This window comes from Polyodon spathula, chromosome 4 (assembly GCF_017654505.1).
Source record: "Polyodon spathula isolate WHYD16114869_AA chromosome 4, ASM1765450v1, whole genome shotgun sequence".
NCBI classification, from domain to species: domain Eukaryota; kingdom Metazoa; phylum Chordata; class Actinopteri; order Acipenseriformes; family Polyodontidae; genus Polyodon; species Polyodon spathula.
This window is the reverse complement of record NC_054537.1, coordinates 16703851-16831522: the sequence shown is the minus strand read 5'-3', so window position 1 is coordinate 16831522 and position 127672 is coordinate 16703851. Positions and strand designations below refer to the sequence as shown.

Below are 127672 nucleotides of genomic sequence, written 5' to 3'. Positions count from 1 at the left end.
AATATCATTTAATCCGTAATATGTTTTGAAAAGTCTGGTTTAACAGCTAGTGAAATTTGTGTAACAAAAGCCATTCTACATAGGCTGAAAAGGCGAGTATTGAACTGCCTCAGCAGTTTCTGTAAAATTAATACAGTAGACAAACTGTACAGCTTTTTTATGTTGGCTACGAATGTGCTTGAGCAAAGAAAGAAATGAGTTCCATTAACTCATTACTTGTATGACGTGTGTAAAGACTTAAGTCCAACTCTGTAAGAGAAATTAACATACAACACATATGTAGATACACAAGCATTTAAAAATAAGTGAATGCGCTGGCGGGGGGATGGGCAGGGCATTTAGCGCAGGGTCACACTCATTTTAAACCTCCCTGTAAATGTGTGTCTCTTACTGATATGCTATGGCCAAAGGTTAGGATCGCCATATAGAATTAACTCATTTTGCTTCATAAGTCTAATTGAAACCTGCCGGAAAATGTTATGTTAACATATTGAATTACATACTGCTTTGTAGTTTTCCATCACTGTACTTAATGAAAAACTGACATTGAAAAATATGACACTTCAAAATCGAACATGAAATACTGTATTACTATGATGGCTTCCAGTGGACTCTTACCATTTTGTAGTTTCTTTGATTTAAATGGTGTTAAAAAAAATAAAAATAAAAAAAAATAAGAATAATCTAAATTATGTCTCAATTCTAGAATTCTAGGTGATGCAAGACTTTTGGTCATAGCTGTATGTGTGAATATGTGATTTAAAGGTTTAAGGAATTACGTCATATGCTTTTTGTATGTATTTAGTTTGTATTGCTTGTAGGCTTGTCCTCCTCTATGTTTGTAGTTAGTTGCTAATGTCTGAATTTCAGTGTGAACCTTTGGGTGGTCTCTGTTTTATTAGTGTGGTGCAGATGCTTTGTGTAGCTCCACATTTCTTAATTCTGATTTAACGGGGAGCCTAAAACCACTAATATTGTGACGCTGTAGCTGTGCGACCTGGGGTACTGAGACGCAATGATGCTTACTGATGTACTGTACATCTCCTGTTTTTATGGCTGATGCCCTTACCCACTCCTTTTTCATTGCTGTACTTCTTGAGAAAAAAAAAAAAAATGAAATAAACTTTTTTTTTTTTTTTTTTTTTTTTTAAACTTGTATTTCTTGAATTGTTGTTTCCAAAAATAAAGACCCCACAACAGGATGTAATAGCAGCAGTTTTTTAAGGATCGGGGGCTTCCACTTGCATTGTCTGGTTAAATAAAGCTGTCTGCTTGGAGTAATAGACATTTCCTTCTACACCATGAAACCAGTGTGTAAAGTCTTTCAGTATTAAATGGGGGCTGCAGTCATCAATCTAGTCTGCAACCAGACATTACACAAGTGTCAGTGATCACCTGTGTGTGGATAGATAGACATTTCTAACACGGCTTGGAAAAATAACAACCTTTGATTTGTTAAACCGCATCACGTCACTGTGCGTATAGATAGCGTATAGCATAGCTTGCATACTAATGAGCTGCTTCACACTGAATAAATCACTATACACCACTACATTCTAAATTCCATGACAAGCTGAGAACTTGTTATTGGTTACAAAACCACTGCCAAAAATGAATGGCATTTCACCTATTTCCTTTATTATATTTGGGGCTGAAACTCCACATAACTGGTACAACACCAATTTTCTGAGTGAAGACAGCAGGCCATCTGAAAAATAAATAGGTGCACCAGCAAGAGTAGACACATAATAGTAGATGAGAAACAGCTAAATGAAATAGAAGAAAACAAAGATTGAAAAAAAAAAAACCAAAACAAAAACCTACAGCATAGGCTGGTTAATGTACTTTAAAAAAAAAAAAAAAAAAAAAAAAAAAAAATTGGACATTCATTTTATAGAAATAAGTCCAAAAAGTCTACATAAGGGGATTTTATGCCAGTACAAGAAGTTTTGTTCAGCTGAGAACCAGTATTCAGACTCCAGTTTTATAATGTTGAGCTGGACTAAATACATATTTTAACAGAAGTTGTTTTAACAACCAGCAAAAATGTATTTCTGCCAGTCAGGAAATCTCTTAGAAAAGCAGGTAACAAAAAGGCCAGACATAACCCCCTGAATTACCGGCCTGGATTTTAAGGGTCTGCAGGAAACTGAGGTACCGTCCCCTGACACCACAGTGGGATTGGTGCTTAAAGTCTGTTTCGAACGTCAGCTTAATCTGGCACGACTTGGGATGTCTGACAACTAACAAAAGCATTTTGAGATCCAAAAGGGTGAAAACGTACTAGAATATGTCCGCCGCGATTTATAACGAGTTTACAAACTCACTTCAGGATCCGGCTTCAGTCTCGATCGCAGCTGCTCTGCTTACTTCCTTAGTATCATTTGAAACACCGCCTATCATCACAGTTTGTATCCAGCCCTCCAGTTTCTAGTGAGATGGCACTTTTGATGCAGAAATTCACAATAAACTAACAAGTACAAGATATTTTTAATAAGCAAACAATGAATTAAATTTAATTAAATGTGGGACTATATTACACTGGATATATATATATATATATATATATATATATATATATATATATATATATATATATATACACACAATACAAGTTTCTGGTTTTGTCTTAATTTAAATGTGTTTTAATTATTTTTCCTACAAATGACAGGTAGCTGTGTTATAAACGGTATAAACCACTTGAGCTGTGTGGTTCCAATGATATATCCCACTTCTGGCGTGGTATATATATATATATGAGAGAGAGAGAGGAGGGGGGATATATTCGTAATTGCTAATGTAAATTTAATATACTAACATCCAAGATTTCCCTGAAGAGTTTATTTATAGCCTTCATGTTTGGCCTACATTATTTTTAGATTTAGAACTAGAGAAGCTCTCATTAGAAAAGTTAATTGCACGTTGAATAGATTCTGCCTGCTAGCAATCCTAACTAGCGCTGACAGAGTTATGTTTGAAATCATTTTGATCTGTCTGCTGCTGATGGAAATGAATACGTCTGATATTAGAACCGCTTTCAAGTCCATCCCAGTGGTGGAAGGTTACATGGTTTTGGTTAAAACATTGTTTAAATAGAATATAAGCAGCAGGTAAAGGAAAAGGAAAGCCAACCCTTTACTGATACATGTAGGATTCCTGCTTGCCCGGGAGGGTAGTGCGCATATCAAGTCATAAAGTGTTACAATATCCTGAATTATAATTGCCATCTAGTACAATAAAGTGGTACACTGCCAAATTATAGTAGTAATGGCATGGTTCTAAATGTATTTATGCTTCAACTAAATAGCTTTCATGTGAATTATGTTTTCGTCCAGCAGGGGTGAGTGGAAAGTGGACTTGCATACATGTTCATACTTGTGGCATTTGTCAAACATCAGTTTCTTGTATGGATCTTTATTGGTTTGCTTTAACCAAAAGGTTAGGATGCTCTGTCCTAGAATGTAATGTATGTAAATGCTTGCAGTCACATCATGCCATCCACTGGGGAATACACATTGTGGACTATGAAAGCCATTCTGTATTGTTTGCCTGGTCAATGTAGTTCCTGACATTGCTGGCATATTAATAATGCCCAATCAAAGCACAGCAGCAATGCCTAAATTTAGTAAATATAGAACAAACATCTCAACCAGTTGCCACTGCATTTGAAGTCGGTGAATAATGTTTGGCATACTGCTGCACTGTGGGATTGACAGTTATTTTATTAATCTGTCCCCGTATTAAGGTATCTTTTTCAGGTCAGTTCAGCTGCTTTTACAAATCTGCAGGAAACACAATCTGTATGTGCTTGTTCCCTCAGTATAAAGAAACCTAATTGTAGTTATAGGTGACTACAAATTAGTTTATTAAGAGAAATTGTAAAACTATGTTAAGTGGATTTTGAGTAAATTGATTTTTATATGTAACTTCCTTTTGTATTTTAATATGTCAATGTTCCTGTTTAAGTGTTGTTGCTTAAGTAACTGCACAAAATGTTTCCTTTTTTGTTCCTGGACTTTATAAATCATCTTTTACTGCAGACTGTGTGATAATATTCAGCAAAGCTCATGAATGAACACACTTTACTCATTATTCCCCTACTGGTTGCTTAATATATTATGTTGCTCAGTCTAGGTAATGCTGACATCTTGGGGTAGATGTAAGTATAGTCGCGGTGTAAGTAACTGCAGTTGCCAAATTCAGATTGCATTGTGGCCAGGCAATTATTTTGCACTGTGCCCTATGTAAGCTTAAGAGGAAAGCAAATTACTCAACACGCACAAATAATGATCCGCAGTTAGGGTCTCAGTGAGCGCAGCGGCCTATTTAGAGTTAGGAGTACAGAGAGCAATAGTCGCTGTCTGACATTTGTGGAGCACGAAAATACAAACCAAAACAAAATTGTCAGGAAGAGCAGAAAGTCCTCTTGGCGCATGGAAAAGAAACATTTTCTGAGCAGGAGCTGACGGTCCTTACAGCTGAGGTCGCTCAACATGAAGCTGAGTTGTTTGGAAAAGCCTCAGCCAACATCAATTATGTTAGTATCCTTAGGAGATTATAGATGTTTGCCTGCCCTTTTCAGCATGATCCAGAAATTAGCCTAGCATGCTGGAAAAAGTGGATTGGGCTATGCCTCCAGACATTCAAACTGTGGTCTAAAAGGAACCAGAGGCTAAGTAGTGCAGAGAGCACAGCAATTTCACATGTGCAGGGATAGCCGTCCCTAGATTGACTCTGGGGTCTAGCACATCCCTCAGTTTAGCTATGACATAGTTTGAGGTCAAGAACCTGCAGAGTGAGACAATAAAGTTTTAGCATCCCAAACAAAATAACCCTGGGTTGGGATTGAAAATGCAGGGTCTTCTTTGTTTTTCCCTTCTCCTCCGAATATGTTCCTGCCTCTACTCAACAAGAGCCAAGTGTCCCTGTGTCAGGAAATGTACCATAGCAGCCATCCTGAAGCCAGTGACAGGTCTCTGCAGGTGTGTCCTTTTATACAGCTCTTAGCTACTCACCTGCAATGGTTTGCACCCTGTATAAGAGCTGTAACTTTTTTGGAAGGTCAGTACTTGCAAAAGTGTAAGTCAAAATCCTTTCATCACATTATAGACCATCTAAGGTCTATCAGGGATTCAGTCACCATCTTTCTCAGTGCAAAAACACTGTACATCTACAGTGCCTATCTATAGAAAGTCTATACCCATTTGAATTTTTAGATTTGGCAATATTTGACTATTTTTCTTTACAAAACTGTTCAAGCTCTGTCAAGTTCCATGGGGAGTGTTGATGGACAGTAATCTTCAAGTCATGCCACAAATTTTCGATTGGATTTAGGTGCGGGCTCTAACTGGGCCACTCAGGGACATTTACCTCTTTGTTCCTTAGGCACTCCAGTGTAGCTTTGGCTGTGTGCTTTGGGTGGTTGTCATGCTGAAAGGTCAACTTCCATCCCAGTTTCAGCTTTCTTGCAGAGGGCAGCAGGTTTTCCTCAAGGACTTCTCTGTACTTTGGTCCATTCATTTTCTTTTCTATCCTGACAAGTGCCCCAGTCCTGCTGATGAGAAACATCCCCATAACGTGATGCTGCCACCACCATGCTTCACAATAGGGTGATGTTCTTTGGGCGATGTGCTGTGTTGGGTTTGCACCAAAAATAATGTGTTGCATTAAGGCCAAAAAGTTCAATTTTAATTTCGTCTGACCACAAAACTTTTTGCCACATGGCTAGAGTGTCCTGAGTGTTTTTTTGGATACTTAAAAATGAGATTTAAGGTGGGCTTTCTTGAGTAATGGCTTCCTTCTTGCCACCCTACCATACAGGCCTGATTTGTGGAGTGCTTGGGATATTGCTGTCACATGCACACTTTGACCAGTCTTTGCCACAATAGCCTGTTGCTCTTGCAAAGTTGCCATTGGCCTCTTGGTAGCCTCTCTGATCAGTCTCCTTCTTGCTCAGTCATCCAGTATGGAAGGACATGCTGATCTAGGCAGGGTCTTGGTGGTGCCATACACCTTCCACTTCTTAATCATTGTCTTGACAGTGCTCCAAGGGATATTCAAGGCCTTTTGATATTTTTTTATACCCATCCCGATCTGTGCCTTTCAACAACTTTGTTCCGGAGTTCTTTTGAATGCGCCTTGGTGCTCATGGTTGAGTCTTTGCTTTAAAATGCACTACCCAGCAGAGTGAACCTACAGGAACTACTGAATTTATCCTGAAATCATGTGAATCGGTACAATTTAACACAGGTGGAGGCCACTTAACTTGGTGTGTGATTTTGAAGGTGATTGATTACACCTGAACTAATTCAGGATTGCTATTACAAGGAAGGTGGACACTTCCAACCAAGCTATTTCTGTTTTTATTTTTAATTAATTTTATATAAATTTCTAGAATATTTTTTTTCATTTGGAAGTTGTGGGGTAGGATGTGTAGATAAATGAAAAAAAAAACTACTTTAATGCATTTTAATTCCAGGCTATAAGGCAACAAAAGGTGAAAATTTTGAAAGGAGATGTAGACTTTCTATAGGCACTGTAAATCCAACTGTAATTGTGTTATCAATGATGTAGGAGGACCCTACATTAAAGTAGAGTGGGTCAGGATAGGAGAAGCTTTGCAAACTCACTTTTTTATTATATAGTTGATCTCCCTCTTTCACTCTTGCAGGTGGCAATGACTTCATATTAGAAGACTAAGGGTGTTAAAAACATGTTAAAAAGGAAATAAAACTACCTGGAGAAATTTCGACCTCACCCCCAGTAATTCAAGCCCTTAAGGAAAAACATATTGTAGCAAGCACGGAAGTAACTGACGTAAACACAAAAACTCTTCGTACAATGCGGTTTTATTGGCAGATAACAACAGCTAGCGCAATCCACACACACACACACACACATCAATCACTTCCCAACCCCAACAAAGAGGCATCACAACAGGTAATTAATTATGAACAATAAATTAACACACCTTTATAAACTAGGTCATAAGGGTAACACATTTAACATACATGAAATTGTACCACAATTAATTAACAAAGCAACAACACTTTTCCCATCCCAGCATCCTCTGTACCTTATTTGTATGCCAGCACCCCTTCCAAAGGCTGACTCAAATATGAACGTTGAATGTTCAGTAATTCTCCAGACGTTCACGGTGCTGTACAGCCACTTTGGGAACCTTCTTGATGGGGCGTGGCCTGTACAGGTGCAGCCCGTCCCATTTGAACAGGAGGAGATCCAGTACACTGGAGGAGACAGTTAACAGAGAAATCAGGCAGTTTAAACTTGGGACTTGGGGAGGCTAGAGCCAAGTGGAGTTACACTACAAATTGCACAGCAAATAACAAATAAAATAATCAAAAAGAGGATTGGAAATTATGTAGATGGGAACAAGAACAAAATAAAGTTCAATCAAATTGTTGACAATGTTCAAAAACTTATATTCCTATATTTAAACAGAAGTAGCATTTGAAATATATTTCTAGAATTAGAAGCCATAGTCAATGTGGATAACTGTGACATTGTAGGAATAGTGGAATCCTGGTTAACTCCAAATGATGGAGACAGGTTTAACCTGGAAGGTTAGTTAGGAAAGACAGACCTGATAACAGGGGGAGGGGTTGCAATGTACATACTGGAAAGTAATGGCAACAACAGTGAATTAATATGGATTAAATGAAACAAATCTAAATGTTTAACAGTGGGAGTCTGTTATAGGCCCCCAAGTTCTGATGAATCAAGAAACATACGCAAGCATAAAAAAAAATAAGTAAGGAAGGGGACACCTTAAACTGGAACCACATGACCTCAGACAACAGTTCAGACATTGGAATGATTGAGTTAGGGCAAGATTGTTTCTTATCACAACTGGTGAATGCCCAAACTAGATACAATTAATCTTTAGATTTGGTATTAACAAACACTTAAGCAAAAATACACAATTTACAGCTAATAGCCATAAGGAACAAGTGACCATAATATTGATAGAGTTTGTGGCAAATAAATCAAGGGCAGTACATACATCAAAGACAATGGTTTACAATTTCAGGAAAGCAGCTTACAAAGGAATGCAACAGGAGCCTCTAAACACAGACTGGGACAGAATATTAACAGATAATGAAGTTGAAAGCAATTGGATTTCATTTAGAAGTATAATGTTAGAAATGCAGGGTACATTTATCCCAAAAAATAGAAAAGGTACATTTAAGAAAAAGAAACCACGATGGGTAAATAAATCTATTAAACTGTCTATTAAAAACAAAAGAAAACTGTATCTTTCTATTAAAACAAAGGGCACAGCCTTACAAATAGAGTACAGAGAGGCAAGTAGAAACCTAAAAAAACAGACTAGGAGAGAGAACAGGTAATTAGAGAGACAAGTAGCTGTTGATAGTAAACTTATTATTTATATATTTAGAGTGATCAATTATTAATATTTTTTTTCCCCCAATTTGGAATGTTCAATTATGTTTTTCCTCCTCACCGCAGCGAGTTCCCACACAGCACAGTTGTTCTTTGGGTGTGTGAGCATCCTCTGATATCACAAGCCTAAAGCCAGAATTGCTTTTATGCTGAGCAGAGCAGAGGTGGGCGGGCTACCGATCCCGAAGAACAGAGATCAGCCCTGCTTTTTATCCACTCTGAATGTGCTTGGCATCTGGTCAGTAGGGTTCGCTGTTGCACGATGAGAAGTGATCCCCACTGCCACTGTCCAAGCTGTGTGACTCATCCTACGCACACTTTAACTGGAAGAACCACTCGGGGACCCCCAATAAACTTAATCCAAAAGGGTTTTTTTCAATATGTTAATGCTTAAAAAAAAAAAAAAAAAACTAAAGTGGAAGTCAGTAGTCTAAGTAACAGCAGTGGTAATTTAGTGACTAAAAACAAATAAATTGCAGATGTACTTAATCAATACTTTGTACAAGCATTTACAAAGGAAGACTTATACAATATATTAAGGTTAACAGAATGTTTGTTATAGAAGAGAATGAAGTACTAAGGGAGCTAGCTGCACTTATAATAAACACAATTCCCAGGGCCTGATTAAATCTACCCAGGAGTCCTTAGGGAAACTAGACAACAGATTTTTAAAACCACTATGTTATATATTCAACTAATCTATAAATAAAGGAACCAAAATTAACAATGTTGTTCCTATATTTAAAAAGAGAGATACATTTGACCATGGGAACTACAGACCTGAAAAGCACGGACACACACACACACACATGTAAACACATACATATATATATATATATATATATATATATATATATATATATATTATATATATATATATATATATATATAAGTTTTGTTTAATTAACTTAAAAACTTAAACTGGAAAAAGACAATCAATTTCTCTAAAAAGAAAAAAAATAAACAATTCACGACGAACAAGACAAAATGAAAAGTCCACCGCAAAGTTGCATAAAAAAAGATGAACATGATCTAAACAACATAACACCAAACTTGAATGGGCACTTCAGTGCTTTCTAAGCGGAAGTTGTTTAGCAGATGTTTATGCATGCGCAGTGCACTGCGTACCATTTTTTTTTTTAAATCCGCGTATCTAAAAATAACAACAGCGGACTGTGTTGCTAATACACAGTACAAAACAAATGATAGTGCTGTACTACTCGACACAAAAAATAGCGTTTGAATCTGTCGAGTTTTCAATCGTCGCGACATGTTTGTATTACAGTACTGTCACAACAAAATTGTAACACTTTCCATTGCTGCTACTGTTATGAGTACTAGTGTTACTGCTACTAACACAGGAAGCACTCTCCTCTGAACTCTGACTCCATCATTATTTCTGCCTTCTCTCATATCTAGCCGGATGTTCCCGGTACAGTGTAGAAAGAAGGTAGCCATGGCGCAGCTCTCAGTCTGTTGTGTCTCCCAAATGTAATCCACCGGCATCGCTGGGGATTTGTAACATATACGACACTTTAAACCATACAAACTAAATAAAAGCGTCTTAGACTGAAACACTGGAAACTGCTTCAAATTTATTTTTGAAAAAAAAAAAGCCGTTTTGTTTTTTCTTCCAGTCTTGTGGGAGGTAACTCGTTATCCGGTGTTTCTTTTATTCAAGTGACGTAACAGAGCGACAGGAGGTAGTTGTAACCACTAAACTTCCCAGCAACTCTTAAAAATATTTTCTAATTCGGTTTCGGTGAAGAAAAAAAAAAGAAAACAAAGGATTTTATAACAATCTGGGACCTTCTGCTTTTCAAACTTAGTTTAGGCTTGGTTTATGAAACAAGAGTGAAACGGTCCTTTAGAAATGACTTTCCGTGGTATTGAATCTGCCGAGGTGGAGTTGAAACTAAGTGAACTCTGTGCCTGACCGAAGAGAGACACTTCCGCGCTGCGGCAGTAGCTGCAAGAAGTTCATGAACTAAGAAACCGGTCCTTTCCGTTTTGTTACCTCTCAAAAACTTTCACAACCGGGATACTGTTTTGTTCTTCTATAATAATCGAGTACACGGACATCGTATGAAATGCGTTTTTCAAACCTGTGATTTCAAATCTTTCAAACTGCCCGCTTCCACGGATTAGAATTGACTGCTTTTTATTTTCTTTCATCTGTTTATTTTTGTTTGGGCACGCTGTGGATGTACAAGAGAGCGAGGATTTATCTGCTTGGCTCTTCGGCTGGAATACTGGTTGTGTCTACTAATTACATATCATTCTTCATTTGAATTATAAGTATAACCAGATAAATACGGTCAATACAAATACCCAGTTGAGCGGGCTGAATATTAAATGCCGAGCTCGGAGGTGGTGCAAGAGGGTCGGGGACGGAGCCCCTCTGAGCACAAACAGCCCCGACCGGAGAAGAGAGTTAAATCGCCAAGCTCCAGTGGAGGAATAGAGCCATTCTCTCAGGATCAGAAACGCCGGGAGAAGAGGCGATCTTCCTCCTCCCGAAACAAGAAGCGCGAATACGGCAGGGGACGAGTGCAGCAGTTGCTGAATGAGCCAGGCAGCGAGCGGAGGAGCGTGTTTGAGAGAGACGGGGAGCTCAGGACCCTGGTGGAGTATGACGATGTCAGCTCCCAGTCGGAGCGTTTCTCGGGGAGCCCCTCTCCCAAGCCTGAGCCCCATAACCAGCGGCTTCTGTTGCAGAGTCTGAATGAGAACGAGCCCGGCGGCGGCAGGGGGGACGAGCAAGGGAGGAGATCAAGAAAAGACCACAGTAACACAGGTAAGGAGCCCCGCCAACACAGTAGCCGATCCACAGAGAGGAACAAGTTGGAAAAACAGCACAAGAAGAAGGACAACCATCAGAGGGAGGGGGGCCCTTCTAAACCCTGGGCCAGCAGCGGTAGTAACAAACAAGCCAGAGATGGCACCCGTAACATTGACAGCAACGGGAAGAAAAAGCACAACCTACCCTTCTCCATGGACAAAAAGGAGAGGGAGGCCAAACCCCACAAAAGTAATAAATCAAAAGCGGAGAAGGAGGCCCCGTCTGCCTATAGGGACACCCCAAAAGCTTACAGGGACGACAGGGAAGAACCCAGGGCCTACAGAAAGAGACAGTCGGTAAGCCCAGGGCACAAGCAGGACAGTCCTTATGCGACTTACGGCCAGGGCTATGGGAACCAGTCCCCAGTTATTGGTGGATGTTACAACCAGTTTAATGCTAGAAAGAGCCCTAGTTACAGGAAGAGACGATCCCCCAGCCCACATTATGCTGGTCGAGACTCTGAGATGTATGGTGCGTACAACAACATTACGAAGTCGCCTAGCTCATATTCCAACAGAAGACATCGGTCTCCCAGCCCTTACAGCAGACGCAGATCCCCCAGTTATAACCGGCACAGCCCGTATGAACAAGGGGAAATAACTTCGAGTCCGTACAATAGTAGGCGACGATCAAGAAGTCCCTACAGAAAATCCTACAGCCCGAGCCCCGATCTCCGGTAAGTCAAACATGCACACGGTCCACCCTGCACCTGTGTCTTCTCTTCGAAGTAAACACAACTACGTTCAAAGTAGCACATTTAAGTTAAACAAACATTTCCACTAAATCCCATTTTCACGTTACAATTGTATTAGATCGTTACATTTTAAAGTTACAAGATTAACGCCGCGTTTCATGAAACAAGGCCTGAAATGGGAACTGGGCCTGGTAATTATTTGTGAAAGACAGTGTTTCCATAATGTGTTCACGACTTGGTTACAAAAAAGCAGTGCGTGTAATATATAACATATGTAACTTATTTTAGTTTTTTTTTTTTGTAATACTAAGTGTTAAACAAGTTTAAAACTACACGGTTGGAGTTATAAGACCCCTGGACCTTAAACCAAAGATGTCAGATAGAGGGGTTACAGTTTTGTTAAATGGCTTTCAGCACCCCCACTATAGAAATTGATCCAGCACCTCTGGATCACGGTTTCATCTTTCTTGATTCAAAGAGGTGAACTTGATGTTACTGAGATAATACAGAATAGTTTATTGCATAGCGCCCAAACTAGTGTTTAGTGTTGTACCAATGTGGGGTTAAGTAAGTTTCCTAGCAATTTTTCGCATCAGTAACAACTCCTCCCACAGCAGACCTGGCTCAATTAGAATTGTAATTACAATGTCATTGTAGCTGAACCTTGGCACACCTGCTTGATTGTAATTCTAATTGGAATTGCCGTATAACTGATACATTGCAGTACAGTTACAAACCTTTCCAAGCGTAAGCAGTCACAGTTCCATGTTGTGTTTTACATAGAGTGAACATTCTTCTGGTATTTTCAGCCACTTGTTTTTTAGTGACCCATTTGTTTGAAAAAGCAAACAAAAAAAAAAAAGTTATAATGTATGTTTCTATATTTGTACCTGTGATTTCTGCTTGGTAGAATAAACAGAGTAAACGTTAATGTGTCGTAGCTATTTGTTACTTTTTTTTAGTGGGATTGTAATTTATAATTGCAATTTCAGTAAGAAATTCGGCTGTTATTATAATTGTAATTGACCCCAGGCATACAGCTTGTTGTCTTTGATAGGTGAACTGTACTTTACAACCTGAACTTGATGAAGTCAATATAGGTTTCAGTTTTTTTACAGATACATGGAGGAAAATTTTATATTTGTTTCCATGTTTGCTTGACTGGTATTGATATCGAACAAGCAGATACAGAGAAATTATTATTATTATTATTATTATTATTATTATTATTAATAATAATAATAATAATAATAATAATAATAATAATAATAATATTTTATTTAATTGATTTGAAAAGTTTTGGCTGCAGGTCTAGATAGATACATTATTTAAAATAGAATTTGGCTCTTAAATTTACAAATTTTGAACCCCTGCACCTGTGCATATATTTGTGTTGTGGATTGGTAACTGCCATCTGATTTTGTAGTGTTTTAATGCAGGGGTAAAAATAAGACTCCCATTGCATAGCAGTTTGATCCATTCTTGGTTTGAATATGCATTTAAGACAAACCTGTGCTTGTTACACTGTGGCTAAGCAAGCTCTTGGAAGTGGAATAGATGAAACAGCTGTGCAATACTATTATTTCTAATAGTAATTTCAATAGTGTTATTTCTATCCCTGTATTGTCAAAAATGGAAGATGGATTAAAATAACGTAATGGCAGTTGCTGACCAAATTAAACAACATGCAAATACTTGATTTGTGCATCTCGTTTGAAATTACATGTGTAGCAATTGAAAGTAACTTTCTGCTTCAGCTTTGTGTGCTTTTCAGTTACAGTAACCATCACTGTACGTAAATGGTTTCCGTTGAGGAAGAAAAAATCTGTTGCACAACAAGAATCATTTGATAGTTGTTACACACTGTCAATGAGAAATATCCTCTTCCTGCTATTGGTGCATGTTTGCCTTTACCTAATATACAGGTATAATGTCATAGTAATTTACATACTGTGGAAATCCGCTTGTTATTAAAACTTGATTAGGATTTTCTTGAGCAAATCTGAGGTCCTTGCCTATTTGTCTGTCTTATGCGAACCTGCATGCCACATTTTACATTTATCCTGTAATGCTGAATTCAGTTGTGATAAGAGAAAAACTAGATAACAATTAAGATTATTGAGCCATCTGTCTGTCTGCCGTATGTCAAACTATCTATCTATATCTATCTATCTATCTTACTATATCTTAGTGCTAAACAAGGATTAGTTAATTTGTGCTTGTTTTAATCAGTTACATTGCACCACCAAAATGTAAACCGGGATTAATAACTCTTGGATTAAGCAGGTAATCCTAGATTTGTGATTATCAATCAGTCATTATTTGTATACATCATATTCAAAAAAGATAAAAGCATAAGAAAACATTAATTCCTATTGCTTTTACTCATCCTATACTATGATACATTTATATAGTCATTATCAAAAAGCAACAACATAGGCCCCACATGCAGCCTGTGCTACAATACCCCACAACCCTTAACTGGTCTCTAGTGATGCCGACTGGGTTGTCCTGAATTCACTCTGAAGATCGATTGAAAGAAATGAAGTAAATGAATAGCTTTGTTTTACTTTGCATACATTGTGTGAAAGTATTTATCCTAAAGTGGGAGATTATAATCTATTTATTTTATTGTTCTTGATTCCTGTGTTTCAAGCAAAACAGCTACAAAGATATGGAAAGTGTTCATTTTTTGAAGACAATACATTTGGAATGAGCATTCATTTAAGGACAATTTGTTCTTTAATTATCGACACTCGTACATATGTATACTTTTTACCATGCTGTATACTCATTTTTATTGCCTTTTAAAAATGTTGAATTGTACAACACATGATATAAACACAATACATGACTATAACATTATTATTATTATTATTATATATTGTTATTATTATTATTTATTTAAACATGCTTATAGCTTATTTGTGACTACTGGGTTTTACTAACTATTCATTGGGTAAGATTTGCCCTGACTAGCATTTCATGTTCTCCAATTTGAGACCGGTTGTGCCGTTGTTTTACAAAAAAGGTACTTGTTTGTTTATTTTTTTTTAAAGAGATCCATCTACCACTGTAACAAGGTTGTGAGAACTGAAGCAGTCTTTCTGTTTTGGTGTTTGTTTACTCCCTTCATGGGTAAAACTTGTGCAATTCATCCTAGTGAAAAAGCTCATCCCAAGGAAAACCTTTACTTCTAGGATATTATCAGCGTGTCTGCCAGGTAAACAAGCATGGGTCTGCTGCCATTATGTGCAACTTGAAACCACCTCCAAGGAAGCTTAAATTGAATTCACCTTTCACATTAAAATTACTGGTGAAATGTAATTTTATATTTTAATCTTGGATTAAGAAATGTGACCTTTTGGATTAATTTTAAACCAGGATTAAATAAAAAACCTGCTTTAGTTTTGTGCAACACGATTAAAATATAAACCTTGATTTAATCTGGGTTAGTGGTTAATCCATGTTGGTGCAATTGGTTCTTAATGATTTAAGTGACTAAATCTGATCACACCTGCTTTCCCCAGATGTTTAATTTAGTATACATGTACAATAGGTGTAATCAATCTTGGCCAACAATTCTGTTAGTGCAGCTACTGTACAGGTACTGCAGTGGTAGGTCATAGCACAAGGTACTACGCTGATACTGTCTCGTTTAAATCAACATTTTGGCCCAGCTCTTAATGTAGTATATCTCCATTCAGTGCACTGATATCGAACCTGCTAATGAAAGATGCTATATACACCCCCACCCTACAAACTTACACTTTGACCTCTCGTGGGCTTTCTGTAGTGGTGTTCTTTCAAAGCTCATTCATTATAAAAAGGTATTCTTTGGTTTGTTTGAAGTGGTGTTGGCTAGTCTACCACGTTAACGTCTGATATTGCTTACCGCTTTGACTAAAGTTGAGGTGTTACAAAGACAGAACTAAGTGAGCTTTTGTTTTAGAAATGATAAAGACCTAACGCTTTGGTGATCCTTTCATCTTAAGACCATTTGAGGTACAGTGGTGACTTCATATTTTCATAAGCATGTGTGCTAATTGTGTTGGTGACCTTGACATCAACCCTTGGCATAACATGGCTGCCACAGTAAGGTCAAGTTTCTTGGATATAGAAAGACCACTTTGAGTTACTGTATATATTCTCTTGTTTATTTGGAGGAAATACCCCTTGTCTGCATTCAGTCATGTTGAAGCACAACACTCGTTTCTCATGACTTGTGGAAATATAAAAGTGACCATGATACAATTATCAAGAATACAGTATTGTAACTGAGATATCACACTCCCTAGAAATTACAGAAGCAGTGTTAGATGGTTAACACTTGTCATAAATAAGACATTGTATAAAGCCAATGCAAAAAATACAAAACCTTCTAGATGTCGTTACACAAATTGTAAACAAACCCATCAAAGTCCTATCTTTAGAAACGAATGCAATGGTAATCTACTGGGAAGACAATTTGTTTACAGGAGTACTATTAAACTGTTTTATGAGAATCCAACTTTTAATTCAGTTTGTCTCCCACACCTTTATATTAGCTTAAAATATCTTCTTGTCACTTGTTTTTTTCCAGAAGAGGAGGGAAGTCGCGGAGCCGCAGTCCCTACTCTACCCGTCACTCCCGGTCCCGCAGCAGACACCGGCATTCACGCTCACGCAGCCGCCAATCTAGCATCTCCCCCAGCACCCTCACCTTCAAGAGCAGCCTGGCAGCCGAACTCAGCAAACAGAAGGCGGCCAAGGCAGCTGAAGCAGCCCGCACTGGGGCCAAGAACTCCGCCTCCACGCCTACTAAAGGGCCTGCTGTAGCCGCCACCCCGGCTGCTGTATCCCATCCCTCTCTGACAAACCATGTGAAGGAGCCCAAGAAACTCTGGCTGGACAGGCCTCCCTCTCCACCTCCAGAGAAGCCTGCTAAGGCCAAGGGGCCTTCAACAGAGGGCCAGGTCGAGACTCGGTCCCCTGCCGATTGGACTAGCAAACGAGCAGCCCCCAGAGAGAACAAAGGGAAGGAAGAGTCTTCCCAGCTGCCCAAGGAAAAGAGGAAACCCCCTGTGCCTGGCAGCCTGGGAGGCAAGGAGAAAGAGAGACAGGCAGTGTTGCCCACCTCGACCCTGCCCCCTCTACCCCTGCCCCCTGTGCTGCCCGAGGACCTGGATGCTGAAAGGTTAGTGCATTTGTACGACTGCAAATATAGAGTAAATTGTCTGGGATTAAATTTTGCTCTCTTAATTCAGAGGCAGGCAGGCTCGGCAGCCTAGCAGAACTAGCAGAAAAGATGACAGGAGAGGTAGGCAGTAAAATATATACAGCACTATGCATTCATTCTTATAAGTGCAGTTATCATGTTCACCATGTACAGTGTAACAAATAGTTAAATATATCATTTATTTTATAAATACTTAATTCATACTAGATACTGTACTTTATAAAGCATTGATTCTATCCATGTAACAATTTACTGTAAACGTAGATGCATTATATTCATAGGTTTGGACAACATGGGAATTTTAATAAAAATGAAGTGGAGTAACAATGGATTTGGCAAAAACGTTGCCTGATAGTCCAAGAAATGTGTTGTTTAAATGTGTATGCACACCAACAGTGTGAAGAACAAATACATAAATAAACATCCACTGCACTTCACAAACATCATTCACAGTGTTGCATACTTCATATGATGGATGATTTGCGATCTAAATACTTAATCAAAAGAGAAGCGCGTACTGTTTACTATCAATTACAGAAACATACTGTAAAAAATACAGGAATTCAATAGAAATAACTTCTGTAAACTATTTTGAACAATCAAGAACACATACAACCACAAATGTGTAAGAATTGCATTAACTTTTTTTTTTTAATGTTTGTTCACATAATTTTAACTCTTAAACAATATAATTAGGCTTGCTACTTTTTGATATTATTCGGTAAAACTCATTAAACGTTGAATTCCCCGAAAATATGAGTTCGACTGAAATAAATTTATGTAGGATAAATGTCGGTAAAACCACTCGCTATTTTTTCTTACCAAAAATAATAATTTCGAAGTCATCTCTAATCTGTGTAGTTTTTATACTTGCTGTCTGTCCCCTCTCTGGTCCTCTCTGAATGGCTAGGAGTTGCTGTCAATTCAGTGGTCCCTTTAATAGGCTAGTGTAGTTTCACTGTCAGTCATTTCATCCTGTTCTGACAGATCTCATTGGCTAAAGCAGTGCTAGAATGCTCTCATTCGTTGAAATGACTGTCAGCAATCAAGACCGAATGTGCACTTTCATTTGCCAGCTACAGCGCCTGTCATTCAAAGCGCCTACTTTGAAATTAGCGGGTTAAGGTATAGGTAAGCTTTTGCTGTTATAGGTGTATACAGTGACAGTTACAAGTTTACTTTGAAAATGAGGCACAAGAAGAAAACACAAGTATTGTGCACAATACCCTGATCGACGACAGAAGTCTCGATGGCAGGATGAAGCGGGCCCGTCTTGCTTCCAGTGACTGTGCATGCTGAAGCAGGAGAGGGGCAGAGCTCAGAATAAGTGCAAGTTTGTTCTTTTCAACTGTTTTGTTTTTATCTATCTATCTAATGTTTTGTTCTGTGCATATTGTTTTTTCTTGTAAATGTATGCTATAAAAGTCTGTGCAGGTAATACATTTTATATGCTGTGTTTTCTACGGTTTATTTGAGACAATTTTTTTATTTTGTGTAGGAACTTGACTTTACAAGGTATAGCTTTGCTGTGACCAAATGCTATTACAATTAGAATGTTGGAAACCATGGTTTTGTTGCGTTTGAATATGATGATAAAGGGGTTTCTCTAAATGAGATGTTTCTCAATGCCATAAAATGTCTGGGTTTTCATTTTAAGCATAAAGGTCGATTTTCAACAATGTGCTGCTTGAATTGAAAAATAAAGATTGAAAAAATGGTAAATTCTTTAAAAAATAAACAGATATTAATTGTTGATTTGGCAAAATAAAAAAATGGAATAGTAGCAAGCCTAAATATAATGCATAATATTTGTTTGCTCATTGAAATGTATGTTATATACAGGTAACTGCATTTTATATTATTATTAAACTATGACTGAGACAATTCACCATAAGCATTGCATAAACCAGGGTACCAGGACAAAATGGAAATTAAACAGTACTTTGGCCTACGAACGCCACACTGGGCTGAAGATGACAACTAGGGGTCTGGATTGAGTACTGTCTTTTTTTAAATTGCGACAGATTAATCTAGCAAAAATAAGTAATCAGTCATCTACCATGGAGTAAATTATGATTTAAAAAATAAATAAATAAAAAATCTAATTATCCATTTAAAATACCAAAGTGAGTGAGTTTCACTTTTACATTAGAAACATTAATAACTTTTTTACTTTAGAAACATAAATAACATTTTTACATTGTTTCAAATACAATCATAAATATTGTTAGGCAATTATTTTTCATTAAGTAATGACACATTTAAATATCCCTGCTGTAAGTTGACTGTATAACTTTCCTGGGTTACTTTTGAATCTGGTGTTAAATAAATTCTAATGCTGCTGATAAATCCAAAGGGAGAATTATAGTAGAAGTGAATTGCCTGATTTCATAAACGCTCTCCCAGATTTCCTGTTCTTGTACAGTACCTTCCATTTTCTTTACTCCTGTCAAGCTGCACGATGGCTCCCATTGTTTATTTTTTTTGTTTAAATCAGGCAGCTTTAGCTTCTTCGCTTGATGATACGCATCAGTTAGAATTGGATCTCCAGCATACACTTAGTATTTCCATGCTGAACAGGAAGTAAATCACTTCACCAATTTGCTTCATGGACTTTGATTAGCAGTAAGAGAACAACACTTCTTTTTGTGTTCTATTTGTAGCCATTATTATTACAGATTACAGTAGGATAAAGAAGGACCTATAGGAATATTGATAATCTCTCTGAGTGGAGCTAATAGATGGATAGCAAGTGACAGCTGCTGTTTGGGTAAAGTACAGTATGCTTAGTAATGTTCCAGGTTTGTCATTCACCCCTAATCTCGGCAAATAGTGTCTCTCAATGCCTCGCCCTATCATACATTTATATTCCTGTTGATCTATTTACTTAGCTGTGTGTTAAGCATTCCTTTTTAAAATGTCTTTGTGAGGTGGGATGAATTAATTGTATTGGGATTGCATAACCCTCACTGGGAGGAGGGTACGTTTGATACATTTATCTTGACCGAAATACATGACACGAAAGTCTTGAGGAGGGGGGATCAATTGTTTTGAAATGGTAGGTTTTCCCACGCACTGAAATATATACAGTGGTTTGCAGAAGTATTCACCCCCTACCGTCACATTTTGTTAAATTACAATTAATGTATGAACTGTTTTTCAAACGTTTTAGTCAAAGCTGTAGTGGTTAAACTGAACACTGTTATGAGGAGGAGGTTAAATGTCAGCAAAACTTACAAAGAAAATGTACAAAATGAAATGTACTGGTTGCGTAAGTATCCAGTCCCTTTAGTCAGTGCTTGGTAGAAGTACCTTTTGCAGCAATTACTGCTATGAGTCTTTTTGGATAGGTCTCTACTAGCTTTGCACATTAGGATGGTGAAATTTTTGCCCATTCACAGGAAAATTGCTCCAGTTCTGATAAGTTTGTTGGGGAATGTCGATGGACTGCAATCTTCAAGTCTCGCCATAAAATATTGATTCAAGTCAGGACTTTGACTGGGACACTTAAGAACATTAATACTGTTCTTGTTCAACCACTCCAGTGTGATTTTGGCTTTGTGCTTCGAGTCATTGTCCTGCTGAAATGTGAATTTCCTCCCCAGTTTCAGACTGAATCAAACAGGTTTTGCAAGGATTTGTCTGTACTTTGCACCATTCATTCTCCCCTCTATCCTGACAAGCTTCCCAGTCCCTGCTGAAGAGAAGCACCCCCGTAACATGATGCTGCCACCACCATGCTTTGCAGTTGGGATGGTGTTGCAGTGTTGGACTTGCGCCAGGTGTAATGCTTGGAATTTAGACCGAAAAGTTTAAATTTTGTCTCGTCTGACCACAAAATCTTTTTCCACATGTCTGCAGTATCATCTACATGCTTTTTCGCAAACTCCATATGTGCTTTAAGATGAGGCTTTTTGAGTAATGGCTTATTTCTTGCCACCCGTCCATACAGACCAGCTTTGTTTAGTGACCGGCTTATTGTTGATGTGTGAACACTGACTCCCAACTCAGACACACAATTTTGCAGATCTCTGCAGGTCATTGTTGGCTTCAGACTGACATCCCGAACCAGTTTCCTGCTTGCCCAGCCGCTCAGTTTGGGAGGGTGATCTGATCTGGGTGGTATGATCATCTTCCACTTCCAAGTGATGGACTTCACTGTGCTGAGAGGGATAATCTGCGCCTTTTAAATTTACTTGTACCTTGGTCTTCATGGTTGCTTTGTTGGGTCACTGTGTGAGTTGCAGCTTGAAAGTCTATATACCTGAGGGAAATTATCAACAAGTTAAACCACTTTGAGTACACACAGGCTGTGAAACCATTTTACTTTCAAACAAATCATTTTCATCTGAGCTGATTAAGGGCTGCAGTAGGGGTTTGAATATTTATGGAACTGAGATTAATCTGTTTTTCTCTGTAAATCTTACTTATTTATATTCTATATGCATTTTTTAACTTTATCAATGTGGAGTAGTTTGTGTAGATTCTACATGTAAAGTCTAATTTGAAAGCGTCATGGAGTACGCTCAGGTGCCAACAAAATGTGAAAACTTTGCAGGGGAGTAAATACTTCTGCAAACCACTGTATGTCAAGGTTTTCTTTAAAACTACTGTAAATCTTATGATTGGGGTGAGAAAGATTGAGCAGTGACATTTTATAAAGTACTGCATCTCTGAAACCTTCTGGAAAAACCACAGCTTCCTATTATCTGTAGGTTTTCTTTTCTCAAGATTTCTTCCACATTCCAGGGAGAGAATTTAGTTTTTTAATTGGCTGGCAAATTTTATGGAAGCAATTTGGAGAAAGTGCTTATACAAAGTACTTGCAAGTCCAGTTGCAAAAAAAAATTTTGTTTTTCTGAAAAATGTGTCATAAACTGCATGGTTGTGTTTTTTTAATTAAAGGTCAGCCAAGAAGAAGCCGGAGAAAAAAGCTCGCCCTTTACTGAGTGACCTCCCTCTACCACCCGAACTGACAGGAGGAGCCCCTGCTTCCCCAAACAGTCCAGAGGATAAGAAGCCAGCAGCTCAGCCAGTCATTAAACGGAGACCAAAGTAAGTCTGGTAGATTGCATAGGAAGCAGGCAAGGATTAAAATGACTACTGACTGCACTGCCATGCAGTGTCTAGAGTTTTATATTCTCCTCTAGTTGTTTAGTAGCTTATAAACCAGTGATTTACAGGGAGCACTGATTTATCTTTCTCTACTGAGAAAATTACTTCAGGCTGCGGCGATTCTTTGCCAGTTTGGTGGCAGCATTGTATTTTAACAGTTGGATGTTTTACAGAAGCACAAATATTGCTTTGTCCTTAAAGCATTAAGTTTCCCAGGGCAGGGGTCATTTCACATTTGATGGTTTTATTTCCTGAATTGGTGACGTATACATTTTACCGCCAACACTTTAAAATCCTGTTTGCTAGCTGCTTTTTTACATACAGCTAGAGAATGGCTTATCCAGCTGATAAATGAGACTAAATAAAGACATTCTTCAGAATCTGAGGCTGAGTGCCTGCTTGCCCATACATACTTTACATCTGTCAGTGACATTTCTAAATGTATCTCATAAAGAAAATGCAAACAAAACTTGGTATGGGCATCAGATGTATGAAGGTACATGAAGAATGTCTGTCTGTCACTTACATTTTTTCATGTGGATATAGGTAATCCTGAGTTTTCATGTTACTGAGGGCTCTAGATTAATTTAGAGCCTTGGTGGGGGACATGCCTGCTTTTTAATCATGGCATGTTACTGGACATGTGCTCTTTTTTGCTGCCTAAGATCAATAAAAATATACACGACCTGAGATTGTCAGAGTTGTGTTAATATCGTGTATTGTTTTTCATTTGAAGAATTTGTGGTCCTCGGTTTGGTGAAATAAAGGAGACGGAGATCGACTGGGGAAAACGTTGTGTGGACAAGTTTGAAATCCTTGGAATAACAGGAGAGGGCACTTACGGACAAGTCTACAAAGCAAAAGACAAGGATACAGGTAAAAACTCACTTGGATATCAGATTGGTATCCTGCTTAAGTTGGTATTTTGTATTTTGTATTGTTTAAAAAAAAAAAATTAAAAAATCCTATTCCTATCTGGAATACTTGTTGATGGGCAGTTTTATATTTTCAAGCATAGAAGAAAAAGATGTGTTCATTGTATAGAACAAGAACCAAATAACTAAGTAATACAGTACAACTCTGTCTTAAACTCTCAAGGTTTCTCATTTTGGATCATGAACATTGAAATTATGTTAAATAAGACTGGAGTAAGTGGACTTGAACTTAACTCCTCAGACCTCAATGCTGCCAAACAACAGGCAATGCAGTCTGGGCCTTGAACAACTCATTTAATGTTCACTCGAGTGAACTCCTGCACCAAGGAAAATAAATATAAATAGCTTGAATAAGTAGAAAGAAATTGTGAAACTTAAAACTATATATATATATATATATATATATATATATATATATATATATATATATATATATATATATATATATATATTTATTTTTTTTTTCCCCCCAAGCTGAAATGGTGGCGCTGAAGAAAGTGCGATTAGATAATGAAAAGGAAGGCTTTCCTATCACTGCTATTCGTGAGATCAAAATCCTCCGGCAGCTGAACCACAAGAGCATCATCAATATGAAGGAGATCGTAACCGACAAGGAGGATGCACTGGACTTCAAGAAGGACAAAGGTATAACAAGACATCGGTTTCTGTTTTAACTGACAAACTGAATAATGAGAATCAATATGTATGTATTATGCAAAAAAGGGAACTGTATGATTATAACTATTTTTAATGGCATAAATCATTTAAAAAAAACACAGTAGGTCAGCAATCTGTTTTGGCTGTGTAGAGAAGACGTTGCCTTAGTGTGTGTATAGCAGAGAATAGGTGGAAGATTGGTATGCATTACAGAAAGATTTATACATTGAAGAAATAAAGACGCAAGGTATATGTGTGTATTTTCCTGCTTAGACATGGGGTTGTTCACGCGGCACATTTATTTAATGTCAAAACCTACTTTTGGTCGTAACATCGCCACGTTTCTCACATTAGTAATTCTTACCACGTCCCCAGTTCAACCCAGTCTGAATCAGTTTGGCTTCAAGGGCTTTTCCTGGAGTAGATCTGGTATGCCCTGGTTGAATTTCTAACCATGTTAACTGTTTCCTTTTAGGTGCTTTTTACCTCGTGTTTGAATACATGGACCATGACCTAATGGGCCTGCTGGAATCAGGATTAGTTCACTTTAATGAAAGCCACATAAAATCATTCATGAGACAACTAATGGAAGGACTTGACTACTGCCACAAGAAAAACTTTTTACACAGAGATATCAAGTGTTCAAACATTTTGCTTAATAACAGGTAAGGTAATGTTTGAATTGCTAGTGGTGTCTGTGTACTTGTAAACCACCACCCCCCTTCTAAAAAAAAAAAAACAAAAAAAAAACATGATAGTTGCCCAAAAATGTAAGATAATAATCAGTAAGCTAACTAGTAATATCATATTTATGTATTTGTTGTATTTACCAGCAGTAATAAAACTAGCCACTGGGTGATGCTGTTGTACAGACAAAGAAGTACTCTGCAAATTAATAACACCGTATAACAATTTTTTTTTTTGTGGTTCCTGGGTAGTAAGTGTTATTTCCTAATTGCTTATGCCTCAGAAGTATAGAAAATGGCTATTATTCCCCACAAACTTTGCTTTTGTGACCAGGACAGTGATATTTTGAAATTTACCTATTTTCCAGAACATTCCAGATAGATTCAGTACTGAGTAAGCTTGGAGTAACTTCTAGAACTTTCCAGTAATATAAATACTAGTATAAATATAGGGGCCTTAAGCCCACCAGTTCAGTTTAGTTCCAGCTGCCTAAGGATACATATCTGCATTTTTCTGAGATGGCATCAAGAGGCTGCAAGCATCCGGCAGACGCATTTTGCTATGTCTGCGGCCAATTTATCAAGACGAGTGAAAAAGTACTCCGTGGAAGCATCTGCTAAGATGTGTGAGGCCTACAAGGCATATTTCGGCATGCCTGTCGGGGATCAAGACAAACCCTGGGCACCTCATTTCACCTGCGAACACTGCAAAAAAACTCTGGAAGGTAAGATGGACAATTGTTGCTCGGAATTTTATGTTATAAAATTTGTTAATTTTTAAAATTGTAAAAGTTTTTAATTTTAAAATGTTTTACAATTTTCAATGTTATTGAAAAAATATATCATATGAAAAATGTTGCGAGAATCTCTTACACATTAGTCATGGGTGAAATAAATGTATTTTTGTAGGATGGTACAGAGGGGAAAAGAGAGCCATGAAGTTCGCTATCCCAAGAATTTGGCGGGAACCCACTGACCACTCAAGCAACTGCTACTTCTGCATGGTGGACCCTTCCAAACGTCGGACTGGCAAGAATGCACCTGCTATCACGTATCCGGACCTTCCTTCATCCATCGCCCCGGTGCCACAATGCCATGAGCTCCCCGTACCCACTCCTCCGGAGAGAGAGCAGACGTCTTTAGAAGAGAGCAGCAAGTCAGAGAGCGAGGAAGACATTGTAGATCCAGATGACAATTTCAGAGGTGGAGCTGAGGAGAGAAACCCATACTACCCCAACCAAAAAGACCTCAACGACTTGATTAGAGATCTTGGTCTCACCAAGTCCAATGCCGAGCTTTTGACGTCTAGGCTCAAGCAGTGGAACTTGTTGGATGAAAGTGTGCAAGTCGCAGATCAAGCAGAGGAAGCGTCACCAACCTTTTTCCAGCTTCTTCACCCGTCAAGATGGGCTCTGCTTCTGCCACAATGTGACCAGTCTGTTCGAGGCAATCGGAATCGCCTGTAACCAGAATGAGTGGCGCCTCTTCATTGACAGCTCATCCAGGAGCCTCAAAGCCGTGCTGCTCCATAATGGTAACAAGTACCCGTCTCTTCCCCTGGCTCACTCGGTGCACCTCAAAGAGGATTACAACAGCATCAAGACCTTGCTGGATGCCTTGAAGTATGATGAGTACGGCTGGGAGGTCATAGGAGACTTCAAAATGGTGGCATTCCTGATGGGTCTCCAAGGTGGTTTTACCAAGTTTCCCTGCTATCTTTGCCTTTGGGACAGCAGGGACACCAAGGCGCACTACCACAGGCGGGACTGGCCACAGCGGACCGAGTTCTCTGTGGGGAGGAACAACGTCAAGTGGGAGCCACTGGTGGACCCCCGGAAGGTGTTGATGCCACCACTGCACATCAAATTGGGCCTTATGAAACAATTTGTCAGAGCTCTAGATAAGGAGTCGGCAGCCTTCAAGTACCTTCAAGACTTCTTTCCTAAGCTGTCTGAGGCAAAGGTCAAAGCCGGTGTCTTGGTCGGACCACAGATAAAGAAGATCCTGGAGTGCAATGAATTCCCCAAGAAGCTCACTAGTAAGGAGAAAGCGGCTTGGAACAGCTTTGTCGCAGTGGTTCGGGGCTTCATGGGCAATCACAAGGCCGAAAACTATGTGGAGCTGGTTGAGACTCTGGTGAAGAACTACGGCACAATGGGCTGTAGGATGTCCCTCAAAGTCCATATCCTTGATGCTCATCTTGATAAATTCAAGGAGAACATGGGAGCATACTCGGAGGAGCAAGGCGAGCGCTTCCACCAGGATATACTGGACTTTGAACGCCGCTACCAAGGACAGTATAACGAGAACATGATGGGAGACTACATTTGGGGGCTGATTCGTGAAAGTGATTTACAGTATAATCATAAATCTCGAAAAACTACTCTTCTAAATCTTTTGTACTCATTTTTGTATTACTTTAATATAAATACATGTTAGTTTGGATTCATATGTTGTTTTTTTCTGACTTTATGTGAACGAAAAGACACACATTCGCCCGTTTTCTCATTGGAAATAGGTAAATTTCAAAATATCACTGTCCTGGTCACAAAAGCAAAGTTTGTGGGGAATAATAGCCATTTTCTATACTTTTGAGGCATAAGCAATTAGGAAATAACACTTACTACCCAGCAAAAAAAATTGTGTTACATAGTGTAATCTATTTTTAAGGATGGATGTCGGGGGCATGACAACTGTCTGGAGATTTAGCAATTGTTATTCATAGTCCATGTGCTATTAAAGTGTTTTATTTTTCTATTGAAGATTAAGGCAACCTTTTTTCTTTATTTACTACTTCTTGGTTAACATTTTATGAATTATATCTTATTATATATATATATATATATATATATATATATATATATATATATATATATATATATATATATATATAGCTTTTTTTTTAGTCAAAACCAGTTTTTATTTTATTTGAAACCTGTGCAGTGCAGCCAATATAGTAGCCCTGGATTCACTGTTTTAAGTGATTGCTGGCAGTTGGTTGTTAGTTGTGCGGGAATGCCTGCCATTAGGGATCAGTCTCAGAGTTCAGTTTAGGGTCCCTGTTCAAAATTGGTACTAGTTGAAAAAACTCCAGACACAAATTTCAGGGCCTGAACTAGATAACCAAAGACCAGCACTTCAGCACACATTTCTGTTGTGTGTGTGGTTTTTATTTTTAATGAAATCTATAAAGTTTTTGTTATTTTGTAACCTTTTTTATATAAAGTATGCAAAAATGTTAAGCAGCTTGGAAATTGTGGGTCTCCATTTTAAATTACACAGACCCCAGTGTTTGCCTTAAAAGTCATACACACATATCTATTGTGTGTGTTAAAGGTTTCTTTTAGCTGAGATGTGCCTTTTGAACTTTTATTCTAATAGGATTATGGCAAGGTTTAATACTATGTTCAGAATTGGAAACCGCATTTAATATGTCATGCAGGCAATAAAAGACTTCTTTCCAAGCGTTGCATAGGTTCACATTAAAGTAAGGATTATCATCAGAAAATGCACCGTGCTTTAACTTTATACAATATTAAAAAAAAAAGCTTCTATTTCTTTGATTGGTTTCTCTACATAATAAGCAAAGAGGAAAGCTGCATATAAATTAATTCTAGGGAAAACCTGAAAGTATTTTAGACAAATATCCATTATGTGACTAATTTATAATGATACCATAAACTTTTCATATAGAAGATTGAAATTCACGATCTTGCATACTATAATGTCACTTTTTTTTTTATTCCACTAGGGGGCAGATTAAGCTTGCAGATTTTGGTCTTGCACGACTCTACAATTCAGAGGAAAGGTAAAGGCTGTCTCTGTTTAAGGAAATTGGTGTTCTGGTAAAGATTATCATTTTGTACAGTACCATTACTGTGCAATCTCTTATAGCAGATATGGTTTTACTACTTTATGGCTAGCATGACTCCCATTTTACCCATAATGACTTTTCACGTGTTGTTATGCAGTGAAGCACATACTGTACGTTGCAGTCCCCAAAACAATTGCTCTGAGTACAGAGTTATTGCGACTGTGCTTGTGTATTTCAGCATACACTGTAACCATAAATATGACATCTTGGTAATGATTCAGCATGTTTGAATTGACCTTTTAATTGAAACTGTAAAGTTTTTGTCCTATGTTTTAGATTCTTTTTCTTGTAAATAATTCCAGTCTTGTTACATAAGCTCGTATAATAGTTGCTTGAGTGTTAAATGGTACGGTACATACATAATTAGTTCTTTACTGGGCAGTCTATTTTACCAGCTCCTTGGATGCCGGTCTTGCTGCCTTTAGGTAAATCTGTTTAAATGTTCAGGACTCTATGAAAAAGACCTAGGAGTTTTTGTTGACTCAGAAATGTCTTCATCTAGACAATGTGGGGAAGCTATAAAAAAGGCCAACAAGATGCTTGGATACATTATGAAAAGTGTTGAATTTAAATCAAGGGAAGTAATGTTAAAACTGTACAATGCATTAGTGAGACCTCATCTTGAATATTGTGTTCAGTTCTGGTCACCTCGCTACTAAAAGGATACTGCTGCTCTAGAAAGAGTGCGAAGAAGAGAAACCATAATTATTCCAGGTTTAAAAGGCATGTCATATGCAGACAAGCTGAAGCTGACACCCTGGGATCCTTCAAGAAGCTGCTTGATGAGATTCTGGGATCAATAACCTACTAACAACCAAACGAGCAAGATGGGCCCAATGGCCTCCTCTCGTTTGTAAACTTTCTTATGTTCTTAGGAGTTGGTTGCTTTCAAAGAGTATTGCCAGTACCATAGTAATTGTTGTGACTTCAGACGTATTGTTTGACTCTGTAGTTTGTGTTTAAGCAATATTGATTTAAATATCAAGTCATTTGTGATTAGACATAAAGCTTGCAGATAACTGTGCCACTAGAAAAAGGATTACGTTTTTGTTCAGAGCAAAGTCTACATAAAGTGTTATGCAGACTTAAATGTTTGGCACAATTCATTGTTTATAGTTTTAAGCATTAAGCATATAATCTTAAGACAGCTGGGGATGTTTGTTAAACTGCTTGCAATCAACAACCATTTAATTACCAGGACATAACTGACTACAGTCAAGATGTCTGTGCCAAGCTTGCATTTTGATTTAAGGACCTGTCTTTTAAAACTGCTGCTATCAGTTAAAACAGTTAAGCTGCTGCAAAGCTTATAAACAGTGTTTACATGAACACACTTTATTTATTAAAGGTTTTGTTTGGCTTGCACTTTGTCAGATGGCAGTGAACAGCACAAGGTATGTTTACATGAGTAGTGTGTCATTTACAGCAAATTCTCTATTTTTGTATTTCAGCCGTCCATACACCAATAAAGTCATTACGCTGTGGTATAGACCACCTGAACTGCTGCTGGGAGAGGAGAGATACACCCCAGCTATTGATGTCTGGAGCTGCGGGTAAGCTTAGCAATGAGAAAATAAGTGTGGCCCTTCTCTTTCCGATTTGCTGTAATACATCTTTTTAATTTTATTTTTTTTTAAATTGTGAGTAACTCATGTCCCATTTTGTCCACAGGTGTATCCTAGGAGAACTTTTCACAAAGAAGCCCATTTTTCAAGCAAACCAGGAACTTGCTCAGCTAGAGCTTATTAGGCAAGTCATAAAATGTTAAGTCTTAAGAACTGGAAAGTTTTATCTTTATTGTGGGTTAACCTTTTGCTGTCAAATTTCCCATGTGGACATGTTTAAAATATTCTTTGTAAAACTTGATACTGCTCGCTGTGTTTGAATAACACAAGAAATAATTCCCAAATTACTGCATTTGTTGTGCCTAAATGTTGCAATATTACTTTGTAACATTCCTGTATGCCTACTTTCAAATAGTCTTAGAACTGTAGATTTTTTTTCAGTTTAACTTATTTCTTGCACATTAATTTCTGTAAGTTTGAGAGGCAGTGTGTTATCTGGGTGATATTAATATGGTAATGATGTATTACACTGTTTAAGTGAACTTGTGGTTATTACAATGTTAGTCCTACTAAATTCCTGAAATGGTGCAGAAGGATTAAAATATAAATGTGTTTCTGTATAAATTGTTATTCTCTCAGTCGAATCTGTGGCAGCCCATGTCCCGCAGTTTGGCCAGATGTAATAAAGCTCCCTTATTTCAACACCATGAAACCAAAGAAACAGTATCGGAGACGACTAAGGGAAGAATTTGCATTGTAAGTTTTTCTCTTTTTTTTTTCTGCTGATAACCTAAAATCAACTAAAATAACTATTTCACTCAATTTTTAAATTAACTACACCAGCAAGGCATTAATGCAGCACTAAAAATATATATATTTTTTGTGTTTCTTTCTGAAATAAATCCTGGCTTATCCCTTTTTTTCTTTAGCATTCCTTCAACTGCATTAGATCTTTTTGATCATATGCTTGCATTGGATCCCAGCAAACGTTGCACAGCTGAACAGGCTCTTCAGAGCGAGTTCCTGAAGGATGTGGATCCTGTCAAAATGCCGACTCCTGAGTATGAATCTAAACATTTTATCCGTTTTTTTTTTTTTTAAGACGCACAGTGCTTAGATTTGCACTTGTGACTTTGTTGTAAGTTATTGTTTCGGTTGTTGGAGTCCTTGTCTAAAGGCAATCCAAATCAACCTAAGGGTGCTTCATGAGACATTTTTAATCATGCCTATGAGGGGAGCTTACAGTATATGTAATGGTCAATCGGGCTGCACCACAGTGCTATTCCAACTGCTAATATCTCAGAAGGCATTTGCCCTTGACCTCTGACCTAATATGACCAAACATTATTTTCATGAAACAAAATTATTTATCTCTGAAAAGAACTGTGGGAAAACATATTTCTAGTTTACACTGAAAACCTGTGTGACACACACCATGCAGTTTCCAGTGATGCGATTAGTGCATTTATGGTATAACAAGGTACTTCAATGACTTTGAAATATTTGTTTAAAAATCAGATTTTTTTTTTTTTAAGCTGAAAGGTTGAGCTTTGTGACCAGTGGGATTTTTCTTTATTATGAAGATTAGTTTAAGTGTAAATCACTGTAATTATTTTACCCCACAGCCTCCCTCTATGGCAGGATTGCCATGAGCTCTGGAGCAAAAAACGTAGGCGTCAGAAGCAAATGCCTGATGAGATGACAGCCCCCAAAGTCCCCAGAAAGGAGCTGGCTTTGGGAATGGATGACAGCAGGAACGATACCCCTCAAGGCCTTCAACCTACTCATCTGAAATCTCAGGGCAGTTCTAGTGTAGGACTAGGTCAGTAAACGACACTGTATTTCTGATTGTTTATGACGTTAACTACTGATAAATCCACTTACTAATAAACTCTTGCACATGTAACTCTAAATAACCTGCTTACTCTGCCTGTCCGGATAGGATGGGGGTATATTTGTGCATTTAATCAAGCATCATGTATATAATATGAATACTGGTACTTTCTGGGATATGAAGTTTCTATGTTTTTGTATTTTAGTTTTGCACAGTTCTGTATTTATTGCTTAATTATTTTTATTATGGTAGGAGATGGAAATTGCTTTGCCTACTTTATTATATTATGGAGATGCCCATATACCTGTACATCTGCCACAGTAAAAACTGCTTCTCCAATTGTGTATATAAGTCCATTGAAACTGTGCCTGGCCCTTAAGTGTGTTATAAAAATAAAAAAAGTTTTAATACATTGTGTTAAACTATCCACCAGTCTCCACAAAAAGTAGAAACCATCTTCATTAAAGCCTATCTTCATTATTTGCAGATCTGTGTATAATATAGACCAGTGTGTTGATTTAACATGCCAGCCAGTTAAAACTTCCATATATATATATATATATATATATATATATATATATATATATATATATATATATATATTATATTTTTTGTATAAATAAAAAACATTCACATTTGAAAATCTATATTGATCAGGCAATCGGTTATCTCCTGTATTTTATTATTTAATTCTGGAATGCTAAAAGTCATCAGTGTTGCCCTACTGCTTGTCATGAAGCTACCCCAGCATGCCTGCCTGTGCGGCTGCAACTACTGAACAGTGGATGTCAAATTCACAAACACTAATCCCAAAATAAAATACATTTGTTATGTTTAACCAGAAAACTGGGTATAAAATAGCAGTCAGAAAAGTATCAAGTCATAGCAATACTTCAGTGAAAGTGAAAAACATTCAGCAAAGAGGTGTCTGTTCAGAATTACCTGCATACAGTTTAAAGATTAAATGAAAATTATTATCCATTGAACCATTAAAAATATCCTGCATGGAGAAATAAAGTACACAATACATTACTCTCATAATTAAGTTTGATTGCCTTGGCCTTACCTTGTTGATCTTGCTCATTATGATTTAAAGACACAATTTATTTATTTTTCTTTACACAGCTTTAAAAAAAAAATACAATGGGTCATATTAATAAAGTTCCTGCATACTGGCTCTGTTGTAATGCACTTACTGGCATGTCCCAGAGTCGCATTCATCAATTTATAACTTAACATTGGGTGAATGTTTTGGATAATATATGTACTGTAAATGGTTATCTTAAGTTGTGGTATAGCAATGTGATTCTAGGGGTTTAAAATAATCTGCCTGAATTTTTGGCAAGTAAGCAATACACTACAACATCGTGTAAGGGGGTTTAAATACTGTAAATGTTTTCTCAGTGGTTAGAAAGAAGGATAATCAGGTTGGGAGATATAAATAAATAAATAAATAAATAAATATCATATTTGAGTCTCAGTGATTTGATTGGACTCCCTAGCCTCTCCTCATTTCTGCTACTTTGTTGTGCACAGTAGTAGATATAATAATTATGTATGCTCGTAGTAGAAGAATTTCAATATACTGTGGTCTGAGTGGCTCAACAAGTCACGGCTCTTCACTGGGGATTTCGGAGGGAGCGTCGCATTGGCTCTGGCGCTCCATGGGTTAGTGAGGCAAAACCGTCAGGGATTGTTTCTCCTTACCACACTACAGCGGACCCTACCGTTCAGGCGCCTAGTGAGCTCAGGTGAACGCCTACAGGGCTGGTCTTGTCCTCCAGAGACCGGTGGTAAACTAATTGGCCACACTACATTAAAAAATAATAAAAAATAAAACTTTAAAGGTAGTCATTTTATAATTTCAAAATATGAATTATGGAATGTAGAAATGTTTTTGTGTCTTATGTTGCTGTCCTGAGTAAGCACCTTAATTTGAGGTAGTATGATCTTGCATTCCATGCTGTAGCCAATAAGGAACATTCCGTATAATTAATAATATGAAACTAATATTTTAGGACACCACATGTTTAGTCACTTTTCCCCCATATACGCTTTGCTAATGTATGTTTTATTTTAATGTTATCTTCTTAGGATGATAGCACAATGTGGTTAAAGTTTAACTATTTAACAAAAATAAACATTTAAGTATTAGAATTACACCCCTACTAGCCTATGTATTGCATTACTTGTTCTATATCAGGGAACATTTTAATGACAAAACCCAAAAGAGGTTCTGGTGTAGATGTGCTATTATGTTGGTATGCATTGTAAGGACACAATCATATCTACATCATTATGCTTCAACACATTTCTGTTCTGTTTTCTCAGATATTAAAGCCACTGGACCCCAGCTAACCCAGGATCAGCTGGCGATTCTGCTGAACTTGCTTCAGTCCAAGAATACAGTTAGCATGGCTCAATTTGCCCAAGTCATGAACATCAAGGTGAACCCAGAGACTTTGCAGCAACTGAACAGCATGTCCCTCCCTGCTGGGATTCTGGCCTCCACAGAGAAGCCTCAAGAGCCTCAGCCTCAGCCAGTGGTAACCCAGCCTCCTGTCCCCTTGGCACCACGCACGCCTCCACAACAAGCCCTGCCTAAGCTGGAGGGGGACGCAGCTCCCACAGCCATTCAGAGTGCATTCACTGTTCTGCTGGCTCAGCTCCTAAAGGTTCAGCAGATGCAGAAAAAAGACAGTGTTCCAGTAGAAGAGATTAGCAGTGGAAATGATGTGCCTCCGGAGCCCAGCCCCTCTCTTTCACCAGGTAAACACTTCCACACATTTTAGATATGTTTTATAATTCTAATGTATCGAGGAACAGAAACTACAAGGGAAAATCTAACTTTGTTTGCTACCTTTGATTTTGTGATTGATAACATCTTTAGGTTTAAAACTAACTGCTGTTTATGGTTAGTGTCCTCGTACAATCTTTTCTTTTGGAGACGATGCTTTCTTTTTATTTGTCATTCTGCATCATTTATCTATATAATGCTCCTGATATTGCTACAGAATTAAGATTTTGATACAGTATAGTAGTACTCGCGTACAAATTTGGGGTTCCCTACTGTACATGATCTGAAAAGTCTACAATATGATTTTTTCTTAGAATTCTTGCAATAAAATAATCAGTAGATGTCATACATCAAGATAAATAGTGTGAAGTTAATGGTAAGAAACAATGTTGGTGAGAATAGAAATAACATGTCTATCTGTAACACTGTTCCTTTTATGGTAGCGGTCCATGCTGTCGGAAAATGTACCAAAAGAGGTAGTTTACCCACAACATTAAAGCAAGCTTTAACATAGCAATATGTGTGCACTCTTATTTTAGGTTTGGACGATAGTGCTGACCTGCAACATAATGCTACTGCTCCAGAACCTCCGTTGATCCTGCCTCCAGACCAGCGTCCCCCAGAGCCTCCAGAACCACCTCCCACCACAGAGGATCTGGACTACAGAGGAACCATGGGCTCTGCTGATCCCCATTCAGGAGTGAAGGCAGCCCTGATGCAACTGATTGCCCAGCACAGCGTACCAGAGCCAGAGTACCAGCAAGAAAGTTCCTACCAACTGGGCAGTGAGTACAGGGAGAGCTTTGGGAGTTCCTCATTCTCCTCCAGCAGTTATACCAGTGATGACTTCAGGGGCAGCCACTTAGGGGCAGGGGAGAGAGCCAGCTTCCTGGGCGGTGGCTTACCTCCACACTCATTAAGGGAGATGTTTAGTGGTGGAGCTCCAACTCACACTGGTGGTGCCGGCAGGCCACGTACCCCAGGCTACCCAGAGTCCTTTTCGAGCTCAGTGGGCAGCAACTATGGGGATGGCAGCAACTATAGCGACAGCAGCAACTACTCTGGGTGTGCAGCAGGTGGAGGAGGAGGAGGAGGAGGAGGAGGAGGAAGTGGAGGGGCCTTGCTTTTTAGCGGGGATAAGGACCACAGATTTGAGTACAACCACAGCCCTCTGCCAGTGCTAGCAAACAGCAGTAACCTAGAAAGTACTCACGCTGCTAGCATGCCAGGAAACATCTACAGTTATAACCACGGGATGAGCAGGCAAGAAAACATGCTTCCTGGGGGTCCTGCGCATGGGCAGAACTGGGGATCGCCCTCACAAGGTGGTGCCTACTCGCAGGGCTATAGGGCACACATGAACACTTCAACATTAAGAGGAAGGGGGCTACCATACTGATCAATTCTTGAAGACTGGTTTTAAAAGGCTTTGGGCACATTCAAAGCTGGGATTCTTTTTTTTAAAACCGCTTAATTTGAGTTTAAAAATTATTTACCAGATGTGAAAGACAATTGTTTAGTTTTTTTAATGAGGAAGACGGTGATTAAAAAAAGATTTTAAAAAAATAAATAAAAATGCTCTTACCTTTTCATATTGTTTTTAATCAATTATACTGCTGTCCTTTTTAAAATGTTTACTTTTGAGTGTACATTATACTAAACCAGGTTATAAATTATCTTTGGTCTTGGGCAGATTTAGTATTATTTGCTGAATCAGGAACCAAATTTATAAGAGCAAGCTGGATATGAGATTCTATAGATTTGGACCAAGCCTATAAATCATACTGAAGGCACTGGATGTTTTGATTGCTTCACTTTGGGAAAACTACTTTTGTACTGAAAGATTACTGACAGTCTGTGACCCACTGTCAGTGTTCTTGTGGATATTACAATTGAACTGAAAAAGCCAGAAAGCTTTATTTATGTAAACAGATTTCATAAATTCTGTTGTATATGTAACTCCCCCCACCCCTACCCCTTTTCTCTGTCCCTTTTCTTTGTAAAATCAGATGCTCTGGTAAAATGATCCCTGTTAAAAAAACAAATGCTTTTTGTACCAAGACATTTTCTGGCAAATGTTTATTAAAGAAATATCAAATTAAATACATGGTCTTGTTGCTTTTACAATCTTCAGAAACTTTAAGCCTCACATATTGTAATTATTTGGTTAAACATATATATTGAATAAAAAAATAATAACAACAAAACTTCAGTATTACAAATACAATACTGTTGTGTTTTTTTTGGTTTTGTTGTTTAACTTTAAAATACAAGCCACCTTATTAGCACAGTTTCCCAATGAGGTGCTTGATTGAACTTGACTATCTGAATAATTAGAAAGGCACAACTACATTACTACAAGTCTGTTTTCTTATACTGTGATGAAGAGCCCTCTTGTATAGTTTGGTGTGAATTGACTATGGGAGGGAATATGTGAAACAACAAAACTTGATTTGCAACAAACCAATGAAATCAAAATTAGGGAAATTAACTTGAAATGGGCATACTGTACCCTACGTACTACTTATCAATGCGTTAGCCCTCCGTGTGGCCAGTATTTCCTTATTGTAACAGTTTTGTCCTTAATAGCCTAAATAATACGATATCTGACATTCATGTGGCCATCCCCAAAACAGGATACACTTATCTTAAGTATCAAAAGCCGGTTTATTTTTCCTTTCTGGAAGTGCTACATGCAGGGATCTGAATAGAGTTAACATACATTTTCACCTCTGTGCTCAAGCATTAACTGGACAGTTTTTAGAAACTGAGTTTGGCTCTGTCAAAGCTACCAATACCCTCTGGATTATCACTGTCTTATATCAGTTTCAAAATAAAACTGTTATTTAAAACCTTTTGGTTTCTATGCTCACACAGTGAAACCTTTCACATCAATACAATACACATCAAGTACGAACTAGAATGCAAAGGTATGGTGTGTTTAGATTTAAGATAAATCTAATTAATGGCAAAACATACAAGAACACAATAGTCAGTATTTTATGTTAGGATGATTTTCCTAACTATTTACTGTGAGTGGAGCGTCTGTTTTTCGGTGCTTTATCCTGACTTCTATTCTCCTTTATCTCAGTCACAACTGAGAAACGTGTGAATAGTAAAATGCATTTTTTATGGGTTTTTTTGTTTCTTTTTTTCTGTGAAAAAACTAAATTGGCCAAGCCTTAATTTTTGATTAACAAGCAGAATGTACAAATGAGATTGCAACATGCTAATAAGCGACAAATCTTTATTAAAGCTAGAATGAAAAATAAAATATTTTATGCTGGATGCACTTTATTACAATCGTTCTGCGTGACAGTATTTACGTCAATAAAGAGGAGTTTCTGCTTTGAAATGAAAAAGTAAGACTTATGATTTAAAAGCCCATTTAGTTGCTTTACTGAAAACCCCTGTAAATTAAATAAACGTTACTATTAACACTCAGTTGTGATTGAGATACACAAATGGCTTAACAGGTATCAACTGAACTGCCTCCCACAGTAGTGTCACTGCACTTGTAACTAATTAAAACAACTACTTTAAAAAAACACTTGCTTGTTTTTAATGAAGCATCCCGTAAAGAGGGGAGCTTGTATGCCACAGCACCAACTACTGCTAAATCTCATTAACCATTTAGTGTTCAGGCAAAACCTAACCCTTCATTTTGACCTGTGATCCTAAGATGGGGTCGTGTCACTTTTTGGCTTCTAGATATTGGTTTCATACTCTGTACCACATATGTGATTCCAATTGTGTTAAGTGTTACCATTCAGAGTATCAGAATCTGCGGCTAACGGAAAAACCTGCCCTATGTACAGGTGTGTCACGCTTTTTCATATACATAAGGTTAGGGTCATGGTGACCTACTTTTTCATCAAACCGCTCTAATTTGCTATTTACAGCAGTGGCAGGGGATGTACATCACTGGCATCATTTGGAATGAGGGCCAGGAACTCTACACTCCTTGTTCAGAGTCGATGCTGCTTGACCTTGGCATGTGGTAAAAGCCATTGGGACTGGTAAATGGATTTAAGTCCTGTATGTAAAAATCATATACAGGATGTCTTTATATTTGATAAAAGTCAAAGTTACCTTTTCTTAATGTCTATTTTCTGTAGATTTTACAATCTGCTGTTGAAGTGAAATTCAAGTAGAGGCTGCTCTATCATTTCCCTGGGAGCTACAGATTCCCAATCACTTCTCCTAAAAAAAAAAAAAAAAATAAAACTGAAAATTTATCTTCTTCCTATGTTAACCCATTCTTTGAGCTATATTTCCATCGCCATTCTGGAAACTCCTTGTGCATGCCTTGCCCATAAATGTCCTCCCCTGCCTTTGCAAGTGGGTTCATACAAGTCTTAACAAGAATGGTTAGTAAAGCTTCCTCAGTTCTGGTAGAGTGAGCACACAGGGTTCCAAACAGGAAGATAGTGATAGGGCTAGGGGTTAAATGCCAATATTACTTCAATCAATCAATCAATCTTATTTTTATATAGCACCTTTTGCAACAGGTCAACACAAAGTGCTTTACAAAGGCAAAAACAAATTACAACACTAAGCATTTCAAAAAGAACAGAATAAAAACAAAACAGAATATATAAGCTGTACTATAAAAATATGATTTTAATCTAGATCAAAATAAATAAATAAATAAAATAAACAACAGTGGGATAAATATGGGGGCAAGAGGATATCAGCTAATCTGGATGAAAATGCCAGGTTATAGAAATGGGTTTTTAGTCTAGACTTGAAGACATTGACTGAAGGGGCTTCTCTAATTGTGATGGGCAAGTTGTTCCATAATTTAGGTGCCATATAACAAAGATCTACCACCTGAAGTTTTTTGCTGAATAATAGGTACAGACAGTAGGCCAGCATCCAGTGATTGGAGCAGGCGATTAAGTACATAGATTTCCAAAAGATCTTTAAGGTATGGAGGTGCAAGACCATTTAAAGCCTTATAAGTTAGCAGTAACACCTTAAAATCTGTTCTAAAACTAACCGGTAGCCAATGCAAAGATGCCAGCACCGGGGTAATATGCTCTTACCTCTTGACCGAGGTTGAAGTTCTAGCTGCAGCATTTTGTACAAGTTGAAGGCGAGATATAATGTTGTGGTTAGTCCCAATGAAAAGACCATTGCAATAGTCAATTCTAGAGGATATAAAAGCATGCATTAATCTCTCTGCATCCTGCCTGAAAGAATACCCTTCTGTCTTGCAATATTTCTTAAATGAAAAAAGGACATTTTTAATGTGTGCTTTCAAAAGAAAGTTCTGTATCAAATATAACTCCTAGGTTTTTTTTTTTTTTTTACTTCTGCCCTAAAATCTGTAGAGTCCATCAGATAAAACATCAATCAAATGTGTATCTTCATGTTTTCTCTGAGGCCCCTGTATCATCACTTCTGTTTTGTCTGAATTTAACATTAAAAAGTTATTAAACATCCAGGTCTTAATGTCAGCAAGACATTAATGTTAGCAGGAGATACATGGTCCTGTTTGAGGGACAGGTAAAGCCGAGTATCATCAGCACAACGGTGGAAATTAACTCCATGTCTACGAATGATGTCACCCAAGGGTAACATATAGAGATAAAAATAAAATTGGTCCAAGAATTGAACCCTGAGGGACCCTACACGTAACCTCTGATAAAAAGGATGTCTCCTCTTCAATATTTATAAACTGAAATCTGTTTGAGAGACAGTACCTTACAATCCCACCAAATCTTCAAGACGATCAATTAAGAGTCAAGAAATCTACTGAGTAGACCAGCCACTACTACTCTTTCTAACAATTTGGATCGAAAAGGGAGATTGGAAATAGGTCTGTAATTATTAGGAGCAGCTGCATCAAGGGTGGGCTTCCTAAGAGGTTTTACTACTGCAGTCTTAGAGGCAAAGATAACTTTAATACTATTTAAAACAGTGATATGTATTTTTGGATATATCTCTCTTAAAAGTATGGTAGGAATAGGATCTAATGTGCAGGTTGTCGGTTTCACTTTTTTAAATAAGGACTCCAGCTCTACTTCAGAAGTCAAGAAAAAAAAAATTGGAACCGTTTTGGTTCGGTATCGGTAATTTTATTTGCTGACAAGTCTCAATTTAATAGTTACTAATGTGATTCATAAACTTGTAACAGCTTACTGATAGTGTATTGTGTGTAGCACATTCTGATTGAGTTGTTAATTTTGCTTGTATTTTTTCTCTTTTGAGATGAGTTTTTGGTAAATGCAGCAGGCAACTGTGTGTAAATACTAGGCAGTGGAACTGTTTTGAGAGTTAATAACCACTCATTTAATAAATATGTCAATCAACAAAGCATTCTATCAAGTCTTATTGTTTTGCTGTATTTCTCTCACATGGACACAGCTGTTGTCCCTTTTTTCCTGTTACATAAGTTTCTTTTCCCTATGCACTACTCCTATATTTAACCATGTCCACCTGTTTCCAGCACCAGCTACTAAAAATGATTATTTGAATGCAAGCCTTATACTGGAGATATGTGCCTGTGGTTGATGTACAAAGTTAAAGAGACCCTCAATTCACAGCAAAGAAAGCAAACTGTTATGATTCTATAGGAAAAGTTGGCTGAACAGGTTATCACAATTTCCAGACACTTACAGCGTGTTGCACAGGGTGGTTATAGTCACATTTGTCAACTGTAATGAACTTGAGAATGTTGTCCTTATTTCTGTACTAAGTTCCTGGCCATATTACTATCTGCAGATTATCCTCAGCTCTATACTATCTTAGTACCAATTACAACATAGGGATCAGCTGATTCCCAACTTTAGTACAGACCTCAGGGTTAAACTGATCACTTCCACTTTTATGTGAAAAATGGCAATGAGTGGGGCAGGGACAGGAGAGAAAGAGGAGTGCTGCATTCTTGTACTGCATATTTCAACCATCATTTTAAAGCTATTTTAGATGTTTTCTTACATTTTTCTTCATTCTAGATGTGTATAATTAGAATACACGTAATACAGTATGGAAATTAATAGGCACATTTTACAGTATGTTTTGAAATAAATATATTCATTATCTATAGTTGCACAGAACAGTTAACAGAAATCTCTTTTTAGTACTATAGTAGTCAATGCAATCCAGAAGACAGGCTGATACGTTGCATTTGTTGCAACTGAAAACATCTCCAAACCTACCTGCAGCCTATCTGGAGGTACTTGATTAGCTGCAACTGAACCTAGATTGCAGACTATCATTAGTACTGTCCTTCCTACTAACCACAGGCTCATCCCCAGTTAGTATGCTACTTTTAGTTTGTTGCAATTGACCAGTGGAGACTTGACAGCAATGGAGAAGTGAAGGTAGGTAAAGTTGGTCAACGTAGTTTACATTGTCACAACTTTGACCAGGTGGGTGGGTTTGTTTTCCATTTTAATGAAGTTTCAATCTAGACGATGACATACAATTGTTTTGTTTAAAACATTCATTCTTTGCAGGATGTTGTAAACAGCTATTCTGAGGGTCTTTCACTGCAAAAGTCTTATAGCAATGAGTCCTTAACAGAAGCATTTCTGTCATGGGTGTAATAAACGCTTACAAACCAAGTCACTGTTGCCAAGTCAGCAGGGTTTCTATGCAGTACACACAGCAAGTTTATTATGCAGAGCACACCATGTATCATTTGTAAATACCAAAGCACTAGGGGTGATTAGATGGAGAATGTGCCTAAAAGGAATGGTCATGATTTAAACACATTCAACATTTTATTTTGGGTGACAGTGTAGTCATAATTTGTAACTAATCTAACATTATTTACAATCTGTCCATCTCTTTTTGATCACTTCCTGGCTATGACCAGAATCATGTTGTAATCAAAAGATGATCAAATATGCTGTTAACCCAGAACCAACTTCACCTATAAAATATTGTACTCCATTTTTTTTTTCCTGATAGCATTTTTGATGCAGCTATGATCAATGATACTTCTAATGAATACAATTTTGTTTTTGTTTTTTTTACCAATGTTATGATAAACAGGTGGAAAGAAGTTCAATGACCATGACAAGCGTGTACAGAATAGTATGTAGTAAGAAAGACAATTCATATTTTAACGAAAATTGGCTAAGTGGTTGTAACAGGGAGAAATCTGTGCCGAGTCTGCTGGCGCGTTCACAGGGCTGCAGGAAGAGGGTGGCAGTCGTCCAACAACCGCCTGCGAGTCATGGCAGTGACACGGGGAGGTGGGAAAGGGGGTGTGTGGACTTTCATCCTCTCTGAATGGCTGAGAGGCGCATCTTGGGAGATTGTTAAGCCCTATAAATTAACGATCTGTTGTTTCCTCAGGTCTGCCCTTTTAAACACGCAGAGTGCGCGGAAATGCTGGTTCACGACCAAACGGAGGTTCAAAGCGAGACAGTGATGGAGGGGAACCCTTGGGCAGATCCCTGAATAAGTATCGCTGAGCAGGCTAGGTAGCCGGCAGCGTAGGACGGTGATCCGAGTCGCACGGGCAGTGGCGACCAGGATATTGCTGCAAAGTGCAGCACCTTTTCTTTGTAGTTTTGTTACTGTTTTATTTTCCCCGTTTCTTTGTGCCTTCAATTTTTGCAGTATTGTTTTGAAGCACCTGCGAGTGCGCCTGGACTGTTTACCATTGCTTGGTATTCCCGTGGTTCTGTTTACCATAGTTGGTAAGCAGACCACGGACCAACAGCGTCCTCTGCGGGCTAAAGAAACCCAACGCGCCCCTGAAATAAAACTGGGCACCTGTGTGGTGTTTTCAATTACACCTGTCTGTCTCCTGGTCAGTGAATTACCCACACCCCTTCCACACGTGGTGTCCGATAAATGTGTGTATGACTATTGGCCAGCAGGTGACGCAGGTGCAGGTAGGATTATGTCCTCAATTGCCGGTACCAGTAGTTCTAGGACGGGACTGTGAGCAGTTTAAAGATTGGTTGGCTACTCTGACAGCCCTGTCCTCTTTATTGGCTAAGAAAGAGAAAGTAATTGGAGAGATTTTTCCCTTTCGCAATCCAGAATGGTTTTGCCAAAAATTTAAACCCCGTAAAACTAAACGGGAGCGCCGGATCGCTAAGAATGAGGGCTGGCAATGGAGGGAGTCGGAGAAGTTTCAGGTGGGGGAGGTTGGTGAAGAGTCGGGGGGGGGGGGGGGGGGGGGGGGGGGGGGGGGGGGGGGGGGGGGGGGGGGGGGGGGTTGCGGAGCCAGCGCAGGGGTCTGGCTCGGTTGCCTCTGCTCAGGACCGACCTGACCCCGAGTTGGAAGCCATGGGAGCCGATTTCTTAGATCACTAATCGCTACGCGTTATCCAGAGGCAATTCCCCTCCGATCTAAGTCCGCCAGGTCTGTTGCCCGAGCTTGTTAAGGTTTTCTCCCGGGTGGGGATTCCCAAGGAGATACTAACCGATCAAGGCACCAATTTTATGTCCCGGCTAATCCATGGAACATGTAAGCTTTTGGGAATTAAGACCATTAGGACCTCTGTGTTTCATCCTCAGACCGATGGTTTGGTGGAACGCTTTAATAAGACCTGTTGGAAAACATGGATCGAGAATTGATTAGGAGTTTGCTACGCATGTGGACTGACAGAGCTATACTGGTGTTCTTTTCTGAAAAGAGACTAATATTGCAGATAGCAGACTGTTTGGTTCAAATTGCATGTACTGCTAACCATTGATACAGACGTTGCGTCTACAAGCTCTTGCCCAACATTGACTGCAAGCTAACGAGATAACAATGCTGTGGACTAGAAGGGGACAGGCTCTAAAGACTTCAGAGAGATCAAAAGAGATAATGCCACTGGGATCAAAGGGGTCGCAAGAAGATAACAAAAGGCAGATGTATGGACCTTTTGTCTCCAGGAGTGTGAAGAATGCACTGAGTTCAGAGGTTGTCACACTAGACACACACACACACAATAAATTAAATTACCTTTGCAATTGTTTAAGTGTCAGAGAAAGGGGAGGTGGACCATCTATACAGAAGGGTATTTAATGTCATGCAAACATTGTAATGATGAGTATTCTGTTTGTCCTGTACCTGGGACCAGACTCCCTGCATATTTCAATAAACATGGCAACTGATTGAAGAAAAGGACTCTGTGCATTTTCTTGAATCTACTTAATCACCATCATTTTTTGTAAGTTACTTCAAGACCCTTAAGAACATGTTGCGCAGATTTATTCGTAGTGATGTGGGTTACTGGGACCAGCTGATTCCTCCCCTTCTCTTTGCGATCAGAGAGGTTCCCCAGGCTTCTACGGGGTTTTCACCATTTGAGCCGTTGTATGGGCGTAGACCCCGGGGCGTGCTCGATTTGGTCAGAGAGATGTGGGAGGAGCAGCAGGACAATTCGACCAATACCGTCCGGTATGTGTTGGACCTGCGCAAACGGCTCGAGTCTGTTGGGAAATAGGCGCATGACAATTTGCAGCAGGCACAGCACAGACAGGAGACCCAATATAACCGAGAAGCCCAGTTGCGCACATTTCAGCTGGGGGATAAGATACTTCTCTTATTACCCAGTTCTAAGTCGAAACTCTTGGCTAAGTGGCAAGGACCCTTTGAAATTACATGCCAGGTTGGGAAGGTGGACTATGAGATCTGCCAGCCAGAGCGACGGAGAGAGAAACACATTTATCATATCAATCTCTTAAAGGCTTGGTTGCAACCAGAGCCGTTGTTAGTTGCGCATGCAGATGACGTCACGGACCTGGAACCTGATCTTTCTGTGTTGGCAAGAAAAGGATCAGTACAGATTGCTGAGAATCTGACACCAACGCAGAAATGTCAGGCTCACGGTCTGGTGGCGGAGTTTCCTGACATGTTCTCTCCCGTCCCAGGGCAGACTCGAGTAGCCCATCATCACATTGATATTGAGCTGGGGGCGCTAGTTCGCAAGAGGCCGTACCGTATACCTGAGCGTAAAAGACAGGTAATAAAAGTGGAAATTGACGAAATGCTGAGACTGGGGGTAATAGAAGAGTCCCAAAGTGACTGGAACAGTCCGGTCGTGTTAGTCGATAAGCCAGACGGGTCAACTCGATTTTGTATTGATTTCAGACGAATCAATGAGAAATCGAAGTTTGACGCTTATCCGATGCCCTGAGTAGATGAGTTGCTGGAGCGTCTAGGAACAGCTCATTTTATGACAACACTGGATTTAACGAAGGGGTACTGGCAGATACCCCTGACCCTGGAATCTAGAGAGAGGATGGCGTTTGACTCCCTTCGGGTTGTACCAATTCAGGACCATGCCCTTTGGGTTGCACGGAGCCCCAGCCACTTTCCAGCGGATGATGGATCGCATCTTGCGGCCCCATCGGCAGTATGCCGCTGCTTACATAGATGACGTGGTTATCCACAGTGAGGATTGGCCGAGTCATCTGTGTAAGGTAGCGGCGGTGCTGCAATCCTTGCGGGAGGCGGGGCTCACTGCTAACCCAAAGAAGTGTGCCATTGGGAAGAGTGAGTCGGAGTATTTGGGGTATCGAGTAGAGGGAGGCCAGATCAGACCGCTAGTTGCTAAGGTGAAAGCCTTGGCTGACTGGCCGGTTCCTACAACCAAAACCCAGGTGCGCTCTTTCTTGGGCCTAGCGGGTTATTATAGAAAGTTCATCCCGAGCTTCGCTACGCTCGCTGCTCCCTTGACAGACCTCACCCGGAAGGCTGCCCCAAATACGGTTCAGTGGACGGAGTCGTGCCAGAGGGCCTTTCTCGCCTTGAAGCGGAGGCTGTGTAGTAAGCCAGTACTATGCAGCCCGGATTTTGGCAAGAGGTTCACCCTGCAGACGGATGAATCAGAGACAGGTCTCGGGGCAGTGTTGTCTCAGGAGGTTTGGGGAAGCGAGCACCCAGTCCTGTATATCAGCAGGAAGCTCCTTCCCCGCGAGAAAAATTATAGCACCATCGAGAAGGAGTGTCTCGCGGTAAAATGGGCAGTCGAGTCACTCCGGTACTACCTCCTGGGGCGACACTTCACCCTGGTTACAGATCATGCCCCCTTAGCATGGCTTCACTAGATGAAAGATAGCAACGCCAGAATCACACGTGGTACTTGGCCTTGCAGCCCTATGCCTATGTCCACCGAGCAGGAAAGCGGCATCAAAACGCAGACTTTTTCTTTCGGGAAGGCATGGGGGTGTAGGAGTTTCGAATGAACCGGTGGTGTCATTCTGAGGTGAAGGATATGTAACAGGGAGAGATCTGTGCTGACTCTGCTGGCGCGTTCACAGGGCTGCAGGAAGAGGGCGGCAGTCGTCCAAGAACCGCCTGCGAGTCATGGCAGTGACACGGGGAGGTGGGAAAGTGGGTGTGTGGACTTTCCCCCTCTCTGAATGGCTGAGAGGCGCATCTTGGGAGATTGTTAAGCCCTATAAATTAACGCTCTGTTGTTTCCTCAGGTCTGCCCTTTTAAACACGCAGAGTGCGTGGAAACGCTGGTCCACGACCGAACGGAGGTTCAGAGCGAGACAGTGATGGAGGGGAACCCTTGGGCAGATCCCTGAATAAGTATCGCTGAGCAGGCTAGGTAGCCGGCAGCATAGGATGGCGATCCAGGTCGCACGTGTAGTTTTGTTACTGTTTTATTTTCCACGTTTCTTTGTGCCTTCGATTTTTGCAGTATTGTTTTGAAGCACCTGCGAGTGCGCCTGGACTGTTTACCATTGCTTGGTATTCCCGTGGTTCTGTTTACCATAGTTGGTAAGCAGACCACGGACCAACAATGCCCTCTGCGGGCTAAAGAAACCCAACGCTCCCCTGAAATAAAACTGGGCACCTGTGTGGTGTTTTCAATTACACCCGTCTGTCTCCTGGTCAGTGAATTACCCACACCCCTTCCACAGTGGTAACTTCTTGATCTAATCAGATTAGTGATGTACCCATTTACATTTTGCACTCTATGTCCTGTCTATGTAGCGATATACAGACAGATACATCGCTATATATCCACGACTTGATACTCCCATTAACTTATGCTAATTATATATACCAATCTATATATATATATATATATATATATATTATATATATATATATCATATGGTTCATGTACATTGCTGCAGATCAGAGCCTCTCACAGCGGCACTTCTAAAATGCCTTAAATCATGTAATAAACTATTGCAGCGTTTGTAAAACATAGTATTAATAAAAGGTGTCCTCGTATAATCACCACCCATCGTTTACGGGCCTCAGTCATTTTGATCAATTTAAAATAAACTCTGCGGCGCCAAATAGAAGCAATACAGTAATTTTTAAAAATATTTTTTCTAGGACATTCCTTTAGTGGAGAAAATTAGGTCAAAAGGTCAATATTTTTTATCACCTCCACAAGGCATGAGTTACAAGGTCCTTTTGTATGTACATGACATCTGCCCTGGCACCATTTTCTCAATCACATTTTGATTTATGCATCCCCAACATCTCTCCTGAATTCATTTGAGTTGAAATGACCTTTATCAAAGTGTTAACACCCTGGTAGCAAAGCACTGCCATTTATAGTGGAGGCACTGTTAGTGAGTTACAAATGTATTTACAGCACCTAGAGAACTTATCTAGATTTGATCAGGACATTCATTATGTTATGCATAATACATGGATATAGGTTATTCAGTATCAAAATTAGAGTATATAGGATGGAATCAGTCCATACTTGTCATTTTCACAAATACAGTGGATGTAGGTTAGATTTTTAATGACAGGTCTAATTGTATTTACAGTTGTGGAAGTATATTTCTAACACATTTGTTTTGATTGACTGTTTTTGGGTTACCTGTGCACATAAAACCCATCAAGCAGGAATCAACACGAGTCCAAGAATTAGAAGAAAAACAAGGCATATAAAGAATTTATAACAAACAATACCTTTTTGGAAAGCCTTCATTTTATAAATTATGTACAATTTCTGAAGGTTTTTGAGCTAAACTGCCCATTTAATTAATTTTTTTACATTGCTGGATCTTTTCAATTGGTTTCCTGATGCTGAACTGGTAGATGTCATAGAAGCCTTGCTGTAATGAAAAATGTTAATTGAGATTGCAATTGACTTAAACGGGTCACTTAACCAATCTTGCCATAGTATAAATGAGTATTAATGACTAACTGAATACAGAACAAGCAGTGTGAACAAGGAGGTCACTGTGCTGATTAGTGGAGTGTACAACATTGAACTTGTCAAGTATGGTTACAGTTGTTAGTAAATGGATTCCACCCATAAAGCCTTGTTGAGTTTGAGGGACATCTTCTGGTCAGTTAAGTGTTTTTAATGATGTTTCTCAAGCAAGTTGGACACCAGTAGCCTATTTTAACAGGTATTAATACAGAGGGTTAAACATCTGTGTACGAGGGAATACTGGTCCAAGTCGAAGTTAACAGACCAAGGCTACGAGTGTTGATATAAACCAGAGTACATTGCAGTCCTGTGACAACCGCACTAAGAGAAAAAAGCACCATAGAAATGTAACATGGTACAGTTGATGTCATCAATGTGGTTTCTTTGTGATGTGTTGTGCCATGCCGTAGGCAAAACAGGCATCTAACTTGTTATAAGATCCTAATCAGTCTATAATGTAGTATTCATGCAGGCAAAACAATGCGAGAATGTTTGACAGCAAGAGAGAAAGTTTATTATTGCTACCTGTCAAGACATGCTAAATATATTTCAAGTAAACACTAATTTTCATGCATATGAGAAAATCCAGGATTTAAAATCCTAAATAGATAAATGATAAATTATTTAGAGTCGCCTTGCATAAAGGTGTCTGCCAAATAAAATAATAATGTCTCACTTACTTCAGCAGGTGAAGATATGGTCTTCTTTAACATCCCTCCAATTACTGATCTTGAATTTGTAATTCAATACAGGGGATTACTGGTAACAAATATTTAAGGATTTGACGTCCGACATATTTGAATGTTGTCATCATGGTGACATCATTCCCGTAGGTTCTAAAACAATGTTGAAAACATTCCAGCAGGTAATTTTGCATGAAAAGCACCTCCACCGAGATGTCTAGGTTCAAACAATTCCATCTTCAGCCCATGAGCATTCAGCCTAGTAAAAAGGACAATGTTTGTACATTTCAAACATGACATTATCCACCACCCTCAGCCCCACACCCAAAGAACAATGATTTAAATGCATTTACCTGTTAGTCCTTTGAATGAGACGTAAAACCGAGGTCCTATTGTAAATGACTCTGCAGCAGCAGTTGTTGATGCATAGCCTAGTTCACCCCTAGTCTGAGTTGCTTGAGAAAGTATCTGCTATATGACTAATTATTATTATTATTATTTATTATTATTTATTATTATTATTATTAATAATAATAATAATAATGCCAAGTAATAAATATTCTTTCTTCTTTTCACATGCTTCCGTATCTTTCTAGTAAGATACTGTTTCCACGATTGGTGTTCCAAAACATCTTGATAGATTTAGTCCAGCATTCTTTAACATAAGTGAATCATACATGTTCTGCCAATAAGGGACTTCTGGTACTCTTAAGAATTGCTCAAAGGTTGTGGGCATTACCCTGCAAATTATGAAGGGATAATAAAATATGAGGAAACGTAAAATAATATTTCTGAGGATTAAGGGGAAAAGAAATAACTAAATAAATATACAACCATATTGTCAATGATATTATCTGTCATTGCGGCACAGTAAGAACTAAAATCATATACCTTTAATGACAGAAATGGTTAGAAAATGTTACATGTTAAAACAGATAAAAATCACAGGATCTAGTCAATATATCATTAAGCAGGAATTAAAATCAATGAAGTTTTATAGCTGGTTTCAGACCCCGATTAGCACTAATCCTGCACTACCTTACCAAGGTAACATTAGGTAGTCCAAGACTAGTGCAAATTAGAGTCACTGAAACCAGAAGTTAAAGTTCAACAAATGGAGAATATCTATGCACTAAAAATAGAAAACAATTACCTATTAAAAAGGAAACTATTTATTACTAACAGCACAGACCAGAAAGGTAAACTTCAGTTTTAAGTACAGTATTCTAAAGAATGGAGAACACCTAGGAGAAAAGCACAGTTAAATAAAGTAACTGACTCAGAGGGATGTTATGCATAACTAACTAGCAGCTGTTTCACAAAGGCAATGTGCATTCAGTACAGGTAAATGTCATATGCTTAAGACAAAGGGCACAGTGTAATGAATAAAATCAAATACATTTCCAGAAAGCTTCAAGTAGATTGATAGCACATGACAAATTATCCATCCCCATTGAAAAACAATGCTATTAATCTGCAAAGCCTCCATGTTTTGTAACAACAATGGATGCCTAATAAAAAAGGTATTAAAAAGGCCCCAGTCTTTAGATGTTTGTCCTGCATAAATTAAACAGCTTTACATGAACACAGTACATATATCATTATTAATATGTAAATGTGTGCCTAATATTGATGTGCCTAACATACAATAATATAAAACACAACACTATAAATAATGTTATGTCACTTAAAGACTCAAGGAATGTTTAAAGACATGTTGCACTTAATGCAACACAATGGCTAGATCCAGAGAGCCTGTATAAGCTGCCTGTATTTTTCTAAATACAATATCAATTTGTGTTGTTGTCCAGTATACCGATAAATGAAGTGCCCTGCTGGGTTTTAAACTACATTGAACTATTTTTGTAACAATGTCGAATGAGAAATATCAGTTTCTGACTGCTATCTCATTGGCCAACAACTGAGCAACATGTCAGAGGCTGTTGCCTACGCTTCACAGAAACATTAAGATTTGGAACTGCAACCTTTATATTTAAGAGAACAGCTCAGCCAGGCTGCACAATTCATAGCTTGCATTAATAAACACCTAGGAGCTAGTTTTGCCACGTGCAGTTTAGCTGTAAAACCACAAGACTGGTTCAGCATACATGCCCAAAACAGTCATTACTCAGAATAATAGATAAAGATTGTAAACTAGAAAGAAGAAATGCATTCCTGTCCATGGGTTTCCACTGTATGCACACGGTTTGTAGTGAATCTACAATTACATGTACAAACCTTGGCCCCAATTGCTAAGCTTTTTTTCTATCTGTAAAAAACAGAAATAAAACTCTTACCTGCAAACCTTGCAGCTGTAATGCAAGAACAGTCCATTGGTCATTATGATTAAGGTTGTGATCTATTGTCTTAACCAGTGGTGTGATTGAGATGCCTGTGATGGGAAAATTACATCTTATGCAATTTATGTACTAACCTCTGACCTGTTTGTTCATGTGTTTGTTAAACCTGTGTGACTTAAAAGGGGATTATACCAATGTAATAAGTTTGAAAGCTTAAGTCTATTAAGTTTTATAATTGAGTTATATAGTTTTCAGCAGTCTACACGTTTCTCTAGCTTTTACCCTTCACCTGCATCCTGTTATTGCTAAGTGAAGAGAATCTAAAGTAGACCAGAAATGTCCATATAGTCATGCCTTTTTTGTAACCGCAAGAAGCCTACGTGACAAGAAAGAGATTGTCATGGTGTCACGAGGAACAAAACTGCTTGCTAAAACCATAATTATACAGTAGTTGTATTTGATTATGCTTATATAGTAGTTGTATTTGATTATGCTTATACAGTAGTTTTTTCTTTCTAACATATTTACTTCTGCTGAAGGGCAGGTGACTCATACAAGAGTTGGATACTGCCTACGAGCTAGAAGAGTTAGCAACTGCAAGCCGCATCCGTGACACTTCACAGAAATGTCACTTTTATTTTAGGGGGCTTGCAATTTAAATAAGTTGCTATGATTGGTCTCATCTTAATCTTCTAAGTTGTTGCTATCCGCTAATATTAAGTTAGGCTTCTGTGATTGGCTCGCAGTAATTGTAGGGTACAAGGTATATATTATGCTTACTGGCTCTGCGGAGCTCGGAACATTGCTCGGTTTCCTAACACCTGTGTGTGTTGAGATTGTTCTCGGGTTTGCAAACTATTAAACTTGTTTAGTCAAATTTGCTTGTCCTACTGAGTCTCTGTCTTACAGGAGTTTAAAGTATAAACTTCCTCCACATGCCACAATCGATATTATTGGTAGAACGCAACAAAAATAAATGTAGCCCGATTAAATTTTGTATTGACAACCTGGAGTCCCTATTGGTTTTAATTTTATTTTTTGTGGGAAAGGTACCACTATTACCTTTAATTGAGGCATCTAATATATTTAAACTAAAACAAGCATGTAGTTAAAACTTAGATGTCACCATTGAAGATCATTTCAAATGTGGTGAAAAACGAATTTTGTATCAATTAAATACACATTTAGTCATTGACCACCTTCAGGGCGCAAAAATATACTTTCATATATTAGCTTAACAGATTTGCACTGGGTTGTTTCCCTAAGCACATTCAGCAAGCTACAGCTTAGCAACTACACTTAGCAAATTAAGTCATTTATATTCTACAGGTTGGACAGCCTACAAACTGGCTGGTAACCCCCAAATCCTTTTTTTTTTTTTTTTAAAAAACATGCATAGCTGAAAACTTCATGTTAAAATGTGTTTAAGTTTTTTATAAAACCAAAAAGGTTGATTTGCAATGTATCTTTAGTTTGGCTTGAAACTGGCACATTAACAACAAACGCAATGTAGAATTACTCATGTTCACCTTTATGTTATTTTATTTAAATATAAACAAAAAAACACTCAGCTTTCAAAAGCTGAGATGGTGTATTAATCAAACATTAATGAAAGGGATTTAAAAAACAAAATACCATCCCAGTTTAAATTACAGAAATATGTTGACATTTATTTGCCTTGACTGAAAGTAGTCTAAAAGAACTGTTAAACAAAGATTTATTTTATTTTACAGCAGTTTAAATTAGCTGTATTTGGGTTATAATCAGACTAAGTAAATACATAACAAAATATATGTAGACATCCTACAACATTGTGGTTATTTTGATATTGTTCAGTGAAAAATGTTCCAGAACTGGAGATTTAACAGAAATGTTTAGGTTTCATTTCTATATAAAACCTGTCAACAGTTTATTTATTTAATTTACACAATGGAAAACATTTCCTGAGATGGTTAAAAATGCTTTTAACGTTTGGTACTCTTCCGGTCTTCTAACACATAATTCATTTCTTGTACAAACCAAAGGAAAATAATAGCACTCTAACACATGATTCATCTTGAATACAGTATATACCCATATATACACTACTTATGACAAACTACAGATGACAAATGTTAGCTACAAATTATTTTTTTATGTTATGTACAATTTTGGAAAACAATCAAGTGTGTACAAACTTCCATTATAATTCCACTGTAAAGTCAGTCTAAAAACATTGTGATAAAATAAAAAAAAAATACCATTTCCATGGTATCTCAGTAAAAATCAGGCATTCAAGCTGCCTGTCGGTATTCAAAGAGGTAAATAGTGAGATGCTGTTTTACCAGTTGCTAACTGTTTGCTGGTGATTAAAGAACACCGATTATTAATTTCTTCAGGGCAGGGAAGCACTTCCAGATCCCCAGAGTACTAAGAAAACTCCCAACACCATCCACCTCTCCCCTTTGGAAATACCCAGTGCAGTAAAAAAAAAATAATAATAATAGTCTCATAAAATAATACTGTATTACAAAACATGTTTAACTAAAACCCATTTTCATGTTCCTGTAAACAGTACTTTGTCCAGATATATCCCTAAAAAAAAGGATGTGATCCTGCTTCTGAATCTGCGTTGCTGTAATAAAAAAGGGGGTCTATGGATCTGGTTTTTAACTGAAATACCTCCCTCTTTTACCAGTGTTTGTTGTTTGCTCTCTGTTGTACTTCTGGTTAGTGTCTGTAACAGTAACTGGCTCTAGGCTAGCCCATGGGTCCTCAAGCATTGAAGGTCTGTAATAGTTTTCCACATCATTAGACACTCTTTTCTCTCTGCCATGCGCAGAACCAAACGGTGTAGATGTCCTGGGTGAACCCTTTGAGAGAAAATCAATCATGTAAAGAAACATTCCATAGTTTAAAAAAATTATATATATATAAAAATAACTAAGTAATATTTAACACAACATTTTTATTCGATTTAAGCTTTAATCATCTAAATTTTATGTGCTTTTCCCCCTAATATCTTTTCAGAGTGCCACCAAAGGTATGTTTGATAAAGTTCAATGTGAATGCTAAACAAAAATTTCAACATAAGGCTTTAAAAAAAAAAAAAAAAAAAAAGAAGAAATAACGCAGGATGTTTGTATTTCTAGTTAGTGATTCATAAAGTTACAAATCAAGAAACAGTTCCAACACCTTTACTCTGTTTCCAGCTGCAATATATTTTTTAAATATATTTCTCAAGACCCAGGTTCTATCAAAAATAACCATGTAAACAGTACTGTACTTCAAATTACTAGTGTGGACAGTTAACTGAATGGCACTCCTCATTTACTCTAAAAACTTACACTGATCTGAAAGCTTATTTAGCTTTTACTATCGCTGTGAAGCTTCTAGTAAGATATGGGCTTGACCATAATTTTCTAGTGGGAAAGAAAAATATAGCAGACTCCCCTGCCCCGCCCCCATTTTTTTCCTGTGATATTTATGTTTTACAGCTATCTGAATCTTATCAGATGGAAATTACATAACATTCAAATCAGCTACATGGTTCAATTGTTTTTTTGCTAAATACAGTATAGGGTGCTGTGTCATATATACGCCGATTTTCACCCAAATTCAGTGCGGCCAGTAAGACCATTGCTGCTCTGCCCTCGTGGAGTGGATGTCAGCTTGCACCATACAGCACCCAATACAATTTTCTATATTACATACTTAACCACTGGCCAAAGACTTTGTAGTTCTGCAGTGCTGAAACAGTTAATACTTAACATTCACAATCAACCTCTACTTGTGGAACACAGGCACGCAAATTGGTCACTTCATTTAAAGCAATGGCTTGAAGTTGTATGCACTTTCTTTATCAAGGGTAGGCACACTACTTATTTCCTTAAACGTGTAGACCGTTTCTAGAATAGAAAGGGTTAATAATTTAAAACATGAGCAAGCGTGCTCCTCCATCAAACACACACAAAAAACGTTAAATAAGGATTCAGTTAAGAATCATTAACAAACATGGAGCACTTAAGAAAAATTATCTGCTGCTAAAATATCTGCCCTGAGGTTTACGACGCTCAGTTAAGTTTATTAACTCGGGATTGCAACTTTACTACCACCATCAAGATTCTGAACTGGATACGTAAAACCTCTTGCTTCAGCAAAATCATATTTTTCGTAATTCTGTATTGGTACAATGCAATATTGACAAAAGGCTCAGTACTTTATCTTCCTTGAAATTACGACCCCTATTATTAAAATAACACATTAATACAAACAGTAGCCTTTATAGTATATTACAGTAGCTCAATTATAACAACACTGGGACCCGATGTATTAAGGCTTTTACCTCAAAATGCAATTTGAATCAATTTTTTTAAAAAGAAAACACTAAATTTGTAAAACAAGTAACAACTCAAAAGTTTAAAATTTGAGTGTGTAAAGTCTATTACTAGTAATGTAACGTTAGCAGTTTAATTTACCTTTTACTAAACTTGCTGCAAGTTTCATTTTGGTTTAAAAGACCTTAATAATATGCCCAGGGATTGTTTCAATAGGAGGACAACACCTTTGAACTATACTGAGGAGGTTTATAAAGGGCTGGGCTCATTTACTCCTCTCAGCGGACTATAAGCAGTAATCTATTAACTAGAAAATGTTCAATTTAACATTAGGCACAATTCTTTAGAAAAACCCACAGGGTTTCTACTTTACTAGCCTAAACCAAGTACAGCATACTGATATGTTCTGCTTTAGATAATATAATGTAGCACTTCACTTGCTTGAATTTGGTTAAATTAGTCATTTCTAGAAGTCTGTGTCACTTTAACTGTAAACCAATTATATTCCTGAAACTTGATTTACAGGTGTTTTGCGTCGTTATGCATTAGACTAGGCCAACTTTGTAAAATGTTGAAACTGATTGAATTTTAACTGTTTTTTGACTCGAGCAGTTTTCTGCTTTTAAATATGTATAATCAAATGACACTGCTTCCAAGTTGTTTTTGAGTGTCAGATCCCATGATCCAGACTGCATGCATGACTTCCATGAAGTAGGAACTAGCCATTCTTATAGGCTATGGTTCTTCTGAACCATGTTAGCAGCACACCCTGCAGCAGAGTCTTATTCAGGGCCAACAACTAACTGTGCCACCTGCCTACATTACATTATGCTGGTGGAGTTAAGTTTATTTTTTCAATTTTAAATGGCAAATAAACAAAAACAATTCTGTACTTATGTTTACATGAGTTCTGTAGTACTAGCAAGGGAAGGAATTCATTTTGTTTGGAATTTCTTCAGGTGGAGGAGACCTGCAGAGCACAACTTAAGATTCAAATGAAGATTCTGTATGTCATTCGGTACACATTTGGGTGAACATAAAAGGGATGGTGATGACCCAATACTGGTTTACTTTAAAGCAAAACTACATGAAAGACTGCACAAGATGCTCATATCTTTAAGAGAGGGGCAACCAAGGTTTTAAAATACCCTTACCTCAGGCACTAAAGTTACTGGGGCCCCTTTTCAGTGTTTAAGATCTATTTGGCCGTTTTTTTGTTTGTTTGTCTTTTGTTTTTTACTACTGCACAGAAGGAAGCCCTACTACATAAGTATATTGCGGTAAAGGGTGTCGAAATCAAGTTAAGTGATTCTCAAGACAAAGTATAACCAAGTGTATGATATACAGAAATTGTGTAAAGGCAGACTAACAGGTTTGTGGCTATAAGAATATAACCTGCTATTCTCATTTGGGCCGACTACGTTTCTTTCATCATTGGCGATTCCACTAAATTCTACAGGAAAATGCATCTCCAGCAGGCCATTAGTAATTAATTTTAAAGCTTCGGTTACCATTTCTTTAAATATACCTATAGGTCTGCAGCTAGTTAACTCCTAATTTAAACCTAAACAGGCTATCATACGCTTAACTCGCACTCAAATAGAAAATCCTGCCAAATTTGTTGTTACGCTTTAATAGATCATTCTAATAACAACAAGTGAGGAAAATACAGAAATTATTAATTTATGAAATACTGTGAAAACATCACTGCGTATTACCTTTCAGTTCAGGGAGGCGAAAGTCGGATGTAGCAGCCGGGTGCAAACAAACTTAATATGAAAAAAATGCAGAAAATAAAACTCTAAAAAGGTATTTACTAATAAAATTAACGCCATGTTACTCCATTCACCTTACCTCGTTTACAATTAATAACACCATTGATTTGCCCATGCACAACTTCAGCCTGCGCCACATATGTGATTTCACCTACTTCCTAAACTTAATCCCTTTTAGATTGGAGATGGGAACTATGGACAGTAGTTTGATTTAATGATAATAAAGTTTTGGCAAACGAAACGTGGGAGATCTCCGGAGTCCCCGATGATGTTGGGGTGCGGGATGGCGGACGAGGACTTGACTTTCCATTATGCGTCTTTCAAAGTGACATAAAGTATTAAAGGAGTGAAATAACGACAGTTTTACTGTATAATTACGTTGCCACGTGACATAGGGTGTGTGTGTACACTGTGTATATATATATATATATATATATATATATATATATATATATATATATATATATACCTATAATAATTAACAAATGATAATATTAAACATGAAACTAAAATATAATTCAAAGGTTCAACTTGATTTGCCATACACAAAAAAGGCAAATTACTCTTCAGCGTAAAGACGTTGTGGCCCTTAGTTTTACAGAATCACTGGTACATCACAAAACAATTTGCTACGGTCAAATATCTCTCCAAATTCTCGGAAATATAAAGGCCGTTCCCAAAACCATGTAAACTTTCACCTCCATATGCTTGTTTTAAATTTGCGCGAACGTGTTTGAATTTAGCAAAGACTAATTTTTGGAATTTCGAGGAAAAAAAAAAAGTATTTGTAGCCCCCTATTTTTACCTGCCGATAGCCTCTCTGTTGTCCAGGGCTGTACTTCTGGTAGTGGTGGTAATCGTTGTGACCTCCCGGGGACTTTGCATACGGAGTCGAGTACCTAGGGCTTGGCCTCTGTGCGGTCTGACCCGTGGACGGGCTGTTATAGCTCCCCATACCGCCACTACCGTTGTTGTTATTGCCGTAAAAATTCTTCGGAGGAGTATGGGGAGATTTGCCAGAGTATTGCCATGGTCTCTGGCCATAAGGCGGAGACGTGGCGTTTAAAAATCCCCGGGTAGGAGGAGGCAGCAAGCCCGCCTGTCCACCTCCTCCAAATCCAGGCCCTGTCGGGGATCCACGAAACCCCGTAGGTCTTTGATCCATGCCTCCGTTTCCTGGAGGAGGTGGATGTCTGAAACCCGGTCTGTACATTTTCTCAGGACTAAGGCGATCTGCTTTTACCGTCTAAACTTTGTATATCGTAATTGAAACTCAATGTGTACTACAACGCAATCAAACCACGGCCATGTTGTGCTGCAGTAGGAAGTAGTCCCCTTCCCTAACGGAACAAAGACAGAGCAAAGGGTTCCAACATCCTGGTAGTGCCAGGATGAAAGGGGCGACGACTTATTAATACAGAGGTACAGTCACACCAAAGAAGTAAAGAAAAACAAACAAACAAAGAAAACACAAACAAACATCATTTTAACACAGAAGCCGTGTCAAAGTACAGAAACCACATTCTACGTAAGATGATAATCGTTTGGCAAGACTGTTTCTAACACATTCGTATTTTATTTAACATTTTTGTTAGTACAATCGTTCAATTCTAAGAAAGGCATAGTTAACACTTATTTTGCAGTAAACGCTATCTTACGCACGTTTTCAATTGCTAATGAAATGCACATATTATTTAGTAGTACGAATCTACATGATGTACGGTACCAGGGCGACCCTTCGCACCGGTGTCCAGTGTTGTCTTTTCCTGAGAGCCCCCTCCCCCCGTCCCTTTGTGAATTTGTCAGGAGGTTTGAGAGTACAAGGGAAGATGTCTGCACTATCAGCGCTCGCTAAGGGGTTTGCAAGCCTCTTCTGTTTAAACTCATCGCGTTCCTTTCATCTTAATTTTCTACAAAAAATGCATTAACAGCAAGAATCTGCTCAGCAATTCGCAGCCAGGTACCAGCTACATTACTGTTATTTATTCTTTTGCAAGTACAGTAATAGCCTTTTCCCACGTGTTGCGTTGTAAACCAGTAGCTACAGATCTGCTGATTTACAATGCAGGTTGTGGAACTTTATGTTGGAGTTGGGACTATGGCTGCTGCTTCCTGCCTGCCAACTCTGTTGCTATTGGCAACGTGACGCTTTTTTCATGCAGCCATGTTGTGGGGGAAAAACTTAGTTAGCAATGCACTGTATGAAAGTACAGCATTTCATCTGCTGTATGAAGAGTAACCTAGCTTGGTGTTACATTAACCTACTGTATAGTGGAATACAGGAGAATTGAAACGAGAGAAGCTAAATAAGTAAAACATATAAAAGGGGTAAAAGCAAGCTCTTAAAATCAATTTAGTAATGTGCTTTAGAAGCCTGTTGGTTGTTTAGCACAGAGCTTTCTAACCTTTTGGATGAAAGAGCCATGCCAAGGATGCCTGTAGGCATCTATAGAGTGAAGTGTGTAAAGTGTCAGACAATCACAAAAACAAAGTGAATAAAATAAAACTGTATACTGCAGTACAGCCTTAAATAGGGGTAGATTACAAAATAAATACATAAATAAACAGTAGCAAGGAAATTTAATAAAGACAAGATTTTTCAAGACTCAACTAGCTGCTTTGGTGTTTGTTTGCTAAACATCTCTAGTATAAGCTTTCAATTTTGTCCTCTTTTAGTATATCTGAAGGTACCCCACTACAGAGCAGATCAATTGTCATATGACTGATTGTTTAAAAAAAAAAAAAAACGAAAACCAGTTGGAGTCAATTGCAAAGAACTTGTAGATTTAGTATGGAGCTGCATACTAAGTTGTGGACTAGTTTATATGGCACTTTCTCAGGATCATTCAAAACTTCTCACTCACTTAGGCCCCGATCACACTTGCAATTTGAGGAGGCTCAGGGCCCAAGATTTAGACCGCCGTTTCGATGTGGCCAGCAACCCGAGACCAGGCCCGGCCTTTACATGTGTATGAATGAAGAGCAGATTTAGGGCCGTTTTTTTCGTATCACATGATCAATGTTGTTACGTGGCTCAGTAGATATTCCCATGGGCGCGAATGGTAAATAAAAAGCTGAGTATGTGCTAGGCAAGACGGCAGTGGGTCAATATTGAATGGTAATTATTTCTACATCATACAACTTTAATGATAAAAAAAAAAAAAAAAAAAAATGACATTTAAAAAACAATCTGGCGGGTTAACATTCAGGTTGTTTCGTTCACATAATATACTGAAACGACCCTGGCGATGGCAGCATCCTGGAAGTTGTGTTTGTCTTGTTTGTTACGTCCTGTTAAGGTTTCGTGTATTGTGAGGGTACAGGACACGCCGTTAGTGTGTGTGTGTGTGTGTGTGTGTGTGTGTGTGTGTGTGTGTGTGTGTGCCCGTGTGTGTGCGCGCAGTGGGCGGTTCCCCCGGAGGCTATAAGTAGGAGGGGGGGGAGCCGCGAGCGGGAGAACGCGGGTGAATGAGCGGAGAGAGACTGCGAGAAACGGAGAACTGACTGAGTGCTTATCGACGAAGCAGAGTGCGGTGTAAAAGAGAGAGATACAGCCGTTTATTATTTTGGCGTGAACCCCGGCCCAAACAGAGTTCCGTTGTGTTATTAAAAAAAAAAAAAAAGTACGTGGAACCTCATCAGGTCTCCACCGAGTCTGCCTCACCCCCATAGCACAAAACGCTAGATTGGTGTTTCAGGAGTGGGATTTGTACAGCGCCTGCCACGAGGGGTGAAACAGAAGCAAGAGGGAGAAGATGGCAGATGCGAGAGAGATGAGAGGAGACGAGCTGCGAGCCAGACTGGAGGAGCTGGTCGCTGAGCTGAGGGTCAGGAGCGACCCGAGCATGTGCACTGCATGGAGAGGAGAGAACATGGAGCAAGGGAGGAGCAAGAACCCTTGGGCGAAAGAGGAAAGAGGGATCAAGATGACGGAGCTAGGAGACAAACGGACTGGTCCGCAGGCTGAGGGGCACTGCGCCATCGTCATCGAGGAAGAAGGAGGTTCTTCAGCCTCCGCAAGGACGTCATTGGCCACGGAGATAGGAGGAGCGCGAGTGCGCGTCAAGGAGGAGGCAGTATCACCATCGGACACGGCTGCCCTGCAGCAGAATGTCAACAAGGGGGTTTATTACAGCCGTCTGCGGTACAATGGTAAGGCCGATTGGCGAGACTTTGTAAAGCAGTTTGAAATGATGGCAACGATAAACAACTGGACAGACAGAGAGAAAGCCAGTAATTTAATTGCTTGTTTAGAAGAAGAGGCTTTACATTGTTTAACCACCATCAATCTGAATGGCTGTAGTAGCTGTGGGGCATTGGTTGCTGAACTGAGTGTGTGTCTGACAAGGGAGTATGACGTTAAGCCCTGACATGGGCCCCGTGCCGATCACGGGAGAGAGAATATGCGGTGTGGGGGGAACATATTGCAAGGGGCGAGCCGGCAGTCAGTGAAAGCAGGCCGCTATAACGGTAGATCTCCGTGGGAGGCGTACCATGTCAAATTCAGGATGGCAGCGCTTACTAATGGCTGGGGACCGACGGAGAAAGCAGGACAGTTGGCGGCTGCATTAGAGGAAGAAGCGCTGCAGGTTCTGCTGGACTTGGGCCCAGACGAGGTGGCCCAATACGAGGTGCTAACCGCAGCTCTCGAGCGCCGTTTTGGGAGAGTGGAGCCCGCAGTCGGGTTGCGCCTGCAGCTGGCCAACCGCACTAGAGCTCCTGGAGAGAAACTGGGTGTACTGGCTGCTGATGTCCAGTACCTGGCCCGGAAGAGGTACCCAACGTTCCTGCCAGCAACCCAGGAGGACCTGGCTGTCGAGGCCTTTGTTCGCAGACTGACCCCGACCGCTCTACGTCAGCAGGTCCGGTTTGCTACCCCAACCTCCCTAGAGCTCGCCGTGGCTCACGCCGTACAAGTCGAAGTGGTGCTCGAGGAGGGGGAGCGGGACCATGCCCCTGGGAGTGAGAATGGTCAGCAGAAGAGGCGGCCTGACCACACACCACCTCGAGCTTGCATGGCCCAAGCAGAAGAAGAGGAGGCCCCTTACCACACCACTGACCCCACCTGGCCCCCGGAGCTTACCACCCTCATCAGGGTGGCGATCACCCAACCGGCTTGGACTCCTGAGACCCCCCCACAGCCGTTCTGGGGCTGTGGACAGCCTGGCCACTTACGGCGCCACTGCCCAGCAGCAGTTGCTGCACCACCACGCCTGACACAGCAACCGCAGGGAAACGCCAAGGGGCCCGCATAGACGGGGCGACGCGTGCCCCTAGTCCAGTTCCCTTAATAGCGGACCACCCAGCTGCAGCAGCCGCCACCAGTACTAACCCGTGTAGCCGACAGAGTGCGGCGTCACCCCCCCACGGAAACAGCCGACCACAGACAGTGCCAGCCAGCCATAGCGGTAGGAAGGACCACTGCCGGGGACTTCTGCCATGTCCCCGTCCGCATTGAGGGGGTCCCGTGCACTGCTGTCGTGGACACTGGCTCCACGGTGACTCTCATCCGTCCTGATGTGCTCCCTGCAGGAGTCCGGCTGGAGCCCACCACCGTGCAGTTGCGCACTGTGACTGGAGAGCTAGCCCCCATACAAGGAAAGGGCAACCTTGCTATTGAAGTGGCTGGACGGACCGTGCACCACCCTGTCTGGGTAGCAGCTGTACAGGACCCCTGTATACTGGGCCTGGACTTCCTGCGCTACACCGGCGGACCGCTAAACCTCCGGACCGGGACACTGCACATACAGGGGAGCCCGGCTTTAGCTTTAGCCTCACCCCTTGGACCGCTGGGTCAGAGTTGGGACCCCTTCGCACGACAGTTTCGGGATCTGCCGAGGACACAACGGATCGCTGCAGTGAGATGGGAGACCTCAGCACACCCCCAGGCTCCACCATGCGCCAGTCTCATCAGGGACAATACAGTGTCTCGACGGCCACCCTCCAGCCGCAACGCTCGCCAGCCAACACGCCCACCCTCAGGCCGCAACGCTCGCCAGCCAACACGGCCACCCTCTGGCCGCAACGCTCGCCAGCCAACACGGCCACCCTCTGGCCGCAACGCTCGCCAGCCAACACGGCCACCCTCTGGCCGCAACGATCGCCAGCCAACACGCCCACCCTCTGGCCGCAACGCTCGCCAGCCAACACGGCCACCCTCAGGCCGCAACGCTCGCCAGCCAACACGGCCACCCTCCATCCGCAATGCTCGCAAGCCAACATGCTCACCCTCAGGCCGCAACGCTCGCCAGCGTGTACAGCCGCCCTCCTGCAGTTCTGGTGTGGCCCAGGGGAATGCAGCCCTCCCCCAGGCAGCCCCGCCACTCTGCATGGCGCCGCCAACCGCTACCCAAGGGCTGCGGGAGGACACCGCCATGCCACGCGCTACTGTCAGGGGTAATTCAGCGTCCCCAGCAATCTCCCCTCCGCCACCAGTCTCCACTGAAGACCCAGCTCTCAGCGCAGTGCACCCAGTCTGACTCAGGAGCTGCGAAGGGCTTTGCGCAGAAGAGCGTCGCCAGCTGTGGGAACTGGTGTATGAGTATCGCCACAGTTTCGCTACCACCTCGGATGACGTGGGGCGGACACACCTGGTGCAGCACCAGATCGAGACGGGAGCCGCCCGCCCCATTAAGCAGCGCCCTTGCCGCCAACCGCTCGCCCTCCAGGAAGCCACAGAGCAGGTGCTGGAGGAGATGAAGGCGGCGGGGATCATTGAGCCATCCGACAGCCCCTGGACCTCGCCGGTAGTCATGGTGCGGAAGAAGGACGGCAAGTGGCGTTTCTGTGTCGATTACCGGCGAGTGAACGATGTGATGGAGAAGGACTCCTACCCCCTTCCCCGCATCGATGAGTCCCTTGACTTGGTGGCCGGCTCTAGATGGTTCTCTTCGCTGGACCTCCGCGGCGGTTACTGGCAGGTTGCGCTGGATCCCTCTGCACGGCTGAAGACTGCCTTCTCCACTGGACGGGGTCTGTGGCAGTTTACTGTGATGCCGTTCGAACTTTACAACGTCCCTGCAATGTTCGAACGGCTCACGGAAAAGGTGCTGGCCGGAGTACCCCCATCGGAGTGCCTGGTCTACCTGGATGACCTGCTGGTCCACGGAGGGACCTTCCAGGACGCCCTGGCCTCCCTGCATGAGGTGCTCCGGCGCGTGAGGACAGCGGGGCTAAATTTGCATTCTGAAAAGTGCCAGCTGATGCGCCAGGAGGTCTCATTCCTTGGGCACCGAGTGGGAGCAGAGGGGATCCAGACAGAGGTGGACAAGATCACTGCAGTGAGGGACTGGCCTATTCCCGTCAACCCCCGGCAGGTTAGAAGCTTCCTAGGGCTTGCGTCCTACTACCGCAGGTTTGTGCAGGGCTTTGCCACCATCGCTGCCCCCCTGCACCGCCTCCTGAGGAAAGACGAGCCCTTTGAGTGGACCCTGGCGTGCCAGGAGGCATTCGCCTCCCTGCAACATGCGCTGTGCCAGTCCCCGGTGCTGGCTCCCCCGGATGTCCGTTCTCCCTTCCTGCTGGACACGGATGCGAGCAACGAGGGGATCGGGGCTGTCTTATCCCAGCCGGGTCCGGAAGGGGAGCATGTGGTGGCGTATTTTAGCCGGTCGCTCAGCAAGGTGGAGCGCCGGTATTGCATCACCCGATGGGAGCTGCTTGCGGTGGTGGAGGGGGTCCGCCAACAGCTCCAGGCGTTTCAGTACCGGATCCAACACCGGGCTGGTGAGAAGCACGCCAATGCGGACGCGCTGTCCCATCGTCCCTGTGCCTGGGAGGGATGCACCCATTGCAGCAGAAAGGAGGAGAGGGAAGCGGAGCTGTCCCACCGGGGGGAAGAGCAATGCCGGGTGGCAGAATTGGCTGAGAGGGTGGATTGGAGAGCCCATCAGGACAGAGACTCGGAACTCCGCCCCATACTACAATGGTAGAGCAGCGAAGGCCCCCTTGGGAGGAGGTGGCCCCTTTTTCCACAGCCACTCGGGGGCTGTGGGCTCAGTGGAGCGGGTTGGCCTTGCATGACGGAGTCCTTCAGCGGCAGTGGAAGGTACCCGCCACGGGGGAGGTGAGGTGGCAGGTGATTGTCCCCGGGGCGATGCGCCAGGAGGTGCTAGAGGCCCATCATGGGACCCCAGGCACTGGTCATTTTGGAGTGACAAAGACCCTGCGGCAGCTCCGACAGTCGTTCTACTGGGGGCAGTGCAGGCGCTGTGACATCTGCACTGCCCGGAAAGGACCCCAGGGCCGGTCGCACGCCCCACTCCAGCAGTACCAGGTCGGGGGGCCTATGGAGAGGGTTGCCGTAGACGTACTAGGCCCCTTTCCACGCTCTGAGAGGGGGAACTGGTTCGTTCTGGTGGCCCTCGATTACTTCACTAAGTGGCCAGAGGCGTACGCTTTGCCAGACCAGGAGGTGGAGACAGCTGCTGAAGCACTGCTGGAGGGGTTCTTCAGCTGGTTCGGGGTCCCTCAAGAGTTGCATTCCGACCAAGGGCGCAACTTTGAGTCCCGGGTCTTTGCCGGGATGTGCCAGTGCCTGGGCATCAAGAAGACGCGGACCACCCCTCTGCACCCTCAGAGCGACGGACTGGTGGAGAGGTTCAACCGCACGCTGGCCGTGCAGCTGGCTGTCACCACCGCCACCCATCAGCGGGGCTGGGACACCCACCTGCCTGTCGTGCTGTTGGCCTGCCGCTCTGCTGTCCAGGATTCCACCGCATGCACCCCTGCCCTGCTGATGCTGGGGCGTGAGCTGCGCACTCTTCCGGAGCTAGCTTTTGGTCATCCCCCAGATGCCCCCAGTGTACCCCCGGGCCCTGAATATGCCAGGAGACTACAGGACTGACTGGAATCAGCCCACAGCTTTGCCACGGACCAGTTGCAGGCCGCTGGGGTACGGCAGAAGCGGAACTATGATCTCCGAGTACGGGGGCGCCACTTCACCGCCAGGGAGCTCGTGTGGGTCTTCAGCCCCAAGAGACAGCGGGGCCGTTGCCCCAAATTGGACAGCCACTGGCTTGGTCCTTGCCATGTCCTGGAGAGGATCGGGGACGTGGCCTACCGGGTGCAGCTACCTCACAGAGGACGCAAGGTAGTGCTGCACCGGGACCTACCTGGGACAACACCCAGCACCATCCGACCCAGCAGCTCCTGACAGTCCTCTCCTGCCCCCTCCCGATCCACTCTGCCCTAACAGTCCTCCCACCCCCAGGGCTGAGGGTTCCTCCCCCGACGGTTCAGTTTCCCTGTCCCCTGTGGCTGATGGGAGGCCGTCTTCCACACAGGGCTCCCGCCCCCAGAAACATCATCGCCTCCCGGGTCGTTTCCGAAACTTTGTTCTTCCCTCGGGGACGAGGTACTAAGGGGGGGGTGCTGTGTAACGATCCTGGCAATGACAGCATCCTGGACGTTGTGTTTGTCTTGTTTGTTACGTCCTGTTAAGATTCCGTGTATTGTGAGGGTACGGGGCACGCCGTTAGTGTGTGTCAGCGTGAGTGTGTGTGTGCGCAGTGGGCGGTTCCCCCGGAGGCTGTAAGTAGGAGAGTAGGAGAGTAGGAGGGTGGGCATGGGGGAGCCGCGAGCGGGAGAACGCGGGTGAATGTCTGAGCGGAGAGAGACTGCGAGAGACGGAGAACTGACTGAGTGCTTATCGACGAAGCAGAGTGCGGTATAAAAGAGAGAGATACAGCCGTTTATTATTTTGGCGTGAACCCCGGCCCAAACAGGGTGCCGTTGTGTTATTAAAAAAAAAAAAAAGTACGTGGAACCTCATCTAGTTTGTCTCACCCCCATAGCACAAAACGCTACAATACGAACTGCAGTGCATTCATAATTGTGCTCAATTTGTCACAATTACATTTTCTTCTTGTCAGATTTAGTAACTAAGCGATATATATAAAAACTGCAGGATTGTGTATCTTAGTAATGATCAATAATGATGCTGGCGACTTGGAATATTCAGCCACCATTGTTTTATTTGCCCTCAACGATATACATAGCTACAGAAGTGTGCATCTTTACATCAAAATGCCGATCACTTGTTAGTTTTTAGCTGCTTACTTTTACACACACACACACACACACACATAAAATACTGTTCTCATCCACATATATTAAGATCGTTGCTGCACCATTGTGATTATTATTGTTATTGTTATTCTACTAGATCAGTGGTTTATTATGTGCTGTGCATGTTGTTGAGCAAAGTGTATTTGATGCGTATTGCTGTATTTAGATTGACGCTTCTCTTCATTAATAAAGTCATTTACATGTGGGATAAGGGTTTTGTTATAGCCATATGTTCGGTAATCTTCCAAGATGAGGAGTAATGCTAATGTTCAGTCTTTACTGGTAATGGTTTGGGACTAGGAAAATAATAATGATAATAACAACGAGTAAACGATAGAATAGTTTAAACGATCGTGTTTGTAAACAAAGGCGGTATTCATGCAGATTAAACAAATCCGTATAAATGAGAAGAAACACGAGTAAAGTATTTAACATTACTTAATGCCGTGTCTTTCCTTAGGAGGGAGCAGTCGTACTATTAGGTGGTCAGTCGTGAGTTTGTCTTGTGAATGTAAGTCGTTGTGTACAACCTGATAGCCAGTTGCAATCTGAGTGAATGATCCATTACGAAAATAAATATTTATACCTTTCAACACAAATACGTTGCTGTTTCCTGCGTTCTAAATACCTCTCTGTTCTTGAGAGAATTGTAATTGTGGGTGGGGTAAGCTTGGACCGTCACCCCGTTACGGTAAGTCAAAATAGTCAATGTGTTTTTTTTTTTTAATGCGTACCATAAAGTTGCCACTATGCTGAATTGAAGAAGAAGAAGAAGAAGAAGAAGAAGAAGAAGAAGAAAAAAAAGAAACGTTACAAAAGGATTACTGTATATTCCGGTAGCGCTTCCATTCTGAGTTCCAGAAAAAAAAAAAATATATGAACCGGGTTGCAGACCTAATATGGGGTTGGCCCTGTGCCGGTCCAGTATTGTGAACGGGGTCTTAGTAGCAATTTTAACGAGCTTTAGTACAAGAACTGGGGTTCAAAATCTGAGTGATTGGTTGTCCAACTAATTATATTTTAAGAGTGTTATTTTTCGTTTTTGAAGAAACCTAACATCTTAATTATTATTGTTTTTGAATTACACATTTTTGCACTTAAGAAAATGATGTACGGATAGGGCTGAATTGCATAAGAATATTTTCCCATTTTCTTAAACCAAATTCACATGTATAATCTAATTTTCCTAACACACAACCACAATTAATGAAACTGTGTTAGATGATAAACAAAACTTGTAATTATTTTGTAACAAGTCAAATCAGAAGTACTATTTACATATTTCAGCTATAGCCTATAAAAGCTTAATTTCTCAGTACATCCATTGAAGGCAGTCATGGCCAGTAGTCATTTGCAAAATTATACAATGGAGCAAAAACTTTATTTCATAGTGTACAACATTTTTTTTGGAACTGTGGGGAGGATGGCTGAAAGGACTGCAACAGTTCTGCAGTGCACAACTGCATGGAACACACTTGCAAGCAGATTGAATGCACGTGTAAGCAGATTTAATGATGCCTTCCCTGAGAGGACAGGTACAGCAGCAAATTAAAAGAAAAATGTGTTAAAGGCCGAAGGCACAGATACTGGAAAGTTGTTCTGGAATGTATTATTATTATTATTATTATTAGTAGTAGTAGTAACAGTAGTATTTGTTCCAGTTAGTATGATACCACAAGTCTTTAGTCGACAGAAATAACAACACGTTTTAGTATCGTAGAGTCTTGGGCAACAGCAGTTATTTTGGGTTTGGTGCAATTGATAAAATGTTTAATAAGCAGCTGGGGACTATCTTGAGCTGCTTAGTTACTTGGTATTAACTTGCATACTAGTTTATAACATAAGAACACAATAAATTCTTGAACGAGAAAAGGCCATTCGGCCCACCTATGCTCGCTCGCTTAATGTAAGCGTGGGCTGTTAACACTCAGGAGAGGAACTCAGGAGAGTTTTCATATAACTTCTGTTGATTTGAATTCAACTGTCTTGGCTATATAACCTAACATTCTATTTGCCTTTTTTATAGCTTCTCCGCTCTTAGTTGGCTTAAGAGTTTCATCCACTACTACCCCCAAGTCCTTTTCATACATAGCTTCCTCTATTTCATTACTATTCATGCTGTACTTGCCTGTAATATTTTTGCACCCTATGTGCAAGACTTTGCATGTATTCACATTAAATCTCATCTGCCATGTGTCAGCCCAAGCTTCAATCTTGTCTAAATCTCTTTGTATTACGAAAATAGCTGATTGGGAATTGGCTACGTTTTGGGTCGTCAGCAAATTTGCATAGTTTACTGGTTATGTCTTGGTACAAGTGGTTGATATAGATCAAGAATAACAATGGTCCCAATACTGATCCCTGTGGTACCCCACTTGTTACATTACTCCAGTTTGATGCCTAGCCGCTATTATAACTCTCTGCTTCCTATCTTGTAACCAGTTATGAATCCATGCTGCTACTTTACAATTTATTACCGCTGATTTAATCTTTAGATATATCTTTTCATGAGGTACTTTGTCAAATGCTTTTTAAAAATCTAAGTAGGTTAAGTCATACGCACTATCCTTGACGACTCTAGTAGTTGCCTCCTGAAAGAAATGTAGTAAATTAGTTAAACAAGATCTAACCTTCCTAAAGCCATGTTGGCTGTCCCCTATAATATTGTAACTATATAAGTATGCCTCCATTTTAGTCCTTATTATAGTTTCCATGATTTTACATATGAGTGATGTTAAACTTACAGGTACAGTTTGTAGTTCCCAGGGTCAAGTTTGTCTCCCTTTTTAAATATAGGAACAGCATTGCCACATTTCCAGTCCAGTGAAGTGGCTCCATTATTTATAGATTTATTGAATACCATATATAACATTGGTCCAAAAATCTGTTCTCTTGTTCCCTAAGGACTCTTTGACAGATTCCATCAGGCCCTGGGAATTTTTGTTTATTATAAGTGCAGCTAGCTCCCTTAGTACTTCATTCTCTTCTATAACACACTCTGGTAATGGTGTTTGTGTACATTCTGTTAACCATGGTATAATGTATAAATCCTCCTTTGTAAATACTTGTACGATGTATTGATTAAATACATCTGCAATTTGGTTGTCTTTAGTCACTAAATTACCACTGCTGTCATGTAAACTACTGACTTCCTCTTTAAGTTTCCTTTTAGCATTAACATATAGAAAAATAACCTTTTGAATTAAGTTTACTTTCTGCCACTACTTGTCTCTCTAATTCCCTTTTTGTTCTCCTAGTCTTGTTTTTAAGGTCTCTACAAGTCTCTCTAGATTCTATTTGTGAGGCTGTTCCCATTGATTTAATAGAAAGATATAATTTTATTTTATTTTTAATACCCATCGTCCTCCTTACTAACCACGGGATCACTCCCAGTTAGTATGCTCCTTTAAGTTTGTTACAATTGTCCCCCTGTGTTTCTGCTTTAGACAAGCGATTAGAGTTACCGAATTGGGGGGTACAAAGACTTCCCGCTGACAGCAACCAGACAGTGTGAGGTGGCTATTAAAAAGGCACTCATGGGGCCTGATTTTCGGAAGGGGCATTTTAATAGAGAAAATAGAGGTCGCAATTAGAGTTAGGGTTAGGGTTAATAAAAACCTGATTTAATTTGCTAAACATTACAGTAACAAGTTGAACTGATTTCAAGCATATGATCGACTGGGTATTGATCATCTGTTGGGCTCTGGTGTTTGGTTGATCATCCATAGGGCTCTGGTGTTTGGTTGATCATCCATAGGCCTCTGGTGTTTGCAGTTTTAGCTGGCCTATTATATATTATTAACTAACAGTTAACAAAAAATAAATAATGTACATTAACATGTTTATTAGCTGTTTGTTAACAGTTAATAAACAAAAAAAAACCAGCCCTTAAAATAAAGTGTGACCAAAATGTTAAAAATTAATATGCGTTTGCTATATATATATATTTTCAAATGGTCATAAGTTAATTATTTATTTAATATATTCTAAAATTAGCCAGCCTCCACTTATAAGCCCCTGTTTGAATTTTCTGAACAAGGCACTGTTCTCCAGGATAAATGAGTCATGGGATGAGCCAGGGCACTTGGCATTTACATCCGTGATAATACATTGAGCATCACATAAAACTTGCACAGTTAAAACATGATGATGTTTTCATTCCTTCATTCTGGGTATATTGCAACATGAATGCAATCTATTACACCTAGCATGTTTGGGAAGCCAGACAACTGATAACATATGTGTTTGGTTCTATTTTGTTCCACATCCCCTTTGGAAATAGTACATATTCCTATGCCTTATATGGAAAAGTGCATCTGTGACACCAGTCAGTATCTTTGACATAGAATATCTGTCCCCAGCTGTTGCCTGGATAGCACCCATTGCTTGAAAATGAAAGACTACTGTAACCTTTACAGGTGCAGGTATGGCGTGACTGCGGGCTGTTTGTGATTCTAAATCAGACTTAAGCAGATCACACAGCTCTGTTATAATGCCTATATCCAATCTGAATCTATGCATAACTTGTATTAGAGTTAGAGCTAGAAATGTCTGATGGGGATGAAATATTCTGGGTTTAGGGTAGGGTTGTTTTTTCCTCCACTCTCATGCTGAAGTCAGAATTTGAAGTGCTTCAATATCCTTCATTGTCGATTACAGCTCAGTATCCTGACAGCGGTCACAGTTTAAATAAGACAAGAGAGGGGGCATGTCTTATTTAGTGAGTATGTTTTGGTGTATAAAGTGAACACATCAATGTTTTGCACTTTTTGAAAACAACTAATTATGTACTTCAGGTGTAACAAGCTGTAATGCAAGGGCATTTTCACAGAGCGCACACCCTGAAATGCCATTGCGCAACTGATTTATAGGACTTTTGCAACCTGTTTTTCACTTTGCCCCTTCTGAAAATCAGGCCCAAAATGTAGAGTACAAATTAAAGTAATTGTGGCTAACAAAATAATTCCATAAGTCTTACTTGCCATGCACTTCCATTCACTTTATCGGTCTCAGGTATGGAGTTTTGACAGAAACAAGAAACTTTCCCGGTGAAATGACCCTGAAGGTGCAAGACAGTTTAAGAGCATGGCTTGTAAAGTGAGAATTCTTTAACCTAGTGTACTGATAGATATCACAATTTAAAAAGAAAATAATTGTTTGCTAAAACATGGGATGCTTTTAAAACTTGCACATTTGAGACCTTTATTGTGAATGGATGTGCATGATGGTGAACACTTCAACTATTTTGTTGCTATAATCACTTTAAAGGAGGTTATGATGTGGTTGTTGAATGTGCTAGAAAAGCACACGTAAAATACTGAGTTCAGTACAAAAAGGGTTATTGTGGCTTTGTAGAGAGTACAGTGAACAGCAACCAGACTAATCTCAGGTTTGAAGACAATTAAGGGATGAATCTACAATGCCCAAGAGCAAAGAATAGTTAACGAATAAAGCCAGTAGCTTCAAATGTTATTTATACAGATTTAAATTTTTATTTTTTATTTTTTATAATACAATCATTCCGGATGATTCTGTCTCCCATTGCTCTAGTATTATTAATTATTACCATTTTTCACTGTCTGTCTTTCTCTGGCTCTGAGCTTGCCAGGATACTAATTGTTGGCACTGAACAGACTTCTTCATTGAAAAGTCCCCTTTTCACATGATTTAAGTGGAATTAGGAAGTTTGGATTTCGATTTCACGCTCATAGCAAGCTCAGGGCCAGGTAAAGACAGATACAAACAGAAACGATAACAACTGTATAACAACAATAGAACCCAGAACCCACCAGAGTGACTGCACATGTGAGGGGGATCAGGGCCAGCCTTAGGCTGTGCGGGGCCCTAGGTGGTGATGGTTAAGTGCAGGGTCCAGAACATCAAATGAATGCTACAGTAGCAACCCTATCTTCAATTTAGTACATAGGTGCATCACGTAATCATAAGCACCTACATATACTAATGTTAAGATACAGTAAATACTATTAATGATGTTAAAATGTTAATGAATATACTTGTTTGTTTGTTTGTTAGAATTTATCATGTTATATAATTCACAACTTTGTCACTCAGAATTCCAGTCTACTTTAAACATTAGACTGTATTAACTATCTAAAATGACCATACCCCAATAGGCCTATTGAAAAATACTGTAATGCCCGACTGTAAGTGGGTTCTGACAGGTCGGCGGTGAGAATAACCAGGCAGAAATAAATAAATAAATAATCATAACAAAGAAATCGCTCTTTGACACTGCCACTTTGCGCCGCCCCCTCCTTCAATTTAGTTTTTAGTGTTTTTTATAATGTAGCAAATATTTTTAACAACATTGTGTGAAAAGAGTGGGGACCCTGAAGGCGATGCATGTAAGTATTTTAAATTACATTTCAAGCTACTTATTGTTTAAGGGAGACTTGATAGAGGACACAGTTGGACATTGAGTAGAAACAGGCGTAGGACAGAGAATACTTGGAGACAGTGAGTGTATGAAATGGTTTAAAAGCCACATTGTTGATCATTGGGATCCTTAAAGCCAGCATGATGTTCTGGGATCAGTCGGCTACTAGGAACCGGACAAGCACAACTGAAAACTTTTTCAGAGTAACCTTTTAAACTTACCAAATACAAGATCCAGTTTAACGCCTTAACATCTCTATTGGGATTTTTTCCAGGCATAATATATAGATAAAAGTAAGCTACTCAGAATAGGCATGTACATATTCTGTATTAAATAGCAATGATCACGGCAAAACATGCAATAAAGAATATTATTACAACACACACAAACTGGGTTTATTAACAAGGTAGTAAAGGGTAGTAAATTTTAAATATCATTTGTGTTTCGTATGTGAATTCAATTATACAGTAGTTCACCAATCCAGATCCCATTGACATGTACATTTTTCATTTAAACAAGTTTAAAGGGAAATAATACTGTGCAACTGGTACATCGGTGCAAAAGCTGAGCAGGGGATTATACAGCATTGTTGAATAAGCATCTCTTCCTGAAGGGGTTGAGTAGTAAGAGTTAAAGAGCTAGGGTTTCAGCTGGAGTTAACCAGATCAGCATGACATTTATTTATGCTGAAGATTTTTAAAGGAGTAAAACACATAACAAATTAAATCGCCCCTCCCCATTCACTCAGTTTGTAGAGCACAGGTGAAATGAATTATGCCAAAAAATATAAATTCTCACTAATTGCACAGACTCTTAAATTGATATTTCATTTTTTTACACTTGTAGGTCATGTGGATATAAAACCATTAGAAGGGATTAAAATATTGGACCTGACCAGGTTTGTTGCTTTTTGTTAATGCTTCTTCATTAAAAAACAAAACCAAAAAAAGCTTGCTGTAATAAAAGCTGTGATGTACACACATACATTAAGATTAACCTGTGATCTCTTTGAATCAAGCCTACTTATTCATTGAACATGTGTATGGCAGTTTAAACAGTAAACAACCATTTGCACAGGAACAAACCTTTAAATACAAATAAATATTTATTCTCACTAAATACTTTTTAGTGTGTAGAACATATTCATTATAGCTTATCATTACTGCCTGTCGAACCTATCTCCACATTGTGGAATGAAACCCTGTTTAGGTGGTAAACAATATATTTTGCGGCTTAAAATATTGTACTATTTTATTTTGAAATGCTGTACTGTATAAACGTACTGTAGTGCATTACATGAAAATATGCTCATTCATATTGTCATTTGTGTGTTATTGATTCCAGGGTGTTGGCAGGGCCATTTGCAAGTATGATTTTAGGAGATCTAGGAGATCTAGTCATTAAAGTAGAGAGACCAGGTAGGACATGTATAACCACAAAGCCATCCTTTTACAGACTGCTTAGAAAATCTGATTTCATTCAGTTAGTTTAAAGTATATATTGCAATAAACTACTAATGACAACCAATTGTGTGTGCGAGTTTCAGAAAAACTGTACTGTATCTTGGATTGTCTAATTCTTTGCTGTTTTAGGTATAAAATCCAGCCTTTAAAACTAGAAAGAAACAAATATGGTTCTTGTTTGTTCACCTCCTTTGTTAAAATTACTGTAAACTTAGCACTGGGGTAAATGCTTTGTGAAAAGTCTGTGTGTGTTTATATGTGCAAAGTAATCTGACTACATTTTATGGTTTTAGGAGTTGGTGATGATATAAGAACCTGGGGCCCTCCGTTTGTAGGAAAAGAAAGTGCCTATTTCCTCAGTGTGAACTGTAACAAAAAGGTAAGCTGTAGGAACATGTCTTTTATATTTAAGGTAGAGTTGGACATATATTTCATTATTTTATTAGACAAAGATCTTTTATTTCAATGAGAACTAAAATTCTTCTCCCAAAAGACTTCCCTTTTTGATGGCTTTTGGTATTAGCTGGTAGAAACTCACAGAAGAAGACTTCCAACACTCTTGATCACATTTCATTTGTATTTTTTAGAGTACAGCAGTGATTCTTAAGGATCCTAAAGGGGCTAATATAATCAAGGAGGTAAGAAGAGTTTATTTATGATAACACCGTGTAACAAGTTTTTTTTTTTTTGTTCCTGGGTAGTAAGTGTTATTTCCTAATTGCTTATGCCTCAAAAGTATAGAAAATGGCTATTATTCCCCACAAACATTGCTTTTGTGACCAGGACAGTGATATTTCAAAATATCACTATTTCCAATGGGAAAACGGGCAAATGTGTGTCTTTTCGTTCACATAAAGTCAGAAAAAAACAACATATGAATCCAAATTAACATGTATTTATACTAAAGTAATACAAAAATGACTACAAAAGATTTAGAAGTGAGTAATACTGTAAGTATCTCGAAAAACTACTCACTTCTAAATCTTTTGTAGTCATTTTTGTATTACTTTAGTATAAATACATGTTAATTTGGATTCATATGTTGTTTTTTTCTGACTTTATGTGAATGAAATAGTATTCCCTGGAGCCTGTTTAGCTGTTGTTAATGCAGTTTTCAAGTTGGTCTTTCTGCACGCTCTTTTTTATCCTTCATATCACCATAGTGTACTTCATGCTATGAGTAATTTTGATTGGTAATGAAACTTCAGGGAGAGAGGACTAGAGAAGTATCCAGTGTTTCTGTCAGCAAAGTTTTAATGCAACAAACTTCAAATATTTAAGCCACTGTACTGATCTACTGTCCAGATAATAAATATTCATGGGATTATCTCTGTGAGTAAGGGCATTATTTTTGACACAGAAATGGTTTAATTTCAAAGATTTTAAAACTTGCTTTATTAGGAATGAAACAGTAATAGTAAACTGGTAGTTTTAAAGAAACTGTTAACTTTTTTTTTTTTTTTTTTTTTTTTTTTTTACCAGCATATGTTTCTTTTATTTTTAAACAGCAGCTGAATGTCTTCTTTTTTAAGGATATTAAAAAAAACAGACCAGATTTAATATGTGCACATTAATACACACAAGGGAATGTTTTATACACAGGGTTTATAATCACCTTGTTTTTGGCTTTCCTACTGATCGTTTGAGCTTGATCAGTGGCATATTTTCTACTTTTGTTTACAAAAGAAAAAGAAAAAAACACATTTACCAGTACTTAAGGTCTGCCTGGGTTGTACCTTTTATAGAGCTCTGTGTCTTACAAAGGTTATAAATGACCTATTTACATTGTGCCGATCATTTAAATCATTATGAATTACTTTAAAAAGAAAGTGTATTTACATTTAGAGAGATCATGCCAACAAAAACGTTATTTTTTTTTTTTTAAAAACTGTGTAGTCTGTCTGTTTGTGTGGTCTTCGTATGACAAACACAGTGTGCTGCAGAGTGAAGCTTGCTGCCCAGTTAGTCATGGGGTGTGATCTTGGTGTCGGATCTCAAATCCTTTTAATCACTGCAAAAGATATTTGCTGCTGTTTTCAATTTTGGGCTACAGAAATACGCTTAAGAGATGCATATGTACTGTAGTGGGCAGTGATGTGTGATGCACTGCTGTCCCCTGTCGGTGAGATGAGATAAGGTTAACAGCTCTGAAAAAACACGCTTGCGGTGCGCGGGGTCGCCAGTTTGCGCCAAGCCTCCACTGTGTCACACATATGCTCTGTTACAGTAGATGACACAAAGTCAGATCTCAGTGCCGAATTATAGAAAGGACAAAATGGGATTAATATACCATCATTTTAGTATAATATAGTTTTGTATTGACGTGGCATCTTAATGCAAAAATCTAAATATTGATAAAACAATTATGTCAGTAAATTAAAAACTTAAAGTAGATAACATTCACAATACATGAAAAAATGTGTCACAGATACTATGAATCAAAAAGGCCGGTGCATCTCCGTATCTTGTGGTAAAGATTGTCCTTGGCAAGTTTCATGATAAAGGGATAAGTGATTCTCCAGATAGTGTGATAGAAATGCAATACAAATGCACCTCCTTTACTGTATATCAAATAGATATCCTTTACCTGGGGATAACAAGAATATTTCAGTCAGAATGTAGAACCAATTTAAAGGTAATTAACTAATATTACATGCAGACTTTTTATGTTTTTAGGCTGATGTATTTCACACCAGAAAAGGCAACATAATTCTAATTGTGGTTAAAATTGATCAGAAATGATTATTTAGCATTTTAAATTTGCATACGTGATGGGAAAAAAAAACAGTTCTATCAATATTTCAGTATTACATCAACAGACCATTATAATAGCATCAAGAATTACAACATCACTAGCATTTTTTTTTATAACAAAGAAGAATAAAGCATCTGTCAGCGAGAAATTAGATTATATTTTTATATAAAGAAAAAAACTATTTCTGCCTCATTTCCACTTGATCACTTTCACAGAGGTACATCTGTCATGTGGCCCCTTTATAATTTGACATGTACTGTGTACAGTGCCTATAGAAAGTCTACACTCCCCTGAACTTTTTCACATTTTGTTGTGTCAGTGCCTCAGAGTTTCATGCATTTAAATGAGGATTTGTTTCCACTTATCTACACACCATACTCCACATTGTTAAGGGGGAAAAAAAGGTTTTATTGAGAAAAAAATTATATATTAAAAATACAGAACTGAAAGATCATAATTTGTTAGGTCTCCACCCTCCTCAGTTAATACTTGGTGGAAGCACCTTTGGCAACAATTACAGCTGTGAGTCTGTTGGGATAGGTCTCTACCAACTTTGCACACCTAGATTTGGCAATATTTGACCATTCTTTACAAAACTGTTCAAGCTTTGTGTGGCAATGTTGCCCCGCCCCTGTGTGTATTTCTGTGTTGTGTGTTAATGTTGGTGTATAGTCATTGGTACACGGGATGTAATATGGGTTACAAGCACAAGTGTTTGAAATGTATATTGGTATTTATGTGCGAGGATTGCACAGCACTTCATGTGCAGGTAAAATGTAGTAATATGTTATCACGGGGAATTGCACTTATTAATTCACGTGCAGTTGTACCGAGACTCCAATTGAATGATTGATTAGTAATTGAGTCTCGGTACAGCTGCATAAAAGCAGCATGTTTTCACTCATTCAGAGTTGTGTGTTTGGTGAGTGGAGAACGGTATTGGAGACAGAGGTAATAATAGCGATAGTAAATAATAATATCAGCTCACCGTGTTTGTCTGTGCAGTCTCTTTATTTTGGCTAAGGTGCCGTGTCCTGTGTTTTGTTTGTCTTGCAACATTTTATTTTCTGCTCTGTTTAATTATTAAATGCTGAGCAAAAACAATCGCTCAGCTTCACCAAACACCACCTCTCTGTTGTTTATTTGTTGGTTCCTGGTTCTGGTCTGACGTCATCCACATTAGTGGGATTACCAGCTCCTTCTAGACGCAGACCAGAGGAGGAACCGCAGTTTTTTTAAAAAAAAGAAAATAACAAAAAAAAAATGTTAGAAGACTCCATCAGGCTGTGTGAATGGATCCAGGAGAATACAGGGCTGGAGGCCCAGTCCATGCCCATAGCCGTCCAGGTCCTGTGGCTGATGGACAGGGAGCAGAGCAGCAGGAGCTGCCTGCTGCTCCGCATCGCCTGGGGCTGCCTTCTGCTCCACATCGCCTGGGGCTGCCTGCTGCTCTGCATCGCCTGGGGCTGCCTGCTGCTCTGCATCGCCTGGGGCTGCCTGTTGCTCCGCATCGCCTGGGGCTGCCACCACTGCTTCGCCAGGGGTCGCCGTCAACTCTGCTTGGCCGCAGGGGTCAGTGTGGCTGGAGTTCCCCCAGAGCGAACTGCCGGCTATGAAGAAGGGGGGAGAGGTCAGGAGACACCTCTCCTGCAGCAGTTTCGCTGCCGGAGATCTTGGGGGAGGTCTGGAGACTACCCACTACAGCAGCTTTTCCGCTGCTGGAATTGCCCCGGCTGAAGTAGTCAGTCTGGGAACTGTCAGCACTTCTGCTGACAGCCGCACCATTGGCAGCATTTCTGCTGCCAGTGGTACAGTGGGAGGAGAGATTTGCCCTACTGTCAGCACGTCTGCTGACAGCATGGCCAGTAGCAGCCTGGCTACTGGCAACATTGCCGCCCATGAACCCCTTAAAGTCCCTGTTCTTGGCCCGGGACTTTGAATGAGACTTTCGGATTTTAAGGGGGGAGGTGGCTATTGAGGCCATGTGTGCTACGCACAAAGGAGGGGATATGTGGCCCTATTAGGCACGAGGATTGCACAGCTCTTCACGTGCAGGTAAAATGTAGTAATATGTGAGCACGGGAATTGCACTTATTAATTCACATGCAGTTGTCCAATTGATACTCAAGGCCTTTGATATTTTTTTATACCCATGCCCTGATCTGTGCCTTTAAACAACTTTGTCCCAGAGTAATTTTGAAAGCGTCTTGATGCTCATGGTTGAGTCTTTGCTTTGAAATGCACTACTCAGCAGAGGGAACCTACAGGAACTGCTGAATTTATCCTGAAATCATGTGAATCACTACAGTTTAACACAGGTGGAGGCCACTTAACTTGTCGTATGATTTTGCAGGCGATTGGTTACACCTGAGCTAATTTAGGATTGCTGTTACAAGGGGGGTGGACACTTATCCAACCAAGCTATTTCAGTTTTTATTTTTTATTAATTTTCTACAAATTTCTAGAATTTTTTTTTCACTTGAAAGTTGTGGGGTAGGATGTTTAGATAAATGAAAAAAAAAATATTTTAATGCATTTTAATTCCAGGCTATAAGGCAACAAAAGGTGAAAATTTTGAAAGGGGGTGTAGACTTTCTATAGGCATTGTATATTGTCTTGCATGACTAACAGTGATAAACATTGAATTCACAGAACATTGCACAAAGCAATTCTATAATAATCCAGGACTATATTCACATTGTTAAATATCACAAATCAGTTGTCTAGTAAAATTAAGATGGTTTATACATAAGAACATAAGAACATAAGAACATAAGAAAGTTTACAAACGAGAGGAGGCCATTCGGCCCCTCTTGCTCGTTTGGTTGTTAGTAGCTTATTGATCCCAGAATCTCGTCAAGCAGCTTTTTGAAGGATCCCAGGGTGTCAGCTTCAACAACATTACTGGGGAGTTGATTCCAGACCCTCACGATTCTCTGTGTAAAAAAGTGTCTCCTATTTTCTGTTCTGAATGCCCCTTTGTCTAATCTCCATTTGTGACCCCTGGTCCTTGTTTCTTTTTTCAGGCTGAAAAAGTCCCTTGGGTCGACACTGTCAATACCTTTTAGAATTTTGAATGCTTGAATTAGGTCGCCACGTAGTCTTCTTTGTTCAAGACTGAACAGATTCAATTCTTTTAGCCTGTCTGCATATGACATGCCTTTTAAGCCCGGAATAATTCTGGTCGCTCTTCTTTGCACTCTTTCTAGAGCAGCAATATCTTTTTTATAGCGAGGTGACCAGAACTGCACACAATATTCAAGATGAGGTCTTACTAGTGCATTGTACAGTTTTAACATTACTTCCCTTGATTTAAATTCAACACTTTTCACAATGTATCCGAGTATCTTGTTAGCCTTTTTTATAGCTTCCCCACATTGTCTAGATGAAGACATTTCTGAGTCAACAAAAACTCCTAGGTCTTATATAGGGTCTTAGATAGGGTCATAATATACCCATGAAACAGAAAAAAGTATTTTCTAATTACTAAGCTTAAGTACTTACTGGAAAACTGAAAAAAAAAAAAAAAAAATATATATATATATATATATATATATATATATATATATATATATATATATATATATATATATATATATATATATATATATATATATATATATATATATATGCTTACCTACCAATGTGATGGATGTGCCAGCTTTTTATCACAGATTTCAGTAAAACTACACCCTGATTAGTAAACAATGCAGCCCCTAGACAAGGGTATGTTATTCTGTATTTTAAAATGAACGAATAGGACTTCAAGTTACAAAAAAATTTAAGTGAGTCATTAAAAAAAAATAAAAAAAAATAAACAGGACTCGATTTGCTGGCTCAGAAGGCACAGGGAAGATGGAGGGGCTAGAGTTCAGCCAATTACTGTTCATGGAAAACTGCTGTTAAACTAATTTAAATAAAATACAATTAAAACTAAAAACGCTATGTAAAATTATTTCAAAATCCAAACCAATAAGTGGCCAAAAGAGTCCAAAAACAGTCCAAAATTATTTTGAAAACAAAACTAGGGTTCTAATTTAAAACAAAATCAGAAAGCAATTCTCAACAAAAATCCGGCATTTCTTCCAACAAATGCACAAATCTAGAGAGAAAACAGATGGGGCATTTTGTAAAAAACTCTTTAAAATTTACAAATACAGGCATCTTTAAAAAAAATCTGGTAGCATGCAGAACTATGTGAATATTGAGTAACACATTAAATGTGTGGTTTTTTTAATTTTAATTTATTTAATTTGAATGTTATGGCACTTAAGCTGGGCATTTAAAATGCTAGGTGTGTCTTGTGCAGTATTGAATCCAGCCAGAATAAGCACATTGTTTTGAAGTGAATATTTCCAAAAACTAAATTTGATTAAAGTAGAAAGGTGACTTTTATATCATGCAGTCAAAAATGACTTTTAGCAAAATGCTTACATGTTAGTGTTTAGTGCAGTCGTCTGTTCATTTTAATCAGCTGCCAGTCAGCTTGGTGATTGGCACTCGCTATATGATATGAACACACTCAATAGGTCTGGAGAAGGGAATCCAATTTCAGAGGCTTCTCAATCCAGGAGTTAGGGATTGATTATAATATAATTTTTAAATCCGCGATTCCATTTTTGTAATAATGATAATACAGTGCTTTTGCTTTCGTTAGCTTAGTAATTAGCGTACATGCGCTAATGCAATTACTCGACAAAGGAGTTATTCAACGAATTAGTCAAAAAACACATAAAGCATTGCAAGTAAAGATAACACAGTCGTGTACGCTCCAGCTCCATCGCAGTGATTTCACTGTCTAAGTAGGGCGGCACAGCTGCCTGCTAAACTCAATAATAGGTAAGATTGCGGATGCAACTCCGGTTCTCTGAAAGAGAAAATAGCCATCAACTAATGGGTATCACCGTCAGTTGATAGGATTATGCTGAGCTTAATATAAAAAGCTGCCTTTAGGCCTCCGTGACTCTGACGTCAGCAACCCGACCCTCGGGGGCTGAATAACTGTGCAGAACGTAGGAATCCCAGCCTCTTTTGCTTCAGGCCACAAGGGCTACTGAAGCGACCTCGCTGCTTGATGGTTGTTTTCTCTTTCACAGAACCGGGGTTGCACCCGCAACATTACGTTCTCTTTCAATTCGAAAATAGCCTTCAACTAATGGGTACTGTGTACCAAAGCAGTCGCGAGGGAGACCGTGCGGCAGTAGGACAGGATCGGTCTCCATGTAAAAAACATACACGGAACAGCGCCTCAGCGTGTGGTTCGAAAGACAAATGTCCTAACACTGTTCTATGAACAGAGGGGCTTTAACAGTACGATATTGTACCTGGATACTCTTACCACATAGGTAACGCTGGAGAGCGTACTGAAAGAGTACAGCAGTCTAATCCAGACTAACACTAAGTGTTCTCTTCCACTGGTGTAATAGAGTCCAAGACCAAAGCTCCAAAAAGTGGAGCAGAGGAATCCAGCTAATTCAATCTGTAGAACCTCATGAAAGTGTGTGGCGTAGCCTAGCTAGCTGCAGCACATATTTCAGACACTGGGACACCTTGAAACAGGGCCCAGGACGTTGCCATAACCCTGGTAGAATGCGCCTTCAATTGCACCATTATGGAGCAGAAAGGCCAGCAGATTCATAAGCCAGAGCAATGGCGTCCACTATCCAATGGGATCCAATGGGACCACCTGAAGGGGAACAGACTCAGAATGAGATCCCCTGCTAGAAAGAGAACCCAGCTGCACTGCCCTGTTGGCTCTAGCCTTTAGGACCTGCCTCTGGAACTTCCCGCAGATAGCGCAGAATGCTCAGTCGAACAGAGCCAAAGCAGCATGTTCTGGACCCAGGCATGAAACACAGAATTCACGTGGGTCCTCTGAGGGCATATTCCGGCTACAAGAGCCGCATTCATGGAAACCCGGCATAGCGCACTGCACCTGCCTGGGTTGTGTGGCGGGCACAAATGTGCACAGGGCACATGAGCGGTTATGCGCACGGGGTGCACGCTAAGTGCATGGACACGGAACGAATGCACGTGGTGCATGGATGCGTGGGTGCATGGGCACCGATGTGCACAGAGAGCACACAAGCCACAGGTGCGCGGATAGAAGTATGAGCACGGGTGTGCAAGGGTGCGTGAGTGCGCATGTCGCTGCGAGGGTGTGGTGAGACACACTTGGGGAATAATCTCCTCAGAAAACTGTCCGATTAAAATTTAGATCAGGAGATCTAAGCCAACACACAGTGTAAAAAACTCTGTGTGCAACTGGTGTCTGGAGCAGGCTATGGTCTAATAAAGACCAGTGCTGAGTGTACAGCAGGCTGTGATCTAAAAGACTGCTGCTGTAGTGTTCCGTCTGGCCCAGTGCCAACACATACACACCTCGTGTTTCTTTCTGAAAGAAAGAAAAACAAATATTAGTACAAGTAATAAAATATACAGGTAATAACAATAAGCTGTCAAATTAATAAATAATAATAGTAAGTGAGACAGAGTTAGCAAGCTGAGGTTTTCAGTGAGATAAACCCGGGGAAATTTCAAAATATCACTTCCTGTGCACAAAAGCAAAGTTTGTGGGTAATAATGAATTTTTTCTATAATTTTGAGGCATAAACAACAAAGAAATAACACTTACTACCCAGGAACCAAAGCAGCTGAAATAAATTGTCACACGGTGTTATTATATTTTTAAATCTACGATTCCATTTTTATAATAATAATAATACCGTGTTTTTGCTTTTATTAGTCTAATAGTTAGCGGCGTACATGCGCAGGCTAATGCAATTACTCGACAAAGGATTTCTTCAACGAATTAGTCAAAAAACACATCAAGTAAAGATCACACAGTCGTGTAGCTCCAGCTCCAGCGCAGTGATTTCACTGTCTCAGCAGGGCGACACAGCTGCTGCTAAACTCAATAATACTGTTATTTAAAAACATAAACTTAGATAAAACACACTGAACTGATTAAACTAAACTACAAACACTGAACATTTAAACTACAGAAAGCAAACGCACCTAGTAACTACTACACATTTTTTTTAAAAGAAGCACCATCATACAATGATTATTATTTTTCTTTTTAGCATATAGACTGCAGACCACCACGCTGCTATTTAACTATGTAATTTAGCTATGTGTGTGCTCAACGCTCACTCACTGTCAACAGCCGGTTGGATGTTTATAGTTAACCTCGCCCAACAGAAAGGAGACGCGCACCAGTACGGCTGTGGTTTTATTTGAAAGGCGGTTCAACATTGTTAATTCGATTGCTAAGTCGCAAAGTACTACATTGTGGTAAAATAAATAAATAAAAATCCGCTGTCCGCCATTACGGGATTTTTCTCGCGTACCCCCTGAGGAGTGCTTGAGTACCCCTAGGGGTACGTGTACCCCAGTTTGAAAACTGCTAGTTTATACTAATGTTTATCATATCTTATTTTGTAAGATAAAGTTAGAATTTAGTTGACTTGTACACTTTTAGATATTGGTGATAGTTTGTACAGTCATTAGTAGTTGACAGCAGTGGAATTATATGTTCACATCTAAGGCTTCAAAAGTACAGCTTGATGAAAAGCTAATAAATTCAATTGACTGAGTACAACTTGTTTTAATATAATCCACTTTTAACTTGTTTCTGCTCTTTAATCATTATAATATAAAACACGCTTTCATTTCTTCCCTTTTTTGATGGTTTGGGTTTCATGGTGCATATTGTTAACTGTGCAAATACACTCAAGACTTTTGTGTTTAAAACTATGGCGGGCTCAAAGCTGAGTTAACACAACTTTGCACCAACATATGGTTCCCATTAACGCCATGTTCCTAAAATTATGTGGTTGAATAAAACAATTTTGCCGTGTAGAAATTGATGGAGCGAAACCTGATGCAGGTTTGAAAAATAGAAAGTGTTTTATTGCGTTCCAAGAACTCTTAAAAACTCTTTCTTTGTCATGTGCTTGAATACTGTTTTTTTCTTCTTATCAGAATGTTTTAAACCGTAACTAGCTTATCATGTAACTATTGTGCAAAGTATAGTTTCTGCTAAAACTCTGTCTGTAAAGTGTTGTGCCAAGTTTCCTACCACTGTCACTGTTATTTAAAGTAATTTACTGGGAAAAAAATAAATCTACTGTGCTCATAGTTTTGATTGGAATTGACCCACAGTTGCTTGGGATTTAAAAAAAAATAACTACAATTAAATTGTTAAAACTGGTTGTAGTTTTTGATGGAAAACAATTCAGTAGCTTAACCCTTTGTTATCATCATTATTTGTGTAACCTTTTATTAGCATACTTAGGGCTGATAATGTACTCTGAGTAGTAGGTAGATAATGCATTTAACCTTACAAAGGCAGAATATCTGAATAATTCTTACCTGTGGACCCACCACGCTACATTTGAGGTTTATTTGTAATACCTGCAGTGACAGTACTTTTACCAGAAGCTTAGCACTTCTCTTCATAAATGATTATTGGCTGTTTCTTCCCCAGTGAGTAGGCGGGCTAAATAATTACAGTATTCATAAGTGAACAAGATATTTATTTTTACGGCATGTATGTGTTGTTAACCAGAAGATTGTCTGGACCTTTGTATTTTAGTATCAATAAGATAACTTTCCTAATTACTTGTGCTTTCCCAGGTTATGGACAAACAGGACCAATGTCCCACTGAGCTGGGTATGACTCAATAGCATGTGCTGTCTCAGGACTTATGCACATAACTGGTCCACAGGTTAGAACCTCATTTATTCTTTATTACCATTACCCCACAAAGTTATTATTAATGTTTACTCAGGGGAACTTTATATGTCTACATTTTCATAATATTGAATTGTGTACCTGTTTAATGTCCTATTCTTTTATTGTTTCTGAATTGTCATTCTTACTATTTTAGTAAAAAGTAATATTTTCCAGCCAACTCTAGAAGCTGATTATCTGAAGTGAGGTGTGCAGCTGTAATTTCTGTCCCCCTAAACTGTGTTTTTGTCTAGACATTCTCCATATCCATTCAACATTGCAACAGTTGGGGAAGAAATGACAGTTTCTCTGAGGTCTTGATAATTGTATTTCTTCATAGTTGTTTTATTCTTCTCATATAACGTGCCTTTGCCTTTGGATGTAGATTTATTTGCATGTCAATGTTCTCGTTTTTTATAGTTTACTAAATGACCATTATCTAAAGATATTTGGATTCTTGTTTGTGTTTTGTAAGGCAGCGAGGGTTTAGCCAAGACAGGGATTGAAATTTGATCAGGGCACCAGGTTCACCCAGGACCTTCTTTGAAACAGTCAGGGTATCTTCAATGTACTCAAAGTAGATCTCAGTTTAATGCCTCATTCTAACAAGGGCTCCTCCAGTATCACAATGTTCTCTATGCAATTGTAGGTCATAGAAGAATCTCATAGGTGACAATGCCCACTATTAGGCAGCCGGTACCACTTACAGCAGCATCTGATCTTCTGGATTTAGTGTCTAAGTATCACGCACCCAGCCTGGACTGTCCACTCCAGTATTTCCTGATCACTTCACTGATACTTTAAAAAATTTGAGTTTTCTGTATGCATCTTTATGTATCCTAGCACACCAAGCTCTGTCAATTTGAATGCAAAGAAAAAAAAATAGATTCTCTTGATTGTTTTGTAAATGATATGCATTAATGTTTAGTTTCTGAAAAGCAATCCTCACTTCCATCAAGCACTGAAAACCTTGGTTTTTGGTTTTAAAGCCCTTCCGGGTTAGGTTCTAAAGTGCATACTCGTTCTTCTCATAATAAAAAAGAGACTGCAGCTATGATTGCACTTGCACACATATAGCCTGTAATATAAAGTTAGGTTTGTTGCTGTGTGAAATCTCGAAGAACATTTGAAGCAAATGATTGTGCAGTGCATGAAACAGTTTAATAGTGTAAGTGTTGATTTTTTTAAATTTTGCATGGGGCTTTATTATGAGGTGTTGTCGGTACCTGGTGTTTCAGTGGGGAGCACGGTCTCTCATATGACGATAACCTATTGATAATTCATGTCACTAGACTGCACAGCAGAGAGAATTTTGACCACTGAGCCCAGGTGTTTATATCGTGATGTTCAGACCTCATGTTCCCTGATGACTGATTTTGCCACTGGCTTGTACACACATGGAGCAATCATGTCTGAATTACTAGACACAAGACAGGAAAGGGGCAACACATTTACTGTAATCTACTCTCATCCCAGATACACAGAGATCTAATATACTGCATGCAATGTGTTTCTTTTTCTGTTGTATGATTTTTAACAATATCAGGTTTGTCCTTGTGTGTGCTCACGCCTAGTAAAGTTTAAAGCATTGAATCAGTAACTGTAATGCATTTTCCAGTTTGGCACACCTCCTTTGTTTCATCAATTCAAATTAATTTTTTACTAATTGAAACCTATGTCTGCATTGAAATTAAACATATTTTCAATAAATTCAGATGTTACCCTTTATTTTATTTGGACGTATGATAAATTGTGTTTAGGAAGTGTGTACACATATGTTTTGCACCTGGTAACCCAGTTGCTAATGCTGTGTGATCAATGTGAGCTATGTGAGTTTGAAATGGGTTTTAAATGAAAAATATGTTGATGAATGATGTAGCATGGAAATTATGGAATGGTAAACAGCAGAGATTTACATCATTAATGTGGTGTTAATGAACAATAATGTGTTGGAGAATGACCAGCTATGTCTCAGGACAATCGATCCAACATATTATTATTATTATTATTATTATAAAATAGATACATTCATGCAGAAATTAATTTCTATATTCCTAAAATTTTCCCAGCTAAAAGCTAGTTTGCATATTGGATAGCATCTCTATCCGTTGGAAAGGATTGGTATTTTTAGGTGAACAGAGACTGATTTCAGTGATTTCAACTCTTAGTGGCAGATAAAAAGGTGGTATTATAATTTTTGTTTTCAAGATCATCAACAGGAACAGACAAAAGAGGCATTGTAATTTAACATCAAGAGTGATGTATGAATATTATTGAAAAATAAATTGGGGGTGCACTTTGTTATGGGATTGCAGGTCATTTTCTAAAATCAGGTTTTGCAGCACTGAAGGTGGCTTAATTTAGGAACTTGGTACAGTTATGAAGGTTACAATAGGCTGTGATACTGAAGTCTATTGGTATGTTTAAACAAAGTGCACAGGTTAAAGCTGCCTTATCCCACATATTTAAATGTTTTTAAAGACAATCCTCCTCTTTGAGAATTAGGTCCTATGACCCCCCCCCCCCAATTTGCTATGTGTATGTATTTTGCCACAGGAGGGATTTCTTTCCATCTTCAACCTCTTTGAGTGCTGCATCCTGTTTATTCTGCATTACAGGCAAATGGTAAAAATGTACTGCTTTTGATTTGATGTGTTTCTCAGGCTAAATGTGATAGTTCACCTGTGGAAAAACCATGTTATGTGTTGTTGGAACCACTGTATATGTTATCCTAGCATGCATAGAGTGTATATTTTTGTGCACATGTGGCAACACAGTGATTATTCTGTTTTTAGTATAAAGCAGTAGACTTAATAAAGCTGTAAGGTGTTTTGGAACAATCTTGAGCTACACAAAGATTCCAAGGCAGTCTTGTAGCATCAGGCATTGCATTAAGTAAAAAAAAAAAATCTATATACAGTTTCACAACCTTGATCAATAAACACTCCTCAGAAACGACACATATTAAATCACTAGGGTATAATAAAACAAATGTCTTGCTGGTAAAAAAAAAAAGCTTAAAACAACTTATTATTATTATTATTTGCACTTGGATGATTACACACAGCAGGATGCACAGCAACTGTAATAGAAGTAGAAAATGCTGACATTACTATAGCAGTGAAGCCAGTAATAATCAAGTAATTGGTCTAAAATTCAAAAGCAACCTCTGTAGTATATGTGTGCCTATATTAAAACGATTCTGATGAACAGCAGGAAGTTAAGCTCCTAAATGACTTTCTCATGTATTAAAATTGTTTCTAACATTAAAGGAAACATGTGGGAGGTTTACTGCTTATATAAAATGTATCAATCAAACAAACATTTCGTATTTGTATGTCTGATTAATCCCAAACCATTTTTTCCCCTCGAAATAGCTTTAGTGTATTTGCCTTAAATGGTTAATGGATTGCTGATTTAAAATACAATACAGGGATTTTATAACATATGCAAAGAAAAAAGTCACAAATACATCTTGCATGTGTAATTTTATAAACCCCCATATGCATAAGTTTGTTGGGGACCCTTTATTGGTCGGTTTCTAAAAGCATTTATTACTAAATTGGAATAAATGAAAGCATTTAAGGCTCCTGTTCATAGGATTCAGCTTGACTGCATCAAAACAATTAACCTGCTGTTTGATAAGTTAAATATGCCATAGAAAACGGAGTGTATAGACAGTGACAGTGTTTGAGCTCTGTATAGCTCTGAATGAATGTACAGCAGAATGGAAGGTATGGAGGAGTGTGTTTGAGCTCTGTACAGCTCTGAATGAATGTACAGCAGAATGAAAGGCATGGAGGAGCTGTCTGGACGTGGTTTCAGAGTGGACAGTGGGTTTCTTTGTCACTCTATTTAAAATGTAAAACCTTACATGTCCACAACCCTTTCAAGTTTATGTCATTTTGATCATAATTTAAAATTCAAGACCTTGAAACTTTTGCATCTGTACAATGTCCTTTGGATGATACCCGTAAATAAAAAGCATGTGGGATTGGGATGTGGTTCTAATTATGTAATTGTTTGTATTCTTCTGTTGTGGTTCAGAATTCTCTTGGAAGTTTGACTATCCTTCCTGTATTTTAATTGCAACCAGGATTCTAAAAAAGACTACTATATTGAGTAAGTTTAATCAGTATTTAGTATTGATTTCTTGTACAAAATTGTCACACTTTTTAAGTAGGTGTACAGTAGGTATAATATCTACCTATAACTTGACCAAAAAGGGATCTTTGGTTTTATTGTCTAGTGATACAGTTCTGTTCTTTCTGTTCTTTTTTGACAATGCCCTTTGTCATCAGGGATTATTGTTTTCGATTCAACAATTCTAATCTGGCACAATTAAGGGTGATGACAGACTCACACAAAATAAATGCCAGTTTATATAATGTATTTGCAGTGTAATAAAGACAGTTGTTACTCACTTGTGATGGAACTAGGTATTTACTTATATTTCTATATTGAGAGTATTACATTCTCAGGATATATTGTGGTGGTGTCTGTCTGCACATCTTTCCATCTGTCTATGTCACACTTACATTTTTGCATTCAACTGCTATCCAATTATCATGACATTTGATAATAACATGATGTATTGATTTAATTTACTGTAGCAGGGGATGTATGTAATTGACATACTTGTTTATATGCAGTTCCTGCCAGCTCAAAAGCACTAATTGCTGTTACTTTTGGATATAGAGGTTGAATCCCACAGAGGGCATTGACACCTGTCTAAATAGTTTCTATCTAAATATCTTATGATTGCTTTAATCATGTTGTTCTTTAGACGAAAAATGTATTTTTGACCAAAATACATTTGCTGGAGACAGGTTTCAGTTAATCCTACCCTGCCATAACAAATTAAGGATACACAGTTTTAACAATCAGTTGTGGAAACCCTAGAGAGTACAGTGAAATGACATGAAGGCTGTTCTGATAGTGGTCCATAGTGGTCAGTGTAGCATGCAATTGGACCGCAGGGGGCATTCTTGTACCAGTTTTATGCATTGTTAACGAGATATGCCTTTCAACCGTACCACTGTTTTATTAGGGATGGAAGTCGGTTATGATCAGTTCCATTTTTTTTAATCAACTCTTTCAGCTGTTTTTGAGAGTGTGGCTTTTCGGTAAAATTGAAATGAAAGTTTAAAACCTGAAAAATTGAACTTCTTTTGTGCAAGCCAAGGGAAGTGGACATGCAATTATTATTGCATCCCTCATAGCAATGCATTATACAATTAGAGAACATGTAAGACATAATCTAATAATGTATTACTAGACGTTAAAGGTTTTTTATTTATTCTTTTCCTGGTAACCCCATTGTCGCAGCGGTCGATTGGAAGTGGCAAATCACATCTGAGTAGAAGTGCAGCTCGTGTCATATATACACACAACTGGATAAGGCTCTTGTGTTTGAATTCAATCAGCATGCAGGCAGAATGCAGCAACAAAGTAATCAGACAAACAAAACTTGTTTCAATACATACACAGTAACTTAAGCTACCTTAATAAAAATAAACTACCTCTTCACAGAAGAAGCATTTAATTTAAAGCAGCTTTCAGATATTTGTCCACAGCATCCCTTAGCTTGTTTTGCAGCTTTGCCCAGATCACTGCTTATTCCAGTTTCATGCTTCTGTGACCTCAACCAACAATTTAAAAAAATAAAAATTATTTCAATACTTTTGCATTTGGCTGTTTTAGTCAGTTTAGCATCATTGGTTGATTTTTTTATTAGGTCTATAGAGAGTAATTTAACAGATGCAACATATGTATATATATTTTTCCATCCACTGCTGGATGAAGGCCTCCCCAAGATTCTTCCACAAAAGCCTGTCTGCTGTGTCCCTCATCCAGGTTGCTCCGGCGTGTTTCCTAATTTCATCTATTAAAGCAAAAAGCTTCCAGCTTTAGCTTTTCACTAGGATGGTTTAAGCTAGGGTACGTGTTTGGGAGTGTTTGCATATGAAAAGTATGAAGCCGTGGTTATCCCTACTGAGGGATGTCCAAATCAATCAGGTAACTATTGCCATAACCTTTGATTTATGTACCATATTACAATTATTAAGGGATGTTTCAGTTTCGGCTTGGTTTTCTCTTTTGACCTGGACGAACTAACCGTTAAGCAGTGCTTACATTACTCCACCAGAGGGAGCAGTATTCAACATTGTTTTACACCGTTAGTTCTATATAGTTCTATATTCTGTCTATAGCATTATGTAATCTTTCTTTATAGTGCATTTTGTTTAACCCCAAAAATGCATTACATAAATAAATATACAAAATGAAGCCCATTTAAACCAACAAGCACTTTTACCATTTAAGAAGAGTAATTCTGTATTTGTATTAAAAAGGTTTAAGTATCCCGTTTTAATTTAAACTGGACAGCATACCTGCCTGCAGACATATTTTAAGGATGCAAAGAAAATACCTTCAAATGACCAAAATAAAAAATGCAACAAATATATAAAAGTTCCATTCAAGTGTTTTATTAAAAGGTTTTCTGGCTTATTTCTCCTGGGCATAAAACTTCCAATCAGAATAAGAGCTTTGGGTGTGATTTTATATCTTGCACAGTATTGTCATACTGTAAATGGTAATAAGATAATATCTGTCAAATTCTACCATGCTCTTTATTTCACAATTTGAATTCGGTTCAATCCATGGCCATATTGACAATAAATAGTACATATACTGTACTGTACCGTATAAGGACCAATCAGCAAATAATGTGCTCATAAGTCAGTTAGCGAAATAATGTTCTGATGGTGCACTGTATACTGCAGCAATTAGACACAGAAGATTGCTTGCGCAATACAATTATTTATGAAAAGTATGCTCTGACATAAAACTGAATTACATGTATTTCTATAAGCAGTATGCAAAGCTGCTATGATTTAATGTGATACATCAGATGTGAAATGCTCTATCTGAAGCACAAGACAGCTTTATGTATAATTGCAAGAGGAGAAATTGTCAATAAAAGCTGGTTCCTATCATCCCCAATAACTTCATTTTAAAATCACTTTAAATTTTCTGTTATTACATTCGTTGATTTGAAAACACTTTTTGCCCCCTATTTTAAATTAGCAAAATGTGGGCGATTTGACATACAATAAAAGCTTGAGTCCCAAAATACTGAGAAAACAAAACATTGATTTGCTTTAGCGACCCTGCTGAACATTGTATCCAACGACATATAAATGACAGGGTGGAACAAACTATACCTAATTACACAGGGTCAGAAAGTGGCATAACTGAACAAATTCACACGTTAAATTCAGCTTTATAATATTTCTCCCATTTTCATTCGCCTGGTTTTAAAACAGAATTCTACAACTCTTTCGTTAAGAGCTATTTTTATTACTGAACTCCACCTAACACCCCTACAGTGCGAAGGACTTACTTGTCTGTATGAGGGGGATATAGTGTCTGATGGGATTATTTTGCCCAAAGCTAAAGAAAGGCATGTGTTTTTGGAGTGGAGATATTGCTGAAAGATAACAATAAATGTACAGCTTTCATGTTGTAAACTTCTTTTTGATTTAGAATTTGTTGAAGCTTGTCTTCAGAAAGCTGAGAAATAAAGAGGTCAGAGGTGTTGCTATGGAGGGTTGCTGTATGTACCAGTGCTATATTGTTGTTACGAATATGTACTGTTATGGACTTCAGAGGCAAACTAAAATATGTCACAAGATGGATTTTAAAACTAAGGTTTAATATATCAATAGCAGACTGTTAAACTGAGTATTGTTTTATGTGTATCTTGATTTTGACTAATGCGCCTATATTTTGGATGTTTATTGTTATTCAGACATTTTAGATTTAAGACATGTTCATTTAAGCTTTGGCCCTTGTATAGGTAATCAGTTATTTTTTTGGATGCTTTAGCTTATTACAAAATGTTAAACTGTTATACATATTGTAGTTTGTTATAAAAAGCTGGGACATTAACAATGAAGACATTACAATAATGATTTAAAATATAAACATCTTTGGACTTGGCTTGCACTGGGTCCAGGCCATTATACACTTACTTGCTAATGCTGAATCAGCACATATTGCAAAGCAGCCTGCTCTTTCCATATTGTTTACGCTGATGTGGGTGTAAAGACCATTGCTCCAATAGGACATTATTAAATACTAACATTTAAATCAGAGACACATATTAGAGTACAGACAGAACTAAGATTTAAACCATAACATTGTACCATTGCTTTAGAACTGTCCAGCTGTTCTTTGTAGATGACACAACAATATTATCTGCTGCATCTCCATTAATAAACCTTTTTGGGCATCTAGGTACACTTCATTGTGACAGCTAATGCTAATTGAATATGCATTCCTTACTATTGTCTTCCAGCATGACTGACCTAATGCATCAACAAACAGAGGTATCTTTTTATTGGGGCTTTGTGACAGGATGTCACAACCAGCCTTACACAGCGTCTTTTCTGGTCGGGAGGGAGATTTACAGTTTAAATACCTTTGCTCTTTGTCACAGACTTGTATAGAGCAAAAAAAAAAAAGATTAAAGGACACAAGAAATTAAGCATTACGCTATGCACTAGTGTACTGTAGTAAAGTGGGCCCATTCTTTCTGAACTAGTATACACTGTACTACTGGCTTCTAATCATGGTATCACTGGTGGTTATCATAACCTAAGCAATTAAAAAGAGAAACAAGGTAGAAAAATAAAAATAAAAAAGTGTTGAAACTATGCTTGACAAAAATGCTCTTTATGAAGTAACCAGTCTTCTTGCTCAGGGACTTCCCGAGATAAGTCACAGTGCTGCACCCCTATGTTGTCAGCTACTAGTGTGCACAATGATGCTACAGGTGAAGTAAGCCTGGAAGAGTGAAGTTTTCCATGTGAACTTCGTTAGTGAGCCTCATTAGTGCTATAGGGGTCCACAAGTAACACAGCAGGACTTTAATGCTGTAAAATGTATAAAATCTATAAAAAGGTAAACCGAGAAAGACTGTGTTATCTTTTATGAGGGCATGTGAGGTATATGTGAGTCTTAAACCGACTAGTAACGTGGAATATACATTAATTGCAGGTAAGAGTTCACAGCAACTGTGCTGAAAGAAAGGCTGAACAACTAGTTGAACTGAGCCGTGCAATGACCAAAGCAATTCAGACTATAGAAAAGCTTTGGGTATTGAGACACAAAATAGTACAACATTGCTTCATCAGCTGATATCTCACAACTGTTTTATGGGAAGATTATGGCCTGGCTTTCCGCCGCTATAGAACAGAATAATACTTTGCACTGTATTCAGAGGAAGGTATTCAGTATACCACCTGTATAAGACGTCAGGTTTTGAGATGTTACAAAATACTTTTGTAGGATAATACTCTGAGCTTTCTCAGATAGACAAAGACAAACCCAGCACAAACCTTGTAAAGTGATTCTGAGGACACCCGACCAGCCAAGAAGCCCTGCAAGGGAATTAAATGACCAGAAGCTCTTCCAAGGAATACACTGGCTGCAAACCAGCACTGGAGTGTATATCAAAACATTCTACACTGTGGTTTTAATTGTTTATTCACCTGTTCATTTTCAGCATTGAAAAAAAACAAGTGCAGTTGTTCATTAAAAACAAGCAACGTAACTGTGATGTTTAAGCAGACAATTCCACTTGGTGTGCACACATTAGGCAAGGGCATTTCAGAAAACCAAGCAAAACAAAACAATTTTAAACATTAGCTTACTTTACACTATAGTAATTACAGGGTGAATGTGGCAACATACATCTATCAATGTAGGTTTCTGTCCAATAGCATGACTGCATGAGGGAAATTCAAGAACCAATTTACTCTAGTGTCATTAGCACCAATTTTTCTGAAAAGTGAAAAATTCCCACTTAAGTTACTGAAAAAATTAAGAATTTAGGTCAGGTACTCTTATGGATTCTTAATTAGTTTATTTCTAGTTTGGTAACATTAACGTGTTTTTCTATTGGTGATAATATCATTTTGGAGTTAAGTTTCCCCAAATATGTTTGAATGCGTTGGAAATAAATTTGGGACCAGATATTAAGATTTTCAAGTGCATTTTAACTTGTTGATTTTAGGTTCAGATTCAGTAACTGCTTTTATAATCTTTTGTGTGAACAAGTAGTCTAAACTGTGGAACTACACAACCGTGTAATTTATACACTCCCCGCCCCCCTCCTCTTCCTTCAGTTCCCAAGCACAACAAACTTCCAAGCCATCACAGTCCCCTTATATATCCCCTTTATCCTTATATTGGAGAAGGGAAGTTTGGAAACATCTAAGTGGCTGACCTTATAAAGATGGCTGCTGTAAACCAGCCTTTGTTCCATCCTGATGAGGGAAGGAAGTTAGTGACTTTAGTACCTCCGTCTGTCGGGAAGACGAACATCACAAATGTCCTTCGCTGTGTCACAGTATGATACAGAGTTTTCATGAGGCTGCTTACAACATTAATTATAATTTGTTTTGTACCCCTTACCAACTTGCTCTTAAAGAGCCAGTATCGTGTCTATATAAGTTATAACAATACCTGTAAGATATATCCGATTTGTGTTGAAGCTTGATAGCATTGTTTACATCATTGGCTGGTGTCGTCATTCTTTCCAGTCAGGTAGCAGCACAAAGTACACCCTGATAAAAGTCAGTAGATGCCCCTGTTCATTATTTTCACTCAAGAGTTCCCCTGAGCTAACTTTCACAGATAGCTTCTCATGTTGCTAGACTATGGTCTGACTGGTGTCACTTGCAGAAGTGTAATCTACGAACTAAATGGCCTATCGATTTTAGACATGTTTTTTAAATTGGTATTGTATAAATTAAATACTAAGATCAGAGTTGTCTTCTCAAGACTGTGATGGCTGTGAGCTGAGGTCAGAACCACAGTGTTAGTCATTCCGAACTGTAGTATTGTACTGGCAATGGGTGATGTTGGGCATTTTGAGTATATACTGTTCATTCATTAAATTATTAATTCATTGCTGCAGTAATGTTACTGCAATAATAGAAAAAAAGACAAGCTCCTGTATCTTGAAAATGCACTTCTTAGTAATTAATGTTTATATACTGTAACTTACATACTTTTATATTTTATTTATTTTCGGTAAGTTGCTTTGGATAAAAGTGTCCGCTTAATAATAATAATAATAATAATAATAATAATAATAATAATAATAATAATAATATCAAATATGATTCAAAGAACCTCCATCATAATTTTTCATTTTTGAAAAAAGCTAACCAGAGTGTGCTTCTCCTCCACTGACAAGAGGGGAGTATTGGAATGGCAGGTTACTTCTGTTATGTTGATTATGTTATATAGGCACTGCCATGTACAGCTATGGCCAAAAGTTTTGCATCACCTAGAATTTTATGATTGAGACATAATAATACAAAATAATAATAATAAAAAAAAACTACATGAACATAATTTAGATCTTTTATTTAACACCATGTAATAAAATGATATCACAAAAGTCTACCAGAAGGCATATTACCAGTACAGTATTTCATGCTACATTTTGAAATGTCACATTTTAATTTTTATTCAGTTTTTAGTTAAGTATGTGGAAAACTACAAAGTGGGATGTAATTCAATATGTTAATGTAACATTATTCCTGTTTAAGTGTGCACCAATAGGCTTTTGGTCTACATTGGTAAGGTGATGCACTGTGGAAGAAACCAGTGTGTCTTGGCTGAAGGTTTTGTTGGCTTTTCCTGATGGTTTTTGTTAAGTTGATGTTGGCTGATGAAATAAAAATAAAAGGACACTCCAGGCTGACCATATAATTTTGTTATGCACCATCATGCTATTATTCTAGGCTTCAAATACAAGTCATGTAAGGTAAATGTAACTGATTTCACAATGCATCAAAAACAAGCAAATCTGTTAGTGACAGTTCGGTGAGGAGTCAGCATAAGTATATACAGTGTTGTATTGAAGCATCGTTCTTCTGTTTAGTTTGCAGCTAAACTTATTACTTATATCTCTAAAACTGTTTTTGCCCCACAAACTTTAAAACAATGCAGATATAATACACACCCTTGAGTCATACTGTATCTGCCCTTGCCCTCCTATCCAAATGGCTGCCTGTAGTTATTGCTTGACCTAGCCTATATCTCTGATGTAGCAGAACAGATTCCTTCAAACTGAAGTATGTTCTTGGCCTACATACAGTCGAAAGCTGTCCTAATAAGACATGGGGGGAGATCAGATAAAAATGGCCAACTGGTAGCTACAGTATACAGATCCTCCAAAAACCTTTGCCTTACCAGGACTTTTTATTGGCATACATTTATGCCAATTATCCACACAATCTAAAGTACATTCAGAAAGTATTTTGATATTGATGTGCCAAGAGCATCCACTGAACTGATACTTACATGTATACTGTACATAAAACACATAAACTAATGGCTTCCTGTAATTAAATAGCATATACAGGAATGTTTATTTTCAAATATGATTTTGTTGTTCATTGACTGTATTTCTTTTTTTTTTTTAAATATGTATTTAGTTAAACCTGCACATTGAATTGTAACAAGTGGAGTTAATTTCCTTCAAACTGGAGTAAACATTTTCACTTGATTTGAAGGAATGCTGATTATGTGCCTGCGAGATGTACTGGAGGCGCCCATCTGTTCTGTTTGTTAGCATATCCCTATAATATGAATGGATTTTGTTGTGATGATAGGCAGTGCTTTTGTAGTGACCACGGATTCACATGTTACAGCAGTCCCTTGCTAAACCAGATGTGTCGGGAGACAGACAGGTTGTCTGAAAAATAAATAAACGAAAACTCCAGAGACATACATGTATTGTGCTCAATTTATGTAAAATGCATAAATCATTCTGCTGTGTATTATCTAGACACGCAAAATATAAATCTGAACAGTAGTAAAATCAAATTAATACCTAGTGCACTTTCTTTTTACTTTAGTTTATAGGCTACTGGTATCACAAAATAAACAATGCTGCTGCATTTCTTTCTTTCTTTCAGGTTGCCTGCCTTACTCACAGAAGCGAAGCGAAAAGATGGGGAACAGCACATGAAAGCATTATTCCTTAACCAGGTAAGTTTTTAATTATTTTGTTTTCAAATTTAAAATATCTACACAACTCAACTTATTTGTCTGTTTACCCTGCAGAAAGTTGTTCTGGGAAGTTGTAAGAACATCAGAAAATTTATGAACAAGAAGCAGCCATTCGGCCCATCTAAGCCTGTCTTGTTCCTAGTAGCTGATTCATCCCAAAACTTAAAGGGTCCAAGTGATTCTGTCGTGCCAGCATTGAGTAGTTGATGATATACCTTAGTTTGTTACCTCTCCATCAAATGTTGACACACTCAGCTTTTGAAATTACTCCATAAGCAATCATACCTCTTTGGAATCCTGTTGGTGTTGACAAGCTTGATCTTGATCTTCGCAGGACTCTTCAAGTTACCCTTTGCTTTTACACTATGTGTCATCACATAACAAATCATTTTTACAAACCGCACTCCCTCTCTTTAATCCAGGGGGTAAAAAATCACTAATCTAGTGATGGGCCACATTAATGGGCATTTAATCCAGTGAGAAGTATACCAGGTTTATTTTTTTTTAAAAGAAAAAAATTGTAATGTTACAAATCAGCAAGAAACAATATGAAAGCTCATAAATGGTTTAACTCTATTGAGCAATACCCTGATACTATTAAATTTGACATTAACTTTACGCTATGTAGTCTGTTAGTACAGTTTTCAAAATAATTGCAAAATTACATTGATAGTGCTTATTTTAGTATAGTTTTCTCCTTAGTCTGCTGTTGAATGAAATATTTAAATTTGTTTTGGTGATATTTAAATATTTTATTTATTTTTGTTATTTTTTCCCAAGCATATCATTTTATCATTCATGTTTTTCTAAATAGGATTGATTTATAATACCAATAACGTGGTAAACGTGTGTTCACTTTTAATGAGCTATTTTGTCTAATGCTCATAACGCTAAAAAAAGAAATGCTACATTTAAAGTAACTACAACAAACACCCAATGCTAACATACAAAGTCTACACCCCCATAAACTTTTTTTTCACATTTTGTTGTGTCAGTGCCTCAGAGTTTCATGCATTTAAATGAGGATTTTTTTCCACTTATCTACACGCCATACTCCACACTGTTAAGGGGAAAAAAGTTTTTATTGAGAACATTTTTTATATATTAATAATTTCCACCCCCCTGAGTTAATACTTGGTGGAAGCACCTTTGGCAGCAATTACAGCTGTGAGTCTGTTGGGATAGGTCTACCAACTTTGCACACCTAATTTTGAAAGAAATTCAAGTTATTTTCATTTGTAAATGTGCTGTCTTGGTTTATACTGGGTTAAAGCAAGCCAGTTTGCTTGCCTTACTTTCACTTTCTAGGTCAGCAGTGTAGTTTGATTCAAATCATGACACTGGCTACAGTTGCCCTTCATTTGGGAAGCAGCTAGTTGTTTAATGACTGGAAACAAGCTCTTAAAGGGGTTGGAACTATTTCACTTACCAGGAGGTGCAAGTAAGGCTTGCAAACAAATAACACATCACCTAGTATTGCACTACATGTTTAAAATGGAATGACATGTTTGCTTGAACATCTAAACATATACATCCAATGAAAGCGCACAACAGGTAATATGTATGTAATTGTTTAGATTGCTCCAGCAACTATTATAGGCAAAGGACATTTAGCATTAAGATTAGACCAAAATCATGTTGAAACGTGAGGCAATTAACTTGATTTGCAGAGTTATGTTTGATCATAATGCAATCTTTAAACTGGTAGAACCACCTATAGGAATTGGAAGAAATAGCTATCAGAAAAATGTAATTTGTGAAAATATAACAATGGTCACCCCAGGTCGGGAATTAGACCTTCGTATTTACATATATTAGCGGATTACACAGATGTAAGCGCACATCCTGCACTCTTGTCTAAAATGGCTTCCACATTCCTTTCGCTCACTTGTTTCAAGTCTTGCACTTCATCTGCAATCCAGTGAACCCTTGAGTCCCTTCAAAGGTCATGTCATGGGTCTGCTTATATTTAGAAATAGGTGGATTTTTTTTTTTTTAAATGAACAGAGAAATGTAAAGGCTAGATGAAGCTATTTCTTTCCTGTACATAATACATTATGCCCTTTTATATACTACTTTTATATTTTTGGAGTTTGCTTTTATGCTAAAACAAATGTTTTGCATATCTCATTTTGTATACATACTGGCTAACTAAACTGTTGTACCTTCAGAACCACTTACTGAATTGTAATGAATCTTTGTTTACAGATTTCTTGAGGTTCTCACAATCTAGCTCAAACTAGACTGCAACCACAAGAAGCCATATCTTTAAGGCACCCAGTTGTTGTCGGAAATAACTTTTAGACTCTCAGTTTGACTGCAAAGGGAAATGTTTTATCGGAAGATAAAAGCACCATGCCAAGAACTTCCCTGAAAAGCCATTCCAAGATCTAAATATTATTGTCATAACCCATTTTCTACTTCTTAAAATTCTTTTGAAAGTAAGATTTATTTTACACACTCCAATCACTTCTTAAACGAGAGGATTCTATTCCCACTTGCCACTTGGCCGAGTTTCTCCTTTCAGATCCTACAGTTTATTTTATTGTGTTATGTTACCCCACCATCTCGCTGTAGGAAATGTTCTTCTACATCTGGTGTTGCTTGTTTATACTTCAAGGGAGATTCTGGACATAGTGGACATTCAGAAAAGAAGGATGTACAGTATATTACCAACTAGGGGTTATTTTAGTGAGTGTTTTTTTTTTTCTTTCGTCAAAATAACAAAGGAAAGGCTGTTACTTCTGGTGTTGGTGTTCTGAAGCTACATCAGTTGTAGTCGCTTGTGGACATTCCTTTGCAGGACTTATTATTGCCAAGTCCTCCATTATTTAATTGACTTTCCAGAGCACTTTTCCAACCAGGTCCTTAATTGTCTATTTGAACCTTGTAGGAAACGCAGGTGTTATTGTCTCTTATCATGAGATCAGGCAAGGTATATCTTGTCCTTGTCTACCCTTTATAACAACAACTATATTTGCTAGTTCTGATATTTTTTATAAACATCATTGGAAATTAGTTTAAGAAATAGGTTAACAATATCCAGTTTCTACAACAGTGCACACATTCTTTCAGTAATTCTTGCAATACCTTGAAATGTTTAGATCCACTTCCACCAATCACATGAAATTAGCTTCCAGTATCTAGCATTTGTCTTGACTTGCCACCACAAAACTCAACATTCTGTAGTGACTTGTCTGATTATTCTGTGTGGCCCCTTCATTTGAGTTGCATTATCTAAAGCAGCATAAACATTTGCTTTGCTGTATGAAGAGAGATGGAAAATAACAGCTTAAGTATCAAGCACACCTGTAGCCTGGAGTCTTTTTAGCTGCCAACACATACAGGGTCAGTTAGTGTAAGTGTGTGGGGATAGACTAAAACCTGTTTTTTTAAATATGGATTAGAAAATGATTCAGTACCATCAGCCAATCAGCTTCCAGTTCTAGCAGGCTTATATCAGACAGTAGATGACCGCTGGAACATCACAGCATCCTGTATTATTTATTTATTTATTTATTTATTAGCAGGCCCCCTTATCCAGTTAGGTGCAAGTACAAGATGTTGCAAGTACTGAGAAAACTGTAAATCAAACTTAAAATCAATCTGTGCAAGTGCCTGCTTTTTTATTTTGACTTACTGTATTGAAAGCTCAGTTCACATCGATTGGACAGCAAACATTAAACAGATACAATTGGTCCAAATGTATTTTATTTTCTATCAAAACCAGCCAAATTAATATTTTGCGCAAACGAAAGCAACTAGTCCTGGATCCACAACTGCCGAATCAGCTGTTCCAGCCTCCACAGGGCTCACAAAATTTTTGTAATGGTACTTGCCCTTCGGGCAGTCCATTGTCGACATTTGGTTGTCCAGAAAAATGTCAAGTTTCCCATAATTGACCTATGGACTGTGATTTGTGCAAAGTACACTGTACTCAATATAGGTACAGTATCTCAGGGTATCTCACGCCAAAGAAATGCATGTACATGGATTAGGGAGTACAGAAAGTACTGATTAGAGGAGAAACCTCAAAATGGAGTGAGATAACCAGTGGATTACCACAGGGATCAGTATTAGGTCCTCTGCTATTCCTAATCTACATTAATGACTTAGATTCTGGTATAGTAAGCAAACTTGTTAAATTTGCAGACGACACAAAAATAGGAGGAGTGGCAAACACTGTTGCAGCAGCAAAGGTCATTCAAAATGATCTAGACAAGATTCAGAATTGGGCAGACACATGGCAAATGACATTTAATAGAGAAAAGTGTAAGGTACTGCACGCAGGCAATACAAATGTGCACTATAAATATCATATGCGAGATAATGAAATTTATGGAATCTATGAAAAAGGCCTGGGAGTTTTTGTTGACTCAGAAATGTCTTCATCTAGACAATGTGGGGAAGTTATAAAAAAGGCCAACAAGATGCTCGGGTATATAGTGAAAAGTTGAATTTAAATCAAGGGAAGTAATGTTAAAACTGTACAATGCATTAGTAAGACCTTGTCTAAAATATTGTGTTCAGTTCTGGTCACCTTGTTACAAAAAGGATATTGCTGTTCTAGAAAGAGTGCAAAGAAGAGTGACCAGAATTATTCCGGGTTTAAAAGGCATGTCATATGCTAGACGGGCTAAAATAATTGAATCTATTCAGTTTTGAACAAAGAAGACTATGTGGTGATCTGATTCAAGCATTCAGAATTCTAAAAGGTATTGACAATGTCGACCCAAGGGACTTTTTCCACCTGAAAAAAGAAACAAGGACCAGGGGTCACTAATGGAGATTAGACAAAGGGGCATTCAGAACAGAAAATAGGAAGCACTTTTTTACACAGATGATTGTGCGGGTCTGGAACCAGCTCCCCAGTAATGTTGTTGAAGCTGACACCCTGGGATCCTTCAAGAAGCTGCTTGATGAATTCTGGGATCAATAAGCTACTAACAACCAAACGAGCAAGATAGGCCGATTGGCCTCCTCTCGTTTGTAAACTTTCATATGTTCTTATATACTTTTCAACATCAAAATTCCATACCTTTTCCAGATTTCCATTTGTTTTTTTTTTACCAAACTTGTGTTTCAGTTAGTTTCTACTAGTTTTTGGTAGTTATCCACATAGACAGGCAACCGCAGAGCATTATAGCTTTTTGATCCAGAGCAGAAGTTGCTCCTGGTTTTCTAAAAGTATTTGTCAGAATCTGAAGGCGCATATCTAGCAAGAGACAATGCAGATATGCAAAAGCTAAGTAAGATAAAATCTAATAAATGTCCAATATTTGAGAACTACGTTGCATTATTTACAAAAAGAATATACAAAGTTGTATACTGCAAGTATACTTGTGCCAAAATAGGACAGTATAATTATACCAATAGTATACTAAAACCAGACAATTGTGGCACAAGTATACTTGCAGTATATTAGTTTTTTGTAAGGGATGATATTGCATTCTCATCCAAACTTCTTTATACCCTCTGTTAAATGTTGAACACTATGGGTGGTAAAAAGTAACAAAAATGAAATTATAAATGTGCACACATTATATATTAAAATATGCAAGTGTCATGTATTAAACACTTAAGTCAAATACTTAATTCAGTACACCATCACTATAACAACCGTTTGGGTCTAAAGCCTTTTGTTCGCTGTAGTAAAAGGAAAAAAAAACACAGTACCCCCCCCACACACACACAAAAAAAATATGAAAAAAAACCGCATAAATAAAGTTGTAGTTTTGTTCCAATTGCAAATGTTAATTGAAATCTTGGTTCCTTATTTAAAAAAAAAGAAAAAGCGAGGATGTAAATACTATATATCTACACTCGGCTGACAGTTTGGACCTGAGACTGTTGCTGCACTCGGTACAATAAGTTACAGGCAAGCACATACAGTTAAAATACAATTACCCGTACATTTTATTAATCACATAAAGGAAATTAAAAAAGAGAGATGTTAACATGCTACGTGCTAAATTTGAGTCAGTGATAATAACTATCGTATTAGTTTTTTTTTTTTTTTTTTTTTTTCCTGGGTTGGGAAAGAACGTTAACGATTTAATAAAGGTAACAATTAGATAACAAAATGTAAATCATGGTGAGCAGAGCAGAGTACAGTAGCGTGTAATTCCAGTCTGTAACTTTGTTTAAAAAGTCATAGCCTTCAATATAAAAGTATATACTTTGGCTGTCATAGTGTCCGTTTTACCCTTCGTTTCAGGAAGCAGACACAGTCACGTGACAAACCAGTGCGCTGACTAGATAGGATTGCTTAAGTCGTCAGGGGTGTTTTCGGGGCAATCCTCGCGGGATTTGGTCACAAGCAATGTGTACGTCACCCCGGAAATCACTCAAGCATTACCAATGAAATACTTTGATCCCTTCAAACGTGTTTTACTAGGATGATCTGTGAGCGCAGTCTTGATTGGGAAACCTCTATTTGATTAAAGCACAGAACGTCATCTTGTTACAGAGTAAAAAAAATCGGATTGCCCGTCGGGCAAGCAGCCCAAAAAAACACGTTGTCCTACAGATTTTTTTGGTTGTCCCGGAATGTCGGGCTAGCGATTTTGCGAGCCCTGTATCAGCTCGACTGGAGCTCAGCATCTTCCAACAACAACAACAAACTGAGACGTGAACAGTTCAGTAGTTTTGCTACATTCAGATGTCTGGCACTGTCCAGGTAAACTATAAGCAGCTCTGCTTTTGATGAAGGATGCATAACTCCAGTCGCAGTCAGCTACCACATGGTGGAGACTTCATCAACGGGCACTTAATCGCTTAATTAATCAATTAGTATGGCCTGTTTATGGAGGGGATATTCCCACATGGCACATAACTTGTGTTTAGATGCAGGTTTCATCCATGGCTGTACTATAACTGCCTGCCGTGGAATATGCAATGGGTTGGATTCTTGCTGCGTAATAAATTCATGACATTCTGTGCCCCCACTGGCTGAAATGACCTGTGGTAGAGTGTTATATAAACTGATTTAACTTAAAACAGTAGCATCAGAGTTGGTCATAATATCATTCTGTGTATGAAATTAACAGAAATGGAGTATATGGAGGAGGGTCCTAAGTCACAAACTCCCCCACTGGACAAGTGTTTGATCTTCCCCCACCGCTGAATGAATCATTTGGTGCCAGTAATATCTTGCACAAGCCAAACAGTTTGGGTGCTTTGACACCTCGGACAGAAAACAGTCCATCTCATAAATCCAGCCAACAGGGGTCGAAACAGCGGACCAATTGAGAACAAGGGGCCGTCTCTGAACAAGAACAACCAATGAGAAACACCCCACATGGACATGGGCACAGCGCAAAATAAACAAAGTGACCAATTACAGGGTGGAACTGAGAATCACAAAAGCAGCTGTGCGACTTTCAAAGGATGTGCTTCCCATGTGACGCGCTTCCCACACTAAGAAAGGTTCCCCACAGAAGGATCAGGGCTCCAGGCAAGTGAAAGAATGCTCCTAAGGCTCCACACAAGGAACTTTGATATCAGAAGGAGTGCTGAGAGGAAGTTGGTCGGAGTTCGGAGGAACGAAATGGAAGCTAAACTGCTCTGAGGAAAGTTTCTGAAGTCATGGGAACATAAGTGCTCTAATTCACAGCAGGCAAGGAAGAACGAGTGTTCTGAAGAATGGCTAAAATCAGCTTTGAAGAGAGCCATAGCTCTTTTCCCTACGAGAGACTGAAACAGTAAACGGGACACTGCCTTGATCTGAAAGCGGGTCTTGGTTTCCATGTCGCTGCATGGCACAGACAGAAGCATAGCCAGCAGCCGGTCATGTACTAGCCATACAGAAGAATTGCAACGAGAACACCTCTGTGACCTACATAACTTTTCAATTGCAACGCATTATCTGAACTGAGTTACGTCTGATCAATGGAACTATTTGCAGTTGGAAAACTGCTGACAACAAAGATAATGCTGCCAGACTATTGGAAATCAACAAGTTGATCTCCATTTGAAAATAATTATTTGTTTATACAGTCGATGCAATACAATGCTTACTTCAAGCAAAGTACCGTCTTCATTCATTGGAACTTCAGATCCAGAGAGAGAAGCAGCTGCAGTGTTCATCAACACAGGTGGACTTCTTTAATGAAAATCGATACTTTATGACTCAAGTAATTAACTGTAGCAAATGCTGTCAAGTTAGTGGATAAACTGTTCTAGGAACAGAATATAACTTCCTGTTTTGGAGTGTGTAAGAAATGTATTTTGTTTGTTGAAATGTGCAATTCAAAGGAGTTGCCTCATAAATGCAGAGAATTTGATCATTGCCCCATTTCTGAGTTAATTTGAATATATAATCAATTGAGGTTGATAACATATTATTAGTTTGGTAGATCACGTCTAAATTATATTAACATGGTAAAACTAATTTGCTAATTAGGTACTGCAATGTTGAATTCCGTTCTGAATGGGAAGTTGAATTAATTCTTGTACATATTGATATGAATATTGATTATAACGAGAAACGGGTATTAAAAATTCTAATGCAAAGTAAGAAATCAATGAACTGTATACTATTCACGCATATCTTTAACCAATTTCCTTTCCTTTATGAAATATTAGATTAGTTGTGGACCCTTTTTATTCTTAAATAAACTATGTTTTTATATTTCTGACACGTGTGCATGTCGCTCTATTGTCAAGGGAATCCAAGTTCTGCATGATCCAGAACTTAAATATGGTATGTCTCATTTCTTACATTTTGACGTCCCTGAGAGGGCGACTAGAGACTAATTTACATTAAAATAAATTGTATATCTAATTCACTACAATACTGATTGATTTTTTAAAATAAAAAATCTGTCAAGTTGACTGAAGTTTTGATTAATGGCTTCGTTAAAATGGCTGAAACATGTGGTCAAACAAGGTTACTTCACTTTTTCTCTACAAAAGTGTTACAACATCTGTGTGTTAGGACAGAAATGTAATAATTTGACAAATAGGAAGAGTTTCCTCCCAAATCAGACACTACTTGAACATTTTCAAAAGTTAGAGATATGCCACTTCTATGTCCAGCACTTAAAATGCACATGCTGTATCTAAAATACATTTGAGGTCTGTAGTGGAAACGGTTCATATTTGGATATTACTGTTTTCCACCACTTTGCTGTCACACACTCAATATACTCTTTAAGCATGAATATAAAACTGCGTATTTCATTTAGATAAGCTTTGAAGAAGGTTATTTAGGGTAAGCTTATGGTTTGTAGCCTTTTACGAGTTCAGTGATGGCCTCAAGCATCCAGCAGACATGCAGAATTCGTTTTTAGCTTAATCTCTGCTTTAAAAAAGTATTATTGCAGTGCATGTACAAATTCATTTTGGTTTTGCCTTCAAAAGTGAATAATGTGGGAATATTGCCTTTAACATGAGCAGTGTTGGCAGAAGCTGTGGGTCTTATGCATTTGGTTAGTCCTGTAGGAAAACAGGGGGAAAGAAAATGGCATTATTAAAATATAAATAGTTTCTAACATCTGCATTTCTTTGCGTGACTGGACTTTGACCACAGTTACACTAGGGTATTAACCAAAGCCTGCCAGTGTTTAATCAGAAATTCTGAATTTTGCATGGTTAACTGTGCTCCTCTGCTAATTAAAAGCATTGGGAAACTGTGACCTTTTATGATTACTATTTTGTAAAATAGAAAAGTCGGTAAAGTCAGTACCAGTGTACTGTTATTGGGTAACAAGTGTGCTGGGTTAAACATTCCTTGATTGCTAAAAAAACGTGTGTAATCTATGGCCCCATGTTTCCTGTTGGCTGCTGAATAAGAACACACTGGCAGTTTGTGTGTTGGTGGGCGACAGCAGAATTAGGCAGAGTATGTGGTTACAAGAAGACATTTTAAAACCAGTTTTTTTTTTTTTTTTTAAATGCATTTTTTTAAGTCAGTATTGTATTACCAGGCCTGGCATAATGTATGATTGCATTATCTCCTTTTCTTGTGAATATTTATATGTTAGTGTCACAAAGACGGCTGGAGTGGGGGACATCAGACCAGAAACAGGAACCAGGAAATAAACAGAGAGAGGTGGAGTTTGGTGGAGCCGAGCGAATGGTTTTGCTCAGCATTTAATGAATGAACAGACAGTAAATAAAAGGTTTGTAACAAAACAAAAACACAGGACATGGCACTCGTCGCCAAAGCAAAAAAGACAAACAAAACGGACTATACAGACAAAACACGGTGAGCAGATATTTATCTACTATTATTATTATTATCGCAATTATTACCTCAGTCTCCAATCCCCTTTTCCACTCACCGAACACACAACCCCGAGTGGGTGAAAACATGCTGCATTTATGCAGCTGTACCAAGACTCGATTGCTAATCAATCATTCAGTTGGAGCACCGGTACAACTGCACGTGAATTAATAAAGTGCAATTCCCCGTGCTCACATATTATTACTTTTTACTTGCACGTGAAGTGTGTGCAATCCTGGTGCCTAAATACAAAAATACATTTTAAACACTTGTGTTACACAGACCCGTTTGTATCCCGTGTACCAATGACTATACACCGACAGTAACACACAATACGTAACATACAACACAAAATACACACGGGCGAGCACTTTGCCACAGTCAGTTATTGGTTTATGATCATACACATTATGTACTACATGATTATTTTTTACTAGCCTTCATAATTAGATTTTGTGTGACTAAATGGACATCTATACATCTGAAGTGCGTGTGAATCTGTGTTGTAAAAGTGTCACGTAAAGAGATTTGAAATGTTAAAGCCACATTTATGAAGCAGATATAAAAGCTCACACACAATAGACCATGGTTGTAGACATTTTATTACCCTGGAAAAATTCCCTAAATAATTATGAATGACCTCATCACCGTTTTTATCAGATGGTCTCCGGTGTCATTTGCTGGAAAGGGTAAACGCTACTATGCTGTCTTGGTCCAAAATTGATATTTGTAATGGAGTTAAAGTCACTGTAGCTCCAACATAGTTCCACGAGTTTCCTCCGCCATGCATATGCATTCATTATATAGATCTCAAATGTGCAGTTTTGAAAGAAACACATGTTTAAGCATAGCTGTAGCGTATTCCTTCTAATTTAAGACCCCTCGAATTAAGACACAGCCCAAATTTCCCACCCTCAATTTGAAAAAAAAAAAAAAAAAAAAAAAAACCACCAAATAAAGATGCATTTACAAAGATACAACCTCGACCTTGTGAACTCTGGTATTGCTTTCACGTGTCGTAAAATACGGGGGCACTGTGTGTTAGAACTGAGCCTAATAACGAAAAGCTGAGATTGTAAAAGCTTCTCTTCAAATTCCTCAGGAAGCTAATGACGCTTCTTAGATTCAAAGGAACACAGTATTTTCATTTTAAAACATGATATTTGGTTCTACACCAGGCTAAAGAAATTGCTGCTTGCAAGCCATGCTTTTAAACTGTTGTGAATGTCCTGGGTCATTTCACCTGGAGGATAAAATAATCCCCTACCTTTCAATTGCGTATTTCCTGTCAATAACCAATAAACTGCTTTACCTACTGACTGACATTTTCTCAGTCAGGAACATACTATGACCCAGAAGGAGAAATGACACAGGTAGTACAAGTACAACATATTTTTTTTGAAGCTGCACATTTGACACCTATGTACTGTAGCTAATATAACTGTAGAATAACTAAGATTTATGGAATTATTTTGTTACTGTCGCAGATGGCTTTGTATGGCATGTGGGTGGTGACGTCAGGTTCAGGAAGCAAGTCAAAACAAGTCGTGGTGGGGCAAAACTAAAACACAAGAGCACTCAGTGCATTTATGATATAATAAATAAAATACATATTTATACAAAACACTAAACAAAAAGGACACAAGGGCCAAACAAACAAACAGTAAACAAATAGTATGCTGTTTGCGAAACCAGCATACGTAGCAGTTGTTTAGTTTCCTTTTTGCACAGACTTGCGTCTCTCCTCTGACACTCTCGTGCCCTCCAAGCCGAGAGTGGGTCTTTTATGTTCATGGCTGGAGCCTTAATTACCCATTAATCAATGGCCTTATTAAGGCTCCAGTCACATTATCACAAGGGTTTTAGGGAAGAGGTTTTAACCCCATCCCCACTGACTACACATTACAAGACTGGCTTTTCCGCCGGTTTTGAACAGTAAATAATAAAAGACGGACGGTGCTTGACTGCTTGCACATAAACACAATAATAATAACAAATGAATATATACAGTACCAGTCAAAAGTTTGAGTACACTTGCTGGAAACTAGTTTTTTTCCATAATTGACAATGTTTTACGTCGTATACGTTTCTGTAAATACTTGAAAATGAAAACACATGTTACAATATACAAAACAAAACATAAGGAGTATCAAAGCAATGTTCAAGAAAATTGAAAATTGTCTCTAAATCTTGGATTCCTCAAAATAGCCACCCTTCGGCTTAATAACTGTCCCACAAATACAAGGCATTCGGTTAACAAGTTTCAGCAGGAAGTCACCCGACATGTCTTCCAAGCTCTTCTGCAGCAATTCCCAGAGATGTAGGGCAGTTTGTCCCATACAAGTTCTATGGGATTGAGTTCTGGTGACTGGGCAGGCCAGGTCATTAGATTGAGTTGTCCTTCACTTTCCTTATTCGCCAGATAGTTCTTGCACAACTTTGAGGTGTGTTTCGGGTCATTATCTTGCTGCAGAATGAAGGACTGTCCAACTAGACGTAACCCTGATGGAATGGCATGCCTCTGAAGTATGCTATGATAGCCATGCTGGTTGAGCTTGCCATGGACTTGGTAAAGATCACCAACTCTGTCACCAGCAAAGCAACCCCAGACCATGACACTGCCTCCTTCGTGCTTGACAGTGGGAACCACACCTGCAGAACTCATGCGCTCACCCTCTCTGCATCTTACAAATACTCGGCAGTTGGACCCATGTATTTCAAATTTTGACTCATCAGTCCATAAGACCGACTTCCACTCCTGAAATGTGCAGTTTCTATGTTTTTTGGCCCAGGCAAGTCTCTTCCTCTTATTCTGCACTCTTAACAGTGGTTTCTTTGCAGCAATTCTTCCAGTTAGGCCAGCTTCATGCAATCTCCTCTGAACAGTTGATGTTGAAACATCTGTACTTCTAGTAGCATTTAGCTGAGCTTGTATTTCAGGGGTAGTTAATCGCCGGTTTCACAGACTTGTGACTTGAATGAACTTGTTCTCTGATTCTGAGGTCACCCTTGGCCTACCTGACCTTGTTCGGTCCTCATGAGTGCCAGTTTCTTCAAATCGTTTGCTGGTCTTGGCCACAGCAGTTACAGACGCTTGCAAAGTTCTTGCGATTTGTCTTAAAGATTGACCTTCATTTCTTAAGTAATTACAGACTTTACAGTCATTTTTCTTTGCTTAACTGAGCGTATTTTGCCATTTTCTGCTCCCTTACATTCAGGAATGACAAACTTGTGCCTGTGCTACCTATATTTATAGTAATCGTGGACCTGTTAACAATAATTGGTGACAAAAGGTTAATTAGGTAACATGCTAGTTAACTCAGAGAACATCTAACAAAGACACTTTTATACTTAGGCCAGTGTTCTAACACTGTGTTATACACATTTCAGACTTTTCACTGACTTGGACTTCAGACTGAAATCCCCTTGCTTTGGCGGAACATTTCATTGAAATTGACAAGATTTACAGTTTCATTCAAAAATTAAACTTTTGAATGCAATTCACTTATGATTATTAGCTTGTATAAGTACACATATCATATAATGAAATATTCAGTGTTTATAGACAAGTTTATACAGTTAAAAGCATAGATAATCATGAAAAGCCTGGTTTCAAGCAGATGTACTCAAACTTTTGACTGGTACTGTATATACATAAATAATAACACATGGGGTGGGCACCCCGTCACAGTTACCTACAGTTACTTTAAGCAGAGTCACGTAGCACACATATTTTAAAGTGAGAGAGCTTGACTGCTCTTGAAACAACACAACTGTCTGGTAGTACTGAGATATAGGGACAGCTTGTAGACATGAGGCAAAGTCATTGGAATGTTGCTATCCAATCAGATTGCAGACTTTTTCCAAGCTGTTACGTAATTCTTTATACTAGACAAATTCAGCTGGTATGAATACCAAATTACATTTATTGTGTATACTGTGCAGCTTTTAAATGTGTATTACCTTATCACTGAGATCACAGTTGTTTTGCTTGCTGGCTGTTGAAGTTTAAAAAATAGTTTTGGCTTTTTTGCTTAGTATTGTTAAATGGTACTGCTAACCTTTGTGGTTTTTCAACCACAGAGAAACTGTATATCACAGTATTGAGTTTGACACTGATTAATGGGTATAGCTGTATATTTTAACAAGACTAGAGTTTCATATGCTATATATATAATTTTCCTTCAGAGTTGCTTGTCTTAATGTTTAACTTTTTTAAGGAAATTTTTCTTAAGGCTAGAAAAAGTTCAATTTCAGTGAAGAAAATGTTTTTGGTTAAATAAAGTGTGCCAGATGTGAAACGACACTGCTTCAATTTAAAAAAAAAAAACATTAAAAAAAAAGTTATGCTATGGTTCAGATTTAAAAAGAAAACACATGTACAACATTAACTGTTTGAATGGTGATATGGTGTCTGACACTGAATATAGAAGTAGACAATTTACGAATTAAGTTTCCATAATGTCTTCTGATGTCTCTCTAGCACTGTGGGTTGATTTTGGTATTTTGCAATCATACATTTGAATCTCCTTTTATTGCATGAAATACAATTAAGATGAGAATATATACTTTTTTCATAAAGAATACTCTTGTTATTGAAAAATCTGCAGTACCACAGGCCTGCCAATAGGATGTAGGGTGACCAAGGCCAGGCACAACAGCACTGATATGAATTTTTTGAAGTGATCATTCCTAAATGAATACCGCCTCTGAATCCTGTGGTTTGTGGTTTTTTTCTCTCCTGAGATGGCCAAATAGTCATAACTTTTGAGACTAATCCCTGTGTAATTGTAGTCTTAGGTACAGACTCACTTGACAACCAAGTGTTGATTTATGAGACATGTTCCATTGACTGTACCACTACCGCTGTTTGCTGCAGTGGTCTCGTATGAAGGGTTATGAAAGATGCACATGTTACAACAAACATATATTTTTATTTTAATAAGTTATAACTGCGCCATAGTAAGTTAAATACATCTCCCAGTTTGCATGTCTTATTACAGTCTCTTACACTTCACCTCAGTAATGTCTTTGGCCAATGTATGTCAATAGTTGCAAAGAATGTCAGTCAGGAAGAAGGCAGTGGAGAGATGGAGTGGGTTCCCAATACCAGACCACCTGAAAATAGCTTTCTTTAACCTGTACCAGATGAAAAAAATGTAATTGCTATGCTTCCCATCTTGACTAAAATGTACTGCTATCCTTGTTATCTTGACTAAAATGTACCTGCTATCCATGTTATCTTGACTAAAAAGTACCTGCTATCCTTCCCATCTTGACTAAAATGTAATATTAATATGGCGATCCAGCGTGTTCTACAGTGTATTACAGGACACATGTCAGGGATGCCATTTGGATTTCAAATCACGTACTCCATCATAGGAGGGACATTCCATTTACACAAAACTGTGAACCACATATCGGTGGTCTTTCATCACCTGTACTTTTTGACATACTAATAAAACAACTACTATAAGTGATGACTTCTGAAATCTTAAAAAAAATTATTTGAGAACAGAAGCTGCAAGAGCAGCAGAATCCTCAGATGAGGGCAGTGGTGCTCTGTTTTAGAGTCAGAAGAGTTAGAGGAGCAAAACAGTGAAATAAACCATGAACAGGGCTTAGCTTGATCACGCACTAGAGGTCAGCCTTGCAAGCTAACAGCAGGACTGCACTTGTCCTTTCTCCTGACGTATTTATGTCCACTTGTGTGGGAGAGCACAGTACTGCAATTGCTCTAATAACCACCATCTGTTTGTATTTAGTTACTGCTACTGAAATTGTTTTCCAGAATTACCAAATCATTGCATACTTTTATTTAATCTTGATCTTCCATAATCTTGTCCTTTTACTACTGATCTTTGCTAGATTAACTGCTGTTGGACCCATTCACATGGGTGATCAACAAGAACACCCACGAGCAGTGACCTGGGGATGAACAGCTGCAAATTAAAAACCTGTCCATTACAGGGGGGAGTAAAGTGGGTTGTGCAATGATTTTCAAACATAGTGATTTGTAGACTCAGCCTCTATGGAGTATGAATTTACAGCACAGAAGCATGTTTTTATCACAGGCTGTGTTACTGTATTTATTCATCCAATTGGTTTACTTTAAATTAATTACAAATATAAAACAGAAAATACTGGATTGCATAAGTATTCACCCCCTTTGCTATGACACACCTAAATAAGCTCTGGTGCAACCAATTGCTTTTAGAAGTCACATAATCAGTTGAATGGAGTCCACCTGTGTGCAATTAAGGTGTTTCACATGATTTCAGGTTAAATACACCTGTCTCTGGGAGGTCCCACAGTTGGTTAGTACATTTCCTAGCAAAAACTACATCATGAAGACAAAGGAACATTCAAAGCAAATCCGGAATAAGGTTCTTCAAAAGCACCAACCAGGGGTAGGATATAAGAACATTTCCAAGGCATTGAATATCCCCCAGAGCACAGTAAAGTCCACTATTAAGAAATGAATAGAATATGGCACAACTGTGAATCTGCCTAGAACAGGCCATCCTCAAAAAGTGAGTATCTGGGCGAGAAGAGCACTAGTCAAGGAGGCCACCAAGAGGCCTATGGCAACTCTAAAGGAGTTACAGTCTTCCACGGCTGAGCTGGGAGACACTGTGCATACGGCAACAATAGCCTGGGTGCTTCACAAAACTGGCCTTTATAGGAGAGTGGCAAAAAGAGAGCCATTGTTGAAAAAAACTCACATCAAATCTCAGAAGGCATGTGGGAGACCCTGAGACTAAGTGTAAGAAGATTCTATGGTCTGATGAGACCAAAATAGAGCTTTTTGGCCTCAATGCTAAGCTCTATGTTTGGTGTAAGTCTAACACCGCACATCATCCTGAGAACGCCATCCCTACCGTGAAGCATGGTGGTGGCAGCATCATGCTATAGGGATGCTTCTCTGCGTCAGGGCCTGGAAAGCTTGTGAAGATAGAGGGCAAAATGGATGCAGCAAAGTACAGAAAAATCCTGGTCGAAAACCTGCTGAAGTCTGCAAGAGACCTGGGACTTGGGAGAAGATTAATCTTCTAGCAGGACAATGACCCAAACATACAGCCAAAGCCACACTGGAGTGGCTTATAAACAAAAAGGTCAATGTCCTGGAGTGGCTCAGTCAAAGCCCGGACCTCAATCCAATTGAGAATATGTGGAAAGAGTTGAAAATTGCTGTTCACCAAAGGTCCCCATCCAACTTGACAGAGCTTGAGCAATTTTGCAAAGAAGAGTAGTCAAAAATTGCAGTGTCCAGATGTGCAAAGCTGGTAGAGACTTATCCAAATAGACTCATGGCTGTAATTGCTGGCAAAGGCGCCTCTACCAAATATTGACTCAAGGGGGTGAATACTTATGCAATCAATTATTTTCTGTTTTGTATTTGTAATTAATTTAGAACAATTTGTAGATTTTATTTTTCACTTTGACATTATGGACTTTTTTTTGTGTTGATCAGTGGCAAAAACTCCTAATTAAATCCATTTTGATTCCATGTTGTAACACAATAAAATGTGGAAAAGTCCAAGGGGGGTGAATATTTTTGAGAGCCACTTTGATATTATATATATATATGATATATATATATATATATATATACTATATATAATATATATATATATAATATATATATATGCTCCTATAGTTGTGTCAAATTTAAACTGATTCATGTTGTGTCATGTTTAAACATGACATTCATTTATTTGTGTACAGTTTATATTAATAATAAGGAATTTTTTAGTTTTCATGAATTGTTTTTCATTTAAGCACTTCAATCGTATAAATAAATATCAATTCACTGTAAGCAAATATAAGATGTACATTTTTTGTTGCATAATATGTCTTTGCGGTGTTATTTTTTTAAGCCTTCAAGTGTGTGTCCAAAGCTAGTAGCAACCAATGTTGCAGGTATAACTGGAGTACAAACTAGAATATAATTCCATGAGGCTCCTGGTCAAATTGGCAGCGAGTGAAGACATAGCTCAGGCATAGGCTGGAGAAAAAATCACTAAATAACAGTTAACACCCATAATTCTGGAAGCAGTTGATAAGACTAGAGTAGCCTAGCATGTACAGTGGCTTGCGAAAGTATTGACCCCCCTTGGCATTTTTCCTATTTTGTTGCCTTACAACCTGGAATTAAAATGGATTTTTTGGGGGTTTGTATCATTTGATTTACACAACATGCCTACCACTTTGAAGATGCAAAATATTTTTTATTGTGAAACAAACAAGAAATAAGACAAAAAAACAGAAAACTTGAGCGTGCATAAGTATTCACCCCCCCAAGGTCAATACTTTGTAGAGCCACCTTTTGCAGCAATTACAACTCTCTTGGGGTATGTATCTATAAGCAAAATAGCACATCTAGCCACTGGGATTTTTGCCCATTCTTCAAGGAAAAACTGCTCCAGCTCCTTCAAGTTGGATGGGTTCCGCTGGTGTACAGCAATCTTTAAGTCATACCACAGATTCTCAATTGGATTGAGGTCTGCGCTTTGACTAGGCCATTCCAAGACATTTAAATGTTTCCCCTTAAACCAGTCAAGTGCTGCTTTAGCAGTATGCTTAGGGTCATTGTCCTGCTGGAAGGTGAACCTCCATCCCTGTCTCAAATCTCTGGAAGACTAAAACAGGTTTCCCTCAAGAATTTCCCTGTATTTAGCGCCATCCATCATTCCTTCAATTCTGACCAGTTTCCCAGTCCCTGCCGATGAAAAACATCCCCACAGCATGATGCTGCCACCACCATGCTTCACTGTGGGGATGGTGTTCTCAGGGTGATGAGAGGTGTTGGGTTTGTGCCAGACATAGCGTTTTCCTTGATGGCCAAAAAGATCAATTTTAGTCTCATCTGACCAGAGTACCTTCTTCCATATGTTTGGGGAGTCTCCCACATGCCTTTTGGCAAACACCAAACGTGTTTGCTTATTTTTTTCTTTAAGCAATGGCTTTTTTCTGGCCACTCTTCTGTAAAGCCCAGCTCTGTGTAGTGTACGGCTTAAAGTGGTCCTATGGACAGATACTCCAATCGCTGTGGAACTTTGCAGCTCCTTCAGGGTTATCTTTGGTCTCTTTGTTGCCTCTCTGATTAATGCCCTCCTTGCCTGGTCCATGAGTTTTGGTGGGCGGCCCTCTCTTGCCAGGTTTGTTGTGGTGCCATATTCTTTCCATTTTTTAATAATGACTTTAATGGTGCTCCGTGGGATGTTCAAAGTTTCAGATATTTTTTTATAACCCAACCCTGATCTGTACCTCTCCACCACTTTGTCCCTGACCTGTTTGGAGAGCTGCTTGGACTTCATGGTGCCACTTGCTTGGTGGTGCCCCTTGCTTAGTGGTGTTGCAGACTCTGGGGCCTTTCAGAACAGGTGTCATGTGACACTTAGATTGCACACAGGTGGACTTTATTTAACTAATTATGTGACTTCTGAAGGTAATTGGTTGCACCAGATCTTATTTAGGGGCTTAATAGCAAAGGGGGTGAATACATATGCACGCACCACTTTTCCGTTATTTATTTTTTAGAATTTTTTTAAACAAGTTATTTTTTTCATTTCACTTCACCAATTTTGACTATTTTGTGTATGTCCATTACATGAAATCCAAATAAAAATCAATTTTAATTCCAGGTTGTAAGGCAACAAAATAGGAAAAATGCCAAGGGGGGGGGGGGTCAATACTTTCGCAAGCCACTGTACCAGTGAAGAATGTTGGGAATGAAAGCAGAAAGCAAACTGTTTTGGGTATATATATATATATATATATATATATATATATATATATATATATATATATATATATATATATACAGTGCCTTGCAAAAGTATTCAGACCCCTGACCAATTCTCTCATATTACTGAATTACAAATGGTACATTGAAATTTCGTTCTGTTCGATATTTTATTTTAAAACACTTAAACTCAAAATCAATTATTGTAAGGTGACATTGGTTTTATGTTGCGAAATATTTTTAAGAAAAATAAAAAACTGAAATATCTTGCTTGCATAAGTATTCAACCCTCATACATTAATATTTGGTAGAGCCACCTTTCTCTGCAATAACAGCTTTAAGTCTTTTGGGGTAAGTATGTACCAGCTTTGCACACAGTGTCAGAGTGATTTTGGCCCATTCTTCTTGGCAGATTTGCTCCAGGTTGTTCAGGTTGGTTGGACGATGCTTGTGGACCGCAATTTTCAAATAGTGCCACAGATTCTCAGTGGGATTGAGATCAGGACTTTGACTGGACCACTGTAGGATATTCACCTTTTTGTTCTTGAGCCACTCCAGTGTTGCTTTGGCCTTGTGCTTGGGATCATTGTCCTGCTGAAAGGTGAATTTCCTCCCAAGCTTCAGTTTTTTAACAGACTGAAGCAGATTCTCTTGCAGTATTTTCCTGTATTTTGCTCCATCCATTCTTCCTTCAGTTGTAACAAGATGCCCAGTCCCTGCTGATGAGAAGCATCCCCACAGCATGATGCTGCCACCACCATACTTCACTGTAGGGATGGTGTGTCTTGAGGCATGGGCAGTGTTAGGTTTGCGCCACACATAGCGCTTTGAGTTTTGGCCAAAAAGCTCTATCTTCGTCTCATCTGACCACAAAACCTTTTCCCATATCGCAGCTGGGTCACTTTCATGCTTTCTGGCAAACTCCAGACGTGCTTTCAGATGGGACTTTTTGAGTAACAGCTTCTTTCTTGCCACCCTCCCATACAGGCCAGTGTTATGGAGAGCTCTTGATATGGTTGGCTGGTGCACCATTACTCCACTCCCAGCCACTGAACTCTGTAGCTCCTTCAAAGTGATTGTTGGCCTCTCTGTGGCTTCTCTCACAAGTCTCCTTCTTGTTTGAGCGCTGAGTTTTGAGGGACGGCTTTTTCTTGGCAGTGCCTGGGTGGTGTGATGCAGCTTCCACTTCCTGATTATTGATCCAACTGTGCTCACTGGGATATCCAAACACTTGAATATTATGTTGTACCCTTTCCCTAATCTATGCATTTGTATTGCTTTATCTCTAACTTCTGTATAATGCTCTTTGGTCTTCATTTTCCTTCAGATTCACAGCCTTACAAATGATCCTTCAACAGTGGTGTTTTTATCCAGAAAATGTGACAGCAACTTTTAATGGTTCACAGGTGGAGGCAAATGGTAAGGTAATTGTGTCCTCGTTAGGGCAATTTCTTTCATCGGTGCAAACTGGGAGCTTCCACAGCACAGGGGTTGAATACTTATGCAAGCAAGATATTTCAGTTTTTTATTTTTCTTAAAAATATTTCCCAACATAAAACCAATGTCACCTTACAATAATTGATTCTGAGTTTCAGTGTTTAAAAATAAAATATCAAACAGAATGAAATTTCAATGTACCATTTGTAATTTGGTAATATGAGAGAACTGGTCAGGGGTCTGAATACTTTTGCAAGGCACTGTGTATATATATATATATATATATATATATATATATACACACACACACATATACAGTGTCTATAGTAAGTATTCACTCCCCTGTATGTTTTCACAGTTTGTTTTGTTACAACCTGAAATCTTGATGTATTTAAATGGGATTTTTTTCCTTTGATTTACACAACCTACTCAACACTTTGAAGAGGCAAGATGATTTTTTTTATTGTGAAACAACAGTTAATGAAAAATTTTAAAAAAACTGAAATACTTGGTATAACCACCTTTGGCAGCAATTACAGCTGTGAGTCTTTTGGGATAAGTCTCTACCAGGTTGTCACATCTGGATCGTGCGCCCATTCTTCTTGGCAAAGTTGTTCAAGCTCTGTCAAGTTGGATGGGGATCGTTGGTGGACAGCAATCTTCAAGCCTTGCCACAGATTCTCAATCAGATTCAAGTCCAGGCTTTGACCGGGCCACTCTAGGACATTCACTTTCTTGTTTTTAAGCCACTCCAGTGTCACTTTGGCTGCGTGCTTAGGGTCATTGTTGTGCTGAAAGGTGACTCTCCGTCTCAGTCTTAAGTCTTTTGCAGAGTGAAGCAGGTTTTCCGCAAGGATTTGCCTGTATTTAGCTCCATCCATTTTGCCCTCTACCCTGACAAGCTTCCCAGTCCCTGCCGATGAAAATCATCCCCATAGCATGATGCGGCCACCACCATGCTTCACAGTAGGGATGGTGTTACCTGGGTGATTTGCTGTGATGTCACTTTGCATTGAGGCCAAATAGTTCAATGTTTGTTTCATCGGACCACCGAATCTTCTGCCACATCTTTTCAGAGTCTCCCACATGCCTTTTTGCAAATTCCAAGCAGGATTTTACATGGGCTTTTTTCAGAAATGGCTTCCTTCTTGCTACTCTTCCATACAGGCCAGATTTGTGGAGTACCTCAGCTATAGTTGACACATGGACAGTTTCTCCCATCTCAGCCATGGAATGTTGGTGGTTTCTTTATCCAGGAGTTGTTTTGAAAGCTCCTTGGTCTTCATGGTAGTGTCTTTGCCCTGAATGCACTACCCAGAGACAGGTGTATTTAATCTGAAATCATGTAAACCACTTTTATTGCACACAGATGGACTCCATTTAACTTGTTGTGTGAATTCTGAAGGTAATTGGTTGCACCTGAGCTTATTTAGGAGTGTCACAGCAAAGGGGGTGAATACTTATCTAATGAAGACTTTTTTCAGGTTTTTATTTTTAATTGACTTGTTTTTTCACCCCCCCTTCTTCCCCATTATTTCACACATTTAAAGTGTTGAGTAGGTTCTGTAAATCAAAGGAAAAAAAATCCCATTTAAATGCATCAAGATTTCAGGTTGTAACACAACAAGCTCTGAAAACATCCAAGGGGGGTGAATACTTCCTATAGGCACTGTGTGTAATATTATGTATATTTTTTAATTTGCATACAATGTATTGTCCACACATTTCCCTTATGTTAATGGATATCGTATTGCTTGGGAGTTGTCACCGGAGACTGCAATAGAATAGAGAGCCACGTTTCTTTGAACACCATTCCAGAGACCCATGTTTTTTTATCCACCAGGGGTAAAATTCCTACAAGTTTAAGGTTCAGGATTTGGTGTCAAATAAAGGACCAGACTAGAGGCATTGTGTTGGAGATCAGCAATGTCTTTAAGGTTACAGTTGTCTTTCTCTAATGGTGTTGTCATAAAGGCAGTTTCTAATTAAATATTAATCTTAGATATAATCATTTACAGATTTCAAATGTCCTCAATAACAAAATGTATTGTTTACATTTTTAGAAATGGTCACGTATTCCAATCAAAGTCACATATATATCAATATATCGTATATCAATATTCACAATAAGCATTATCAACCTGCATTAACCATGGTAGTGCTAGCTGAAGAAACATTGCTGTGGTACAACAAATGCTTGAAACCTTCATTCACAAAAGCTGTAGGGCACTTTGTCAATGGAACTGGTCATGCTGTGAAAAATGTGGGACACCTGAAAAGCAGTTCCTTACCCATGATAGTAAAATTGAACCCACAGTTTTAGACCAGCTAGAACAAGAAACACGTTTTTTTTTCAAGTGTTCTTATAGAAGTCTGGACTAGCGTAAGATTCCACATTTTCTTGTCAGTATTCCTATTGTGGTAGCCTCACACAGATTTTGACCAAAAGTAATTTCAGATGTATTTTACCGCATGAGATATAGCCCTCAATTTTGACCAAAAAAACAATATATTACAGAGGGGTGCTGACAAGTGAAACTTTATTTTTTTTTAAGAACGCTAATTCTATTTTCAGTATTAATGCAAAACTACTGGTTTTGGCTATGGTCTGAGACACTTACACTGACTTGTTGATGTTGCATGACTGCTCTGCTTTGTGTTTAATCCATTGTATACCGTGCACCTGTGTGTACTACCCTAGAAAAAACACAATACTGCATAGAATATTATAATACAAGTATGCTGCACAGCTTGTATTTAACGATCAAACTGTACATAAAAATATGTAACTGTGATACATGCGTTATACATTACTCCATTAAAATTACAATACAGTACAACATTACATATCCTAATCCCTGTGGACTAGAGTATAGGTGGATATGTGAAAAAGTCAGATTTGCGAACATTTATAAAAAAAGCATTTACACGTCCATAAATAGGTTAGTGAACAAAAACAACACGCAAACTGCTTTAAACTGCTTTAAAGTGGGGACATTTTTTAATTTAAAAGTAAGCAAACGTAAACAAGATTAATTAGGCTACAATACACAGTGCTGCTATGCGATTTACTATAAGCCATCTCCACACAAAGGTTTTTAAAAAAACACAAAACCAACAGTAAATGTACAGTAACCTGCAACTGATGTCTTCTTTCTTAACTGTAGAAGTCCCTGCCTGCCTAGTTCTGGTTTCTTAATATCTCTGTCACGGTACTTTGCATTATTTCTACATATTGCCAACAGCTAAAAAGAAGCTCGATTTAAATATTGCTTCAGCTATTTTAAATAAACGGCCAGTAAGCATTGCGTTTATGAAGCTGCTTTGTTTAATTCAATTGCATTTACAACAACACGCTACATCCGTGCGCTCCTCTGAAATGCGTGCACCTTCTCAAACAGATCCCCGACACTACTTGCACAGCCTTGCAGCTGCAGGTTGAGGGAATTCAAGTGACCAGTAATATCACACAGGAAAGCTACCTGGGACATTGTGGGAACATCATTCATAAATTCCAGTAATTCGCCAGCCTTGCTGGTCTTCTGATTTAAAATAAATTCTATGATTTTGATTTCCATTACATGAGAGTAGATGTTTAACTTTATGCTGATTTGAACTCGGCTCTCGCCAAGATAAGCACCAGCTAAGACGTAACTTTACAGTAAACAAATGTGATCCATCTGCATCTCCATCCATTTGCGTTGCTTTCCATCTGATGATGTAGATATCCTTCTGTCTGGTGCTGATTGCTGAAGTGTAATGATGGCTCCAGGGATCAGCTTATTTTGCCTCCCCAGCGCATCAGCACACACAACGGCTGTGGTGCTGGCTCCGGGGATCAACCCAGTGCAGTCTCCCCAGTGCATCAGCATGACAACCGTCTGGATTGAGCTAGGTACGGTACATCTCTGGGGTCTTCAAGTGGGCACCTTCCGTCCTCTGTGTTTCGTCGACTAGCCCACGACACCTCAAGAGGGCTCAACAGTGATTCTGGCGTCCCAGCATCACCCCCCCTCCATCCCCCACTCAGCTCAGCCTAGCTTACTTACCCATACATCAGCATTGCTTTCTTTCTATTGTGCTTGAGATCCCCATCCAGAATCTTTCTGTCTCAACCACAGTCAGTTGCTGCTCCTTTCTGATCCTTCAGATAAGTTCTTCACTGTGTGACGCAACTCTTGGCCACTGAACCCGACATCTCTGAGAAACCAGGTAGTAGAGTGTGCCACAAATCCTCGACAGCCCACCTCCACTGGGTAAACTTGGACTCTCCATCCTCGCTGTTCCGCTTCAGCATCTAGTTGAGCATACTGAAGTTTCTTCCTCTCATACGCCTCATCCACAGCATCTTCCCATGGCAGTGTTAACTCTACCAGATGAACAAGGCGTTCTGATCCAGACCACAAGACAGTGTCTGGTTGAAGGTTAGTGGTGGCAATCTCAGGTGGAAAAATAAGCCGTTGACCAACATCTGCCAGCATCTTCCAGTCTCTAGCAGCTTCCAGTTGTCCTATTTGAGGCTTGGTTTTAACATCTTTTCTTGGTGGTTGCTCTCCTGGATGGAGGAATATTGTCTTTTGTGTGTAATGCTTGTGTGTAATTTCTTTCTGAAGTGCACAAAACGTCTCTAACACACACCCCCGACTTAACCAGTGAATGTCATTATGCAGCAACAGACCCTTGTATTTGGCTGAAACGTCCTGCAAAAGTGCTTAAAAAAGACATTGGTGAATGATGCAGTGAAGAGTGTTTAATGAAGAGTGTATCGCTGCCAAACGGGAAGCAAAACCTTTCTCTTTCCCTGTCATGGAGGGATCTCTGCCTGTAACAAGCAGGTTTACTTTCTGCAGATCTAATCCATGCTGATCAAAAAAGCCTTTTACCTGTAGTGTAGGTGTCTAATGGTATTAAGCACAAAAATTCTTCCTTGAAGATTTTACCATCATAAAACTTAACAAACAACAATAGCTTGGCAGTGTCAGTAAAATCGCACAATTCGTCAACTGCAGAAGACATGTATTTGGTATTTTTCAATTCTGAAAGCATTGTAGTCCTCGCCAGTAATCTCCACTCTTCGTGCTGCTGTGGAATCAGATAGTGGAACTTGCTTCACGTGGTTCAGAATGTTGTCTTTGTTTTTATCTCCGGCCAACAGCTCATCCAGCAATTCCAATGTGCACTCCTTCACAAGCTTAGAATCCAGGAAAGGCTTTTTCTTTTTAGCTAGTGCCCACATTACCCGAAGAGAAGCAGCTGTTGCTTTTTCCTGTACAGTCGCTGATGTTGTGAGAATCAGATTTGATGTGTGAAATGAAGACTTCAGACTTTCAATTTTGTCACCTCTTAAGACACTGCCAGGAGGATAGGCTGTGTTGAAATTACTGTGCTTTGATTCAAAGTGCCACCTCAGATTGGCGACCTTGCAGACTGCTGCTGTGGTTTGGCATATTAAACACAAAGGTTTTGCATTTAAATGAGATGGCATAATAAAAACAAAATCTGCCGTCCTGTTTGGATAAAATGCACAGTTTTTGCTGTCCACTTTGCAGTGTCCTAGTGTCCATACTGTCTGATGCAATCGCAAGAGCATAAGATCCAATAGGCAAGTGATAGAGTGATAGGCAGTACATTATACTGTTTGTAAATTGTATATGCTTACTCTTACTGCTTAGACGAGACCTGAATAATTTATTATCATAGCAATTTATTATAATTTTTTTAGTTTTTAATGCTGGCAGACCACACTGGAAGCCTTGGCGGGCCGTATTGTGCCACCCATTGATACCGCTGCCATACAGGGTCATTTCGGGCAGCCACTTATATCGGACAAATAGCGTTTGCCATTTGCCATTCCCATTGATTTCAATAACAAAAGCACTGTTTATACTGCAGTAATCGCTCTTACTAACCCACCAATCAGCTGTTTT

General features: G+C 39.0%; 3 protein-coding genes across 4 annotated transcripts; 2 read left to right on the top strand and 1 right to left on the bottom strand.

Moving 5' to 3' along the window:
- Positions 1 to 9864: 9864 nt before the first annotated feature.
- Positions 9865 to 36812, top strand: LOC121314233 (cyclin-dependent kinase 13-like). 2 transcript variants are annotated; one of them, XM_041247267.1, is made up of 14 exons: positions 9865 to 11942; positions 16546 to 17136; positions 22084 to 22233; positions 23030 to 23169; positions 23703 to 23873; positions 24361 to 24550; positions 28323 to 28379; positions 29897 to 29998; positions 30117 to 30194; positions 30650 to 30766; positions 30940 to 31071; positions 31636 to 31832; positions 34176 to 34613; positions 35181 to 36812. In XM_041247267.1, the coding sequence occupies exons 1-14, from the start codon at positions 10780 to 10782 to the stop codon at positions 36038 to 36040; spliced, it is 4386 nt and encodes a 1461-aa protein (XP_041103201.1). In that variant the 5' UTR covers positions 9865 to 10779; the 3' UTR covers positions 36041 to 36812. The 2 variants fall into 2 exon arrangements, with proteins under 2 accessions (XP_041103201.1, XP_041103200.1); XM_041247266.1 differs by having other exon boundaries at positions 16543 to 17136; positions 35181 to 36811.
- A 16427-nt stretch (positions 36813 to 53239) lies between these two features.
- On the bottom strand, positions 53240 to 59158 carry LOC121314232 (M-phase-specific PLK1-interacting protein-like). The gene is made up of 2 exons (XM_041247265.1): positions 58623 to 59158; positions 53240 to 54578 (listed from the first exon to the last, which is right to left on the bottom strand). Exons 1-2 carry the CDS (start codon positions 59028 to 59030, stop codon positions 54375 to 54377), a joined length of 612 nt encoding a protein of 203 aa, XP_041103199.1. The 5' UTR covers positions 59031 to 59158; the 3' UTR covers positions 53240 to 54374.
- A 16367-nt stretch (positions 59159 to 75525) lies between these two features.
- LOC121314230 (succinate--hydroxymethylglutarate CoA-transferase-like) lies at positions 75526 to 100307 on the top strand. The gene is made up of 4 exons (XM_041247264.1): positions 75526 to 75700; positions 76039 to 76124; positions 76333 to 76383; positions 100239 to 100307. The coding sequence occupies exons 1-4, from the start codon at positions 75652 to 75654 to the stop codon at positions 100305 to 100307; spliced, it is 255 nt and encodes an 84-aa protein (XP_041103198.1). The 5' UTR covers positions 75526 to 75651.
- Positions 100308 to 127672: the final 27365 nt, after the last annotated feature.

Bases quoted from the DNA above. Each gene is read 5' to 3' on its own strand.
- LOC121314230 (XM_041247264.1), top strand. From the start codon at position 75,652: ATGATTTTAGGAGATCTAGGAGATCTAGTCATTAAAGTAGAGAGACCA. The intron at 76,125-76,332 runs GTAAGCTGTAGG...TGTATTTTTTAG, and splicing joins GTGTGAACTGTAACAAAAAG to AGTACAGCAGTGATTCTTAA. The intron at 76,384-100,238 runs GTAAGAAGAGTT...TCTTTCTTTCAG, and splicing joins GGGCTAATATAATCAAGGAG to GTTGCCTGCCTTACTCACAG.
- LOC121314232 (XM_041247265.1), bottom strand. From the start codon at position 59,030: ATGTACAGACCGGGTTTCAGACATCCACCTCCTCCAGGAAACGGAGGC. The intron at 54,579-58,622 runs GTAAAAATAGGG...TTTCTCTCAAAG, and splicing joins AACAGAGAGGCTATCGGCAG to GGTTCACCCAGGACATCTAC.
- LOC121314233 (XM_041247266.1), top strand. From the start codon at position 10,780: ATGCCGAGCTCGGAGGTGGTGCAAGAGGGTCGGGGACGGAGCCCCTCT. The intron at 23,874-24,360 runs GTATAACAAGAC...GTTTCCTTTTAG, and splicing joins GGACTTCAAGAAGGACAAAG to GTGCTTTTTACCTCGTGTTT. The intron at 28,380-29,896 runs GTAAAGGCTGTC...TTTGTATTTCAG, and splicing joins CTCTACAATTCAGAGGAAAG to CCGTCCATACACCAATAAAG.